The sequence below is a fragment of the Ostrea edulis genome, chromosome 6 (assembly GCF_947568905.1).
Source record: "Ostrea edulis chromosome 6, xbOstEdul1.1, whole genome shotgun sequence".
NCBI classification, from domain to species: Eukaryota; Metazoa; Mollusca; class Bivalvia; order Ostreida; family Ostreidae; genus Ostrea; species Ostrea edulis.
In genome coordinates this window covers 65,083,106-65,204,707 of record NC_079169.1, presented here as the reverse complement: position 1 = coordinate 65,204,707, position 121,602 = coordinate 65,083,106, and the positions used below count along the sequence as shown (strand labels likewise).

The following is a 121,602-nucleotide window of genomic DNA, read 5'->3' as shown; positions in this document are numbered from 1 at the left end:
TTCATTGCCATTTGTAGATGTACATATTGTCGGGACAGGAGGATCCAATTATTTTCCTAAAAGTTATAGTGGATCTAAGAGAGGTGGAGGATATGAAATAGCTTGTGAACACTTCTCCTCTTATATGGCTTATCTGATAGACTTGATAATTTGTACAGTGCTTCATTGGCATTTATAAATGTGCATGTTGTAAGGACATGAGGATCCAATTGTTATCCTTAAAGTTCTAGTTTATCTGAAGGGTAGAGGGTGTGAAATAGTTTGTGAACACTTCTCCTATATGGCTTATTGGAATTCACAATGTCCATGTTCCTTCTCATACAGTACATTAAGGGGAGGTTTTATTTGGTGCACTTCCAATTTGGGGAGATATTTGTTTTCCATAAAAACACTCTCTAGTGATTTATGTGAGACACTGAAAATGGAGCACATTTGAAGCTGGATACAAAGTGAAATGCTGGGAGTTGATTGATAGATTTATATGGTGGTTAACCCTGATTTGGTCAAGTTTTTGACCATAAAAAAACCCATTCTCTTAATGACAAATGATAGGTTAAATCACGACAACCCTTCCTGTCACAAGAGCCGACTGTTGTGTCAGATATAATCTTTTCTCCTCCTGACCTGGCCACACACTTTTAAATCCTTGGTTGTCGGGTCACAATTTTTACAATGTACAGTACTTCATGGCTATACATGTAATACCAGTTTCTTTATACATGTGTAGATGTAGCAATTTCTTTTAGAAACACGTTTCCCGAACTACCCCTTTTGTACTTGAATTTTTCACCATAATTGCAGATTAAATCATGCATGCAGTCTTTATTGAAGGCTTAACAGCCATAACACCATCATCAGTTGTACTTAACGTTTCATAATGTAAATTTTTTATGCACTTTTCATGAAGAAATTAGTTTCCTTTGTATATTCATTTAATTTGTAAACCATTTTACATCAAGATAATGTAGTGTTCTCAATGACCACTTTTAAAAAAAAAAAAAATTCCATTCGTGCTCCAGGTTTAAATTTGAAAAATTGCAATATTTCTGAATTTTTACAATTTCATTTCAATTTCTTTTTAAAAATTTCATTTTTCTGATATTTCTTTTTTCTAACTGAAATGTTTCTTGAAGGTTTTAGTTGTAGATCGATTTAAAAAATATTGATAAATAATGTTTTTAATTTTCATGAATATTTTTTGTTTAAAAATTACAATGTCTATCTGAGTCTTTTAGGCATGTTTTATTAGATATTCATATCATCCATCAAATCACAGTGAAAATTGCAATTGCAAAATCTCTTGTTTGCAAGCAAAACTCCTTGTGTCATTCCAGAAAAAAATGACAACCCCCCCCCCCCCCCAAAATATCATATTAAATAATCGAGAGCTGAAGTCCTATATATAACTACACCCTTTTAATCATAAACTTTTAATTATCAAGAAAGTCCTACTTGAATAGACTCTTAATTGTGAAGGAAGTCTTAACATCTGTTAGATAGACTCGCTTTATCAACAATGAAGGTATACATACGTTTCGTGGGACTTAACAGGATATAATTACATGTCTTTGTGTGAAGGTATGAATACTGTCCCCCATTTTAAAAAATAGGGTTTGGACAGTCTTTTTGGTAAATTTCTTTAGTTGACCTTTGTCCAAACAATACCCTTTCCTGCCATAATCAAGCTTCCTGTTAAAGATGAATATTTGATCTGTTATTACATATATGCATGGTTAGTAGATGCTTTTTAAACTTTCTTTTCAGTAACCTTGATCTATCCAAACCTAAAGATAGGGTGATGGCAGCATGCAGTCATTGATATCTTGTATCAAATATAAGTATCTAATGTTGCCTCAGTACAATATGATACAAGTATGATTGGGCAAAAAATTTAAGTTTTTCGAGGTCACCTTGACCTTGTTCAAATGACTTTCGGCTAAAGTAATGACACTCTCATTAAAGGTAATTTTAGTATAAACATGAAGTATATATATTGCTTTGCTGCAAAATTAAGACCCAACCAGGAATTTAGAATGTATTTTCTGTTTGTGACCTTGTAAATGTTGCATTTAGTACAAGCTGCTTGTGTTTATTTTTACAAATGGTCAGTTGTCCAAATGATTAGACAGACAGATGAAGAAACAGGCAGGGTGATCCCTATGCAATCCAACTTTATTTTGGGAATATGATTAGATAGCCACCGAGAAGAAAGACGGACAAGTAAATCAAGCAAAGAAAGTTTAAGGAGCAGATCTAGATAAGTCATTGGTAGCACATTATTACAGAACTTAGAAGAAGCATGAAAGATCTCTCAGATACTACCAACTATAGAGGGTTTCTTTTATATGTAATCCTACAAGACTGCTATTGATGTTTAAGACCACACTGTAGAGTTGGTATAGCTTGGAAATTCCATTCTACATCTCCAGGAATTGGGCACCAGCTGAGAGTATGATTGTAGGACCAACTGAATTCTCAATGACTTCACCAACCTCTCAACATCACATGACAACTTATTTACTACACATTTAATATAAACATAAGGAGTAAATGCTTAGGGGTTAGATCAAAAGATTGATGTTGGATATAAATCTAAATTCTAATAGTTAGGAGAGGGAGAATAAAATCTATATAAGTTTCTGTCATCCGACATCGATTACACTTTAGTCACTAGAAAAAGAAACAAGAGGCCACATCGATCACCTGAGCAGCAGTTCCTAGCAATAAACAAGTTTGAGGAAAACTATCGTTATATACAAGCAGCATGGTTCAGAATTTTTTTTTCAAATGTAACGACTAACAAGAGGCCCACAGGCCTTATCAGTCACCTGAATACTAGTGAAAAAGTATCACTAGTCCCACAGGCCTTATCGGTCACCTGAATACTAGTGAAAAAGTATCACTAGTCCCACAGGCCTAATCGGTCACTTGAATTCTAGTAAAAACGTATCACTAGTCCCAAGGGCTATGAAATCTAGAAAAAAAAATTCCTGTTCTGAATATCTAAGCTAAATTCTAATGTTCAGCAACAGTATAAAACAAGTCTGTGTTCTTAAAACTTCACTGCCATCAAAAGTGCATACACTGTCAGATGAAAAGCTTTAAATAATAGGTGTATTAACATTAAAACATCTAAAGATATGACTAATTAAGTCATAACCCTGGGTTGTGAAATTCACCATTTTTTGTACATTCTTTTCTGCTTAATTCCTGAGTATGCATTTAGATTTTATACAGTATCAGCAAACTTACACAAATACTATACACTAAGTTTGGCCCCACCCTTGGGTCAGAACCCCTTCTCTGGAGATCATCAAATTTACAATTTTGGTAAAAGACTACCTGCTCTATCCATTTAGTTTCAATAATTTAGTATCAATAGCACTAAAGATGAATTATTTTATTTAAATGTTTTACACATAAACACTATATATACCAAGTTTGGCCTCGCCCTGGGATCAGAACTCCTACTAAAGGCTTTCCTGCTCCACATCACTATGCATTTTTTCTTACACGTGCGGTTCTTGAGAAGATTTTTGAAAATTGGTCAATTTTGGGCAGTTTTTGCTCCGCCCCTAAGGCCCAAGGGGGGTGGAATCCTGAAATTTACAATTTATGTCTCCCTTCTTCCAAATATGTTTCATACCAAATTTGAAAAGAATTGGAATGATAGTTATCAAGAAGTTAAAAATGTCTATTGTTCACACATTTAATGACTGACCATTTTGGACCCATCCTGATACTAAAAACCCCTACCCCTGGGATCATCAAACTTACAATTTTGGTAAAGGACTACCTGTTCTTTCTAAATATCTATTTACTTTCAATTTAATATCAATAGCATTAAAGAAGATGTTATTTAAGTGTTTTACACATAAAAACTATATACCAAGTTTGGCCCCGCCCTGGGGTCAGAAACCCTACCTCGGAGATCATAAAATTTCATAAAATTTACAATTTTGGTAGAGGCTTTCCTGCTCTACATCACTATGCATTTAGTTTTTCTTACACGTGTGCGGTTCTATAGAAGAAGATTTTTGAAAATTGGTCAATTTTGCCCCACCCCTTAGGGCTCCAGGCGTGCTGGAGTCCTGAAATTCACAATTCATGTCCCAATGATGCTTCATACCAAATTTGAAAAGAATTGGAATGGTAGTTATTAAGAAGTTAAAAATGTTCAATAGTTAATGGACGACAATCAATTACAATAGGTCACCTGCGTCACTCTGGCGATGTAAAAAGTTATTAATTATCAAACTTAATAATTAAACTTGATTACAAACTCATCAATTATCATATGCCCTTGTAGACAGATATGGCCTTTCATATTAACAAATTTCATCTAAGGATGCTTTGTGCCAAGTTTGATTCCCTATACATTCGCATCTAAAACTTTGATCCCCTATTGTGGCCCCTTCTTAACCCCAGGGGTCATGATTTTTACAAACTTGATTCTCCACAATGTCAGGAAGCTTCTTTGAACCAGTGGCTATTGACAAGATTTTTAAATGACCCCACCCTATTTTTGCAATTATCTCCCTTTTGAAGGGACACGACCCTTCATTTGAACAAACTTGAATCCCCTTCACTCAAGGATGCTTTGTGCCAAGTTTGGTTGAAATTGGCCCAGTGGTTCTGGAGAAAAAGATGAAAACGTTTACGCCGACAGACAAATTTTTATCAGAAAAGCTCACTTGAGCCTTCGGCTCAGGTTAGCTATAAAGACAAGCGACTGTTAAAAACCACATGATATAATTATTTAATAGTTTTGACATACACTTTCATTTATGAATTAACAGTAGAAAAGGTATAATACCAGAGTGTTATTTATAATTGTATGTTTTTACTTGTTAATCGATTAGTTTCAACATTCATCATATTTAATTTTAAAGGGAGGTGGGTGGGGTGGGGTCTTGGTGAAAACTTAGTGAATTTAGATTTTTGTCAGACATTTAACTTTTGATCTCACCCTTAAGCTGTTTGCATCATGGTGAATATAAAAACAAGTAAAACATGGGGAAAATTTCTGTGAAATCAGCTTTGCTGATTTTAAATTTATTTAACAGAAGTTAATTCTCACCACCTAAAAAAGTCAAAAATACACAACACAAGCAAGTATTACTACCCCTGTACAACACATTAACAACAATTTTATTATTAATAGTAGTCTGCATTCATCAATAACTGCATGTACTGAGGATCAACTGACATGTGTTATATAATGACATATTTTACTTCTCATGGGCAGCACTATAAAAACTGGAATTATTCAAGAAATTCATTTTTAGAATTACACGAGGGCATGGACTGCAACACTTTACACCAGCATACTTCATGAAGCGTGTTGGCATTTCATGAAAAGCATGCTGTCGTGAAACTTTGCTGTACATATCCAAATTTACTTTTTAAAATTACATTTTACTTTCATTTCTGTAGGAATCGTCCCAGCCATAAATATAGTCATACTATATCTATCAAAATTCATACGCACATTGTTCATATTCATGAGGAAATGGCTTTCATTTCAATTTAGTAAAAATAGTGAATATAAACACTTTGGAAATGTAATTACAATATGAATGTTTTGTAATTTAGCCTGTGACCATTTATCTCTTGCAGTTCAGAATATTTTAGAAAACTAGTCTTTTATTAAGTGCATTAAGTCAACAAATGAATTCAGCTTTACTATTTTCAACTTCAAAGTACCCACTAATGTGTATGCACATTCATATTTAAAGAGTGTCATGAAAGTACATTATTAGTTATACCGATTTTTGGCAGGGTATATGGACTCACATTCCTTGTTAAAGTATACAATCTCCCTCTCATTTAACAACTAAGGAGAATATATAAACTTCGACATATACCCTACCAAGAATCCATATAACGAATATGTCCTCCTGCATAGCAATCAAATAATTTTTTTTTTTTAACGAAACAGTTAAGTATATAGATCTATCGAAGCCATTTTGTATCCCATTTATTCTTGGCAAGGGACATGGCCTCATATTACCGGCTTGTCGTCCAATCAAATGCCTAGATTTTTCTCTACAGTAGGACATGTATGATTATTCAAGGTATTCACAAGACTAAGAATATTAACAATATCAAACATACATATGTAACAGAATCTGCCAGCCTGGGTCAATTTTTATTTTTTGACACTGTAATATCAACTTTTATCCATGAGAATGTTATTTTCACTCAAATTCTTGAGGCTGCCTTAACATGAAAAAGGGCTCTCACAAATAATCTTGTATATATTACTATACATAGACGTGAAGATTCCCAATTCAATGCCTCGCTGATTAATCCACCAGAGCTAAATCACGGTAATCAAGTATTTGAAATATAACTAATTCACAGTGACGTAACTTCCTCTGTGGTTTTCACCTCTGAACTTCGATGTCATCAGCTGATATCAGTTTCAGTAATTCTTTGGCATAGTAGCTTTCTTCCTAAAAAAAAAAGAGGTCAACCATAAAGTTTTGTGAAAAATAGATTTGCTGTACATTTGATCTCCTATTATGGCCACACCCTACTTCTGGGGCCCCTGAATTGAACAAACTTAAATTTACACTTTGTGAAGAAGCTTGCATATCTAGAATACATATTCTTTTTAAAAGGTACAATTAATTGTCATAGAGGGCAATATCACAGGAAATACTTGTTAAGGCAATGGTAGAATGGATTGAGAAATATTGCTTTCTGTTGGACATGTCACAAAGTGTAAAAATCAAAATCTATATTCAATTAGTAAACAACAATGTAAATGTCTTTAAAAGAATATAATTCAATATAAAATAAAAATGTAAATTTCTTTAAACAATAGGCAGTCAAAGGAGTAGAATGATTTAATTAAATAAGATCCATGCCGATAAAATCAGTAATTTTCATGGTGTTCAATTTTTTGTGTTGTTTTTGTGGTATGGTCATATCTGACACTGAATTCAAATCTCCCTCCATGGAAAGGGAGGTAATACCCTATTATAAAGAGTCATGTCCCCCTCTCCATGAAAAACTAACTTGAAAAGAATAATATCACTGAATACAAATTCCCTCTTAGACTTAGTAAAGGGAGGTAAATGCCTCACCATAAAAAGTCATACCAATTCCTTACCATAAAGAACCATACCTTTCCCCCTCCAAGAAAAGGAAGGTGATGCCCTAATTTGAGAGTCATACCACTAAATTCAAATCCCCCTCCATGAATAGCACTAAGCATATGATTTCTAACATTGGCATGAAATATGGTTATACTTTCGCATGATTAAAAAGGTGTAATACTAGTAGTTAACAAGGAGTAATACTAGTAAGTAACGAGGAGTAATATTAGTAATTAACAAGTTGTAATACTAGTAATTAACATACATTGAATTCATCCTTGCCCTCCAGAAACTTGATTCGTCTCTGTAATATTTCGCTGAGGTCTAACTCTGGTCTCTGACATTCCTCTATAGCCCTCTGATGATGGCTAACTATGGACAGAAGGGCAGAAAGGGTGTGTTCATGAAATGGGCTGTGCTCCTCACCTAGAACTCCCACTAACTGATCAATCATTCCAGTATCACACATCACATCTACAAAAAGAGGGTTTACACAAAAGTAGACAGCAGTTATAATCTACAAACAGCAGGTTTACACAAAAGTAGACAGCAGTTGTAATCTACAAACAGAAGGTTTACACAAAAGTAGACAGCAGTTGTAATAGGTCTTATGGCAGCAAGTGCCCCTTTTTAATTTAAAAAAAAGTTTATCATAGTGTAACATAAGATGTGTGAGTGTATTTAAGTAATTTACTTTCCAGTATGTTGGTATGCGAGGTGATTAATTCCAATGTAAAACGTGATAACATGTATGATGCCATTATACATAAATGATCACATTTTCCATTGTAGTTAATCACTTCACATACCCTACAAACTGGACAGGGATTCCTTAAATCAAAATGAAAATATAAATTCAACACATCAAAAATACTCCTAAATGAAATTAAAATACACAAGGCATTCCAGGTTAATTTCCATGGTTCCCCACCCACAAACATGACAAGTTGGGAGTGAGAAATTTACATGCTGATGTAGTATATGGGGAAACTTACACATTGGAGATTCTCGGAGTTATCACAGAACTTAGGAAATGTAAATATATCTCCATATCCTTCTGCTCATTCTGGTTACATGCTATTCAATTCAAAGCATCATCAACTGATATTTCATACAAATAAGAATTTTGAGATGATATTTGCCACATAAACTAAGAAATTCTCATCTAGGTCATGACTATTAATGCAGAACTGTAGAAGTAACTTAAAACAACCTTTTTTTATACCAGAAGAGAGGTTCATGACCATGTCTCTGTTCCAATTCATCTGAACAAGATGAAGGCCCCAAGTATTTACAGTATGAACTTAATCTTGTCAGTCCAAAATATTCTACCACAGGCTGTGTATATAAAAATAGGGCACCGCTAAACCGGTACATAATATGCCCGCATACATTATTGACCCAGGAATTTGAACAAGTAAGAAAGGATTATACACGAAAGGATTTCGTCGGACTTGCAATAACAATGTATTTTGCATTAAACAAATCTAAGTCCAAGAGATGTAACTACTTCAAAAATAGTGGGACAGCATTCCCCTTGTCATATGCACATCTACACATTGTGATCTTCCTTTGTACCATGTTTCATCAAAATCCCCCAAAGGGTTTAGGAGGAGTTGAGAAGACAAAGTTAAGGGACAGAAGGACGACAGCGGTATAGCATAATACGCCCGCATTTTTATGCGGGCGTATAAAAATATACTTGTAGTTGTTGGCCATAAGATTTGGATACAACTCTGACAGTTGTTCCATAATAAACAATTTCGGAGATGTCAGCTCTTCTGTGATGGAGGCATTTCAGAATTCTATTGAACACTTGAATAGGCGCAAGGTGTATATGCATATTATAGACTCGCTATGTAGATGACGATAAGTTGAATTCTGTTATTATCAACTGGTGAAAATATCAAGGAGAAATTGTTTTAATTTGGCCCTTGAATTGAATATGTAATTATTATTCATTTCCTCCTCAACAAGATAATAAAAGTGATAGATTATCTTAATGAAGAGAGATAACGAATTTTAAATTTTTGATTGAGCTTTTTAAATCTCAAATACTTGTCAACTCACTAAATTGGTGTTTCCATGTAATTCAGATGATTGCACATCAGCTGGTAATATCTTGATTATATGCAATATTTGAATGCAGTGATTAGGATTTGTACCCACCGAAGGTGCAAGAAAAATACTTTGCGTCTCACCATACATAAAAGTTCCACAAACCGAAACAACATATCAGGCAACTCAGAAATTGCATAATCCCAGTCCAAGTCATTGGACAAATTCAAAAGGATAACCAAGATGTCTTTTGTTGCTTATAACAAAACAGAGTTTTGTGAACTTATATCAAGGTCAATTTATCAAGGTGAAGGTCACAATTAAGCTGCAAGAATGAAATTATTGTCCTCACCATAATCTTGCAAAGTACCCAGAACACAAGTCAATTGGAAAAAGTGAAGGGGTCAATCAACATGTATCAAGCACATCCTGCTTTATGTGTGGCTTATCAAGGAATAGCCCTAATTACTATGGTTATTAACTTTTCTGAAAGAGAGGGAGTAGCTTATGTGAACCATACCTTTAAATTCTGGTTGATTACTACACAGTGATGATAGCAAAAATGCCGCCTTGATCTTTAATTTTTCTACGTCTGTTTGCATGGCCCTCATCAATACAGAAAATCCATCGTGATCTGCGAACACTTTTTGGGCCTTCTGATTTTCTCTAGTAAGGCCTGGAATGATGCAAAATATCAGAGAATATTTGATTATGTGGTAAAATCACAGCATTCTTTTCAGAAAATAAGGCTAACTTGCACTTTCCTGAAGCATGCCAAAAGTTCTTAACTGTTTGGGAAATCTTTTCTCTGAGAATCTGATCAGGGACATAATGATGGTTAGAGGTAAACAAATGAAAAACATTGCAATCTCCGTTAAGGATTCAGCATAAATTTATTAAGGATGTAGGATAACCCCCATCATCAACCCACAGGTTTTCTCTCCATTACACTGCTTTCAATTTTGAATGCAGTGTAACTGAGAGAAAACCTGTGGGTTCCGACGATGGATAATCCCCAAAAAGTTTTGTCATAGACTTTTTTAAAACTATTTGTAAATGTTTAATACTGGTAAAATCCTACATTGTATAATTTTACCACAAATTTTTTCTATGAAATGACCTTCATTTTGCATCATTCACAAATCATTCAATGGAAACACATTACACAAAAATTTAAATATATAAAAAATATATCTTTTTCTCTGTGAATTTCATGTATTAATGACCGATTTACATTGTTTGTTTTTATTAAATTTCAACATTTCAAAATATAAGTTACAAAATTTTATGTAGTGATATCCACAGATTCCCTCATATAATCTGCACCTGGTGTGCCAGGGGCTCCCTGGATTGGATAATTCAAAAGATTAGACAAGTATCTCTAATTTTTGTACATGTATGTTCTTTAAATATCTTTTTAGAAATAGTTACATTATACATATTGTAATAGTAAAATAAAAATTACATATCTGAATGGCTAATTGAATGCATATAATTTGATTATTATACATCAGATCATGTAGAGGGACAATGCACACATTTGTCTCTTATACTATCCCCTGCATGCAAGTACCAGGGATCAGATCATATTCCCAAGAACGTTTAACGATATTGATTGGGATAGAAAATCATCTGATGAAATAAGCGAGATATTTTTGAGAAGTTTACAGTCATTGAAGTGTGAAAATACTTTGCAGTAGAATTATAAGCACATTTTCTAACAACCCCTGTATTTCTTTTATATTTTGTGAGATGATTTGTAGAAGATAGATTGAATGGATGGGTGTTAATTTTCAAATGAAGAACCAAAAAAAAAACATGTTTAAAGAAGATTTATTATTATTACAGCTGTACATACACTTTATCCACATTGTCTTTAGTGCTTGAAATTCCGTCTCAAAATCTACAACTTCTATTCCACTATCCTCAATTTTTCCAATTAAAGTTTTTTTTTGATAAGCTGAATTCTATCAACAACAAAAAAGAAGGAAAATAGCTTTCTTTATTTCACTGTTTGCAAATTTTTGGGGTTCATTAAAATAGATGCACTATACAATAGTTTTGATATTGCTAAAAATTTAGCTTTCTTGATTTCCACAAGTTCAAATTTCTAGATAATTCTTTTAATACTCCAATTACATTTATAGCAGTTTTCTGTATCATGTCCTTGACATACACCTAAACACTTAACATTGTTTCATTTGTCATTTTTATATTATACAGAGACTGATATTTGTCTTTCAAGGGTCCAAGTAAAATACCTACAGTTTTATCAATATATAGATTTATCTCTGAAGTTGTATACCAAAATCATAAGCTATATCAATTGTTTTTACCATAGACTCCTATCTACAAGAGGAATCATGGTGTCTTCTGCATGTTACAGTGTTTTAATTTCATTTTCCATAGGAATCTTGACAAAAACTTTTATACCTTTACATGATTTTATTTTTAGTGCTAGAATTTCTGCTACAAATAAGAAGAGCAATGCTGAAATAGGACAGCCTTGTCTTATGCCTTTTTCCTTTTGACATTTTTCTGAAATTTATTCATTGACATTATTCTTAATTCTGAAGAATGGTTTTCATAAATTATTTTTACACATTTTTAAGAAGTTATTTCCAAAGTTGAATTTATCAAGGACTTCAAATATAAAGTTCCACTCTATTGAATAAAAACCTCTGTAGTCGTTTTGTGTTTGTAAGACTGATAGGTTGATAATTCCTCATATTTAATCTCCCTTTTTATATAATAATGATATTACATTGTTATTTGATCAAAGAAATAGAAAATCCCACAAACACACAGCAAAATTTTACTTCGTTTGATGCATCCAAAAACTTTGGGTAATCTATGACCCTAAACAAGATGTGTTTGTGAAACACAAATGCCCCCGATAATGGCCAATTCCAAAGATGGCCAAGGTCACAAGGACAAATATCTTGGTACCAGTAGAAAGATCTTGTCACAAGAAATGCTCATGTACAATATGAAAGCTCTAATAATTACCATTTAGAAGTTATGACCAATGTAAATCTTTTCAAAAGTAGGTCAAATGTCAAGGTCAAAAGGTTTAGTACCAACGGAAAGGTCTTGTCACAAGGAATACTTATGTGAAATGACAAAGCTCTATCACTTATTGTTCAAAAGTAATAAGCAAGGTTAAAATTTTCAAAAGTAGGTCAAACTCCAAGGTCACTGGGTCAAAAATGTTGGTACCCATGGAAAGGTCTTGTCATAAGGAATACTCATGGGAAATATCAAAGCTCTATCACTTACTATTCAAAAGTTATTAGCAAGGTTAAAGTTTTCAAAAAGTATGTCAAACTCCAAGGTCACAGGGTCAAAAATGTTGGTACCCACAGAAAGGTCTTGTCATAAGGAATACTCATGTGAAATATCAAAGCTCTATCACTTACTGTTCAAAAGTTATTAGCAAGGATAAAGTTTCAGACAGAATTACAGTATTACAGAATGACAGACAGGACAAAAACAATATGCCTCCCGATCTTCGATCTCGGGGGCATAAACATGCTGTGATTACATGGGATTTTCTATCATTTGATCAACCAACAATGTTAATTGTTCATTAATACATGAAATGCACCAATAAAAAGACATTTTTGATGAATTTAAATTTTCGGATAATGTTTTTCAATTGAATTTTCAAGTAAAGGAAAAAAAGACAGTTTCATTGGAAAATGTTGTGGTAAATATGGATTTTTAGCAATATTACTTCTACTAAACGTCTATAACAAAAGTTATTTGACATCTTGTGTCATTAATCATGCTTGCTGTTCTGTACTTACATGATACTGCATACAAAGCTTTTGTTTTCACTGTCGCGTTATCATCAGTGTCCAGTGTATTTAGCATCTGAGTTAACAGATTTTCTTTGAGGGCCATTTCCTGACAGAAAGGGTGATTCTGAACCAACACTGCCACCAGTTCTAATGTGTTCCATCTGATATCTGCTGTTTTGTGTTTCATAAGTTCCTTTAGCACTGGGTAGCCACCTATCTTGTAAAAATCTGAAAAAATAACACTAGAAGGTCACAGTATCGATATATATATATATGTAACCACAAATGTGACACTGACAATTCATATGTTGATTCGATATATCCCTGTGAACTAGAAATAAAAGACAACATAGAGTCCTCCACATCTGCTTCGTACTTGATATTTTATAGAAAATAAATATGAATGACAAACTAACAATTCAACTTTATGACAAATGGGATGATTTCAGCTTCTCCATCACCAACTTCCCATATTTATGTAGCAATATTCCATTATCTCCTGCATATGGTGTTTATATCCCTCAACTGATTCAATACGCAAGAGCTTGTTCTGTGTATGATCAGTTTTGAAATCGGGACAGGCTACTGACAAACAAGTTGATGTTACAAGGGTTCTTGGCACACTGATTTTGACTACACATAACTCTGTATGCCTGATCGGGATATAGGGCTCATGGCGGGTGTGACCGGTTGATAGGGGGTATTACTCCTCCTAGGCACCTGATCCCGCCTCTGGTGTATCCGGGGGTCCCTGTTTGCCAAACTCTCTATAATTTTGTATTCCTTAATTAAGGGAGTTATGAGATTGATCACTGTTCATTATATTCACACGTTCAAACTGTAATAGTTAGAGCTTTTGTTATATCTAAAAATAACAGGAAAAAGTATTGACATGATCGAAACAATGAAGTCTTCAAACCAGTTTTGACTGGTCCAGAGTGACTCAACTTTCTCTCTTTTTTTATTCAGTAAATCCTCAATCTGATCTCTATCAAATAATTTCAAAATCAAAATTAATTGTTCTGATGGCTATATTTAAAGGCAACATGCAGCCATGCTTTTAAGTGCCTAAGGTTTATTTGAAATATTCTTCAACAGTAAATACAAACCTGCAGCGAAATCTAGATTTTCACACCACTCTATGACTTCCTCCAAAGCTTCCGTCATTTTCTTTTCTGTAACATTTGGTGAAGTCAGAGTTCGCAGACATTCCTTCATCTTCTCCACGGGGCTCACAGTCAAGTCTACCAGTGCATTATTCAACCACTGTCGTCGCTGGAATATAGTATAGTGTTGCAATTTATCAAAAAGTTAATGTACGATATTATCAATTCATTATATACCCATCAATGTTTCGTTTTTGATACTGTTGATTTCAGAGTGTCAATCATCCGGTTTTCCGGATTACCACACTGTGGTTTTCTGATTCTGTATTAGTATCCTCTGAAACTGATGACATCACAATGCATCAACATAACGTTTTTTGGGGAAAATATCGCCGCGTCACATACAAGATTGCGTACACTAAATATAATTTCACTGTATGTCTGTTTTTGATGATTTATATTACATCTATTATCTTATAAATGTGGATTTAAAAATATAGGGTATATCATAAATTTATCATTACTATAGTAACTTGATCCAAAGGTTGCAATCTGATGATATGCGCCTGTTAACTCAACGTGATCCGACTCTTTGGATCCATTTACTGTAGTAATAATATATATGTACAAAGGTGTAGCAGACGGTGGGACACATGACGGACAAAGTAATCCATGACTGAACTGATGCTTTGTGGTCAGTAAGTATGGTACAGATTTGGAATATCTCAATCATTGAGGGATTTTAATCCGTAGGAATACCCAGGAAGGAGTAGTCTAAGAGCTAGAGGTAGTTTTGTACTTACTGAAAGAAAACACAATTAAATAAGAGCAACTCATACTATTAAAACATTTTTGTTATGCAATCCTTTGTCTTTTTAGGCTTTTATATAGAAGAAAGTCCACTTGTAGTGAAAAGTTTACCTGTAGGTGTCCAATAAGTTGACAATTGCTGTCCATTATTTTTAAGAATGGACAGATACCAGGGCTTGAAACTCATGTTTTATGTCACCAGTCCAGCCGGACTGATAAGGTGTAATTTCAACCAGTCCGCAGAAAAATTTACCAGTCCACCAGAGTTTTTCAGAAATAAACATATTTCGTTCATGTTATCAAAAGAAATAACGGAATTTAACTTGATTTGCCTCAGACAATACTGTAACACTTATGTGAGATTTATATTTACTAATCTGGTTCGTCTGATATCTACAGAGGAATGCCAAATGTGTGTTTAAGATTCCATAAGACAGTATGTTTTCCAAAATGACGTTTTAGAAAATCGACCAGTCCCATTGGACTGACTAAAACAAATGTCAGTCAGTCCACCAGACTTTTAACCAGTCACTGTGAGACTGACGGACATATGTTAATTTCGAGCCCTGGATACTGTTTGTTCTTAAAAATAACGGACAGTAATTGTCAACTTATTGGACAATGCCAGGTAAACCCAATAACTTATTAGACATCTACAGTACAGGTAGGCTGAAAATACATTTGTCAAAGACATACAAATTCAATTTTAAATTCCTAACAAGTAAGAATCAACACAGATATTGGAAAAATCACTGAAACATTAAAAAAGGATATTTCCCCTTAGTAGAATTCTCTGCTTCAACTCGTAAGATTCACAATTTTTAAATTCCATTGGTCATTACTATATCGCATAGAAACTTAAATTTGAAAGACATAATTCCATACTGTATTTGAAGTTCGCAGGATTCAGAGGCACATTCCGAAACTTCTTCACAACGCTTTTTTATGTTTTATCCTAATTCTGAATTATCATTTTCGCTTTCATGAATAATTTCATTTCACGAGATAGGCGTATTGGGTTCTTTTGGCTGGCGTTAATTATTTCCTCAGCCAAATATTCGAAAACACAATGCTTTTCAGATCAAAATTTGGCTCCATAACTTTCTCACCCTCCATATCCAGAATATAACACTCATTAAGATAATATTTGCAGTACTTTCACTAAAATCCTTTTCGATTGTGCAATGAAAATGCTTTCCCCATCAGAGGAAGACATGTTGATATGGCTCAGTACTATAGCAAGAGTGAATATAAAACCTGCAGTAGAAGACTACTTACCTGACAATGTCCAATAAGTGAACAAAAGAAACAGAATTCTACGCAAGACTGGTTATATTGTGAGACTATTCAAAAATAGCTTTATTCATAATTATTATCGTCAATGGGTTTACCTGAGTCTGTCCATTCTTAGAACAAAAGATGTAATGTTTTAAGTAGGATATAAGCCTCAAACTGTCCATTCTGTGGGCTTCAACCCCTGATCTACAGAGCAGCAGTTGACATGTTACCCGACTGAGTTACCCAGCTAAACAATCAAATTTAAAAGGAATATACAAATATTGCTGATATTTAGATTTTCATCCATGTTTTAAAAAGTCAGCCATTATGATGGTGTATTATACCTCCTTAAATGGATAGTCATAGTCTGATATTTCCAACATGGAATTCCTATCCAGATACCAACATGCTACTTACCTGTAAAAACAAAGATAAGATGAAATCAACATTAGCGATCTGCCATTGGTTCTTATGCTACATGTACTTCAACTTGAGAAGATATATGTGACTAGTATTGACAATTGATAAGGTACAGTCTACTTTATAGATCAGATAGTAAATACCAGTCATTTTTATGATGTGAGTACTCCTAGATGAAAGGTGAAGATAACAAACAGTGATCAATCTCGTAACTCCTATCAGCAATACAAAATAGAAAGTTGGGCAAACAGGACCCCTAGATACACCATAGGACAGTCGGGCATAGGTGGGATCTGGAGCCTAGGAGGAGTAAGCATTTCCTGTCAACCAGTCACACCCACCGTGAGCCCTATATCTTGATCAGATAAACAAAGTTATCCGTAGTCAAAATCAGATGCATGCACGTGCAAATTTAAATGTGCCTGCTATGTCAAGGGAAATGGTCTATTCTTGTAATGACAAAAAAACATGTGGTCCCCCATTTAGGAGGTAAAACACACCTGAGAAAGCTGTTACGGATGAAAAGTCCAAAATATTATCAAGTCAAAACCTTAAATAATTCACCTTCTCTAGTGAAAAAAAATGCAGGTTTAGGAGAAAAATCTAAACACCTACGAGATTTGAATCATGATCTACAGATCCTTAGTCTCACATGTTCATCACTGAGCTAACCAGCTTGGAAATTAAATTTAGAAGTACAACAAGTATATAACTGATATTTTTGTTTTAGTTATTTATTCATTCTTACTTTGCAATTCATTTTCGGAAAGGAAGTTAGCAGTTATGACGTGATTTTCCTTATGAAAACAAGACTATATGCACAAGGAGGCAAAAATGAGCCATTTTTGGGCTTGATCAACTGTGAATTAAAAACATACCCATCAATGTTCTACAGTTTGATATTGTTGATTTCACAGGGTGTGGATCTGACTATGCAAATCACCACAATGTAGATTTCTGCATAATCCTTTCACTGTCCAAAATTGATGACATCCAAATATATTTAAACATCCATTTGTGTGAGAAATCATATCAACTGCATTACATGGTCAAAACTTTGAACTCACAAGTTTTGTGACATAGCAGTCACACTCCAGGAGCTTTAAGGCTTTGGACAATTCCACAACTAGCAAGCTACCAACTGACCAACACGGATGACTAATTTGCACAAAAAATCATTTCAATTCAAAGATAAATCTTTTAGTCTTTTTGCCAATTTTCAATTTGTATAACAGTTATAAAAGCTTGTATTTCAAACCTAATGTGTTCCAAGAAATATATCACTTGCAATAACAAGCATATAATATGAAATACAATTAGGAATGAACGTCATACCATTTTCAGGGTGCGATTGTAGATCTAGATCGAGACATTGATGTCATCATTAATCGTGGTATACTAAATTATCTAACACAAGGATTATCAATCTAATGACATTTCCTTGACAGGTGAAGATGAGATCAAACTCTTTGATCTCATGATCCATGCCTGTCAAAGATCTTTTTGGATAAAGTTACTGTCATAATAATACTGGGTGTCTATGTATGAATACTGGGTGTCTATGTTAATATAATACTGGGTGTCTATGTATGAATACTGGGTGTCTATGTTAATAATACTGGGTGTCTATGTTAATAATACTGGGTGTCTGTGTTAATAATACTGGGTGTCTATGTATGAATACTGGGTGTCTATGTTAATAATACTGGGTGTCTATGTATGAATACTAATGAACAAACACTGGGATTCACCAAAGTATAGATGCAGACTAACTCAATGATCTATTAAAATGAATTAACAATTACAAACAAACTTTAAAACATTTATGATTTCTGAGGAATTTAAGTCACAAAAAGAATTGTCTATCCTACCTTATTGACAATGAAAGAAAAATAAGTCAGTCATGAGTGTATTATACAATAACACTAGATTTGGGAATGCAGAGGATAATTAGAAAGAGTGATTGCCTGTGAGGATCAAGAATTTTTTAGAACAGCAACAACAAAAAATCACTATATCTAATTGCTACTGGATGCTATGAAACTAGCAGATGTATAGTTTAAAAAGTTGGTCAGGCATAGCCTAAAGATAATACTAGCTGATGAGTTAACTTACAATAACAGTAGTCGGCCCCAATGTCATGGAGACCATGTATGTTGTAAATGTTTTAAAATGATAAAACATATTTTTTCTTTCATGATGTACTAACTTTTCCTTGTTTGTAAACACAATGACAAGAAGGTCCCGAAAACAATGTACAACTGTGACAAAATGTTACGTGAATGATTTCCGTAAACATTCACCAAAACAACAGGACTATGTCTAGAATTGCTTACTGCCATGAAACTGTTCTATGAGTAAAACTTACATGGTGAAGTCGGCCCCAGATTTACATACAATATCGTGTAGATGTATACGCTGTAAATGTTAATGGTAAATATACTTTTTCTTTCGTGATGCACTAATTTATCCTTCTCTTCCATAATGATATATCCGTAAACACAATGACAAGAGAGTCAGACGACATAACTGTGACAAAATGTTACGTGATTTCCGTAAACATTCAATAAGACACTTTCCTAGAACAACGTAAGACATTTGTTGTAGAATGTTACGCTACCTCTGCTGACATCGGTTGCACTGGAACTGGGTCTTCCTCCTCGTCCTGGTTTTCACCCTGGGCCCCTATACAGAGTTCCAGCAAGTCTTTCACATCTTTTGGCGGTTTATTCTCGTTGGGGCCTCTGCCACCAGAACCTCTGTTTGCCATTGCGATAGTGACTTATAAAGCTACAAACTCACAACCAATCTGATTTATCTAGAAACTTCTCCACAAAATCCAAAACAGTCAACATGCCGTCACTGATTTCTGGTTGTCGCAATGTGTTTACATTAAATAATGAAATAAAAGATTATATTGGTAAGATCAATATTGCAAATATACCAATCAATATATTCAATGAATAATGTTGTGGTAGTGATTTAATATTTGATTATCTATTATTTTCGCTCAACTGTATTACGACAATGGAAAGTATGGATGAGGGTAAAAAGAGAGATCATCTATCAGCACATGTTTTTGTTAAACTTGGCTTAATGCTCGTATCATCTTTGAAGTTACATATACAAGTTAGTGTCTTTTGTATTTATAAAGTACTAAGTATATATCTAAGATTTATAAAAAAGCAAATCTAAAAATACGTTGGGAGTGTGAAAGAAAATTAACTTTGATAACTTGATTCAGAGACTGGGGCTGCTACTAATTTCGCGCTCTACCACTGATCTAAAGGCTGCATTGTAACCCATTAGTTCATGTTATTTTGGAAATCATTGATATGTAGATTTGACATTGTGCCAAAATCCGCTCACGTACTTTTCTACACATGTATATGTAGCAAATTTGTGTATTCAATTTGAGTTGAGTTTGCAATTCAAACAAATATCCCTTCTAGCTTTATGTTTAAAACAAAAATGACAGCTCTTATGCGACAGATAATTTTTATTGAAGTAGTATAATGGCCAGGAAGTCACTTACTCTGGACGATCTTCATGTGGTTGAGAAAGAGGAAAATATCCCATTGAAACGAAGATTGTCATTTGGAAACCAACCACTAAATGAACAGGAAGTGAGGTCTCCAGGAGTGGTGAAGTTTCTGCTTGGAAGAGCAGATGGTTCAAATATTTTTGCTGATTGCACGACTGTGAAATCCACCTCATCCCTCAATGACTGCCATCGTAGAATTTGTATTACAGAAGTGGCCCCATCCCACAGTAGTTTTATTGGACTTGATAAAGAAGAGGACTGGAAACTTTCTATCAATGAGTTTTCTTCTAAAAGGCATGGCAAAAGCAGCAGAAAACTTCCAAAGCGCATCAGAACTTTTTACAAGCACCAGGATGAAGTGATAACTGCCTTTGAGGATATTCATTTTGGTGTTGATGATGCTATGGAGCATGCTGAAGAGGAGGAAGAAAAACGGAAAAAGGCTAATATACTTGCCAAGGTTTCCCTTGCTGCCAACGTGTGTCTTTTGGGAGCAAAGTTAGTTGCAGCAATTTTGTCAGGTTCCATTTCCATAATCTCAAGTTTAGTGGATAGTGTAGTGGATCTGTCTTCAGGAATTGTGATAGCAGTCACAGAGAGGGCCATGAGAAAGCGGGATTTATACGAATATCCTGAAGGTCGTACAAAGTTAGAACCAATAGCCATTGTTGTGCTGTCTGTGATAATGAGCCTGGCATCTGTTCAGCTCATTGTAGAAAGTGCAGAGAAAATAGTGGAATTAGCAACGGGGAAAGAGGGGCATCCTGATGTTAACGTGGTCACGATTGTGATTGTGTGCTCAACTGTCGCAGTCAAGATCGTTCTTTTTCTGGTGTGTAGGAGAGTGAGAACACCTTCTGTTGATGCCTTGACTCGAGATCACAGGAACGATATCCTCTCTAATATAATTGCCATTGTGTTTGGATACATAGGTTCTAAGAATATGTATGAACAGTATAAAGTTTCAGAATTGGTGTATCTAGATCCTGTTGGAGCCATCCTGATATCTCTGTACATCCTCTTTGGCTGGTGGTCCACTGGTTATGGACAAATCAAGATGTTGACTGGACACACAGCAAAGCCTGATTTCCTACAGAAATTAACCTGGATTTGTGTAAATCATCACCCAAAACTCCGATATTTGGACACGGTCCGTGCATTTCATTTTGGAGTGAACTTCCTAGTGGAGGTGGATATAGTGTTGCCAGAGGATATGACATTAAAAGAAGCTCATAATATTGGTGAACCATTGCAGCGCAAACTAGAATGTTTACCTGAGGTAGAGAGAGCTTTTGTGCATTTGGATTATGAGTTTGAACATAGGCCATCTGATGAACATAAACAAGTGTAATATTGCTATTGTAATTACTTGCACCTGGAGCAGAATAATGTGCCTCTTCATGTACACAGAATCTCGGGGGTTATATATGACAGTGTACTACGGTATACATGCACTGGTGTTCTAAGTATGGAGTACATGTACTGGTGTTTTAACTATGTTGTACATGTACTGGTGTTCTAACTATGGTGTACATGTACTGGTGTTCTAAGTATGATGTACATGTACTGGTGTTCTAAGTATGGTGTACATGTACTGGTGTTCTAAGTATGTTGTACATGTACTGGTGTTCTAAGTATGGAGTACATGTACTGGTGTTCTAAGTATGGAGTACATGTACTGGTGTTCTAAGTATGTTGTACATGTACTGGTGTTCTAAGTATGGAGTACATGTACTGGTGTTCTAAGTATGTTGTACTGGTGTTCTAAGTATGGTGTACATGTACTGGTGTTCTAAGTATGGTGTACATGTACTGGTGTTCTAAGTATGGAGTACATGTACTGGTGTTCTAAGTATGTTGTACATGTACTGGTGTTCTAAGTATGATGTACATGTACTCAGTGTTCTAAGTATGTTGTACATGTACTGGTGTTCTAAGTATGGTGTACATGTACTGGTGTTCTAAGTATGATGTACATGTACTGGTGTTCTAAGTATGATGTACATGTACTGGTGTTCTAAGTATGGAGTACATGTACTGGTGTTCTAAGTATGGAGTACATGTACTGGTGTTCTAAGTATGGTGTACATGTACTGGTGTTCTAAGTATGGTGTACATGTACTGGTGTTCTAAGTATGGTGTACATGTACTGGTGTTCTAACTATGGTGTACATGTACTGGTGTTCTAAGTATGGAGTACATGTACTGGTGTTCTAAGTATGGAGTACATGTACTGGTGTTCTAACTATGGTGTACAGTTTGATGGAGAATAACATCCAAGGTCTAGAAGTTGTAACTACAGTAAGACACTTTTATTGTGAATAGCGAAAAACAGTTTGTTATTAATCCAGACTTTGTTATATCCAATAAATGTAAACTTAGTTATTTTCCCTTCGTAGGGGAATGAATGTCACTTCGCAGTGAGTAAGCGTGAATTTGTTTTACTGTATGAGAGTTACTCATGAAAATTATTTTTTGAAAAGTACGATATATTTTCGTTATATACATTACATAATGATATATGACAAATTACGAACAGATAGTGGGGTCCGGAGTCTCTGCTTCTTATTTATAATGATAAGAGATGGCTGGTGAAAGATTTGGAAATTTGGGTGATATAATGCCCGAAGATATAACCAACAGGTAAAATCTGCAAAGCCTACATTAGTGTTTAGCTCATCTGAGCTGAAAGCTTTAATGAACTTTTCTGATCGCCTTTTGTCCGTCGTCTGTTCGTCCGTCTGTAAACTTCTTACATTTTCGACTTCTCCAAAACCACTGGGCCAATTTCAACCATACTTGGCAAAAAGTTTCCTTGGGTGAAGTGCTTTCAAATTTGTTCAAATGAAATGCCATGCCCCTTTCAATGGGAAGATTATCACAAAAATGCAAAAATAGGATGGGGTTATTTAAAAATCTTATTCTCAAGAACCACTTGGCCAGAAGTGCTGAAGTTTACATGAAAGCTTCGTGACATAGTGCAGATTCAAGTTTGTTAAAACCATGACCCACAGAGGTAGGTTTGGACTACAATAGGGGATCAAAGTTTTACCTGCGAATATATAGGTAAAATCTTTGAAAATCTTTTTCTCAAGAACCAATGGGCCAGGAAAGTACAAATTTACATGAAAGCTTCCTGACATAGTGCAAATTCAAGTTTGTTAAAATCGTGCCCCCTGGGTGTAGGGTGGGGCCACAATAGGGGATCAAAGTTTTACATACAAATATATGAGGAAATCTTTAAAAATCTTCTCAAGAACCTTTGGCCAAAGAAGTTTACATTTACATGAAAGCTTCCTAACATAGTGCAGATTCAAGTTTGTAAAAATCATGGCCCCCGGGGGTAGGTTGGGGCCACAGTAGGGGATCAAAGTTTCACATGAGAATAGACATCTTCGCAAGCCAAGTGTCCGATTCGCTTCGGACACTTGGTTTGCAAAGATGGGGAATAGATAGGGGAAATCTTTAAAAATCTTCTTATCAAGAACCACTGGGCCAGAAGGTTAAAAGTTTTACATGTTAATATATAGAGAAAATCTTTAAATATGGGCCAAGGTGATTCGGGTGAGCGATGTGGCCCTTGGGCCTCTTGTTACACTTGGAATTAAGGATTTACTGGGAGTGTATCTGTCTCAAATATATGTACATTGTATACCTTTGTGATGACTAGCATGATTGAATCTCCTTTATAAATATATATCATAAAATCAAGTAAAACAGTCTAATTAAAACCAACAAAATTACTGTACACAAATCATACTTCTTTATGGATCAATTGTGACCAAAAATGACATTACTTATATGCCAGTGCCAGCTACGATATAATCGGAAGAGAAACAACAACCAAGCAATGTCAATATGAAAAAAGTTAGCTAATATTGACATAGGCACTTAAAAAATTCAACATGCACTTTAATTTCTATTTTCCTTTGTATTACGCCATTTACACCTCTAGCAATGTATATCATCAGATTTAATTTTATCTCCCAGTCTGCATTAAATTGTGCTTTTTTGTGTCGCATGTTTTGTTTTGTGCTTTTATTGCATCTGAGCCAGAGGCTCACGCTCAATCAACTTTTCCATCATACATTGGCAATCTCAATGGAAACTTTTCACAGTTTGAATTCTTGTCAATTCCAACCAAATTTGCCACAAATATCCTTTTGGTAAAGGGGAATCAAGTTTTTTGTTTTTTGTATTTCTTTTTTTTTTCAATTGAAGGGTAATGCCTTTTTCTAGGAGAAAATGATTAAGAGGTACTGAAAATAAAATAGGATTTAAAAAAATATCCTTCTCCATATTAGGGTACTGGAAAAAGCCAAGATTTGTATGATAGCCTCCTTAATACAATGAAAATTTAAGTTGTTCAAAGCAAAATATGCAAGCATCTACATGTAGTGCAGATTCTCTTCCAGTCTGTGCTCTTGGGATAGGTTTGAGTCACAATATTGATTCAAAGTTTGAGAATGTATGGGGGGAAATTTGAATTTTTCTTAAAAATTGCTCATGGGGTAGGTGGAATTAAAATCTGGGATAAAATTTCACGTGAATATAGAGGAAATAAGGCATCCCTATGTTGTGGGGTTGAGTCATAATCCTGTTTGGCTTAAGTGGGGGTCATATGATATGGGTTAAAAAAAAAATTGTGGGATTAAAGAGGGTAAAAAGTCTTTTTAAATAATTAAGTCTTCTGAAGAACAAAAGGACCAGGTGAGCATTATGGCCGATTGTCCTCTTGTTTTTATTGGCCTAAGTTTTAAACTTTGCTCTGGACTTACAATAACCCAAGTACATGTACATATTTCAATAATTTTTGTGAGAGTTATGCCCCTTTTGAAATTAGAATTTTAAGCACGCCTGTCCTGTTCTTGCAGTAATGCATAGCATTACCATTCATTATGTGAAGCATTGTCAAGCAATGTTGGAGTGTGGGGTATGTGAACTTGCTCACTTTTGCTTTCTTTCATTTGTATTATGCTTAAGATGTGCCTGGTCAGCCTTTAATAACATACAATGTAATATCTTTTTCACTTTAAAACTAAATCCAAAGAAGGTAATATACACACAGAAACCTGTATTTAATCACTAGAGGTCAACAAATAATGTCTCTGCTCAATGTAAACATCCATGATGTGTCTTGCAGATCTTTTGGACAAATTAAAAACTAAATTAGATTACCAAAATGTATAATCATTTTTTTAATTGAATAATTGATGTGATCAGTGGGTGGTGGATTTGTACAAACTTTATGAATAGCAGTCATAACAGAATCAATTTTTTAAATTGATATTTCACCAGTATAAATATAACCACACTGCAGACGACCATCGACACATGATGCATGTGACAATTTGTTCAGGGATACACCCGGGCCCATCGACTCTAAAAACCTCAACAAAATATCAGGCATCCTTCACATAAAAAAAGATAGAAGAAATTTTGCAAGCAGACATTGGATAACTTTTTCATGGGCACACATCCTAGGAGTGATTTAGTGGTGGTATAATAGTGATTTATCAAAGACTTTTGCTGACCTATTTTCACATGATTGCATATACATTGTACTGTATATATTTATTTTGACTGAAAATGAATTATTTTTTCTGTATTATTAAGTGTAATGTCTTTTTTTTTTTTTACAAACTTGTATAGCTATATATATACAAGTAAGTTTACAGAATGTTGAATTATTTCAAAATGTCACATTCTAATGATGAATGAAATAGAAGTAAAAGAAATATTTGAATTTTATTTATCAGCAATTTTAATTTGCATGTGTTTTAAACAATGGAAGTATAAATAGAAAATACTTGATTGAGTGTGAATTATAATCATGTGGTACGTGGTAACATTCACTGGTAAAAAGTAAAATCATGGATTAAATTTGTTTATGTCAAACCTCAGCATCTTCACAAGTCAAGGGTTATTGATTCGTTACCTCGCACTAACCCTTGACATCAGTCGCTATATAAAAGTTGGGTTCATTAGACCATTACGCAATCCACTATAATTAAAACATCTAATGAAATCACTGCATCTTGTTATGGTGTACATGGATTCAAATGACGCAATCTCATACTGCTGTATTGATAAACACGCACTATTGTAATATTTACACCACTAATTACGTATATTGATAGTAGATCAAGTTTGGAAACCTTTTTGCTTAAGACAATATTGCTTTAACAATTGAAATAGCCATAACTGTAGGTATCATTACATATGTTTTTATTTGAATCTCTTGCTTCGCGTTGTTATACATTTGAAAATAGAACCTCATTCTCATTGGTTCCCACTCTTTTGTTAAAACAATCAGAACGAGGCCAACTTTTTAATAGTCACTGATGTCAAGGGTTAGTGCGAGGTAACGAATCAATAACCTTTGACTTGTGAAAATGAAACCTTGGATGTGTCGAAGTTTTCAGACAAACTTCGAGACAACACGGCTCAACTGTACCTTGGTCTTTAGTACAGTGAAACAACAACCGGGATGTGTAATCCAAAAGGGCACCTGTATGAGGTTGTGTTAATCTTTAGTCAGTGGTAGAACATCCGAAATGTGTAATCCAAAAGGGCACCTGTATGGAGTTGTTTTAGTCTTTAGTCAGTGGTAGAACATCCGAGATGTGTAATCCAAAAGGGCACCTGTATGGAGTTGTTTTAGTCTTTAGTCAGTGGTAGAACATCTGAGATGGATAGACTTTAAAGTAGTAGAAGTTTGAATCATGGGTCATGGGTAAAACTAGAAATAAGAAAATATTCTGGTTTTATCAAAGATTTCTTCAAGAAACTTTACATACATGTACATTTTGATAAAAGCATTACAACAGCTAATTTTGACCAACCTTTATAACGTGAATGACATTTAACTACTAACATGCCAATGTACTTTTACTTTGAACTTCTGTAAAATCGTGGCCTTGTGTTTCTAAATTGATCTCATCTATGACTAACATAGTGAGGATGCCTTAATTTCTGTAAGAGCCTCAACACATTTTTAACCTTGACCTTCTATATGACCTTGATCATATTTCTAGATTTGGGTTTTAGTTCTTCTCTGAATAACTATGATGGGTCATTCGATGTCCTATGGAGAGGTACCTGGTAAAATTATATTTTGTAAATTATTACAACTGTTTAATATGTTTAAATTCTAATTACAGATTTCGACATTGTAAATCAGCTGACATGGAGAGCATCCAGAGAGCCATACGAGAGGAATTGCAGAAGAATCGAAAATTCGTAAAAACCATGGAAGACTTTTCAACAATGAAAACCAATGAGGAGAGGGTACGTTTTGCTTGGTCATTATCGGTTGTTCAAAAACACATACATCTTGAAGAATATGACAATAGGAAAAATTCTGAAGAATCGTGTCAAATCAGAATTAAAGGCAACCAGTTCTTCCAGAAGAAAAATTACGCAAAGTCCTTAAAACTTTACACAGCAAGTGTGTTAAAAGCCCCAGTGACAAGCATGAACTGTTTTGATAGATCGGAACCAAACACGGACACCAGGGATGTCGATTTAGCCAATGCTTATGCAAACCGATCTGCAGCCTTGTTCCATCTTGACGACTATGTTGCTTGTTTGTGGAATGCAGAACTGGCTTTCCAATTTGGATATCCCAAAGAAAACCATTACAAACTTCATGATCGACAAGGAAAGTGCCACAGAAAATTGAATGATTTCACAAAAGCACAACAATCCTTTCAGAAGGCTGTGGAATCTTTAGAATTTTCTAATCTTGATGAGAAGAAGAGGCAACATTTTACCCAGAACTTGCAACGTCTGATAGAGGAAATAAGATGTGAAGACTGCAGTGAGGACCCAGAGAAGGAGCTGGAGGGTTCCAGCAGAGCTGTTAACCGTTTCCACTCAAATGTGCCTCAGATTGACAAAAACTCGCAAAACCCCGTGTTCTTGTCAGCAAGTTCTGTCATTGGCTTAAGAGAGAGTGATGAAATGGGGCGTGGACTAATGGCGTCCGCTGATATTAAAGTTGGAGAAGTTGTAGCAGTGGAGAAGCCCTTTGCCTCAGTTAATCTCTGCGAGAGAGAACAAGAGTACTGTAGTCACTGCTGCAGAAGGGTTAACTCCCCTGTGCCGTGTCAGCAATGCTGTGATGTTGCATTTTGTTCTCTTCAGTGTCATGAGGAAGGATGGGCAGAATATCACAGAGATGAATGTAAAATTATAAGACATGTTCAAAATATGAAGTCAAAGTTAGGGCATTTAGGACTTCGAATTGTGATGAAAGCCGGGTTTGCTAATCTTATGCAGGAGCGTAGTAATTTTTGTGCTGATGATGTGTCTGAGAGTCTTGGATTCACTAAAAATGGCCATTATGATTCAGAAGATTACCACGCTTTGTACACGCTGGTGAACCATGGCGACAAAAGGACACCAGAAGACTTATTTGACAAAGCAGTGCAGACAGTATACCTATTAAAGTGTTTAGAACTGACCTCCTTCTTTAAGGGTGGCCTAGTTGGGCAGGAAGAAGATGCAAGATGTTACATAGGGGGACATATTTTAAGACAAATACAAATGCTGCCCTGTAATGCTCATGAAATTTCAGAAATCCACTGGAAACCTGGAGACCCCACTGTAACAAACACGACAGAGATCGGGTCCGGAGCTTACGCTCTTCTCAGCCTCATCAACCATTCTTGTGATCCGTCAGTGGTTCGACACAGTTACGGGAATGTCTGTGTTGTCAGAGCAATCAAGCCGATTAAAAAAGGTGAGGAAATCCTCGACAATTATGGAGCACTCTATCCATTATCCGTAAGAGCCGAGCGACGAGCAAAATTAAGACCATCCTATTTCTTTGACTGTAACTGCGAAGCTTGTCAGTTGGATCTCCCTCTGTATTTTGATATTCCCACAGATACTCCTGTGTTCAAATGTGGAGAGTGTGCTGGGCCTATATTCATTGTGCCAGACAAACATCTGGCCGACTCGGAGTGTTCATCTTGTCACAGGAGGCAAGACCTGACACAAACCGTTAAGGAATTGCAGGATTCAACCAATAAATATCATGTTGCATTGGAGAGGGTGCTTTCGGAGGTCGACATACAGGCAGCATTACAGGTGTTGTTGAACCACCTTGATTTCCTGATGACTCACATTTCTATACCTTGGAGAGACATCAATAATTGTCAAGAGGCAATTAAGCAGTGCTTTGCCACACTAGCTAATTCTTACATTTTGCCTTAAGTGAACCGATGCACGACACTATTTTCTGATGAATGTATTTGTGGACATATTCTCTATAATGTGACTGAATGCTTTAGACTTATATACATTGATTTTGTGTCCCTGTGTCCTTCATATTAGCATCCCTTGTTCAGTAGTATTTGGCACTTTGTCAAACCATTAATTAGCTTCTCTGTATTTGAGATAGAATTACACCTAATTTCATACCCATTGTCTTCACCAATACATTTGTACATCTACCAATGAAATTCAGTACAGTATACATGCATGTATAAGTTGGAAATTCAAGAAGGAATGTTTAATTATTTTGGTGCTTCTATATATATTTATAAATGGATATTGATTGAATATAAACCATCTTGTTCCGTAAACATTGTTTGATTTTTTCCCCCGTATGCTACAGCAGATATTAGCAGTTGCTATTGAATTTCATATTAAGTTGTGAAATTAATTATCTTGCAGACAACTTAAAAGGCTTCAAACTATTGGAAACATTACTCCAAATTGAAGGACACAAACGACCGTTATCAAATTCGCAGACCGATAAAAGCATCTTAGGCAGAGCTGTGGGTCATCGTCTGTCACTTACCAATATTCACACAATGGGTTTAGTGTGCAGCTATTCTCATCACTTTAATGTAGCCGTGAACAGAATGATGAAAATTGGCTGAAAGTGCCAACAGCTAAGTGAGGTCAATGTTCAGGGGTATATAGCAGGTCTATGGTGGTTTAATCATTATACCTAATTTAGCTTTCTCTCTTGACAATGGACATAAAATTCTTTTATTCTGTCATATATGGAAGACTTATTGGACTGAAGCTGTGAATTTTATTGTAACTTTTTAAATAAAAACATCACGCACGGGGACTGAAAATGAAAAGATTAAAACAGAAATAAAATGGGGCAATCAGTTTAAAATCACTAAGGATACCATCATGATAATGTTGGTATTGCAGAGATAGAAGATCCATTGTACATTCACTCCATAATGTGCTGGGATTATTTGGTAGAAAAGCTTTTAATGTGTTGGCTGTTCTCGTGAAGTTCAGATAACATCAATTTGTCAACTGAAACCGTTTCTTTCTGCATTAATGATGAAAATATATTTCATTTGTGAATCAGTAGTTTTGATTCTTTTAAGTTTTTTCCATGTGATGCGAATTCAATGTGTTGCTATGGGAAAAATCTATTTTACAACAAAAATGTGTAATGGTAGGTTATGTTCTGTATCTTGAGTTTCCTATTTAAAATTTTCTGCAAGCCTGCAGTCATCAAATATCCGCATACTTCAGGTCTCAATGCCTACACAACAATACCATGATGGTTGCTATATCCACGCAAATGATCTCTGCTCAAAATGCATGATCTTTGAAAGATCAAACATTTTGAAAAAACAATTTATATACATGTAGTAATGTTTATGTAGACATTGTACATTGTTTTAGATGTATTGTCAGTGGGGGGTAGTTATACCCCACACAACGAAGTTGCGGAGGGTATGATATTTTTTACCTGTCCGTCAGTCCCTTTTTTGTCAGTGCAACTCCTCTGAGACTGCTCAACAGAATTTCATGAAACTTTGTAGTTAATAAGAACACACTGTGTAGATATGCATATTCCCAGAAAATTCTGATTCAATAATTTTTCTTGGAGTTATGCCCCTTTTGAACTTGCAGTAATGCATAGCATTACCATTCATTATGTGAGGCATTGTCAAGCAATGTTGGAGCGTGGGGTATGTGAGCTTGCTCACTTCTGCTTTCTTTCATTTAAATGTTTCTATATGGTGGGATTCACAGGTTGTAGGATAAACATCCACAAGGTCGTAGGATAAACATCCACAAGGTCGTAGGATAAACATCCACAAGGTCGTAGGATAAACATCCACAAGGTCGTAGGATAAACATCCACAAAGTCAGAACTCTAGCCATTTCCCTGGTTGTTGACAGTCAAAGTGTGTTAGTGACAAAATCCATCAAGATTTCTTATTCACATATAATGCACATCAAAGCATCAAACCTTTTTTGACAAACAAAATGTCTAGACATCCGTTTTATGTATGTTTTGGTGGTTGTCTAATTTTAGTGGGCAATCACAAATATTGGAATCGTAAAACATTTCATTTTACAACTGCAAGTTAAATCAAAATGCATCCTTACAAAAGGCCATTATCTCACACATTTTGTCAAATTATAGAATTGCAATGAAAATGGCAAAGATTTAAAACCCTGATAAAGACCATGTACATCTGTTTTGGTGAAATTCACAAATTCTGATTGTTGTAATGATCTAATTTGCCAATATAGATACAACCTATCAATCTGCAGGGTCAAATTGCAATGAAAATGGCAATGGTTTAGAAAAACACTTATAAAGATCATGTACGTCCATTTTCAAAATGGTGAAATTCACAAATTCTGTGGTTGTTATATAATGATATAATTTTCCAACACAACCTGTCATTGAATCAAATGCTGTCTGACGTGTTTCATACCGATTGTTAGGCTGTTTTTTATACCGATTTTGACTATGGATTACTCAGTTTACCTGATCAACATAATTATAGGGCTCACAGCAGGTGAAAGCCCATATTGATAAAACAAGAGCATGCAGTAATAGTGTTGTGTAAATAAACTATATATAATTATGTATACAATGGTGGAGTAGAACTGGCCAGTCAATGTTGCAACAAAACAATTATTGACTGCATTTTCAGGCTACATTGATTATTTTAGTCCCTTTGGGACAAAAATATTGCCCCCTGCTTGGCATCACTCAATATTTCATTGCTCAAGGTCCAAGATAATAATGTTGCCCTCAACCCCAGTCAATACTTGTATACACATGTATTTCTGTGACTGTGACAGAAGTCCAAATTGATAACATTTAATTTGCTTTCCATAGACTTGCACCACATAACCCTCCGGCATAAACTTTAAACAATTATGAACGTTATTAAGTGAGGGTAATCAAACATGATAGATGGGAAGCCTTGCTGAGCCCTTTTCATGTGCAACAGGAAGGGAGAAAATGCAACGGATCGGACTGGGATTTGAACCCGAACCCTTACAGTCTGATCCGTTGCATTTTCTGTAGACTATTACATTTGGTGCAGTGACCAGCCCGTGGAACTGACAGGTGAAAATGCCTGCCCATGGTATAAAGATCCTGGGTTGATGTTCTCAAGTATGAAGACATTTAAAGGAGGAAGGAATGTAGCAGTCAGCCAGGTTTTTATCGCTGGTGGCCAGACAGTTGGTAGAGCACAGGACTAGAGATTCAGGCAAAGGTCACATGGTCATAGATCATGGTATGATACAAAAAACCTTGCCATATATATATATATATATAAGTTTAAAGTAAAAATACAATGGTATGTTAGTGGTTTTAGTAAAGCCATATATATATATATATATATATATATATATATATAATAATATATATATATAGTAAAGTGGTGTGTAACAGAGATGGCACTGTGTAGGGGATTTATTTTTCCTATATTTTTTAATGTAAAACTTTGATCCCTTATTGTGGCCCCATCCACCTGGGGGCCATGCATGATTTTAACAAACTTGAATCTGCACTTTTTCAGGCATATTTACACTTTCCTAACTCAGTGGTTCTTAAGAAGATAAGGAAGCTTTCATGTAAATTTAAAAAATTTCTGGCCCAGTGGTTCTTGATTAGAAGATTTTTAAATAACCCCACCCTATTTTTGCGATTATCTCCCCATTGAAGCAGGCATGGCCCTTCATTTAAACAAACTTGAAAGCACTTCGCCAAAGGATGTATTTTGCCAAGTTTGGTTGAAATTTACTCAGTGGTTCTGGAGAAGAAGTTGAAAATGTGAAAAGTTTACAGACATTGGACAACAGGCGAGCTAAAAACTGGAATGTCACATGCAGTCAAATATAATGTTTCATCATCGGCTGAATAAAGCTTTGGTTTATTAGGTCAGTAAACAGGGTAGATGGAGGATAAACCCTGGTAGTCAATGTATGAAGTATCTGTTAAACATCTCTTTACTAAATGTATTGTATAGGGGTAGATGTAGGATAAATCCCGTACACAGTATGTTATAGACCACTTTACTAAATATATTGTATAGGGGTAGATGTAGGATAAATCCCGTACACAGTATGTTATAGACCACTTTACTAAATATATTGTATAGGGGGTAGATGCAGGATAAATCCCGTACACAGTATGTTATAGACCACTTTATTAAATGTATTGTATAGGGGGTAGATGCAGGATAAATCCCGTACACAGTATGTTATAGACCACTTTATTAAATGTATTGGGTATAGTTTATATTCCAACAACTGAGGGAAATGTGACAACTTTGTCTCAAAAACAACACCTTCCTGTTTACAAGAAAGGTCTTATTTATTCAAGATAATAAAGCTCTAAATAAAACATTCCACTCGTTTCATTGTTTTTTTAATACAGTTAACCATTTTTCTCAATGCATGTCTTTGCACCAGCAATGTTTGGCAACACATTTAAATATTTCAATTCCAGACAAAAACTCAAGGACAAATGAAATATTTCCTCACAGATTATCAAAATTTTTCAGAACATCTTTAGAAATAGAAGAAATATTAAAATTCATAGAAAATACCGGCACTCAAATAAAACTATACTACATTTAATAATAAACAAATTCTTGATACTTGCATATGGTATAAAAATTACTGATATCTCAAAATATTGTTGAGGTCACTGTCTTGTTTTTTTTCTTCTCTCCTTTTGTTTTTTTAAATTGCAATGAACTGGAAGCTATATGGAAGTTGAGTAACTAATTTAAAATTAGTCACCATCACAAACTCTAATGCCTATGCGTGCACATATAGGAGGATAAGCATACAAGTCTACACTATAAAAATAAAGCTTAGAAATGTAAACTGAATTGTTGCAGACTATGAGTACTGCATTGCAAAATTTCTGATAAAGGATCCACATATATATGTGAAAAACATCTGTGCGACACTGAATATTTTCTTTTCTCTTCTAAATTTGTTTTTCTATCTAATGTGCAAATGAAATGAGAAAATGCTGTGACAAATACTGTAAATTACTTTATTTGTGAGAACTATGTTTTCAAATAAATTTGTGGGATTTACAATGACATGAAAATATGGTTCTCGTAAATATTAAACTCTTTAAACACATGTAAACATTTTATCTTCAGTGATCAACAAACTGAATATTTGCAGAAAATAATGTCTTGCTGATAAATCTAAGAGGCTTGGAAATAAAGTAAGTGATTTACAGTACCACAGCCTGGTGCAAATTCAAAATTGCGTTCAATTTCACACAAACACATTGAATATACAGATCCCTTCCCTGTGGGTTAATACAATATAATAGCACTTTCAAGTCGTAAACTTGCATACAAAAGTTATACAGCAAAGACAGAATGGAATACACATAGTGGCTTCTATGGAGCAACGAATAAGGAAAATGGATGTCATTTCCGATCTCTGCATGACAGAAACTGAAATAAATCCAGTTTCATGATACTCGCTCAAACATTTCAACAACGAAAAATCTGTATATCAAATCTGAATCCATATTTTACCATGTGCATTTAAGTACTCACTTTAATACGATATATCCCGAAACATACCTGGTATACATTGAAATAAAAACTTAACAAGGTAATGAGTAAATATGACCTAAATAACTCTGCACCACCTTAACGCCAATTCTCGTATGATACCATTGTAAATCGTAAGATTCCATATATATGTATATAAATGTATCATATTATGCCCTTTATATTTGTACAATAACATTGTACAAAATTATACACCAAATCTGAATGTATTTCAATAAAATTTGCATAATGTAAAACTGATATTCCTCAAGGAACATTATGGATTATTAAAATTGGGGGGGAAACAATGCAAAGCAACTTATTTCAATTTTTCCAAAAAAAAAAATAGAAATCAACCAAAAAAAAAATATCTATAAGATATCTCTGATTCTGCCAAGATATGTAGATGTACATTGTTTCTATTCATAAAATACTGAAATTAAAGACAACAGTGTTCTCTAGAAATTCTCATAACAAAGTAACAGCCACATTTAATGGAATGGAAGATGAATAAAAACATGGGACTGAAGACACAAAATGGGACATTATTTGCACTTGCCAGTGAAAATGGCCACAGAAATAGTTTGTTCCTCTACATATGACTACATAATAAATGTCTAATGTCTTTTTTCCAAAAATCCTCAATAAATAATCAGCTCTATACTAATTGGAATACATGTATTTTGACATTCTAAATTTTTATTCCATCTAACACTAAGCTATGTTGTCACATTTCTAGACATTTAACACTAGATTACAAATGGTTCATTACAGTAATGAGTCTGTGCATTAATGCATGATAACATGGAAACTACTCAGAACTACTGCAATGTCCTGTCGACGTTTCAATACGGATTTTGTTCAAACAAATTTCTTGACAAATTAAAATTTTTGGCAGGAAATCTACTGCAGATGGATTTTTAAATGTCATCATGGATATATGCATGATGAACTAAACAGGGAAGCAGCAAAGACGAAAAATACTTTCACCTAGACTTCAAAGTATGATTAATGTTTTGCTGGGGAAAAAAATCATCATTCATATGCTGATTGACTTTAATTCCTTATTAATCAACTACATATTTCAAATGAATTCTGCACTGAAATGTAGATGTTCAAAACATTCTCCCAGTAAAATAACTACCATAATTGCACACTACAACAAACCTTGCCATTTGAAGTAAATCTATAGAGAAGCTGATTTTCATAAAAATTATCAAACCCTTGGCTATATTATAAGTCACACTAATAACTGAGTTATAAAAGTTTGGAGCCCTAGGTTCTGAATTAGCTGGATCCCCCTATACTATTTTCTTCCATTGGTTGGGTGACTTCACTTTTGGTGGGTTCTTTGTTATTTTCCTCTTCTTCTTCCTCCTCCTCCTCTTCCTCCATTAACTGTTTGGCGAGTTTAACAGCTTGAAATTCATTATAGTGTAGTTTCCTTTTCTGCTCAAAGTGTTTTCTTTTTGCTGAAACAAAAGTCATAGAATCTACAAATACGTTTCCATGCAATGTTGACTACCGGCACATTTTATTTTAAAAAGATGTGTAACATTTCTCAATAATGTATATTTCGTAACATTTCACATACAATTCCCTTGCATTCTATCGGTGTTCGAGATACTAAAGTTCAGTGTACTTCTAGAAAATTTACAGTGACATGGTTTAGACATTTACAGTTACACCAGGACTCGTGTCCCTAACCAGGTTCCAATTTCAACCCTGACCTTGATCTTCCTCAGTCTCCTCCTCATCCTCAGAGGATTCATCCTCCTCACTGAAAGATGTCGCTCGTGGTCGCTGTGTCTCCGCAAGCCTGCAATATAACAAGTATTCCATTTACTATTATTAAACATATAAACAACCATGAATGTTATGACACTTAAAGTCACCTTCTAATGTGTCTTAAATATTTTCAACATACAAGATAAAAACAACCCTATACACAACAGTGCTAGTAGCAAACCATTCAACTAAAATTCTAAGTACCTAGTCTCAATTATACCTTAACCTTAAGTCAGAAGTCTTTAACAATAGGAAACTAATGCAGACTGTACCTGTTCGCTATATCTTCGGGCATGATATCACCCATATTCCCAGATCTTTCACCAGTCTTATTCCCCTCGTCATCTTCGTCGTCTTCAACATCAGATAATTTGCTGTAGGGTGTAGGGGGCTCATCAATTTTCATGTGACCATAGTCTTTGTCAGCTGGATGGTGTGTTGCTAAAATATTCATTTCGTCCCATTTCATCTCTTTGTCCTTCTGCCTTAGAAGTAAAAAAAACAATCAAGATACTTATTTTTAATAACCAGATAATTCTTAAAAACTAGTCTCAAGCAGCATTCTTGATAAAAATGAAGTTATTCATCCCATACCCCAAATTCACTGAGTGTCATTGCTATGGTATAATTTGCAATATTTCCCCCCTTTTTTGGTAAAATGGATCATATATGCAAATTGATTTCAAATATCCTAGTACAATCACATTGATAGTGGATATATTCATGTTAAAAATACTATAATCATGATTGTCAACAAACAGGATCAAAATGAGCATACACCAATCTGACCATATCGGATATATAACAACATGGAATGCTAATGGATTTAACTATTAAACATAGAATCTCTTGCAACAGTTTCGAACAGGCTCCACCACTGAAGTTCTGCAACTGTGTATGATATCCAGTTCATTACCATAACTAGCAAAAATTCCAAATTCATGAACAGAAAGCTGTTGTGATATGTGCATCAACATACGACAACTTCTTGCACAACTTTCACATTATCAAGCATCACCGATACGCATAAGAGTGAAACACTCCATATCCACAGTAAACAAATAATAAACATGCATACTCCTTCTGTTTTTCATGGTCAAAGCTCGAAGAAGACTTCAAAATTCCTTTCATGGGTTTCTTCGTTTCAGTCGCCATTCCCGTTAATTCCACTTATTTCCTGGGGTACAGACATAAACGTCCATGGACATATATATCGATGTACACCTCCTAGCTTACTGCACAAGTTTTAGGAGTCACAAACCAATACGCATATATGATTTATTTATACTTGTGATCTCCACCAATCAACTCGGCACTCGCTGCACTGTCAAATCAATCGATCTTCTCTTGATGGGGAATGTTAGTTCGTTCTAAAAGAATGTCATCAAATATGAATATTACATTCCTAAACAGCCAACAATACCACCAGATAAGCTTTATCAACAAGATTAGTTTATAAAGACTGCACTTTGATACCACTCTTTAATTTAGAGAATACCTTGAAGTAATTTTGAGAAATACGAATGGTTTTAGGTTCGAGATGTGTCGAGAACACTTCCGTTTTGTTTTGATGAAGAAATGAAAGCGAAAGAAGAATTTTATATCATCAAGAAATTTATTTAGAGTCAAATTAATGACAGGTCCAGGTACCAAAAATACCTTCCTTGATGTAAGCCTAGAAGAAAATCAGTTGAATGTGATGTAAGTGATTTAATCTTGGTAAAGTTTAGCATATCTTCCAGCATATATGTAGTGGCATTACGTATTTTATGTCAGAATGCGAATTCAGATTATCCGACATGGCGACATTTTTGTATCAGGATTTTTTTAGTAGGTCTTCAGCTATGAATGATTATATTTCTAAATACTTAGCTGTACAGAAGTGTCACTGGAGGAATATAAACTCGACAGTCTTCATTGACTTTTTATTTTTTGCCATCATGGACCACAGGCCATTTCCACTGCCACTGGTCAAGAATTTCAAATGGAAATTTTCAAATTCTAATGGACTTCATAAATGTCCGAATATTATATAATATAATCATTCCATGTTATTTTGATTTTATCAAATACTCTAGTCCTTAACACTTGTATAGGCCTAAATGTAGATTAAATTATCAACAGGTCCGGTCCAAAGACTTTCTACCTATACGTAGCTATTAATTGCTATGTAGGTATTTAAACCTACTTAAAGTAGCTACTTCTACCTACTTTTACCTGTTTTTAAAAAGTATAAATAAATAATAATTAAGGCGCATCTTTTAAATAGGTCAGTCGTTTTATGTATCATGTTGTGCATGTGCATGGCAAAATTCGGAGTGTAAATTTGAATACTCTATGAGGGTGGAGAATGTAGAGGAAATGCATGAAAAATCTCCCCAAAAAACCTTTAATGTGAAAATGCATGAAGGTAAACTTTAAAATTAATACAGATTTGTAAGACATTCTAGACTTCCTATCACATAGCTTTGATCCTAAGCTCCTAACTGGGTGTAGTTATTGATGCAAATTTGAAAGGTTAGAAAGTAAAAATTTTTGTCCAATATTTTTGTGGTATTCATCGTCAGTTTAAGTGAATCAAGAAATTTGGTACACATATCATATTGCGCCGTTCCTGCGTTTGTCCATGAAATGCAAGTAAAGGAAAAAGTAGGTAAAAATAGCTACCTGGAGTAGGTTTAAATACCTATGTAGCTATAAGTAGCTATATATGTAGGTAGAAATAGTCTTTGGACTGGACCTGATCGAGAGGACTGAAAACTCTTTTGACACCTTTATCTGCCTCATATTTTTTCTGTGCTACTTTTTTTTGTTTACTGTTTTGCTTTTTTCATCATAAATTTTACTGTGTTTTCACTTAGATATGGTTGTAGGCCTAGTCAACTTTGTTTACTTTTTGAAAGATTATTATTTGAACACACTTCTTCATTAAGTAAAGTTGTATCCTATCAATTTCACATGGTTTGACTTATCAATTGATTAATTTCTGGTTGTCAGTGTTTGAAGCCAAGAAAACAAACAACAAATATCAATACTTTTTTCAGTGGTCTTGATCACCTAGTGCAAAACATTCGATAAAAATTACCTTCCTATTTTTTTGGACTTCGACCAATGGTCTACTATTAGTATTAAAACTGCCCTCTTAAAATCAATTCATGATCACATTCAGAGATTTTTTAAATGACTTTCACATTTATAAGTTATATTCCTTTTTCAGCTTAGCATGATTAGCTATCAGGTCTACCCTGAGTCCTCGGAGTGTATGGAATGATAAATTCCCTTACACCCTTAAGTGGACCTGGATGACTAATTTTTTTCATATGTTATTAAATGATGTTGCATTTAATTATCTAGTGATTAAAATAAGGAATTCGTGTCAGCTATTTTTGTGTGTTTATAACAAGTCAGTTGTAAATAACTGACATCACAAGGCATTGAATCGTGTGACAAATACACTCTAAGGTACAACTTTATAATTTTTTTCTTTGTATGCAAAGATACAATGCATTGTGACATCACGTTATGTACCCAGATTTCAGCAGGGTGTACAGAAATTTACACCCAGCTTATTAACCAATACGCAACTTCTGAGATATCAGCTCTTCTGTGATGGAGGTACGTTCAGTGTTCTGGTGAACGCTTGGATGGGTACAAGATGTATACATATACTAAAGACTAGCTATGTAAATACGGATAAAAGTAATAAAAGTGTAAAAAAAAATTATATCAACCATTGGTATACATTAAACTGACCGTATCAAGAATAATATTTCTTTGAATTAGGCCATTAAATTAAATATGAAATTGTTTTTTTATTTCCTCCTCTGCACGAGTGATTTTTATAATCAAAGGAAAATGGTGATTATCGATTTTTGTTTGAGCTAATTTATTATCAAGTACTAATAAACTAACTAATATTGTGTGTCCCTGCAGTTTGGGTGGTTGCATGATGTCTGATAATCAGCCTAAAGGCAATATATGAAGACAGCGATAAGCATTTGTACCCACCGTGTGTGGACGATAGTATGTTTTGCGTCTCACTGTGCGTAAGAGTTCCACAAAGGGAAAGAACTATTGGACAACTCGGAAATTGCGTATTGAAACTTGTCTTACAAGCTACATAGGAAATAATCAGTTTTCCTGCAGTGTCCTTTGTAACTTACCTGTAGATATTGTAACTTACCTGTAGATATTGTAACTTACCTGTAGATATTGTAACTCACCTGTAGATATTATAACTTACCTGTAGATATTGTAACTTACCTGTAGATATTATAACTTACCTGTAGATATTATAACTTACCTGTAGATATTATAACTCACCTGTAGATATTATAACTTACCTGTAGTTACCTGTAGATATTGTAACTTACCTGTAGATATTATAACTTACCTGTAGATATTATAACTTACCTGTAGATATTATAACTCACCTGTAGATATTATAACTTACCTGTAGATATTATAACTTACCTGTAGTTACCTGTAGATATTGTAACTTACCTGTAGATATTGTAACTTACCTTTAGATATTATAACTTACCTTTAGATATTATAACACAATGTTTTTCAATAGTTCTGTATTGTTTTGATATTGCATGCATACTCAAGTGAATGTAATCTTCAACAAGTTGATCGCTCATCAAGTAGAAATAGAGGTATGAGGCAACATATACATGAAGGAAGAAAGTACTCTTATCACTTTTATCTGACTACATTACTCTGTACAGACGGTAGGGAAAACGGTGAACCATACCAAATGAACCAGCTCATTACTCTGTACAGACGGTACGGTACGGAAAACGGTGAACCATACCAAATGAACCAGCTAAAGGAAACAACTTTTTAAAATATGCATTCCAACTATTTAATTCAGATGCAGTACAGAAACTATTCCCACCTCTACAGCTTTTTTGTTTTGCCTACCTACATTTGTAGGTATTGTGTGTAGGTATTGTAACGTATTCCAAATGGTTAATCTTGTGTACTTTATCCTTGAGGATAATTAACATTGAGAGAAACTTGGAGTTCTTAAAGAAATATTGGTCCTAGAAAAACTATTTAATTTGTTCACTTGAACATTGTACTTATCAGATATCAGCCTAAAAGCTCACAGGCTGATGTGAGATGTCAGAGATGATGACCCAAGCAATTTTTGATCTTCAGTGAAATGATAATAATCCATTACTTGAAACAGCTATCAAAAAGGGCATGGACACAATATGATTGATTGAAATTGATAGTACATTGTATTTTGTTATCTAGATAAAGATCTTTTAGAAATAAGTAAATTAAAATATTTTTACACAGGATATGCTTTGTATTTACATGAAATCTGGCTCCCAAAATAGTGTTTGTCAACCAGCTTTACATAGCCAGGAAACTGCGTGTGGCGGTGAGAACACCAAGATTTCTGAAAAGTATGTCTAAAGCATTCAACATTTCGACATATGTTAATGATAAATCAATTTAGGGACTAAAGAGCAGAAAATTTTCATAGTAGAAAAAAAAAATTTTCACTGAAGCCCTGAACTTTTTAGTTAAGTCACGTGACACATAAATAGGGCTTGTCATGTTGTGCAAATGTTTTGAATTATAATGAATTATAATCAATCTTTAATGTCTTAAATACATCTTTGCATCAATTTTTGAAATTTAGGTTTGTTGCTACATCTTACATGAATTAATTACTATAATATTAATTACATATCGAAATATATTTTTGTACCTAAATTGTGTCCATGTTAAAATATCCTACCAGGAACATATTCTTTGTCCAGAATAGATTTGCCAACATTATATATAGAAGTATTGCTTTGCCTGAAAATTTGCATTAAAATTAGGTATGGAGCGTGGTGAAATACAAGAAATACTATATTTTGAATGTATTGCCTTTAAGAAATATGTGTGATTATAGTTAGTATATTAGTGGACTAAAAGGTTAGAAATATTTGTATAAGTAAGAGCTTTGCAACCGAGAAACATTAGAAATTCATACTTTGCTTGGAAGTTGCATATAAATTTAAGAGAAAATATTTCCTAGTCCTAAAGGACTTCTTGCAAAGATTGAAGTCACTAGTAAAATAAAATGGAAGAAAACTGTTTGGGTTACAACAAAACTAAGAATGTGAATGTGCAAACAGTGTGTCCTTATCCACTAAAGACAAGGTGAAGGTCACAGGTAGAAAAACAAAAGGAAGTTAGAAATGTTTTTCAGACTTGACACAAAGATGGATAATAATCATTGTGTTAGTTGATCCAGAAACAAGATCATAAAAATGTTCAAAATTTTTATTATAGGCCATTTAATGGAAAGATTACTTTAGAAAGTCATATTTGTCACAAATGTTGCTTACGACCAGTGTGTCTAAATGGTTCTTTTGTGTCAATCCCAAGAAGTTACTCTTCATTTTTTTTGCTTCTGAATGATCATGGAGTTTTGAAAATATTCCAATGATTCATCTCTGATATATTTATGTTTTAATTTATTGATATATTTCATAGTAGGCTATGTATAGCGATGAACAAACAGTATTAAAAGTTATTGAAATTCAAATGTGCATTGGTACGTGGTAGAGAACAGTTAATGAGTACCGTAGATTGAACCTTTTGATATATCCAACTTTCACATTTAATTACAGGTACATAGTGTTTTGAAAAATAAAGGAGAAATGAAGAAATCATCCAGTAGTTCTGCCTCAGAATCCTATAAAGTTTTGTATGGGACTTGTCCTGATGAACAATGCCGTGCAAAACTCTATTTTCCATCTTATGATAAAAGCATCGAGTGCACCAACTGTGGACAGCGCCATGAAAAGTCTGCCATCAGAAACATCGCAGAGGTGACAAACACAAATGTTGCACTTCATAACATTCTGAAAAATATTCTTCTGGGAAATGTGAAACCCAAGAAAGGTGCTGACAATGTGAAGGTGTTGGGTCTTTCTAATTATGTGTGTAAAATCGTGTCGCCAATTTTAACAAGATATGGTATGGATAAGAACACAGGAACAGCCAAATTGCTAACAGATCTTGGCCAACCAGCAATTCTGGACTGTGGAAAGATCTTGGGGGATAGGGCTTTTCTGATTGAAGAGGAGAACCTGGACATTATTGGTTACGGAAGGGACAAGACAGGCAGTGCTCATTATCTCGCAGAGACTTTGAATGTCATTAAAGAGGTCAACAACCAAGAAAACAGACTGGTTCCCATTCATGCGGATGGAGACGGACATTGTCTTGTACATGCTGTATCAAGGGCTTTGGTTGGACGAGAATTATTTTGGCATGCTCTGCGTGTAAACCTCATGCACCATTTGCAGAAAAACCTTACAACGTATAAGGACCTTTTTCGTGACTTTATTGATGTGGATGAATGGGATGCCATCATTGAGGAATGTGACCCGGATTTTGTGCCACAGGATGGGGAACCCCTTGGTTTGCGAAATATTCATGTGTTTGGACTGGCAAATGTTCTAAGAAGACCCATTATTTTGATGGATTCAATCAGCGGAATTCAGAGCTCAGGAGATTATTCTGGTAATTATACATAATAAAATAGTGGTGTTGTCTCTGATACAAACAGCCAGTGTTGGCTTCTTAAACCTTTGATCCTGAGACAACTTGCTGGAAAGGTGTTAGAAGTTGAGACTGGGGATTCTGGCTCATTGAAAACAATTTTTATTTGTGTAATAAATGTAACACAAACTGTAACAGGAATTGCAGTGTTGTATGGTTTGATAAACCATTCTTAGCTCTTTCATTGCACATGATCAGTCTTTTCTCTGTAAATGAAGAACTAGATAATAATCGCTAATATACTGAAGAAAAAATAAAGTATAGTGACAGCTTCTTAGAATGTCGATGTTAGTCTAAAAACATCAAATATTGTATCTGGGAAACCTGCTGGCTTTATTTCCTCAGACATAGTCAGTTTTTGTTTTTTGTCTGAATTACATTGCAAGGTCACACAAAGAATACAATTTTCAATATCTTTAAAGGAAAAGAATGACTACATTTCTAATGCAGTCTTATTATGGTATTTTGTAACTGTCACTTTCCTCATTCATAATGCATGAAAAAAATAACAGGCTTGTAAGAATGACCTTTACAAAATGTTCAACTTTCATAGGTCACATTTTATTTTCTATGAATTAAATCTCGCTCAGAGATTTGTTCTTTTTGTATGCAAAATGCGGTTCATGTGATTTCAGGGTTTTCGTTTTTATATTATTCTATAAATAGATTTGTAATCAAATACTGCACACAAATATTTCCTTATGATGAGGAATAATGACATCCACAACCCATGATTTATATTAAATATTTTTGGACTTGGATGTGTTGAGTGGGAGATGGAGTCACGAGGGTCGTTATCCTTATATTCCTCATAATATGGGATTCCTGTTAGAAAATTTATCCTTAATTTGAACCCAATCTATTCTATCAAGAAATTTATATAGAAAAATGCAGGGTTTTGACTTGTAATCGCAGATAGCTGTAGATAATGGCTACTGGCCTATTCTTGTTATGTGCTTGGTGGGCCAGAAACACATGATCAGGAATTATAATGGTACAGTCTTTCTGTATTTATACCCATACAGAAGACACTAGGCATTGAAGGTTGATCACTATCGTGTTTTGCTTAGTTTCCCACTATCTTCTTGAGTACTCTGTGAAAGCAATAATTTTTGAAGTCATAAACACCCCATCCAAGTGACCTCTCCATACCTTAAAGTAATAAAGCTGAGGCCCCAAAGTTGCTGAGGTCCATTGCTTTTCAGGGATGGAGAGGTATGAGAATATTGACAGTGGCAGATTTTCAAATTTAAGGTAAATCATAATCTCTTGTTTAGAAAAAAAAATAAATAAAAGAACAAAGTCATTTTATTCATTTTCACCTCATTAGAAATGACAGAAAATAGTAAAAATGATGAAATAAGAGACACATTTTCAGCCCTATAAAATCCAGGAGCTTTGCCCCTTGTCCCCCCCCCCCCCCCCCCCCCATAGGCAGCCCGGGTGGCTATACCTCCCTGCCTCATGAAGTTGAAACCCCCCCCCCCCTCCCCTCCCCCAACTTCAATTCCTGGATCTGCCCCAATTGCAATTGACCCTACCACCCTCTGTCGAAATTCAACTTTAACTTACTCAAATTACATAGAGATTTTTTTATGCATTATAAAATTACAATTAAATGTCATTAGTATAGAGTTTTGTCATATATATAAAAGATCGATTGTATGATTTTCCCAATGGTTGTCATCAGCTTAGGTTGCTTAGTGGATAGAACTTCTGACTTCCACGAGAAAGGTCTTAGGTTAGAATCCCATCTATTTGTTGAGATTTAAATCATTTTAATTTGAAATTTATTAAGACATTTTGTCAAACTTAAAGCTCCATAGTGACAGAAGGGAACAGATGAATTTGTATATTAAGAAAAAATGATATGATTGAACTCAACAGAACATTACTAAGTAGTGGTCAGAAACTCTCCATTCCTTATTTATGGAGAACTTAAACAATTGATAGACATCAGATGTGTGGTTTTTTTTCTAAAATATGATTCTTATTTTTTACTATTGATATACTCATTTTTTTTAAATTTCAGAATTATAACTCGGTTTTTGTAGGGGTTTGTTAAAGTGGGTATTCTACAGCATCATAATGGCTGACTTTCTTTTAAACCTTGAATAAGAATATAGATATCAGCAATATTTGTCTATTAATTTCAAATGTCATTGTCTAGCGGAGTACTTAGTTCTTTAGGTTAGCATGTCAACTGCTAAACTATAGATCAGGGGTTCGAGTCCAGCCAGGGGTTTTAAATTTTTTCCGGATTACTTTCTACTAAAACTACATTTTTTGACTAAATAAAGTAAGTTTTCAATTTCAAAATATTATTGTACATACATATCATTCACTTTTCATCCATATCAAATTTCTCTGGTGTAGCATACCGCCTTAACTGCAAAAATGTAAGATTTAACCGAATTTTGTACATGTGAATGTAAAATTATGATACATTTTCAAAAATAAAGAAATAAGGTTTCAATTTTAAATATTGTACATATCCTTCATTCTTCATGATCATCCACATCAAATTTCTCTGGTGTAGCATTCCTCCTTAAAAAAGAATGAAATATGATGTTGTCATGAATGTGTGTTTAGTTAGATAATGCATTTATGTTTCATATTCATTTTTTTAAAAAGTCTAAACTGATTTTAAATAGGTGTGTTTCTACCTGGCCTGCAGTCTCCTGATGAGTGTAGGAGTAAGGACGGTCTTCTAAACAAACCGCTGTGTATAGCCTGGAGCAGCTTGGGGAGAAACCATTATATTCCACTTGTTGGGATAAAAGGTAACAGGAGAAAGCATTATATTCCACTTGTTGGGATAAAAGGTAGCGGGAGAAAGCATTATATTCCACTTGTTGGGATAAAAGGTAGCGGGAGAAAGCATTATATTCCACTTGTTGGGATAAAAGGTAGGGGGAGAAAGCATTATATTCCACTTGTTGGGATAAAAGGTAACAGGAGAAAGTATTATATTCCACTTGTTGGGATAAAAGGTAACCGGAGAAAGCATTATATTCCACTTGTTGGGATAAAAGGTAAAGGGAGAAAGCATTCATACAAGGTCTGTTTGATGTGTAATGTATATTGTACGATATCTCAAAAGCATTCGACTCAAATTATGAAATGAACATTACATCCCTTCAAAGTATTCTCTGCGGTTTGAAATACATAATTTCAATCTCTGAATCCATTTCTGAAATGCGTCACGGTGTGCTGATTTAGGTAGACCTCTGAGGCACTGACTGATGGCTGAGCCAAGGGCTTGTCGGGACTTGTAACGACGACCAGATAAGAACTTTTTAAGTTTTGGAAAAAGGAAAAAGTCGCATTGGGCTAGATCTGGAGAGTATGGTGGGTGTGGCAAGATGGTAACCTTCTCCGACTTTAAAAATTGCTTCACAAGCTCAGATGTATGTGATGGAGCATTATCATGAAGTAGACAAACATACCTAAATCCTGACACAGGGCGTCGTTTATAATAATATTTCTTGAGCTTTTTAGTATAACGTCTCGGTAATACCAACCTGTAACACTTTTGCCCTTCGGCACCGGAATTTGTACGGCTATACCATCACATGAGAAGAATATGCAATAAAGAACCTTCTTTGTGCTTATGGTTCTTTTGGCAACTACAGGCCTTCTACTGTGTTTAGTTAGCCATATTTTGTTTCCAATTATTCTTACTGGTTCGAAATAGTGAACCCATGTTTTGTCACCAGTAACAATGTTTGCAAATTGTCTTTGATTGAATTTGGGAAACATTTTGAGCAATTGCTTAGTGGTTTGTACTCGTACCCAATTTTGGTCATTTGTCAATATATGCGGTATCCATCTGGCAGAAATCTTTCGTACTTTCAAAATATGTTTCAAAATGAAATGCACCTGCGATAGCAATATGCCAACAGCTTTGGCAATATCACGAATCCTGTATCTGCCATCACTTTCAATTATTTCCCTGTCTTTTGAGACATTTGCCTTGCCTGTTACAGTCACAGGTTGGCCAGATTTTGCTGCATCTTTGACTCCTTATCAGACCCACAAACTTTCCCAATTCAGTAAAAATCTGCATTACCGAATGACAAAGTTTTGTGCAAACTTTTATATTAGCTCTAATTTCTTAATATTCTCAACCCGTTTCCCAACCATTTTTACAACAGTGGTCAACGACTGGCTCTATTAAAATGACTATAAGTTTAAAACTATGTGGAGCTGAAGGCTCGTGTTTATACCATTGGAAAAGTATTGAATAGAGTTATTTAGGAGTATCAATATCCACGAAATCGTGCAAAGCGTTATCGCGCTGTGGTACAATACACATTACATATCGAACAGCCCTTGTATATACCCTTTGTTAGTGTAAAATATAACAGTCAGTTCCGTATTATTGTACCTTCTGTAGGTACATGAAATAGAAAGTATTTAAAGTTTAATTACATTAAATCATAAAATACAAGAAAAAAGCTGCTGAATGATGATGAAGAGAAGACCTGTGGAAGATGTTTGATGAATGAAGACAAAGATAAGGACAATGGAAGATAAATTTCGCAATTTCTATGGTCATTATAGTAATCTAGTTTGCCAATACAACCCATCATTGGGTCAAATACTGTCTGACATATTCATACCGATTATTAGGCCGTTCTTGGCAAACTGATTTTGATTACGGATTATTCTATTTACCTGATCAATATATGGGGCTCGTGGCGGGTGTGACCGGTCGACAGGGAATGCTTACTCCTCCTAGGCACCTGATCCTACCTCTGGTATATCCAGGGGTCCGTGTTTGCCCAACTATCTATTTTGTATTCATGATAAGAATTATGAGATTGATCACTGTTCGTTATCTTCACCTTTCATGATGATGAGAAAAGACCAGTGGAATGTAGTATATAGGAAAGGAGGACATTTTGGGGTTGAACCGGGAATTGAATCCAGGACTCCTGCATTACTAGTCAGGTGCTCTTACCACTGAGCTACCCAGGCCGATATCCACGGTCCTTATAGCCCTAACTACTACAGGAAGATGAATGCTGATTAAGAGGAGGCCAATGGAACGAATAATGGCAGTTCAGAATATTATTATGTAAAGCATGAACACTTTTCCGTAAGACGTTCAAAATCAGTAATTTTTTCTTTACAGGAAAACAGCAGCCTCTGTTACCACGCTACATGATTCAGAGAGCCTGGGGTCTTCCTTCAATCCAAATAGATAAGTACATAGACTTCAATAAGGACAGCTGTTGTGTCATCGGAGGAAACAAGTGTCTGTCAGTGAGTACTTGTAGTAGCAGGATTTCTAAGGAAACAAAAAGTTTATTTTTCAAAATTTAGTTCATTTGGAATGGCCCACAGGGAAATGGTGAGGAATGTCAACACATTATCCTTTATCTGATTGGAATTCCAGCAATTATACCACACACACACAAACATACCCAGTAAACAAAGTTTGAAGGGAGGGTTATATTGGAATCAGCATGTCTGTAGACATGATTTTGTCTGAACATGTTATGAGAAAATAGCACATGGTTTTGTTTGAAAATGAGTATTCTCTTTATTGGCTCACTGGGACGACTGCTCGGAGAGCTTTTGTCATGACCCCGGTGTCGGCGTCAGCATAGGTATCGCACTTTCGGGAAAAAACTTTAACTTGGGCTATATCTTTTGAACCAGGGGGGATAGGGTTTGATATTTCACATATAGATGGCTCACGAAGAGACCTTTGTTGTGATACCAAGACTTTTGAACTTGTGACTCATGTAAAGACATTTCTTTTGGTGGAAGACATTTGATCTAATGACCTTTGCCTTGAACTTTGACTTACTGTTCAAAAACTTTAACTTTGGTTATATCTTTTGAATCAAGAGTGATAGGGCTTTGATGTTTCAAATATAGATGCCTCATTAAAAGATATTTCTTTTGTTACCAGAACTATTGACCATGGACTTTGACCTACTTTTCAAAAACATTAACCTTGAACCAAGGGGATAGGGATTTGATATTTCATGTTTAGATGCCTCATCTTTTGACCTAGTAACCTTGGACTTTGACTAAATTTTCGAAAACTTTAACCTTTTGAACTAAAGGGATAGGTTAAGTAGAGCCATGCTTCTCGGCGAGCTATGTTGTCTTCTGACAACTCTTGTTCAAGATATAAAGATGTATACCAGAAATGTTCAATGTTACAGTCCACAGCATGCACTATTTGTTTTATTAAACTGTATGTCGTACATTTATTAGATATTTATTGTACCTCCTGTTGGTTTCTTTTATTTAATTTGTTAGTTTCTTCCTATATATTCCATACCCTGCTATTTTTTAATAGAGCATGGATAAGCTTACACTATCATTATTTTTTGGGGGGTTTTTTGTTTGTTTGTTTGGTTGTGTCATTATATTTATACCCCCCGCAACAAATTGTGGGGGGGTATACTGGAATCGGGTTGTCCGTCTGTCTGTCCGTCCGTCCGTCTGTAGACGCAATGGTTTCCGGGCTCTAAAGCATTTTCCTTTTCACCTACCGTCACCATATCATACATATGGACTACCCATGGGATGAAGATGTTCCCTATCGATTTTGGGGTCAAAAGGTCAAAGGTCAAGTGCACTGGACATTGAAGTAGCAATATGGTTTCCGGGCTCTAAAGCGTTATCCTTTCCACCTACAGTCACCATATCATACATATGGACTACCCATGGGATGAAGATGTTCCCTATCGATTTTGAGGTCAAAAGGTCAAAGGTCACGTGCACTGGACATCGAAGTAGCAATATGGTTCGGTTTGTCATGCCATTTGTTTTTTACACTTAGAAAAGAGGTAGTTTATACCTATTACCAACATCCTTTGGGAGATTGGGGTAAGCGGGGGGTATTCTTAGTGAGCATTGCTCACAGTACCTCTTGTTTTGTCTGGTTTTAAATTTATTCAGAAAAATAAGTGCACGTCAGCATGCTTGAACCTGGAATAGTGCGCATGTTAAATAAATGCATTATCCATTACATCACGGAAGCCCTACACTATTAGCAGATAAATTATATAAATATATTAAAAGGTTATCACTAATTGATATTTAAACATTATAAAGAAAACTTGCCCAGATATTTGATTAATACAAATTGATGAGTTATATCCATTTTTATGCCCCCTGAGATCAAAGATCAGGGGGGGGGGGGATATTGTTTTTGTCCCGTCTGTCATTCTGTCTGAAACTTTAACCTTGCTAATAACTTTTGAACAACAAGTGCTAGAGCTTTGATATTTCACATGAGTATTCCTTGTGACAAGACCGCTGCAGTGGCCTAGAGGTTAAAGCGTTCGCCCTGCATGCGGAAGGCCGGGGTTCGAATCCCGGCCGCGACGGACCTAAGTCGTTAAAACAGGTATTGACAATTCCATCACCGAACGCTCTGCATCAGGTGTGAATGTCACGTGTCCTCGGAGATTACCTTAAAAACGGATGTCCTGTGTCGCAGTCAGTGTGGCACGCTAAAGAACCTAACTGCTCAAAGGCCGTAAGCGCTGAGCAAAGGCCTAAATTTGAAGCCCTTCACCGGTCTTGGTGATGTCTCCATATGAATGAAAAGTTCTCGAGCAAGACGTTAAGCAAGATACAATCAATCAACCTTTCCGAGGGAACTAAACTTTTGACCTACTTTTAAAAAATTTGACTTTGGTCATAATTTCTAAATGGTAAATATTAGAGCTTTCATATTGCACATGGGCATTTCTTGTGACAAGATCTTTCTACTGGTACCAAGATATTTGTCCTTGTGATCTTGGCCATCTTTGGAATTGGCCATTATCGGAGGCATTTGTGTTTCACAAAAACATCTTGTTGATAATTATTCACCAATAGAAAAACAAACTATTTGATATTGTGTTTAAGATATCTACATCTATCAACTATAGGAAATGCATTTGGATTAATAACGCTCTGCTCCATTAAAATGTAGATATTAAATTTATTTTGAAGAAAAATATTGATGGTCAGCATAATAATGTTACATTTTTTGTGTACTATGCCAAAATAGTAGTCAGGGTTTTTAGAAAAAGTGTACTTTTTCTCAAAACCCTGACTACTATTTTGGCATAGTATACCTAAAATGTAACATTGTTATGTAAATATAACAAAGCACAAAAATACAACTGAATTTCATTTTTAGCTAGATTTTTCATATAAAACAAGTCGGTAACAAGAATATTTCAACTTGGTTAAATTAATTCAAAATGAATGAATTCAAAATGATACTTACAGCGATAGTTACATAGTATATGTAGATACCAATTAATATACCAGTACCGCCCGCCAAGCTGCAGATTATCGATTCTTTTAATAAATCTATTTCATTCAAAGTGTCATAGTAATGCACTGCAGACTGCAATTATCTAAAACGACTTTTTTCTAAATCTATGGTGAATCAGTTCGATACATGTGATAATTTTTATTAGCTCACCTGAGCCGAAGGCTCAAGTGAGCTTTTCTGATCACATTTTGTCCGGCGTCCGTCTGTCTGTAAACTTTTCACATTTTCATCTTCTTCTCATGAACCACTTGGCCAATTTCAACCACACATGGCCAAAAGCATCCTTGGGTGAAGGGCTTTCAAGTTTGTTCAAATGAAGGGCCATGTCCCTTTCAAAGGGGAGATAATCACAAAAATGCAAAAATAGGGTGGGGTCATTTAAAAATCTTCTTCTCAAGAACCACTGGGTCAGAAAAGCTGAAATTTACCTGAAAGCTTCCTGACATATTGCAGATTCAAGTTTGTTCAAATCATGGCCCCCGGTGGTAGGATGGGGCCACAAGGGGGGATCAAAGTTTTACATACAAATATATAGGGAAAAACTTTAAAAATCTTCTTCTCAAGAACCACTAAGCCAGAAAAGCTGAGATTTACATGAAAGCTTCCTGACATAATGCAGATTCAAGTTTGTTCAAATTATGGGCCCCTGGGGTTGGATGGGGCCACAATAGGGGATCAAAGTTTTACATACAAATATATAGGAAAAATCTTTAAAAATTTTCTTCTCAAGAACCACTGAGCCAGAAAAGCTGATTTTTACATGAAAACTTTCTGACATAGTGCAGATTCAAGTTTGTTCAAATCATGGCCCCCGGGGATAAGATGGGGCCCCAAGGGGGATCAAAGTTTTGCACACAAATATATAGGGAAAAACTTTAAAAATCTTCTTCTCAAGAACCACTAAGCCAGAAAAGCTGAGATTTACATGAAAGCTTCCTGATATAATGCAGATTCAAGTTTGTTCAAATCATGGCCCCCGGGGGGTAGGATGGGGCCACAAGTGGGGGGGGGGGGGGGGTCAAAGTTTTACATACAAATATAGGAAAAAGCTTTAAAAATCTTCTTCTCAAGAACCATTGAGCCAAAGAAGTTGACATTTACATCAAAGCTTTCTGACATAGTGTAGATTCAAGTTTGCAAAGGGTAGTTTGGGCCATAATAGGGACTATTAGGTTTTACATGCAAATTTTTATGGAAAGTCTTCAGATATGGGCCAAGGTGACTCAGGTGAGCGATGTGGCCCATGGGCCTCTTGTTGCAATTGCAATTGGTTGTCGTCCGTCGTCATGCGTTAACAATTGAACATTTTTAACTTGTTCTTTATAAATACCATTCCAATTCTTTTCAAATTTGGTATGAAACATCATTGGGACAAGGAGGACATGAATTGTAAATTTCAGGACTCCAGCACCCCTGGGGCCCTAGGGGCGGGACAAAAACTGCCCCAAATTGACCAATTTTCCAAAAGCTTCTTTTCAAGAACCACACATGTGTAAGAAAAACTAAATGCATAGTGATGTAGAGCAGGAAGGCCTCTACCAAAATTGTAAATTTCATGATCCCCGGGGTAGGGGTTCTGACCCCAGGGTGGGGCCAAACTTACTACACAGTGTTTGTGTGTAAAACACTTAAAAATAACATCTTCTTTAGTGTTATTGATACTAAATTGAAACTAAATAGATATTTCGAAAGAGCAGATAGTCTTTTACCAAAATTGTAAATTTGATTACCCCCAGAGTAGGTGTTCTGACCCAGAGTGGGGCCAGATTTAGTATATAGTATTTATGTGTTCATACTGTATAAAATCTAAATGCATACCAAAGAATAGCAGAAAAGGATGTACAAAAAATGGCAAATTTCACAACCCAGGGTTTTGACTTTAGGATGGGTCCAAATTAGTCATATCTTTTGAAGTTTTAATGTTAATATACAATTAATATACCAGTACCGCCCGCCAAGCTGCAGATTATCGTTTCTTTTAATCAATCTATTTCATACAAAGTGTCATAGTAATGCGCTGCAGACTGCAATTAGCAAATTATTATGTAAAGCCTTTCATCAGTTATGCACTTTTGAGGGCAGTGAAGTTTTAAGAACACATCTTGTTTTATACTGTTGCTGAACATTAGAATTTAGCTTAGATATTCAGAACAGGAATTTTTTTCTAGATTTCATAGCCCTTGGGAATAGTGATACTTTTTCACTAGTATTCAGGTGACCGATAAGGTCTGTGGGCCTCTCGGTTGATGTCAAGTATTGTGTACAGTTGCTAGATACTATTACCTTGGAGCGTATGGCATTTACTCTCACAGGAAAACATCACATTTTCTCAAACATTTCTTGGCCAATCAGATTTGAAAGTAAATAACACATTCTACGTCCTTGTGGAAAATCTTTAACAATCATTCTCAAGAACAAAATGACAAACAATTTGTTGAAGCAATGATGTAACCTTTTTACATGTTTGTATAATAGTGTAGATTCAAATAATAATGTAGTCTTTTTATGTGTATCATAGAGTTCCTAAGACTCAAATAATGGCCCAGATGACAAGGTCATAACATGGATTTAGAGTTTATTAGGATCAAATCGCTGTGAGCACAGTAACTCAGGTGAACCCTATGTGACTTGAACCCTTTTTTCTTGTTCCAATTCTATCATATGTTTGTCTGGAATGTTATGTTAATCTGTTTATGGTGTTGATATTTTAAGAACTTTCAGATATTCACAAAATTAGTAGTTAGTACCAAATTTTCTATTAGAATTATGGGAATTCAATATTTCATATTGAAAAAAAAAACATGTATAGAAGCCATGGAATTCTAAGCAGATATAACAAATTACTGATATAACAAAACAATATTGACTCTTCCTACAATTTTAGTTTGATCACCATATAAACTTATTTTATTGCACCCCCTGAGTAAATGTTTTCAACAATCTGTATTTATGTGTACACATAATTTAGCATATTTAGCCTGCAGCATTTTAGTTTGCATCTGCCATCAAAATTTAAAAATCTGTGAACACATTTCTACAAATCATTCAAATGTTGAATACATGATTCAAAGCCTTGCACAGAAGTTTTATTATAAAAACAGTGAAGTCTCGTTCAACAGTTCGTTGATAAATGTTTTTCCACCAAAGGGCATATTACTGAAAAATGAACTTTTTAACAATAACCAGCAAATGTTGTATCAATTACCATCCACAGTCCAAGTCCTAATTGATTCAGAAGTTCACTAACGACTAACAAAGTGCTTGTTACATTTCATGTCTAGCAATCAAAAGTGACATTCCTAAATCTTCGGTGTCTGATATTAACAAGACTAAATGGATATATATTGATTGGGCTTGCTGTAAATGCTTTGACTAATTGATTGCAGGATAAATACATCAGAACTTTAGTATCTGCCATGGAAAATGTTTATATGGATAAGTACGGAGTTCACCCCCAGCTTGTGGCTGACACTCATCAGTACCTGTATAGAACACTGGGTATGTATTGTCTGGTTTTATTCTGTATATATATTTCATAATATATATAAACATGTACATGTATTTGTAGACAACTCTCTTAAATTTTTATTTTTTATATTTAATATACTCTATACAGGGCTATTTTCACCCCATGTTTTTTTTTTTTTTTGTTTTTTTTTGCCCTTCTACCCTTGCAAACGGTTCAGCCTTACACAGTTATGTTAAAAGAGAGATAAGAGAAAATGGTTTTGCCCCATCTTAAATTCACCTATTGACAATGAGGACGAAAGGGCAATCTGATTAAAATCAAATCCTAAGATACGCTCACAATCGCTACAATAGGATCTGACATAACCTCGTAGGGGGTCACGTCCGCATGACCTTTTGCTTGGAAAATTCATGAGAACTATCAGCCAGTCAGATTGTGCCATACAGACAATGATGGCTATTTTCGAAGTTACCGGTAATTCGTAAACAAGTTACAGTAACCTCTCTTGCACGAAGTTTATTCCGCACTATAAAATTGTGCATTTTCACATAAGGAATTCTAAACTTTCGCAATATAAATGCTTAATCTATTCCATTCATACATACAACAAAATGTACGACATAAAATACACCCAAATTAAATTAATGAATTGCGATTTATGTATGAATAGGGATGGGTACGATTTGAATAGTTTTCAAGATGGTTTACTTAATTAACGCGAGGAATATAACACCAGTCAACGTAAACAGTGCATTGTGACGTTACATCTAGCTGCAATGTGTTTTCTTTCAAACCAAACAATCGCAGCCATTTCCCATGAATTGTGAACAGCGACGATTTCATTGATTATGTGCCGATTGGGTAACATAAAGTTCACATGAACATGACCCCTAGTCGGGTTATGTCAGATCTTCTCACGCAGAGTATATGGTGCGGATCTAAGAAGTCTGATTTTAATTAGATTGGACGAAAGGAGCAAAAATAAAATGGGAACGAATATTTCCCTGTGTACAGTATATATACAGTGCTCCCTCAATACACTGCCAACTTTTGTTCAAGAACGATGTGGGCAATAAAGCAGGAAAGGCAATACATGTATAACAAACTGACCGTTACTGACAATTCACTGAGCAGTGAAAAGAACTTTTATTCAGCAATTATTAGTAATTAACCTGACCACCTGAATACCTTGTCCAGCCTGTCACATTTCACCACACTGCTCTCAAAGTACAGGTGTGATTTCAAATTTATGTGAGATAATTGGTATTATTATCAAGGGTATACCCTATAAAATTTGAAGGTTTGTTTGTGAAAATTGGTAGCATATGGCATTATGCAGGGTTAGCATTATCACAGAGGTGTTAACATGGGGAGAAATCTGTTCTTTAGGATTTGCAGGCAATAAGTGGGGGTTGCATTATAACGAGGGGGTAGGATGGGGCTACAATAGGGGATCAATGTTTTACATGCAATTATATAGGAAACATCTTTTAAAATCTTCTCAAGAACCAGGGCTAGGAAAGTAGAAAATTTCATGAAAGCTTCCTGACATACTGCAGAATCAAATTTGTTAAAATCATGGCCCCCAGGGGTATAATTGGGCAAAATGGAGTATACAACAATGTTTTGAAATTGAAAACTTTCAAATTTGCTTAATTTAGTTTAAAAATGCAGTTTTAGATTTAGTAGAAAGCAATCTGAAAAAAAAATTTAAAACCCCTGCTGGACTTGAAACAGTAGATACTAACTTATTGAGCTACTCAACTAGTCAATGATTTATTAAATGAATAGACAAATATTGCTGATATTTATATTTTCACCCATGTTTTAAATGGAAGTCAGTGATTATGACAATGTAGAGTTTATTTCTTACTCTGAAGTCATTTTAATGTGAACAATTTATGTGGATTCTTCTGTTTGAGATCTGCTCCTCTCTCTCTCTTCCTAATGCTCACACACTGATTATAAAATTCAAGTTATCTCGGTTTAAAATTCCTGATTGTTTTGTCATTTTCGCCGATTTGTTAATTAACCAATAGACAAAAAATAATTTCAAATATGAAAACTACAATATCATATAATGTTTATTATATTAAAAACAAAAGACAGCTCTCTCTCTGGATTAGCCGGCATTAAAGGACCAAAAAAAAATTGAGTCCGTAATTATTATATTGATTAAGATGTTTTCATGTCTGTTTCATTTTCAAAAGCTGATACATTTCTCTGTTTGTGTACAGTACATACATACTTTAGGGAAACCAGATTATTTCACCTGAGACAAATATATCACAAAGCAATTTTCTCTGTTCTTCATTCCTTCTATAGCTCAATACTGATATTTGACTTCTAAGTGAACAAGAGCAGAAGTAGATATAATGGTAATTAAATTCACCTATAGGCATGGTGGGGGTACGCATTGAGGAAGTTCTGAAGACGACCAGGGAAGCCGTACAGAAAAAGACATTGTACCGGTGCCTGACGTGTGAAGCTATTATGGAATATCAGCTACATGATGAATGGTTTAGGAGAGGGGGCAATCTGTACAAACTGGCAGAGCAAACGTATGGGAAACTAAGATCGGACAAGAAATATTCCTTTCCACAGCAAGGTATGGAAAGAATGGCATGGAAAAGACAGATTTGTTGAGTAATGTGTGTCCTTTATAGCCAGGTGAATGCTTCTGATATCTTCAGTCCTCTGTATGTAAGAAATCAATAGACATTCTAATCAGAACCGAAAAAATGAGTTATGTTTGTAATATAATGATTCAAGGAAAGATTTAAGAGCTTAATTTTGATGTAATTGTGTGTTATCAGTCATCTTATTCTTAAAATTTCAGGGGTCATTTGCAGTTATGATAAAGATCAGGACAAACTCATACCAGACCTAAATCGGTGTAAACCAAGCGCCTGCACTTATTGTCAAGGGTAAGAAATGTATCTGGGTTAGGGTAAACCAAGCACTTGTGTTCCACAGTACATGCAGCATAATTACCAGTGTGTTAAATAATTCCGAAGAAAAACACATGAAATCGAAACAAGGGAAAAGTATATTTTAAAAACACTGTTACCCACTTTACAATGTCCCTCACACCAAAATTTTGTGATTAATTATATAAGGAGGCATTTAGTTTTTATTAATTAAGAATGAAATAAGGTATATTATAGAAATAATTTTAATGTTGTATAGTTTATATTAGTTGAAGACCCATTCCATCAATTAGGCAACATACAGATTATCAAACACCATAAACTAATAAGACATTTTTTTCTTGTTCTTTTATCAAATGGAAAATAAGTAAATCCAGACTGTTGAATCACAATTTGCATCAAATTGTGATGATGCTGTATCGTTTCACCCCTAATTATCAATCAATCATGTTTATTATCACGCGTATTTCTCTACAAATTGTGATGATGCTGTATCATTTCACCCCTAATTATCAATCAGTCATGTTTATTATCACCCGTATTTCTCTACAAAGTGTGAAGTTGTAATAATTTGATGAATCCCTATGACAACAGGAAATACATTTAAATACTTTGTACATAGTAAGTGAACTTTCTCTGAAGTTGTTCCTTATCTCAAACTATTTTTTCAAGCTCTTCTTTCTCTCAAGTTCTTTCTTTCAAACTGCTCTTTCTCTCAATTTTTTCTGGCATCAAGACTTTATATTGTATATTTACTACTTAGTATGTTGTGAGTGACGTGAATTTGTACGTTTTATATACAGTGTATTTCTGTATTGTATATTTACTACTTAGTATACTGTGAGTGACGTGAATTTGTACGTTTTATATACAGTGTATTTCTGTATTGTATATTTACTACTTAGTATACTGTGAGTGACGTGAATTTGTATGTTTTATATACAGTGTATTTCTATATTGTATATTTACTACTTAGTATACTGTGAGTGACGTGAATTTGTACGTTTTATATACAGTGTATTTCTGTATTGTATATTTACTACTTAGTATACTGTGAGTGACGTGAATTTGTACGTTTTATATACAGTGTATTTCTGTATTGTATATTTACTACTTAGTATACTGTGAGTGACGTGAATTTGTACGTTTTATATACAGTGTATTTCTGTATTGTATATTTACTACTTAGTATACTGTGAGTGACGTGAATTTGTACGTTTTATATACAGTGTATTTCTGTATTGTATATTTACTACTTAGTATACTGTGAGTGACGTGAATTTGTACGTTTTATATACAGTGTATTTCTGTATTGTATATTTACTACTTAGTATACTGTGAGTGACGTGAATTTGTACGTTTTATATACAGTGTATTTCTATATTGTATATTTACTACTTAGTATACTGTGAGTGACGTGAATTTGTACGTTTTATATACAGTGTATTTCTGTATTGTATATTTACTACTTAGTATACTGTGAGTGACGTGAATTTGTACGTTTTATATACAGTGTATTTCTATATTGTATATTTACTACTTAGTATACTGTGAGTGACGTGAATTTGTACGTTTTATATACAGTGTATTTCTGTATTGTATATTTACTTCTTAGTATACTGTGAGTGACGTGAATTTGCAGTAAGAAGTACGTTTTATATAGTGTATTTCTGTAAGTTGCATCATCAACAACATATTATAGCTATCTCAGTTTACATGTGATTAGATCAGTATACATATTTAGCTCGCCTGAATCAAGGGCTCATGTGAGCCTTTGTGATCAACTTTGATTTAAAGAGGATTCGGCAGCAGACTGAACGTTTTTATCAGCTCCCGTCTTAAACCAACTTATTTCCAGTTTCTATCTCATGTATGATGTAGATCTGTATGGCATGGACTTTGATATCAACCAAACATGACACAGAGTATATGCTGTGGTGAATGTATAATTTAGTTATAGATTTCTTATTTGAAAAGACTTAAATTGGCTCAAATCCTGCCCTTGCTTTTTTTTTTCTGCAGGGCTTAGTCATAATAGGGATATGGTTTTATACATTGGAATAGGTTGAAATTCTTTTAAAAATCTTCCTTTCAAGAGGTACAAGGGTAGATTTTGTTAAACTGATTTGCATGCATCCCTGTGTAGTGTAGAATCAAGTTTGTTAAAACCATGACACTTTTGGAAGGGATGAAGCCCAATAAGAGTGTGAAGTGTCACACTGGATTAGGTGGATAAATGTAGGCCTGTGTTTTACATTTATTACCCCCCCCCCCCCCCCCCCCCCCCCTCCCCCTTCAAAGAATAGGGGCATATTGCTTTGCACATGCCGGTCGGTAGACCACATGTTGTCCGCTCACTATCTAGAGAACCATTCACTTGATCGTAATGATATTTCATATGTGGGTTGGTTATGAGTAGAAGAGGAACTTGTTGATTTTCAGGTCAAGGGTCAATCCACTCTGGACATAGGAAGATGCTGTTCGCTCAATATTTTGAGAAACCTTTCCCTGACAGACATTAAACTTGGTATACTGATACATTGTGAGGAGTAGATGACCCCTATTGATTTTGAGGACACAAGGTCAAGGGTCACACTGGACATAGGAATATACTGATTGCTCAATGTCTATAGAACCCTTTGCTTGACAGACAGTTAGACATAAACTTACTAATATTGTGTGTTCCTGCAGTTTGGGTGGTTGCATGGTGTCTGATCATCAGCCTTTAGGCACTATGTGAAGGCAGCGATAAGCATTTGTACCCACCACGTGTGGATGAACGTATGTTTTGCGTCTCACTATGCGTAAGAGTTCCACAAAGGGAAAGAACTATTGGGCAACTCGAAAATTTTGTATTGATTTTTAGGTCGCATGGTCAATCCTCTCTGGACATGAAGATATTGTCTGCTCAATATTTTGAATTGGTTTGGCACTACTATCAATTAAATGATGCATGTGTATAACCCTTTTAAATTTTACACCCGGGGGGTATGTTTTACAAACATTTTCTTGTTTACATACTTAGTATGGTTTGATACAGTGTGAATCAAAAAGAAGAAAATGTTTTGTTCATGTGAGCATTATGGCCCATAGGCCTCTTCTTGTTAAAGGAATGTAATCAATAAGCTTACACAAATAACAATTTACTGTTAAATGATTTATAAGAACTGAAGCCTTACAGACTCGGTGTCTCACGTGAAGGACATTTTTAAGTGTTTCTTTTATGCTTATTTCTCACAGCTGGTACACTTTAATTTTTGTTCACATTGTAGTGAGAATGTTCGTCTGGTGAGGGGGGATGGTAGTATCTGTTTTGAGAATGGCGACCAAACTAAAATCCCTGCTGTGGACAGTCGCTGTATGTGTGGATTCAAACATTATTGGGATGGCAAGGAATATGACAACCTTCCGGAAATGTAAGTTTTAGAAAAACTACTGCATTTACAAGTAGTAAAGATGTGTTTATTGGATAGAGGTACTGATTCTTACATTCAAATCTTATTCAGAAGATGAAAAAGAAAAACGTTAGTGGGCATGACTTTTACATTGACACCAAAATCTTTGACCTGGTGACCTTTCGAAGTATGGGTTAATTTGTATACAAGGTCCTCCTTTTACAATGAAATTGGATACAATGAAATGCTGTATATAACAAAATTATATTTAGACCCCATCTAATTTCTTCTTTTTATGTGCCAGTCTTTTGACTTGATGTGTTATGGTACAGCGATGTTTGTACATCTGTCCATTCAGGATTTTCTGTTTCTGTTTACATTTCTCTTTGTCACATATCGAGCTAAACTTGCTGTGTAGCTTCTTTGTGGGTCACTCTACATCATATTGCAATTTTGATCTCTTGCAGGAGTTTTGTCCGTTTATTTTCAATTTAATATTATATGAAGGGTACAGGATTTGTCCATCCAACTCCTTCCACAGTTTTCAAGTGAGGACCTTCTAATTCTACAGAGTGGTTGTATGGGTATGGAAGATGTGTATGTGCAAGCATTGATTTTCTTCAATGGTTGAGACAATTACAGATTGCTGGAACATAATCAGTTTTGAGGAAATATTACATAGAAGAACATGATTTGTCCAACTAAGTCCTCCCAAAGTTTTCAAGTGAGGGTCTCCTCATTTTGCAGGTTGTTTGTATAGGTATTGAAGAGGAGCATGTACCAAGGATTTTGATTTTCTTTATAATTACAGGTTGTTAAACATAGTCAGTTTTGAGGAAATATTACATAGAGAGTAAAAGATTTGTCTGTCGGAGTGAGGGTCTTCTTATTTTGCAGGGTGTTTGTATGGATATTGTGGCAAGGATTTTGATTTTCTCAAATTGTTGAGAAAATTACAGGTTGTTGAACTTAATCAGTTTTGAGGTAATATGACATGGTTTGTCCATTGAACTCTTCTCACACTAAATGGAGTGAATGCTGTATGAGCTCCAATGCTTCATGCCGTTATACTTCATAAAAGTATGCTGGTGTGAAGTGCTCTCACATATTTTCAAAATTGAAATTTATTTTATGTGTTTACACTCTACTTTCATGTTTCTTGGTATTCACGACTGTTAGAATAGACGTACTATATTTATCAAGATTCATACGCACAGTTTTCACAGTTACACTGCATTCATGAGGAAATGGCTATCATTACTATTTGAAAAAATATCAAAGGCAAAAACTGTGGAAATATAAATATAACAAATCATTTCCCGGGTCCTGGGCATTACATTGTACACTGAGTCCACTGTAATTGGCAATTCTAAAATTACTCCAAGCATTGTTTTCATATTCCTCATTATACATGTAAACTGAGCAGGAAGGCAGATGTTTGTTTCATTAATTTATTCAGTAGAAAATAAAGGCATTGACCTACAATAACAGACAAATAATATTACAAGTCAAGAAAAAAAAAACATAATTGAAATATGACAATTGTAAATTGTACCCACAGTAAATGTTTAGGAAGAATATTGTACTTTATGAAAAAAATGTACATGTGTTCTGTAAACAATTTAAATTAAGATCTTACAGACTTGTATAATCAGTACAACTTTGACTGCAACATTACAATAAAGTAGAGAACCTGCAATCAAAATAATTACGGATATCAGCTCTTTATATGGAAGTGATACATATAATCAAATATAGAAATAACATACCATTACATGCGGATGATGTTAGCTGGTTGTAACTCATCAAATTGTATTACTGCTCCAATTACATGGGTAAATGCGGTAGATTTATACATGTACTGAAAGACTATTATTGGATAAAGAAATATGAAATGATGAATGAAATCAAAGAACTAATGAAATAAAAGAATAAAACTTTACTCAGCCAACTCAATCCAGATGCGCAATAGAACTTTTGGTGAATCAAAATTGAAGATTATATTTAATGAAATGATAAATGAAAAATGATAAAACGAATAAATACATATCACACAATCAAAGCACGCTTTTAGTCACTTTAACTTGTTTCTGTATTTGTCATGTCCGTTGTCTGTCCTTCTGTCACACTCTGCATTTATTCAGGTCGCGTTGGGTGGGGTGTTCATGTCCTATTGACATATTTCTAGTATGTTAAGTTGTTGGTTAACTTGTGCATCATAGTTCATATTGAGAATTATATGTACAATGAAATATGAAAGGTTTATTATTGATAAAACACTAGTAAATGTAAATACTGTTGAAGATTGGTACACTTTGAAAGTAAAAATTCAAGTTGATGTACCCTACACTCAACTCATGCCAATATAAAGGCCTGAAGAAGTGGTCTCTTCTCTCTGTGGTCACTCCAGAGGAGAGGGTGTATTGGATTGGGCATGATAAATAACCCTAACCCAGAGGAGAGCGTGTATTGGATTGGGCATGGTAAATAACCCTAACCCAGAAGAGAGGGTGTATTGGATTGGGCATGGTAAATAACCCTAACCCAGAGGATAGCGTGTATTGGATTGGGCATGGTAAATAACCCTAACCCAGAGGAGAGTGTGTATTGGATTGGGTATGGTAAATAACCCTAACCCTAACCCAGAAGAGAGGGTGTATTGGATTGGGTATGGTAAATAACCCTAACCCTAACCCAAAAGAGAGGGTGTATTGGATTGGGTATGGTAAATAACCCTAACTCTAACCCAGAGGAGAGGGTGTATTGGATTGGGTATGGTAAATAACCCTAACCCTAACCCAGAAGAGAGGGTGTATTGGATTGGGCATGGTAAATAACCCTAACTCAGAGGAGAGGGTGTATTGGATTGGGTATGGTAAATAGTGCATATGTATCACATTATATTTGAAAATTGTCAGTACTGGGTTTGTGTTACATGCTCGGATTCACTCACTAACTTCACCTTCTGTATCAAATTAAGGAGAAAATTTTGACTGGATTGTTTCATTTTAAAAGTGTATTTTAATATTTTTACTTTATTTACTGGTGATATAGTTTCCCCATTTCCATGGAGTGGAACGGAGAGGTGGTGACAGAAAAAGTAGTGTGGTTCCAGTACGAATCGGACGTGACTCTCAACAGCAATGTGTTCGAAGTGGCTCAGAAGTTAGTTCAGAAACACTTCCCAGGTAACTTACCAAATCCATCATACTGAAATAATCCCACAATCAGTAAATATAGAATTAATCCCAGGGATCGAAATTAACTTTTTTCACTACTAGCAAATTTTAGCTAGTGGATTACTTTCCAGTTAGCATAATTGAGCTTTTACTAGCATTTTTCAATCAATTGCTTTTTTACAGGAATTTAAGAAAACAAGCATTTCTCTATATCAAAATATAGGGAAAATCTTTAATAAAGTGCAATAATAAAAATAAGATTGAGTTCTTTCATTTACCATTTAATTTAAATGAATTATCAGACAACATACATGTATCATTGGTGCATGGTGAGGGTCATAGGGTACACTTGAAATCTTGAAGACTGTTAGCATCAATTCAAACTATATATTCAAAACTTTGGGAAATTTCATCTAAAAAATTCTAGTTGAAAAAAAAACCCACAAACTCGAAGTGTTTGATTATAGACTACAGCAGGACACTGCCTGAAGCGATGATACTAACACTTTCATGTGTTAAGTAAACATGGATGAGATCAACATGCTTGCTATTTAAATCAGACGTCTCTGAGAAGCCCAAAGTTTGCTTGAAGAACTTCGACATCAATGACTGAGATGACCTTGGCCTTACTTATTTATTTGATCTGTGTTTTCTTTTTCAATATCTTTATAATCATTCTGCAAAGCGTTTCTATGCACAAGACAAAATTATTGTAAACTTCAAAGTACAGCCAATAAACCAAGGAAATGCGAAAAAAAGATCTTTTTTTTTTCACTCGCAAAAAATTGCAATCACTTGTGATTTTTTACTCACAATTTCAATTTTTAACTCGCATTTAGCAAGTATTTCCCATTAATTTCTTTGCCTGAATCCCACATCGATCAATACAGAAATAATCCCACATCAGTCAATTATACAGAAATAATCCCACATCAGTCAATACAGAAATAATCCCACATCAGTCAATACAGAAATAATCCCACATAAATCAATACAGAAATAATCCCACATTAGTCAATACAGAAATAATCCCACATCAGTAAATTATACAGAAATAATCCCACATCAATCAATACAAAAATAATCCCAAATCATTCATTATAGAAATAATCCCACATCAGTCAATACAGAAATAATCCCACATCAGTCAATACAGAAATAATCCCACATCAGTCAATTATACAGAAATAATCCCACATCAGTCAATACAGAAATAATCCCACATCAGTCAATACAGATGTAATCCCACATCAGTTGATACAGAAATAACCCCACATCATTCATACAGAAATAATCCCAGATCATTCAATACTGAAATAATCCCACATCAGTCAGGAAAAAGTCACCCACTTCAGTGTGTATTGAATAAATCAGGAAACATCACTTATGTATGTTGTTTTTGGTCTGTGTATCTGTCCAGCTAGCACTTTATCTATCAATAACTATTACTTTGGTCATAACTTATGACAGAAACTTCAGATGTGGTGAATCAAAATGTCAAGGTCAAAGTTGTGCATTGATTTATAAAGGTCAAGATAATGTTTGAATGCCACTTTACCACAATTTACATTTGGCCATGGTTGAAGGCTTAGTGTTTTAAAAACCTATCTTGTTCACTGACATAACATGTACGTCTGAATTTGACATTTTGAATTGATTTAGGAGAGTTTGGTAGTGAACGACTTGTACAGAGAGTGGTAGATACCGTGCTGCGACACACTGCCCCAAAAGTGAAAGACGGAGCAAGTTCATCAGTTGTTTCCCCTTACCAAGACACCAACTGGTCATCCGAGGAATCGTCCAAAATCATACTGACTGGAAATACGGTATAGAATAGGATTTCTAGTGATAGGGACTTTTTTAACAGATATGTAAAGTTTATGCTGTGAACTGAAAATACTGTATTGATAAAGCATACAGTTTAACAGTCATCTTAACACATTTGCACTCATCTAATGTAAATCAACTTTTACTTGTATGTGTAAAAAAAGATGTTCGTTAACACCATATTTGTACCTCTTGATTTGCTCACTCGCAATTTATTGCGCCTTGCAGCTGGCTTTGTCAGAGCCAATTCATGGATAAAAGTTGATTTTACATACTGTAAGCGTATTTAATTCCACTAAGTACATAATTTCACAGATTATCATTTTTGGTGTGGTACAAAATGCTGCCGAGTTGCATATGGCTTAGATAAAAATAGCTTACATGTTTTAAGTCTGCTGGTTGCAAATTCCGCAAATTTTATGTGACAGCAGACATAGCAGAAATAAGTGCCACACATAGTAATGTATACTTCTCAATTTAACTTCATTTTCATATTAACCTTATGGTAAATGTAAAATTATATTTTACTGTAAATCAAAGGATTCGACCAACAAGCCACCAAAAATATAACCTAGTCTTAAAAAATAAAGGAGATTAATAAAAAATATATATATATATATCCAGGATATGTGCTTTTTGTATAATTGTTTTTCTTGTCATTTGAAACTGCAATATACATGTGGTTGTGTACTATGTAGATTTTGTTTTTAAGTGTTGATGTTTATTGATTTATAACCAGCAAAAAACTCTCCACAAAGAGGAGCTTACTGTGAGTCAGAAAGAGAAACTGGTTAAAAAGCAAATAGAAACTCAAGCTGCAAAACAACAGCAGAAGAAAACCAAGGAAATAGCTGCTGCAGCGAGCAAGTCTAACCCTACTACGGTAACTATGGCGATTACTGGCATTTTTATTTCTTGAGACTTTATTTCAAGGATTTTGGGCAAAGAACAAGGTACAGTTCTGGCCAAAATCTGCCCTGTCAAGAAAATTAACCAAAATACTAAATCTTGTATTTGAGAATGTGCCGTTTATGAATATGGCCATTGCTAGTCTTTATCTTCCATAGCACTAAAATATATTCAACGGAAAACTCTATCTTAAACTGACGGCGTCACCAACTTTGACGTTAATTTTGACGAAATATACGAGAGTTCTCTCCAAGCGATGCTCTGAGTAGGAAGATAAAAACTGTATCACACATGGATCTATTTATTGATTTTTAATAAATGCGAAATTATTGGTTTTTGTACTGATTTGAATGAGTATTAAATGGGATATTCCATGAACTTTGATAATAAAACATCATAGATGTAGACTCTCAATGCTACAGCATGGTATTTGGAGCAAAATGTCATTTTCTAGGTATACTCAGGGAAAAAAGGCAGTGTTTCTGAGAAACTATAGAAAAAAAACTTCGAAGGGGAGATAATTATGAAACGGCCATGGAGATCACTTGTAGAGCGTTCGCTCTGAAACCTGGGGGTAGTGAGTTCGAACCCCTCTCATGCCATGGCCACATTAAACCTAAGACGTAGACATACATGTGCTCCTTCGACATACACTCGACAGAAGTGAGAATCACGGGTCTTTCAGATAGGCACCTGATGCCACCTCGGGTGTGTCCAGGGGTCAGTGTTTGCCTAGATAGAATGTTCTATCGTTAAAATGATAATGTCCTGCAGACCCGGTTTAACGTGAAGGCATGTCCCGACACACAGATCATTCTAACTAGTGTTTGTCCTATTCTTCATTTTGTATTCTTTATAGGAATTGTGAGATTTATCACTGTATCTCTGTTTGTTATCTTCAGCTTTTCATGACCTTAAAAAAGGAGGTTCTGTGTCACGACAGGCGTTGGCATGTTAAAAATTTCAATGCTACAGCCTTGAGCGCTAAGCATAAGTTTGAATATGTGGTACTTCACATTCAGCTGATGACGTCTCAATTTGTGTGAAAAATTCTCGAAGGAATGTAAAACAAATAAACAAAACATGAAAAACATTTATATTGTACATACATGAATAAAGAAGTCAAAATACTTTCTCTCTCTCTCTCTCTCATAAATATAACACACCTCATACAAACCATCTCTCATACACATATTCACACACACTCTCACTCACCACTATCAGGCTTGGATTTCTCTACAAAATATTGTCAATGTGTTTGGGACTGTAGGACTGAGCCATATGAAGCTGGTACACCCCAACACTTGGTTGACACAATTCAGTGACCTTGTATCCACTTTTCCCAAAGAAACCCCCTTAAAAGTTGTTGTAAAATACAAAAAAATCATTTGATAGTTTATACAAGAAATTTTACTTAAGACAAACTAATTTAATCCCCCAATGAATAAATAAAACCATTCAAATATGAACTGCATTTTCTCATTAGTGTGCAAGTATATACATACATCGTATATTTATCTTGAATGGAGGAAAACAAAATTTTGACGGAATGCTCAATACTGTGAGTCTCAATATCATATTTGTATATGTATAAATCCATATCTTGTGTATTCACTTTGTTTACCCCCCCCCCCCCCCCTCCCCCGGACTGCATTTTATAGTAGTAGAGAAAGATAGTTGAAATGTAATTGTAAGTGATACATGTACATACAATGTAGGATACATGTAATAAACCCACTCAAACGATACCAAAATCCCTATTTTTGTGTTTGTCAATATGTTTTTGAGAAGTCACCCCCCCCCCTTTTTTTTTTTAAAACAATCTCCATGCCAATAATCTATTTCAATGTCAATCATAGCAAATTATCTTCCAGGCATCATAATTATACCATGTAAAAAATGATTTTAATGAGTAACAATTTTTAATTTCTCCTAGGACTAATGCAAGTAAAACATGCCTTGCAGGAAACTCCTTTTGTTTTGTGTTTTCCATATTGAAAGTGAATTAGTGTTCCACAAACAACGAAATATTTTTTGTAGCCATTGCAGATATAGTAAAACACTGAACTGAACAAAAACAAAAAACAAAAAAACAACAATGGCCTATTAAAACAACAGATGAATTTTGCACCACTCTGTACCTCGCAGATTTTCACGACATACTGTACGCGTTGTATGTATTTATAGATACTGTATATAAAATTTTATATTCATGAATTACCATCGTATACTTTCTGACAAATAAATTGTTGTCTATCAAAAATATCAAATTTTACACTCTGACTGAATACATCACTGATGTACGTACGTGCCTAGGTGGATATTGGCTGAGGTAAAATCATAGTCGTCTGCTGTTAATATACCACATGCCGTTTTACATAAAATCAAATGAATGTGAATGGTAAAAATAATGCTTGAATCTTCAAGGAATATATTGTTTATTAAAAGAATCATCCATCGTTATATAAACTATTTAAATGTAGTTTACCTGGTATGTATTTTTAAAATTCTCATGAATCGTTAGTTGGTCATATCTATACACCGGCCGTTCTGTTTACACTAGCCATAACAACAAAAATGGCATCCGGTCTGTAAGATTGGCTTAAATTTATCCGGATTTATATTATTATGATGATTTTAATAAATGTCCAACTCTTTAAATAAATTACCATATGAGCATATATTATTTGAAAATATATTTACTACCCAAATCATTCTCGTTTCCTCTTCAACTGCCACGAAGTGTGCATTTGATCAACGCAAATTACGTCATGATGGCGATTTTGTTGGCATCTTTCAACCGATATTTTAACCCCTCTTCTGTCGTCGCCGGGGATGAAACTAAGACGAATCGTCAGTTATTTAGTGAATTTTCAATCCATATAAAAATTGTCACGGGCGATGAGGGAAGAGATGTTCAATTTCACTGGTTTATCTATACAAAAACCATGAAAACACCACAAATAGCCTCATAGCCCTCACTTTATTTGATTATATACTACGCATGTGCATAGATGAGTTGATTTCCATATGCTTTTGAGAGTTACTATGAGTTACTCTTTTAGAAACTAGACAGGAAAATATCTGCAACGCAAAATAATTTTCCCCCATAAAAGCCGGGCAAAATTTGGCCAAAACCGTACCTACTTCTTTATTAACAAAGCATTAATTTTGCAACCTTTCAATTTGTTCATTACTATATACCGATATGTACATGATTATTCTTGAGAACATGATTTCCAAGTCTCAGTCCTTAAGCTTGAGAATGTATGCAAAACTAATTCGAATGAAAAAATGTTTAAGAGTAAATAGAACCTTTTGATGTGTAATTGGTTCCTCTGCAAGCATGTCAAATCTACTCCATTTAAGGTACATGTAATTCTGCTGCAAGTTAAAGCTAATTAAACCATTAAACAGGGCAGTATAAACTTATGATGTCAAATTGCTGCTTCAAATAGGAATCCTAGTCCCTCTAAGGTTGTTTTACAGAACAATTATGTAAATTGGATATAAAGCATTATGATCAATAATGATCTCAGAAAGCAAGGGTAGATTTCTGTGAATTCCATACTTAATTTGATAATCACTTTGATTTTGTTGGATTGCTGTAATTTGATGCGTATATATGAGAGAATTGAGCTGGCAGGGTTCAGGATTTCTTCGGCTGACTGCTGTGTGTTGATTGAGCCTTCTTTATTCTTCAATATTGATTTTCCACCTTTTAAATTAAATCTAGTAATAATAGTAGGTATGATCGTCTGGAACAAGTACAGGTGACAAAACTGATCAATTCTCACCAAAGGGAAAATATGTACTCTAATTAATCATTAATTAGAATATGCCTGATGGGTATTACACATGTATGCATATCAGTTCTCTTGGTTGAAACACCTATTCAGTGACACAGCTGAAGTTGTTTAATGAAACACAGATTAAATGAATTAACTGATGTAAGTATTGATTAGCATATGGAGTTATGCAGTAGGTAATGTGAAATCTGATGATATAAGCTTGTGTTTTCTTGCAGCCCAAGCCAGAGAATGTACAGAGGAAAGAGTCGTCTCCAGTTCCTATGGAAACAAACAGGTCTTCTAGTCAAAAGAAAATCAGGGTGGCCACATCTGATGGGAGACAGGTTTGTGAAAATTCATGTTTTTATTCATTTTAGAGGAAAGATCAGGTTCATTTTGTTTTTGGTTTGTCTTTCTTGGGACTTTTGTGGACATGAGTTTAAACTCAGTTTACAACCATTGAACTGGTACGAATAACCTGAAATCTTAAGGTACATATATGTAGCTCCACTCTCATGTGACTTATTAATATCAATGGTTCAAAGTAGAAAAACTGTATTAATTTCCACTAAATGTAGTTCAGTTTAATCAATAACCAAAGAATATGTATTTGTTTCCACGTTTTATACGCTCATCAAAGATGAGAGGTATTATGGAATGGCATCTTCCATCTGTCCAGACTTTGTAGGTCAAAGGCAAAATGAACCGTAAGCTCCAGGATCTTACAACTTGGTGCATTTGATTACCATGATGAGAGGAAGATGCCTATTGTTTTTCAAGTTCAGAGGTCAAGGTCGTAGTATCAGTTAATAGGAAAACCTTTTAGGCAGAATAAAGACTGCACTATTGGGGCTAGGACCGTCAAATTTGGTACATACACTCCTCATGCCAAGTGGAGGACGCCTTTTGTTCTTCAAGGTCATAAATGAATGTCATAGTGTCACTTCATTGGAGAACCTTATAGACAGGATATGGACCAAACTGTAAGCTCCGGGATCTTACAACTTGGTACATTTGATCACCGTAAGAGGAAAATGCCCAATGTTTCTCAAGGTCAAGGTCATGGTATCACATAGAAGGAAAATCTTGTTGGCAGGATTTAGACTGAACCGTAAGCTCCAGGATCTTACAACTTGGTACATTTGATCACCATGATGAGAGGAAGATGCCAATTGCTTTTCAAGGTCAAAGGGCAGGGTCGTAGTATCAGTAAACTGGAAAACCTTGTATGCAGATTACAGACCGCACTATTGGGGCTAGGACCGTCAAACTTGGTACGCATTCTCCTCATGCCAAGTGGAGAACACCTTTTGTTCTTCAAGGTAAAAGTTCAAGGTTGTAGTATCACTTAGTAGGAAAGCCTTGTAGGCAGGATACAGACCAGACCATTGGAGTTAGGACCGTCAAACTTGGTACACATACACCTTATGTCAAGCGGAGGATGCCTAATTTGTTTCTCAAGGACATGGTCGTAGTATCACTTAGTAGAAAAACCATCTTTTCATTACGGATGCAAATAATGTCCTGAAATTTAGTCACCAGCTTCCTCTCAGAGGAATTTTAGCTGGATTGGTGCACCATGACCTACTTTAGTGGTAAAAGTAGGTCAAACAGTTTTCCAGATTTTTTGTTATGGATACAGGGTATTTCACTGAAATATTGTCACAACCTCCATCTCAGAGAAGTTCATAATCAGTTCACATGTCAGATAATTGGTGCACCATGACCTACTTTAAGGTTTTTCTATTCGGAATGTGTATGATATCAATTCAGAGTGCATAATGTGCTTACAGGTCCAACAGGCGTATGTTGTACAGTTTGTGGTACTCTTGTTAAAGATGTCAGACATACATATTTAAAGCAGATGTATATGTCAAAATCCAGAAATCGCACATATTCATTAGGTAACATAATAAGAACACATAAAAATTGGTTAAAATGACAAAATTTTCATTTCAACAGTTACAAACAACTGCTACGTTTGTACTTCATGAACATATATAAATCTATCATGGATTTCAGGAAATCATTGCATAATAGACATGCTAGCATAGGAGTTATTGCCCTTGAGAACTTGTTTTAATATAGATAAATGATCATTAATACAAAATATAAATATTTTCATCTTCAACCAGTTTATCAGATTTTTTGCAAATTGTATACTATGGTCTGTGATGTCATGGCATAACAGTTTGTCATCAAATAAAATATCAGAGTTGTTACATCAAATGAAAGTTAAGCTATGGCAGCAGTCAATAGTTAGAGTGATATTGACTGGTTTTCACCCAGTGAAACTGCATTTGTTAATTGTAGTAATGTAGCAAAACTTTTTAACCCATAGTAATGTAACAAAACTTTTTAACCCAAATTTTAGGTTATGTTGACTGTCGAAGGACAGGTGAACTACGTAGCTCTCCAGAACATGATTTATAGAGCCGTGAAAATTCCTCCAGAGAGACAGAAAATCCGCATCGGATTTCCTCCCAAGGAGCTAAAACGACCATCAGATGCTGACATTAATGAACCTATCCCTCTCGCACATGGAGACAAAATTTCCCTGGAAATTATTCCGTTGACACATTCTGTGTCGGAGTCGGGGGCGGAGAGCTCTCATCATGAACATGATGGTGAGTTTGTAATTTATAATGAAATTCACACAGTGATATGCATATACAATGTATGGTTAGTTTACCACTAAAAATTGTTTAACATTTTGTGCAAGATTGCAAGATACAGGTGTATTATCAAAAATAAGTATAACTTGATTTGTACAAAATGTATTAAAGAAATGATGTGAAATGCAAATAAGTTGCAATGGATTATCATGCCCATAGATTGCATATGGGGGGAATTTCAATTTTGTTCTGTTGGTTACAACTTAAGTCATGTTCGTAACTATTGAGTGATCTATACAAGAAAGGTGAAGGTCAAAGTTGTATGGATGGATAAAGGTCAAGGTCATGTAAAGGTCATATGTGTTACAGTAGGACTTGGCCACTGTCAGGGGTACAGTGGTTCTCAAAAATGTCTTTTTATAATTGTATTGCAGCTCTGAAACATTCCTCCTCTCTCCCTGCCAAACCCAAACAGAACTGGAGCAACTTTGAGGAAGACATACATACCACATCATTTGAGCCGTTGCTTCACAGTTACCATGAACAAGCTGGTGAGTGTGAAAGAAATTCTTTTAATGGCGTAGTAGTATTGAAAGTCTGGTAGCTCGAAACTTCTTATATCTCAAACACAATGATGTACAGTCCTTGGTATTTATTCAATAATATATCAATTCTATCTGCTGTTTCCTTTGAATTATAAATTTTATCTTTATTTTTTTGAATTTGTAAAATTTAATTCTGTTTGATTGTTTTTGCTTATTATCTGAAAATAGGTAGTAATAGTCTTGATGCTGCAGTTGCCTCCCTTACAATTATGGCAACCCTGAAAGGTCGCGACCTTTGGACCCATGTGCAGACCATGCCTCATTTATTTTCTGTGGGCGGACTGTTCTACAAACAAGTTGAGCGTGACTTGGGGCTGGTAGATGGCAAACACTGCACTTTACCCACACTCCCAGGAAAGGTATTGTAAAGATTCCATAGGAGAATAGGGCATATAAGTTATTAATCTGAAATAATAGAAAAAATATGCAAAATATCAAGAAGTTGTTAAGCTTGAAATGAATCAATTTATCATTTTATTTAAGGTGTTCAGATACAATCAAGCAGAAAGTAGACTGGAACTTTGTATGGAACCATATGGCCATTTTCAAGTTGAACCTGATGTTGAAAATAAAGCAAAGGAAACTAGGCCAATTTTTGGCTCTCAGAGAGAAATGTCTTTCAGTGCATTTAGTGGTGCTGTAGGACAAGACAAGAACAAGCAGACGGCATTTACAGGTCAGGGTCATTCATTGAAATCAATGCCTGATATCGAGAGAATGCCGGAAGACATCCCAGAAAACTTACACCAACATGTCCGTCACTCACACACTCTTTGTAATCCAAACGTTCACCAAGAATCCATCGCTGAGGAACCGGAGGATCCGATTGGAGGAAATCAAGAGGGAAGTATGAGTGAAGAAAGAAGTGGTGGGCAGGATTATCAAAGAATAGGGCCAGGATATAGTATTATCAATCCATCGGATGTGAACCTGACTAATCAGTCTATTCAAGAGTTTAAAGATCTTGCCGAGAGTATCGAAAAAACAATGAATGAGGACATATCGAAAATTGATGAAGAGGTAATGACGCTTTTAAAAAAGGTGTGATTCAGATATGCTTGAATTCAGTTAGAATGTATATACACTGGTCACCTCTGTTCGTGCATCTATCTGACTGTCACGCGTTTCAGTAGCATTTTATTCAGACACACAATCCTAGGTTCTTTATACATATCTGATACTAAACTTTATCAGACTCTCTACATTTTGAAATACATTTCCAGATCCCCATTTTGTCTACTTCCTACATGTATATCCTTTACATGTAATTCACAAATTCAAATTTTCATCACATTTATTTTAATATCTACACATACAGGTAACTTATCTAGTACAGTATCTACACATCTAGGACAAACTTATATAGTACAGTATCTACATGTACAGGACTAACTTATCTAGTACAGTATCTACACGTACAGGACTAACTTATCTAGTACAGTATCTACACATACAGGACTAACTTATCTAGTACAGTATCTACACGTACAGAACTAACTTATCTAGTACAGTATCTACACGTACAGGACTAACTTATCTAGTACAGTATCTACACGTACAGGACTAACTTATCTAGTACAGTATCTACACGTACAGGACTAACTTATCTAGTACAGTATCTACACGTACAGGACTAACTTATCTAGTACAGTATCTACACGTACAGGACTAACTTATCTAGTACAGTATCTACATGTACAGGACTAACTTATCTAGTACAGTATCTACATGTACAGGACTAACTTATCTAGTACAGTATCTACATGTACAGGACTAACTTATCTAGTATAGTATCTACACGTACAGGACTAACTTATCTAGTACAGTATCTACACATCTAGGACAAACTTATATAGTACAGTATCTACACGTACAGGACTAACTTATCTAGTACAGTATCTACACGTACAGGACTAACTTATCTAGTACAGTATCTACACGTACAGGACTAACTTATCTAGTACAGTATCTACACGTACAGGACTAACTTATCTAGTACAGTATCTACACGTACAGGACTAACTTATCTAGTACAGTATCTACACGTACAGGACTAACTTATCTAGTACAGTATCTACACGTACAGGACTAACTTATCTAGTACAGTATCTACACGTACAGGACTAACTTATCTAGTACAGTATCTACACGTACAGGACTAACTTTTCTCTCATATCTACGTATGTAAGATACAGATATTCTATGAAAGAAAGGTATGTAAGATATTTCTATCTTTCATATTACGTGACGTTTATCTTACATATCCCGTGACGTCATAATCAATACACAACTAGCTTGCAACTTACATATGTACCTCGCCTCGATTGACGAACACTAGCGTCTGCAAAGCTCTTGTACAAAAAATTACAGATTGTAATGTCCCTGATAATCTCCAGGTGTATGTGACCGGACACAAAAATACACATTCCTTGAACAATTACCGCACACTGAACAACAGTCACAAATTACTCATATACACCTATGTCATCCGGTGCATTATGCCAGTTCACAGAAACCCAGCCCACACGGTCTATTACTTCTAGGCCTACCTCCACATTCACTCTGTCAACGTCTACTGTCCGTGTCTCAAGTGAAATAAGTGCCTTTAATGTCCATGAGACTCGAGTCCTTGCAAGCGTGGAAAACGAAAGTCTAGCCATGCCCATATTCACCAACAAAAACCACTTGGAATCTCTCTTCACACTCTCGTCATTAAATAACTGCTCAATTAATATCAATATCAATGCTCCTCTAAGAAAAAAAAGTGCAGTTGTGGATTCATTCTGATTAGGTCTGTCAAAATGTTTCGCGCTGATAGACTATCGAGTTACGTCACACATCACCCTGATTATTGATTTATTCAAAGAGGAATAACTCGAATACAATTCACTTATACACTCTTCGCCGATTTTTTGTCGGCAACATAGTTGCCAAAATGAAGGTCGTAGAATTCGATTCTGGTGTTATTTTTAATGTACAGCGAAAAATTAATTAATTGGAAAATTCTCAAAATGGCGTCGCTAGGCACAAGGAAAACGGAAAACTCTAGAAATATGAGAGAAAAATACTCTCTTATGAGTTGCCATGAAATATTAAGGTGATTCCACCCTCGGGGTTGCAAAAAAGCGGTAAAACCCTCGGCAAAGCCTCGGGTTTCACAGCTTTTTTGCAACCCTCGGGTGGAATCACCTTATATTTCATGGCTACTCATAAGAGAGTCTTATAATCTAGTATAGTATCTACACGTACAGGACTAACTTATCTAGTACAGTATCTACACGTACAGGACTAACTTATCTAGTACAGTATCTACACGTACAGGACTAACTTATCTAGTACAGTATCTACACGTACAGGACTAACTTATCTAGTACAGTATCTACATGTACAGGACTAACTTATCTAGTACAGTATCTACATGTACAGGACTAACTTATCTAGTACAGTATCTACACGTACAGGACTAACTTATCTAGTACAGTATCTACACGTACAGGACTAACTTATCTAGTACAGTATCTACACGTACAGGACTAACTTATCTAGTACAGTATCTACACGTACAGGGCTAACTTATCTAGTACATTATCTACATGTACAGGACTAACTTAACAGGGGGTCTGCAGATAAATTTTTTTAGCCTCAGTTGGTGATGACAGAGAGAGTTGATGATGTCAGAATGAGACTGATGATGTAAGCGAGAGTTGATGTCAGAATAAAACTGATGATGTAAAAGAGAGATGATGTCAGATTGATAGTGAGAGAGATGATGTCAGATTGTAAATAAGACTGATGATGTAAGAGAGAGAGTTAGTGATGTCAGAATGTGACTAATGATGTAAGAGAGAGTTGATGGTGTCAGAATGAGACTGATGATGTAAGAGAGAATTGATGTCAGAATGAGGCTGATGATGTAAGAGAGAGTTGATGATGTCAGAAGGAGGCTGATGATGTCAGAATTAACTTGTGATAATAGAATCAGACATAATTGAAGGGATTGAGAGATGTCAGAGTGCATCATTAGTAATGTTAGAGAGAATGAGACTGGTGATGTCAGAGAGGGATTCTGGTGACATCGGAGGACATAAGACCAGTGCCATCAGAGAGTGTGAATCTGGTGATGGCAGTATTCCAGTACATATACCTGTATTATAAGATAGCTTTGTGTACAGGCAGATTTAACCACCTTTTAGATTTAACCATGTGACATGTTATCAGATCCCTAGTGTATCAACATTTTGTTTGTCAAGCACATGTAAATCATTCTCCCTATAATGCATATCTGAAAATTTTCATCACATTTTACTTAGCAACTACAAATCAAGGCTGTTTGATATCCTTGATTGGTAAGCCATACTATATCGAGTATTTTCAAATCTCCCATTTGTTTACTGTTAATTTGTTGAATACATTGTACTTACTCTTTACAGATAAATATTACACTAAAAAAACCGTTACAGCATTTTTCATAGCAACTAAAAGTGAGAGGTTCTTCATATTTCGTACTCATTTTAATCTGTGTATTGTATGAAGTTACACACATGAATTATGGGATGCATTTTAATCTGTGTATTGTATGAAGTTACACACATGGATTATGGGATGCATTTTCAGATCTTTGTGTAAGCTACTTTTAGCTTGCCCAATATAGATTATGTCATCTAAAGGGAGAAAAGCGATTGATATCTGTAAACAATTGCTCACACTTTTTGCTTGTTTTTCAGTATATCATTAATCAAGGTACAATTCACTTGCATTCCCTTTAGTTTGTACAAAAATGATTTGGGCCATATTACGAGGTCTGTTTTAGAGTTTGCATATTTTGGTAGTTCTTGGTTTTGGCAAGTAAAATGTAAGCATGAGTATATTACAGAAGGTTGTATGTATGGACATTACTAATTCATTGTAGCAAAAAAAGGGGGAAGGGGGATCTTGGACCAGAAATCGAACCTGAGACCCTTGCATTACTAGTTAGATGATATAACCACTGAGTTACAAACTATAGTAATTATATAATATGAAATTTAGAACTATTTCAGAAGTTATACAAGAACTCTTCATATCAAGGAGATGAAAAAATAGTTTTTAGAAAAATATGGAAGAAGCATTGCATGTGACCTTGTGTGCAGAATTCTGTTAGTTAATATAGATGCTGAACTTTTCAGCAAGCTACGAAATCGTTTTCTGCAATATAAAGACATGCATGCATTTGTCAATTAATGTTCATGCTAAGTTTTCAAAACTGAAGTACAACATTCCCTTTTTTTATTAGAATATCCTGATTTAATCTCTGTCATTTACAGATGGAAAAACTAGATGAAGAGGAAAGAAAAAGCAGAACATCTAGTGTCAGCTCCACGCAGAACATCCAGGAAAACACAGCTGATGGACAGGACGGTGTACCTAGTGCTGATAAAGACAGCGCACAAGCTATGACATCAGACGAAACCATGGAGATCGCAGGAAGCGAGGAAGGGAGACAACCCATAACAACGGCAGCAGACGGCGAATCGCCTGAATTGTGTCAGATGGATGAATCGCTCCAATAATGATTGTAAAATGATTGGTGGACAAAACAAAATGCACTAGTCTTTGGATGATACTTTGGAAATATGTCGGATGCTTTCAACAAAACATGACCAGAGAGGCTTAGTATTTTAAACTTTAAACATTAATTTCTGAACAGGGAGGGATCAGGAAATGGGATTCTTCTAGGAACAAATAAATGTGGAGATGTACATTATGTAATATTTTCTTTGAACTTACTGTTTTGCTTTGTAAAGCAGTTAAAGAATTTTAAACAATTAACAGTCCTGTATTAACTAGTGTGTGCCAAGCATGGAGAAAGATGATTTTGCCAAATCTTATGTCTTACGGAAGCATAAAATGTCAAAACCAGTGATTCTACAAAAGAAAGTGAAGGAGATTTGATGAGACATTAAATGATTTGATGAGACACGGTATATTACATGACTGGTGTACTTCACTATGACAATAGTTGTAGCAGTACTTCTGTAGCAGAGTGATCATGACTTACTAAACATCAGCTCTTTATTTAGAGTACATACTAAGCAGGCCTGATGTTAATTTTGCGTACAGCACGTACCGTAGTTTGCCATATGAATAAGTTGTCTTTCAACGGACTTATAAGCAATGTATCCAGGTATTCAGCAAGCCATTTTTCTTATTGTGGAATTTGAATTTGAAAGCTAAATGTAAATATGTGTTGATAATTTAATAGTCTTCACCTGTGATCTTTATTGTACATTAGATATAATAGTATGTCTGTTTTCATTTAGTAATTTAAAATATGACATTTTTGATATTTTGATTTGTCCTGCATAATATATCAGTGAAACTGAAATGAACAATGTATTAAAGCAGTTTTTGTCTATTAAAAGATGTAATAAATTGGTCAACATGGCAATTTTTTCTCAATTCTGTTACCTTGAGTTACAACCATTGAATGATTTTTCAACTTATTCTTAAGAGCCCTGAGACTATTTCAAACAAACTTAGGTATCTTTGGGTAGAGAAAATTCAATAGAATTGAATAACCATGCCCCTTCTAATTGGAGATAGTTTGGAAATAAAAGAAATAGGATACAGTATCCTCTCAACGTCAGGGGTACTATGTCCAATCATGGCGGGACTTGGTCCACGAGTGGAGTCAGGATCCCAGACATTGTGAGGATGTGTTGAGATAATTCTCTTAATAACCACAAAACGGGAAGTGCTGTAAGTTTCATAAAATCTTAATCCTTATATGGTGAAGACTCAAGTTTGCTCAAATCATTCACCTCTTCGGCCAGGGTTGGGCCACAGTAGAGGTTTAGAATTTTACTTGGAAAGATACAGGAAAAAATTCAATTTTCTGAAGAAGCATGATCTGATATGCAAGCATCTTTGTGTAGTTTAATGCCTGAAGCCTACAATAGGGGTTTAAGATTTTACAAAGGAATATTATATATTGGAAAATATATATTAACCACAAGGCCACAATTTTTTAAATCAATGTACAAGCATTCTCGTGTAGTGTAGATTCAATTTTTTAAAACCATGCAGGGCTGCCCTATAACAGGGATTATGTCGTATAAAGGCTAACAAGCTGGGCGCAGGTGCACAAACAATGGTTGAGGAGGAATATTACATCATCATAATGGCCGACTTCCTATTTAAGGTAGTTCACTACACTAAAGCTTATACTCTTTATGACACCACGTTACAAGATGACGATTTAAATGTTTTGTGAAATTATTTGTATCGGTCGATTTGTTTGTCCATCATCATAGCTCAGTGGTTAAAGCATTGGGCTGGTGAACTGCAGATCTCGAGTTCAAATCCGCCAGTCTTTTGTTCATATGTGTTGATAGAATATTTTTGAAAATCATGTTTTTATCCAAATTTGCATATTTTCTGCCTTTTTAGCATATAAACTTATAATATATCTTATCTTTTATGATTAAATCAATTCGTACTGATTTGAGAAACTATTTCAGGGTGTAGTGAGCCACCTTATAAATGAAAATATCAATATTAGCAGTAGGTGTATATTTCTTTTAAATCTAATTGCTTAGCTGAGTAGCTCAGTCGGTTTATGTGTCAACTGTTGAGCTGTAGTTCATGCATTCGAGTCTAATAAGGGTTTCAATTGTTTTCAGATTACTTTCTACTAAAACTGCATTTTTTTCACTAAATGAGGTAAACTCCAATTTCAAAATATTATTGTATATATCCTCCACATCAGATTGGCATTATTCTTCCTTAACTAACTGACAATTAACATTAACTCTTGCATTTAGATATAACTAGGTGAATCTTAATTTTACTTACTCGGCGATAGTTTCCGGTACATGATTTATCCTTCACCAGACTCTCTGTCTTCCTCCCATAATAGTTTTTTCGCCACTTCCTGATCTAATGTTGGCCTTGTAATTGTCGTATAGGAGTTCCTGGTCCTTCCAATATCCGTCTAGTCTGTTCTCAAAGGTATTATAGATAGTATTGTACAGGTCACTATCTCTTCTGGTAGGTTATTCCAAATGTTTGAGATATGTAGCGTGAAGTAGCTTTCTAGTTACTTTGTTGAGGTTATATCTTGAGTGCATTGCCCCTTTTCCCCTGACGTTCTGTTGTGTTCTTCCATAGTGTTATAAATGTGCTTACTTCTGGGTCATAGGTGATTTATTTTGTAGAGAACTTCGATTACATCGCCCCCTATTCTTTGATGCGCTCTCTTGGAGATCCGGGTAAGAATAGGTCCTCAGTACCCCCTTGCTTGTCGTAAGAGGCGACTAAATGGGGCGGTCCTTCGGATGAGACCGCAAAAATTGAGGCCCTGTGTCACAGCAGGTGTGGCACGATAAAGATCCCTCTCTGCTCAAAGGCCTTAAGTGTCGACCATAGGTCTAAATTTTGCAGCCCTTACCGGCAATGGTGACGGCTCTATATGAGTGAAAAATTCTCGAGAGGGGCATTAAACAATATACAATCAATCTTTATCTGCTGTTTGTAGAGTTTTCCCTTAAGTTAATCTTCTGTATGACTTTTCCTATTGATATTCATGTGTTTGCATTTGTCGGGATGGAAATGTAATAGCCATGTGCTACTCTTATATTCGGACATTAAATCTAGGTCCTCCTGAAGTTTTTAAAGTCTTTATCTTGTGATATCATTCTGAATATTTTTGTGTCATTCGCAAATTAATATATTTCAAGAGTTGACAATATCTGGAAGGCCGTTGATAAATATAATGAAACGTATCGGTTGGAGGACTGACTCCTGGGGATTGCCTGCTGTTACTCCTTTAATTTAGACTATGTTTCCTTCCAACTAGGAAGCCTTCACTCCACGAAGTTACTTCATAGTTTATCCTGTAAGATTGTAGTTTGCCTATTAGAAGTTTATGAAGAATTGTGTCAAACGCCTTCTGATAGTCCACATGCAGTCTATGTGGTCCCCTTTATCCAGTACTTGTGTCCATTTGTCTAACACTTCAAACAGTTGTAACGTTGTTGATCTGCCGGAGAAGAAACCATACTGTTTGTTAGAGAAAACCTTGTTATGTTTCATATATCCAATGACGTCCCGTACTATGGATTCCATTGCTTTGGATACAATGGATGTTAAACTCACTAGTCTGCAGTTACCAGTCCGGATTGGTTTTAAATAGAATTAACGGTGGTACATTGATGGTTTTTGGATGTTTCTCTTAGACATTTTGGATGTAATCATCAAGTCCTGGGGATTTGTCTATGTTTAGTTTGTCCAGTTTTGCTGTAACGTCCTCGTATTTTATGTTTATCTTTGGCATTTCCTGATTAACATTCTCCTCAAACACACTGTTGAAAATTTAGCTAATATCTCTGAATTTTTCTTGTTCTGTTGTCGTTATAGTCGTCATCTGTTGGGGTGTCGTTATAGTCTATGAATCGTCTGTTGGGGTGTCGTTATAGTCTATGAATCGTCTGTTGGGATGTCGTTATAGTCTATGAATCGTCTGTTGGGATGTCGTTATAGTCTATGAATCGTCTGTTGGGATGTCGTTATAGTCTATGAATCGTCTGTTGGGATGTCGTTATAGTCTATGAATCGTCTGTTGGGATGTCGTTATAGTCTATGGGTTGTCTGTTGGGATGTCGTTATCGTCTATGGATAGGTCATCGTCTGTTGGGATGTCGTTATAGTCTATGAATCATCTGTTGGGATGTCGTGATAGTCTATGAATCGTCTGTTGGGATGTCGTTATAGTCTATGAATCGTCTGTTGGGATGTCGTTATAGTCTATGAATCGTCTGTTGGGATGTCGTTATAGTCTATGGATTGTCTGTTGGGATGTCGTTATCGTCTATGAATAGGTCGTCGTCTGTTGGGATGTCGTTATAGTCTATGGATTGTCTGTTGGGATGTCGTTATTGTCTATGAATAGGTCGTCGTCTGTTGGGGTGTCTTTATAGTCTATGAATCGTCTGTTGGGATGTCGTTATTGTCTATGAATCGTCTGTTGGGATGTCGTTATAGTCTTAGAATCGTCTGTTGGGATGTCGTTATAGTCTATGAATAGGTCGTCGTCTGTTGGGGTGTCGTTATTGTCTATGAATAGGTCGTCGTCTGTTGTGATGTCGTTATAGTCTATGAATCGTGTGTTGGGATGTCGTTATAGTCTTAGAATCGTCTGTTGGGATGTCGTTATAGTCTATGAATAGGTCGTCGTCTGTTGGGGTGTCGTTATTGTCTATGAATAGGTCGTCGTCTGTTGTGATGTCGTTATAGTCTATGAATCGTCTGTTGGGATGTCGTTATAGTCTATGAATAGGTCGTCATCTGTTGGGGTGTCGTTATAGTCTATGAATCATCTGTTGGGGTGTTGTTATAGTCTATAAATCATCTGTTGGGGTGTCGTTATAGTCTATGAATCATCTGTTGGGGTGTTGTTATAGTCTATGAATCGTCTGCTGGGATGTCGTTATAGTCTATGAATCGTCTGTTGGGATGTCGTTATAGTCTATGAATAGGTCGTTGTCTGTTGGGGTGTCGTTATAGTCTATGAATCATCTGTTGGGGTGTCGTTATTGTCTATGAATAGGTCGTTGTCTGTTGGGATGTCGTTATAGTCTATGAATCGTCTGTTGGGGTGTCGTTATAGTCTATGAATCATCTGTTGGGATGTCGTTATTGTCTATGAATCGTCTGTTGGGGTGTCGTTATAGTCTATGGATCGTCTGTTGGGGTGTCGTTATAGTCTATGAATCGTCTGTTGGGATGTCGTTATTGTCTATGAATCGTCTGTTGGGATGTCGTTATAGTCTATGAATAGGTCGTCGTCTGTTGGGGTGTCATTATAGTCTATGAATCATCTGTTGGGATGTCGTTATAATCTATTAATCGTCTGTTGGGATGTCGTTATTGTCTATGAATCGTCTGTTGGGATGTTGTTATAGTCTATGAATAGGTCGTCGTCTGTTGTGATGTCGTTATAGTCTATGAATCGTCTGTTGGGATGTCGTTATAGTCTATGAATAGGTCGTCGTCTGTTGGGATGTCGTTATAGTCTATGAATAGGTCGTTGTCTGTTGGGATGTCGTTATAGTCTATGGATCGTCTGTTGTGATGTCGTTATAGTCTATGAATCATCTGTTGGGATGTCGTTATAGTCTATTAATAGTCTGTTGGGATGTCGTTATAGTCTATGAATCGTCTGTTGGGATGTCGTTATAGTCTATGAATAGGTCGTCGTCTGTTGTGATGTCGTTATAGTCTATGAATCTTCTGTTGGGATGTCGTTATAGTCTATGAATAGGTCGTCGTCTGTTGGGATGTCGTTATAGTCTATGAATCTTCTGTTGGGATGTCGTTATAGTCTATGAATAGGTCGTCGTCTGTTGGGGTGTTGTTATTGTCTATGGATCGTCTGTTGGGGTGTCGTTATAGTCTATGAATCATCTGTTGGGGTGTCGTTATAGTCTATTAATCATCTGTTGGGATGTCGTTATAGTCTATGAATAGGTCGTCGTCTGTTGGGGTGTCGTTATAGTCTATGAATCATCTGTTGGGATGTCGTTATAGTCTATGAATAGGTCGTCGTCTGTTGGGATGTCGTTATAGTCTATGAATCGTCTGTTGGGATGTCGTTATAGTCTATGAATAGGTCGTTGTCTGTTGGGATGTCGTTATAGTCTATGAATCGTCTGTTGGGGTGTTGTTATAGTCTATGAATTGTCTGTTGTGATGTCGTTATAGTCTATGAATCGTCTGTTGGGATGTCGTTATAGTCTATGAATCGTCTGTTGGGATGTCGTTATAGTCTATGAATCGTCTGTTGGGATGTCGTTATAGTTTATGAATAGGTCGTTGTCTGTTGGGATGTCGTTATAGTCTATGAATCGTCTGTTGGGGTGTCGTTATTGTCTATGAATCGTCTGTTGGGGTGTTGTTATAGTCTATGAATTGTCTGTTGTGATGTCGTTATAGTCTATGAATCGTCTGTTGGGATGTCGTTATAGTGTATGAATCGTCTGTTGGGATGTCGTTATAGTCTATGAATCGTCTGTTGGGATGTCGTTATAGTCTATGAATAGGTCGTTGTCTGTTGGGATGTCGTTATTGTCTATGAATTGTCTGTTGGGGTGTCGTTATAGTCTATGAATCGTCTGTTGGGATGTCGTTATAGTCTATGGATCGTCTGTTGGGATGTCGTTATAGTCTATGAATAGGTCGTCGTCAGTTGGGGTGTCGTTATAGTCTATGAATCGTCTGTTGGGATGTCGTTATTGTCTATGAATCGTCTGTTGGGATGTCGTTATAGTCTATGAATAGGTCGTCGTCTGTTGGGGTGTCGTTATAGTCTATGAATCGTCTGTTGGGGTGTCGTTATTGTCTATGAATCGTCTGTTGGGGTGTTGTTATAGTCTATGAATTGTCTGTTGGGATGTCGTTATAGTCTATGAATCGTCTGTTGGGGTGTCGTTATAGTCTATGAATAGTTCGCCGTTTCCATGCTTTATTCTTTCCTATGATTTTATGTTTTTCCATATTGCTATTGCTTTCTGATTTCCTTTTGCATTCTTCGATAAGCTCTTTGCACATAGTCCTTTCTTTTTATTCTGTTTTTCTCTCTTGCTTTGTTTCTCTCTCTTCTGTTTTTGTTGTTCCGGGTTGTTATTTTGCACTATTTTTTTGGCTAAGTCTGTTTCAATTTTATCATTATCACAGATTCGTTGTCGAGAGAAAACTCCCTTCGTTTTTCTTAATTAGCTGTGTATATCTTCAGTTCCTTTAATATTATTATGAAGTTTCTCCCATTTTTTGTTTAGTCCCGTGGTTTCAGTTTCACTTTTTCTGAGTGGGCACTGGAAGTCGATGTCGGTTACCATTATTTCCTCATTTATAATTATAAGATCTAACAAGTTTGGGTGGTCATTTCCTCTGAATCTTGTAGGGTTATACACATGCTGAATTAAAAAATTATTAGATAGACAGTCCAAAAAAATTGTACTTCAATGTTTTTGTCGATTCACCCTTGGTATTCCATTATCTCCAATCAATATCCGATAGATTAAAGTATCCTGATAGTAGAAGATGCGAATATCCTTTTTTTTATTTAGTTCTATCAGTTTTTCATTATTTTCTTCGTCTTCACTCTCCGACCTGTAGATTAGGCCTATAAGTAGTCTGTCACCTTTAGTTAACTGTACTTCAACCATTATAGATATTCTAGAAATTCTGTGTCTGCTGGAATATCTTTAGCAGGTAAGTCTTTGACTATATACAATATCGAGCCGCTTCTCTTGTTGTCATCTATTCCCTCGTGAACATGTTGTATATATTTCATGAATACTACATTTCGTAAGCTGTATTCTGTTTTATTGGGGGTGGGGTTCGGTTTCACTTCTGTTACGTGTGGAAGTTTATCTTGAATTCTCAGATGCAAATCATTTAATTTATTGTGTAGTTGATCTGCGTTGGTGTATATATAAAAGTATAACAGATGAATTAGAACAACTTCGCGAACTAGAACAATTCAACGAACTATGTACATGTACATTGTTATTTTTTGATTGTTTACTTACACTTGAATTTTCACAATTTTTCTAGCCCATGTGGACTAGAAAGCATCGGGGGAAGCACGCTTCAGAGAAGGGTTATCTGAAGCGTGCTTCCCCCGACGAGTTTTCTTCCTTTCTTTGTTTTGCGTAACTGGGTCCAAAATTTGTATTTAAAAAAGAAAAACTATTGGAATCCTATTGCCAAGGTCAAAATGCCCCAGTTGCAAACATCCTTAACGTAGTTCCACACTCCTGTGACGTCATAAGATTTTGCAAAGTCAATGATTTAATGACTGGAACATACATTTTGTTGGAGTCTTTTTCAATAGTTATTTTAAAAAAGATTGTCAGCCATAAAATATTTCAAAAGTCTTAGTTAAATTTGAATAGTCAATGATATGTTTCAAAATATTGAATCCAAGGACAATAACTCCATTTTCAATAAATTATTTATCAAGTCCATTATGCGATAGATTCCCTTTATATTTCACAAACATTTTACCAAGGTGATAAGGAATCCATTATCTGTGTCTTTTTGTGAAATTACATAAAATTTTAATCCATGAGTGATTTTGAATAGCTCAGCTGTATGGTGCCAGAGTTCGTTTTTTTATGGGGGTATACATACTCTAGAAGCTATAAATTTGAAATTATTAAGGAAAGGTATGGATTTTTTCCCATAAATAACTATAACAGATGTACATCTACTAATATAAACAGAAACAATTATATGTAAACCATGCTATAAGGAAACTGTGTCCACATTTATTTGTTTTTTAACATTTTGGAGAACAACGCTAATTCAATAATTCTGCACTTATTATTCTAAAACTTGATGAACATATTGAAAATGACATGTGGTTTAGTTATTGAAATGTTTCTTGATAAATAAATGCAATTAAACAATTTTCTTGTTGTTTTTATTTTAAAATAACGACAAATAACTGTTTCCAATGAATTTCATAAAAATCTACTAGGGGTACATGACTTCAGTAGTGTCTGTAATGAAAATTAATATGGAAATCCTTAACTAATTTGCATTTTTTCATTACTCTGAATGTTAATTTATTGATTCCAAACAAAAAAATGCTACCTAAACCCCAAAAATCCAGGACTAAGGACCCACCTTAAGTCATGTAGATTCAAGTTTGTTCTAGATCAAAAGGCTACAGTTTGTTAAATTAATGATTCAAGCTTGTTCAAATCATAACCTACAATGCTAATATACATATAACAGGAACATTCTTTTTATTGAAACTAAAGTGCGATAAATTAGTTTAGTATATTTTCAATAAGCGGGTACATGTAATGATATTTAATTGCTTATAAATCAGGGGGCGTGACTAAAGATAAAGGAACAAGGAGATGGCCATGGTGTACAAACAGATATTCATGTTCCCCAGTCAACGGTTTCTGATCCGCTCCACTACATATGAAGCTGATTACTTAGATCTTTGAGACATAGTGTAATTTTTACCAACAGCAAAATCATATATAATATTTTTTACAATTTGGCAAATTTATTCTGGAAATCTTCCACAGGCATCAACGTCTCCTGAAGATACGTACTAACATTGTCTTATTCGGATCAAGAAAACTATAAAGTTCGATCACTGTTGGACACGATTGCAGACAGTGGTCTGTTGTTTTGCCGGGTACCGTAACGTAGGCCACTTCATCAATGCCGTATTTCCATGCAATTTTATTCATCAAATTAAACGCTTAATAAAAGAGAATGTATGTTCATGTATTTTATTATCACCTCATATTGTGTGATCTCATTCTAGGATATTGAATAATCACTAAATGTCATGTAATTTTCTAAATAATCCACTTCCAGAAAATTATAGATATTCTAGCTAAACTGGCACGTGTTCGGGGATACAATGTGTATTATATACGGAGGCCGATTAATGGCACACCAAACAAATATTTTATCTGGCGGCCACCACATAAACTTATTTGCCACTCGCCCGATAACTGCATGTGACGGCAGACAGAAAGCACGGAAACCGGCTGGTGTCAGCTGGGGAAAATATTCCAAATAAGTTTCCGGCAGCTCCTACCTAATTTTTTGGCGGTCCTCAAATAGATATCTGACGCCGCCAGCACAGGCTCTCGACGTTTTAAATATCTATAATAAAAAACATGTCTTACTGTAAACATAAGTTCCAGCAATATTCACAAGGTATAACACACCGCCATCTTGGTTTTCTTCTTTACCGGCTGCATTGCTCACCTCTCGCATCGTCATGATGAACTGGAAACAAAGTCCATTTATAGCCCTTTTTTCATTGGTCGATAAAATTAAAAATAGTAAATAAAATTATTATAATTAGCAGTAAATATGTTCTAGAGAGCGAGATAATGGATCTTGAACACTATTCTATTAGTATATACCTTTTTTTACAACGTTAGGCATGATATAACTTCACTTATTCATGCCTTCGTTGTATTAAAACTAGCCTAGTTGAAAGTAAATGTCACACGTAATAAGAAAAGTTCTAAACACACACGCACGCGCGTGCACGTGGGTATACTCTCAAACGTTCACAGTGACATTTATACATCCAAAATGAAATGTCCTGTACTGCTTATCTGTAAATTTTCAGTGTTGTCACAATGGGTGACAAAACGTGGGTATGAGTCGAAGAAGGGAGGGGTATGCGAGTATTATGTTTACAGAAGACAATTTCTTTATCATAGATATTTAAAACGTCAAGTTTCTGGTTGGTCTCATGTTGTAGGCTTCTCGTAGGTCACAAAACGGCCTATCTGGGTTTAACCCATCTGGGTTTAACTTTCAAATAATTAAAATAACACACACACCCCTCATTTTATTTAACTACCAGCCAACTTTCACTAAGCTAGATAGCACACTTACTTTTCCTTTTCTAAGTCAATCCACCAGTTGGAATCGTCGACAGGTCTCGCGAAATTCCGCTTAACTTCTACTGGTTCATTGAAAAATGTTTTTGACAATGCGAATATTTCTGTAACCTAGGTGACATAATACATGTCATATGATTAGTGAAAATTGATTTAATGCACGTGTAATTCTAACACGTGTCTACAAATCAGAATCAGTTGGATACACATGTACATGCATTTAGATGTTTATTAATAGACTGGCTTCAAGACCATAAACTGACAATAGACTTGATTGCTTGCATACCTTAATATTTATATAGCACATGTGTTTAAAAAACAACTGCTGATTATTAAAAATATCAAATTCAAAAATACATTGAAAATGTTATTTGTTACGTTTTTCGGTGAAAGGCCTGAGGTGTTCCGGATGCTGCACAACTGAAAGTAGCCTGGTTCCCTCCTACCCATAATGCTCTGCACTGCTATGTCTATGATTTAACACAGTATTCATTGTCGGTCAGGGGTCATCAGGGGTGGGGCAAGACTTTTTTTAGACTTCTGATTGAGCCCCCCTTGATGGAACCAGACCGGATCATATTCTTGTGAAAAATATTGTGGCCCCACTCTGTTGCCCTATGGGGCCCATTTGTGGCTAAGAGCCAAAAACTCTACCCTGACATTACCATTCTAAGAGGGTGATCCCAATCTACTCTGGCCCCTTGTTGGGGACTGCCTTTCAAGGGGTCATCGGAGGTCCCCCCGAGTGGTACAGGCTGAAAAAATGGGGTCCCTAGGTACTTTTAGTACGGAGATATGAGCCCTCCAAGTGATCCCCTTTTGGCCCCATTCGACCTTTTTTGCAAGTTTTGGGGATCTGAAGTGGGATGGGCTAAGGGACCCAAATTCGGGGAGGGACCTTCAATGAGATCGCCCTGGACCTCCCTGAGGCTAGTTTACCCCTTGGGGCCGAGGTCTGCAGGTTGCCACCTTTTACTGGAGGACATGTAGCTCTCGAGTCGATGGGGCTAGAGGGCTCCAATTTGTGGGAGGGCCCTCGGAGAGGGGTGATGTCGACCCATGTGGGACCCACTTGCCCTCTTGGGGTCAGGGGTCATCAGGGATGGGAAAGCTTTTTTAGACTTCTGACTGGGGCCAGACCGGAACCTTTTCTGTAAAAATATTTTGACCCCAATCTGTAGCCCTACGGGACCCATTTGAGGCTAAGGGCCAAAACCTTACCATGACTTTATAATTTTAGAGGGTAAACCCAATCCACTGACGCCCATTGGTTGGGCCTGCCCTCAAGGGGTCATCAGATGGCCCTCGAGGGGTTTGTGTTGAAAAAATTGTGTCCCTATGTACTTTTGGTACAAAGATATGAGCTCTCGAATTGGCCCCTTTCTGGCGCTATGCGGCCTTTTTTGTAAGTTGTGAGGCTCTAGGCTGGGTAGGGCTGGGGGACCCAAATTTGGGGAGGGGCCTTCAATGGGATAGCCTTAGACACCTATGGGGCTAATTGGCCCCCTTGGGACAGGGGTTTCCCAGGTTGTCACCGTTTACAGGAGGACGTGTGTGTCTGGGGTCAATGGGGCTACAGGGCCACAATTTAAAGCAGGGCCCTTAAAAGGGGCGATCTGGCCCCATGTGGGACCAACTTGCCCTCTTGGGGTCAGGGGTCATCAAGAGTGGGACCAACTTTTTAAAACTTCTGACTGAACCCTTCTTGATGGGCCCAGACCAAACCCTTTCCAATTGAAAAAATGTCTGGCCCCACTCTTGGGGCCAATTTGAAGCTAAGGGCCAAGAAACCTACCATAACTTTACCACTCTAAAGAGGTGACACCAGATATTTTTGCCCCTTGTTAGGGCTTGACATTCGATGTGTCACCAGTGGGCCCCTTTACGGGTGCCTGTTGAAAAAAAATGGGGTCCTTAGGTACTTTCGGCACCAAAATATGGTGACTTGGAACTTTGAAATTTTTTAATTTTTTAAGGGCTATTTTTGGCAACTTTTTCTGGCTAAATGACTACCTGATTTTCGACCTTTTTTTAAGACCTGTAGCTGCAAGATGGGTGGCGATAGAGGACCCAAATTTGGGATGGGTCCTTCCATGGGATCACCCTTGTTTCCTATGGGGCCAATTTGTCCCTTGGGACAGGGTCCCAGAAGTGGTAATCCTTTACTGGATGACTTGTAGCTCTGGGGTCGATGGGGCTAGGGGGCCCAATTTGTGGGAGGGTCCGCGGAAGGGGGAATCTGGAGGGGCCATCAGGGGTGGGGCCAAGTTTTTTTTAGACTTCTGATTGAGCCCTCCTTGATGGGCCAGACCAGACCCTTCGCATGTGAAAATATGTCTGCCCCCACTTTCTTGCCCCATGGGGCACTTTGGGCGCTGAGGGCCAAAAAACACTACCCTGACTTTACCAATCTAAGGAGGTGACCCCAATTAACTTTTGCCCCTCGTTGGGACCTGTTCTTCAAGGGGTCATCAGAGTCCCAGAGGGGTTTGCCTTGAATAAATGGGGTCTCCAAGTACTTCCGGTCCAGAGATATGAGCCCTCGAATTGACCCCTTTTGGTCCTTTTTTGTAAGAATCGGTGGTCTGGGATGGATGGGGCTTGAGGGCTCAAATTTGGGGAGGGGCCTTCAATGGGATCGCCCTGGAGTTCTATGTGTCCAATTTGCTCCTTTGGGGCAGGGTTCCTAGGAGTGGCCACCAATTTAGTTTTACATAGTAACGGAGATATGGGTTCAGGACTGGAGTCCCCCCAAGTGCCAAAAATGAACCCTTTTTGAAGGACCGTATCTCCAAGGTCCTTCTAAGGATCTTGTTGCAATTGACAGGGACAACAGATGAATCGTCGTCCAATCCAGGCATCAAAAATCCGGGGCCTGGGTCAAGGGGTCCGTCTGACCCTAACGCAACCCTTTTTGGGCGAGTCGTCGACTTTGACTTCTCACTGAGCCCAAGTCTTTGGGGCTGCAAAGGAGCCCTTCACCCCAAAACATTGCCTGGCTCCACGATTAAAAAATAAGGACATGGGGCCAAGACCATCCCATATTGCCTCCGAGAATTTACTTAAGTGTCACCAACCGCCTTTTACTTCTTCTCTGATATCCTTCTAGGAGCCGGCTAGAAATGTTAGGGGCCCTTTGGGGTTGAGACAAGGGGTCTAATTCCCTTTTCTAAAGGAGTCAAAACCCTGGAAAAAACACATTGAAGGCTACCAATTGACTTTAAGGACTGTAGGCTACATTTTAAAAACCTTAATATCTCCTTATCCAGGCTGACGTCAGGCCCGAAACTTGCCAGTTCCCAAGAGCAGGTCCTGCTCTTTAGAACCCTACCCAGAAAAATTATCTGAGGGGGTCGCTTAGTACCCTGGCTTGAGGTTAAATAAAGCGTGAATTTGCACGCGAAATTGACAAAGTAGGGCGATTGGGATACCTCCAAAAAATAAGTCTCTCTCCACCCCACCCCCAAGATGGGGGATTGGGGTCAACTTTTGGGAGGGGATGTTTCTGTCTATTTCCCTTCGGACCAGGGTAAAAATCCCGTTAAAATCCACGGATAAAAAAAATAGTCAATTAGGGTTAGAAAAATCAAGTAATTTCAGATTTATATATTTTGATGGGTTGGGTGGGGTATACCCTTCATACTATCCTCGTTCCTGGGTCGATTGCGGTCATATTTGCAGGGGGCTAGGGATTTCTTTCCCCGGTGGTTAGGGGTTATTTTTAGCCAACAATTCGACCCCCAAGGAACCTTTTCTAACCTTCAACCGAAACCCTATAGGGTTAGCAAAAAGAGGGCTTTTTGTTCACATTACCACAACTTTCTTAATTTTGGCCCGACCTAAACGTAACTTTGTGACGTCAGTGCCTTGGGAGGATCTAACACTCCCGGGCTAAGTTCCTCACCCCCGGGACACCCCTCCCGGAAATCGGGCCAATTAGGTCACATGAACCTAATTTCTGCTATACTCAGATGATCGCCAAGCTCCATGAATCTCTTTTTGATATGAATATAAAGAAAAACAAACATGCATTATTGATGTTTATTACTTAATGTTTATCAAAATTACTGAAGCAACAAATTCAAATAAATCAATTATTGAAATCAGTAGTAAATAAATGGTCATGTAATCAAACTCTCTCCCTCTCTCTCAATTAATTAAGCTACATTTAATGTTACAGAAAGAGATACTCTTGCCTGCCAGTTCTTATGTTTATAAGCACGATATGGTGTGTTTGTTGAACGTTCTGTACAAGAGATATCAGACTTGCATGTACACAACTTGTATAAAGATACTATTGAATTCAAGGTTAATTGTAAAGGTCAAGGTCAATAGAGGAGATTTCCTTTATTCCTCAGATACAAGAGTTTGGGTGTATCTTAGTTGCGAATGGATGTTAACCTTGTTCAATACGAACAAAGGATATTGGACTGTGTTCCAAGTAATCTGAATTATTTTTCAAAATATTAAACAATCATTATCACGAGATCGCTGATTACACAGTGGAGTCGCGTCATTTGCTCTTGATATGCTGAAAAATGATAATGAATAGCACTTCTGGAAAAATTTAGCCTCACTGAGGTATACTTCACTGAAGATGAATAAATTGTTTGGAAAGTACCACAAACGTTTTCAAACTCCAGACAAGCTTTCTCATACCTTCGTACGTTTTGTTGTTGTTGATAATTGCTTGGCTTAGAGGGAAAATATCGCAGCTAATATGACGTTACAATGTAAGTTAATAAATACTTCCTCAAACATTTACACTGTTCATTAATTTCATATTCGATAAGATTAATTACAGGAATTGTAATCAAACAAATGTTCCTTTTCCATACGTGTAAATAATATTGTCCTTGATACTGAATGCAGGAGAAGGCTCTGCTGTCAGATCCGGGTACCTGTAAAGTGCGAAACGAAATCGAAACGAAACGAAACGAAATCTACCGAAACGAAACGAAATCTGCCGAAACGAAACGAAACCCACCGAAACGAAACGAAACCTACCGAAACGAAACAAATTGTATAACCGAACTCTTTTAATTATAATAATTAAAAATGGTATCTTAAGCCCCTGTTAAAGTTTACACATATAAATAAAATTCGCCTCCTCTTTGATGTTGGCTTTCGACTTGACTGATACAAAGTTTTAAAAGTTGGAAGGGGGGGGGGGGGTAAGCACAAAGTACATAGGTACCATGTGCAATTAGCTTCGGATCCATAAATTTCAGAACGGAAGGTTACAGTCTCACAGATCAGAAGTCTGGGGAAACACACTAAACGAGAGATGGGGTCGTCGGCGTTGGATCCGCTTTTGGGCATGAATACATGTTTCAATATTTTTTGCTCTAAAGACAAATATATGTATACATGTGGATATTGTGTATTTGTATGTAGTATATCAAACGGTGGATTCTGAATATGTCCTCCCGTTCTCTTTGTGATTTCTGCTTAAAATTCCCTTGTTCATAAGCCTTTTCAGTTTACAAAATGCCGACCTCCTCCTAATATTATTGCATTAAAAAAATTCCGTTTTCCGTCCCGTTTTCAATTCCCTGTCTTAGCAACACCCAAAATGTATAGAGTTTTTCCATTATTGAAAGTACTCGCACCTCAGCAGTTAAAGATAAAATAAGAGGTTAAGAGCTCTTCCTGCTTTCAATTTTCTCAGACACCAGCTTCTTCAAACAATGTATCTATGCCCAAAGGCGGATCCAACGTCGGCGACCCCACCCCTCGTATAGTGTGTTTCCCCAGATCTCTGAGACTGTAACCCTCGGTTCTGAAATTTATGGATCCGAAACTAATTGTGCATGGCATTTAATCAACTACGGATATGTACTTTGTGCTTACTCCCCCCTTTCCAGCTTTTAAAACTTTGTAACAGTCAAGCCGAAAGCCTACATCGATCAAAGGGGAGGCGAATTTTATTTATATGTGGTAACTTTCACAGGGGCCTAAGATACCATTTTTAATTATTATAATTAAAAGAGTTCGGTTATACAATCTGTTTCGTTTCGTTTCGGTATGTTTCGTTTCGGTGGGTTTCGTTTCGTTAGGTTTCGTTTCGTTTCAGTAGGTTTCGTTTCGTTTCGGTAGATTTCGTTTCGTTAGATTTCGTTTCGTTTCGCACTTTACAGGTACCCGTCAGATCCTATCGTGTGATACATAATAAAATACTGTTTAAATCAAATGAATACAGGTGAATTAATTCAAGCAAATATTCTTTCCCCAAGTATTCCTGAGAAGATTGATTGATTGATGTTTTCCGCCACACTCAACAATTTTTCAGTTATTTGGTGGCGCCCAGTTTTTATTGGTGGAAGAGAGAACCCAGATACAATGTACCTGGGAAGAGACCACCGACCTTCCGAAAGTAAACTGGGAAACTTTCTCACTTACCGGCGCGAGTGTGATTCGAACCCGCGCCGACCAAAGGTGAGAGGCCATGTGATATTGAGCTCCTGAGAAGAAATATGCTTAAAAAAAATATATAATAATATAAATACAATATTGGTCCAGACCACTGATACGCACAAATTCCCTCATTTATTCTTCACAAGCCATACTAAAATCTTCTACCATTTATATCTAGTGACAAGCCATTGCGCACGAGCGATGACGTCATTACTGTAATCTCCGCCTGTTGTCCCTACATCAAGGTTTGCCCACGACCTGACATTACCAACCCCAAAGTTGTAAGCGGCCACGCCTCCTAAAAGTACAGAAAAAGGTAACATGAATCACAGGTAGTGAAACCATTAATCGAATTGTAACTTTTATATTTTACAGTTTATCTGCGTCTTTGTCCAAGTGCTTTTTTGAAAAAGTACAGGGACAAATTCTACTGGTTTTTTTATGGCATAGTCGTTGTGCCGTCAAAAAATATTCACGTCTTTTTCCTCATACCTTCCTTCGAAAATTGAAAAAAAAAACAATCTAAATCCTCTCTACCGACAGCAAGTACACCCTTAAACGGCACAAAACACCCTAATGCAGTGTTATTTACAAGCGGTTAATGTGATAATTGGTTGTTTTTTTTTGTCAATTACAAAAGTATCTAATCTGTTTTATGAAATGACTAACAACTCTTTTCAAATCTTCTCGCCCGAGGTCGCATATGTCCTCACAGAAAATGCCACGTAAAATATCGAAAAAAATATGCATATCGCAAGATTTAAATTTCATCGCTTTCAAACTCGAAAATTACGTAAACTGTTTCATTTAAAACACATGTAAAGTAGTTTTAGGCATGAAATGAATTAATTTTGCTGAAAAAATAAAAAGTTTAGAAACATGCGATTTGCTTGATATAACAAAGATATCGCTATTTGGCCGTCGTGCTTACACTGCGTCAACTAAAACAATATGTGATTTGATAAAGTGACGAAACATGATTTATTGAATTATGGTACGATTTTCAAGCCCATAGCGGAAGTGATTACGTTAATAAATTCAGAGAAGGAAGCTGTGAATAAAAAGTTTATTTATTTGTTTTATTTCGTAGAATTAATTTCCTCTACTTTCAAGACAAGGAAGTACATGTATTTTACGAGGAATCAAAATTTGTCTAAAAATGTGTCTGCTTCTTGGAACTACAAAACGGTTGTCAAAGTTTTAAAGATTAAACTTAGTTGTAACCAATGATGCATGTCATTAAATGTGTTAAGGAATCAAAATTACTTGATGTTAAAAAACTGAAGAAACCTCGGAAATGTATTTGAAACCCCTCTGAGAAAAATCCAAAATAATTGGAATGATAAGATTGAAGGAATTCATGAAATGTTAAAAAACTACTAGTATTACAAAAGCGTTCAGAAAATGGAATTGCAAGCTAGCCTCTTTCATTAAAAGATAGCTTGTCTTAGTCTATCAATTTTTTTTTTTACAATTTCAGAGTGTTTGAATGCTTTTGTCTATAACACAAGTACAGTGAATTCTATTACGAAATTTATATGTACCAATAGGTAAGATCACAGGAGTCTGAAGTTTTATCAATTAAATAAAAAACAAAAATTCCGGGGGAAAATATCCACCGTCTTCTAATAAAAAACACGTTTTGTATTAGAAGACGGTGGATATTATTTTCCCCGGATTTTTTTTTTTATTTAATTGATAAAACTTCAGACTCCTGTGGTAAGATAGAGCATAATAAAATATTTTTTAGAATATCAGGTTGTACTGGATGGAAATGTTAGAAATTCCACTATATTAGATGCTATCATTACTTTTGATATTACTTTAGGGAATTTTCTTGCTTTTGACATCACTTTAAGGAACTTTCTTACTTTGATACATGTAATAAGGGGAATTTATATTTTCTTACTAGAAGGATTGCACTATCATGGCATATTTACCTTGGATGTGTTGTTGTGGTAGCCATGTTGGAAACTTGACCTTGACAGCCTGGATAAAGGGCACAAGGGTATATCTAGACATCATTCGAATGTGGTCACAGCTGTCAAATTTGTATTTGGTACAAGATAATCCGCACCGACACACAGGGCAGATTCGAAAATCGCACTAGAAAAATATAAAACATCCGCTGACATTTCAGATATGCACATTACCTTCATTCGAGTATCTAGTTTTTCATGCAAATCTTACTTGCGTACACAGTGTGTTGAATTGTGAGTGATGTAAAGCACAGAGACGAAAGTTGGAAATTATTACAAGTAATTAAATAGGTATAGGAAATAAACAACCAGACTTCAATTTCAAACTTTATTGCTATCATTTCATACCCACATTTTATGATCCACATTACATGCCCACATTTTATGATCCACATTACATGCCCACATTCCGTGATCCACATTACATACCCACAATCCATGATCCACATTACATACCCACATTCTGTGATCCACATTACATACCCACATTCCGTGATCCACATTACACACCCACATTCCATGATCCAAATTACATACCCACATTCCATGATCCACATTACATACCCACATTCCATGATCCACATTACATACCCACATTCCATGATCCACATTACATACCCACATTCCATGATCCACATTACATACCCACATTCCGTGATCCACATTACACACCCACTTTCTGGGATCCACATTACATACCCACATTCCATGATCCACATTACATACCCACATTCCATGATCCACATTACATACCCAAATACCGTTATCCACATTACATACCTACATTCTGCGATCCACATTACATACCCACATTCCATGATCAACATTCTGCGATCCACATTACATACCCACATTCCGTGATCCACATTCGGTGATCCACATTACATACCCACATTCCGTGATCCACATTCGGTGATCCACATTACATACCACTTTCCGGGATCCACATTCCGTGATCCACATTACTTGTTCACTTGTCATCATCATTTACCACACAGAATACATTGCAGTTTGTAATTATACATGTATCTAACCTGCATCATGCCATAGGCTTGGTGGTGGTCTCCCCATCCGTCTGGCGTCAGGGAGTATCCAAAGTTTGATTCTCGGCTGGCAACACCAGCTATAACAGCTGGATGTAGACCTACAATATCAAAAGCAGTCATTGAATATAAACAGGCTGACAACACGATCTCAACAACTACAACCGCTGGATGTAGACCTACAATATCAAAAACTGTCATTGAATATAAACAGGCTGACAATACAATCTCAACAACTACAACCGCTGGATGTAGACCTACAATATCAAAAACTGTCATTGAATATAAACAGGCTGACAACACAATCTCAACAACTACAACCGCTGGATGTAGACCTACAACAAAACAGAATTCTCCTAGTTAAAAAAATAGAGAAAAATATAGTAAAACTGATGCAACGAGTATAACTATAAAAGCCTTGAAAAATTACTGGATTGGGAATGTTATATAGGTAGGAATTTACCTTGAAAGGTTAGTGCACAGATGATGACCTTGAACTGAATTTCATTCATATTAGAATATATTCTGGACAAGCACTTGAAAATCGATTTTTCAATGAAAGGTAAGATAACAAACAGTGATCAATCTCATAACTCCTACAAGCAATACAAATAGAGAGTTGGGCAAACATGGACCCCTGGACACACCAGAGGTGGGACCAGGTGCCCAGGAACTTCAACCAAGTAGATAATGTATGATTATATAAAAAAAATGTTACATTTCATATTGGGTGGTTGGTTGTATGTAAAACTTATACGGTACCAATTTTGATGCACCAGATGCGCATTTCGACAAATAATGTCTCTTCAGTGATGCTCAACCGAAATGTTTGAAATCCGAAATAACTATGAAGTTTTAGAGATAAATATAGCCAAAAACAGCGTGCCAAAAAAGTGGAGCCAAATTCGTCCAAGGATAAGAGCTATGCATGAGGGAGATAATCCTTAATTTTGAAATGAATTTCTAAATTTTATAACAGCAATTAAATATACATCCGTATTTTCAAGCTAGTAACGAAGTACTTAGCTACTGGGCTGTAGAGACCCTCGGGGACTAACAGTCCACCAGCAGAGGTCTCGACCCAGGGGTCATAATGTAAAACTTATACGGTACCAATTTTGATGTTGCTCGGGATTTTTTCAATTACATGGAGACGTCACCATTCCATATTGGAAAAAGGGTTGTGTTATATGGGGTTTTACCTTAATTCACATTTCTTAACCAAATCATACCATTAGTGAAGACTATACTCGTTAATATTTGGTATCCGACTCGTGTTAAAACGTACTAATTGTGGTTTCCACCAAACGTCAATAATGAATACCGCCATTCGTCGGAATTCAATTCCGCAAAGTTTGCTGATACGCTTGACATTTAATTTATGACCATTTGACCTATGCCAGCTCACTAAGTTTTCTACCGATAGATTCTATTTATATCTTAGATATTCAGGAAATATCACTGTTGATAGATGAAAGGTGAAGATAACGAACAGTGATCAATCTCATAACTCCTATAAGCAATACAAAATAGAGAGTTGGGCAAACACGAACCCGTGGAAATACCAGAGGTGGGATCATGTGCCTAGGAGGAGTAAGCATTCCCTGTCGACCGTTCACATCCGTCGTGGGCCCTATATCCTGATCAGGTAAACGGAGTTAACCGCAGTCAAAATCAATGCGCCAAGAACAACTTAACAATCGGTATGAAACACGTCATACATCATTTGACCCAATGATAGGTTGTATTGGCAAACTAGATCGTTATAACGACCTTAGAATTTGCGAAATGCTGACTTTAAACGACACTGTTGGAACCCCTGCACCATCAACTTGTTTGTCAGTAGCCTACCTCGATTTAAAAGCTGATCATACACAAAACAAGCTCTAGCGCATCGAATCAGTTGAGAGATATAAACACCATATGCAGGTGATAATGGAATATTGCTACATAAATATGGGAAGTTGACGATGGAGAAGCTGAAATCATCCCGTTTGTCATAAAGTTAGAGTTGTTAGTTTGTCGTTAATATCTACTTTCAATAAAATATCTAAGTATGGAGCAGAAGTGGATGACTTTGTGGGGTCTTTTATTTCGAATTCACTGGGATATATCGAATCGACATTTGAATGAAAATTATTATTGTTAATAGATAGTACATCGTCGATATATCTAAATGTCGAATTGAAGACCACAGTAAGTGATTTTTTCTTCTCACGTAGAAGTTTTTTAATAAATTCTGCTTCATTGGAATATAAAAACAGGTCAGCTTAGAAAGGAGCACAATTCGTGCCCATGGGGATTCCAACAGACCATTGGAAGACCTGATCACCAAAGATCTTTGATGAAAAGCAATGCGGCAGCCTGACTGACAGATAAACCCAAATTGATGCAAAAGCTCTCAATTTTGTTATGAGAACATGACGATATACAAATCTAATGTACATACATGTAGCATCACACACTAGTAGTAAATTTAGTTTTGTGAGTTTTCCTTATTTTTTTTTGTTGTTGTCTTTTTTCTTTCTCTTTTATCCTTATCTAATATCTGTAAGACAAGTAGCAAAACAAAAACGTACAAACTTCATTTCCAACTTGCACGAAACAGCTGTGAAATTCATTTGCAAGACTAAGATGATAGTCCACGTCCCTTTGAGATTCCTGTACTCCTACAAAATTAAGTACCAGTTTCATATTCAAATTTCACTTGTATGGGTTTCAGTAATACATCAGAACTAAACCGATATGTTCATTCATTCACTGGAGAGGTATGATAAAATGATCCCGACATTTCTCAGCATTGCAGATATATTTAGCACTACATCAAAACCGTCTGTATATATACTTAAAAATATACATGTTTCATAATTAAGTAAAGCGATATACAGTATATTTTTATGCATTTAAATTAACCCGTATATGTAATTAAGTATAGAGGTATTTCTACATGTAATTAACTAATCAGATACCAGTATATATGTAATTAAGTATAGAGATATTTGTACATGTAATTATCTAATTTGATGCCAGTCTATGTAATTAATTTAGAGATATTTGTGTAATTAACTAAATAGATACTCGTATGTCTAATTAACTCTATAGATAATTGTATATGTAATTAAGTAAAAAGATATCTGTTGAAAATAAATAGCTATAGTACATGCAATAGATAGTTGTACATGTAATTAAGTAAAAAAAAAAAACCAACTGTAAATATGAATAAACAGATGTACATGTATAAGAGAATGGTTGTTTATTTTAAGTTACAATAATTATAGGTTATAGACCTTGTATGGGAAAATATGACGACCGAGTTTTTGGGCGCGTAGACGGACCGAGCTTGCGAGGTCCGCCCGCGACAAAAAGCGAGGTCGTCATAGTCTATAACCTTTTTATTACATACTTTCAATTTCAATTAGAAACTAGCAACGATTTTATTTTTAATAATTTCTTTATTGGTTTAACTGAGAAAAAATTTTGCGGGCCGGAATGTTTTCGGGCATATATCGTGTGATATATGCCCGCAAACTTTTAAAGAAAAAAGAAGAGATGAAATTGAAAGTATATAATAAAATAAGTTTTAAAATATAATAAAATAAGATTTATTATTGTCAAGGTATAATACAATAAGATTTATTATTGTGAGGGTGTACATGTAATACAAGATTTATTATTGTCAGAGTGTGATACAAGATTTATTATCGTAAGGGTGTAATGCAACAGATACCTCCAGATTTTTTTCCGGTCGGACGTAAAAGCATAAAATCTCCATAGCAATTGACGCCTCCTTCAAAGTAGATAATTTAATATTCATTTAATGACAAAAGAATAATATCACTATGTACAGATGTTGTTTTTTTCTCTAGTCCAAGCGTTACTACACATCGTTAAAACTATAATGATTAGAAATCTCAATTTTTCACTGATATGAACAAACGTTTCCTGCCTGGTATGTTGATAGTTTTGCGGTGATATTGTGCGTATACTTGTTATAAACCAGACGTAGACTTAACTTACCTATCAGAGTGGATGGAGACATTGGTAATTTTTTTACTTTTGCTTTTTGGTTGGGAATACAACACTGTCTCTTATAGTAGCCATCGCATAGACCCTCATGATACCTGCCTTTGCAGGGGAGATAAGTCGGTCCACATAAACCACCTTTCTGCAAACAAGGTCCATCTTCATCTGAAATCAAAATTTTCAAGGTGACATGAAATTTGAATTCTGTCAATTTCTGAATTTTATATACATATCTATGTACAAGTACAAGTATAATTGTACATGTAGTTTCGTTAATTTTCACTGGCATTGAAAGTCGTGTCGTGGATTTGACAATATTGTTCCTAATTATACGTAAATTCATGGACATGTATTCTTCTCTTTCTCCTTTTTGGTATTATATAAAAAAAAAAATAGGAAGGAATGAATATTTTGGTGATTTGAATTTCTGAAGTCTTACAGAAAAGGAAATTTCTAAATCAAGTTCATATGACATTACAAATAATTATAATTCTCCTGTTACACAATCCGCAATATAAGTATCACCTGTAGTAACATTGTAGTGTTCCCACTTCCGGATCGCATTATACAGCGTGTAACCGGGACATGACGTATTTCTGGCGTCACGATGACCATACAAACTGTACGATATTTTGATCGCATTCCTGTGAACACCACAAGTCAGAAGTTTTTGAGCTGCACTCAAAGCGATAGACCCTGGCATTGTGTCATTGAAATCTCCAATGAAAGCTACAGCCAAGGACACATAATTATAGCGGTAGGTATTTGACCCTACATGGTCCCAGCCACGTCCTTTGTACACTTGGCCATCGCCGCCAATCAAAAAGCCATAGGCGATGTCGCTCCAACCTACAAGTGTAGAAAATAGTTGATGGTGTATGCAATGTTTCAAAAATATCATGAATGTGGTAAGAACTGATATGTGTCGAATAAGCAATTGTAAATTATATATATATATTTACACATATACGCTGTATATATCGGAGCCAAATCTCCTAGCAGCATGTAACCAGCGGGCTCGATCGCTTGACCATCTAGGCAAGTAAAAAAAACTTGCTTTCGATGACGATGGAATTCTTGCCACGCTGTCACACGCTACACGGTCATTGAGAATGGAAATGGGACACAGTTATTTAAGGAGGTATGCTACACCAGAGAAATCTGATATGGATGAAAAGTGGAGAATATAAACAACAATATTTTAAAATTGAAAACTTTCAAATTTACTTTATTTAGTCAAAAAATGCATTTTTAGTAGAAAGCAATCTGAAAAAAGTTAAAACCCCTGTTAGACTCGAACACACGATCTACAGTTCAGCAGTCGACGTGCTAACCTACTGAGCTACTCAGCTAGTCGATGATTTTTTAAATGAATATGAAAATATTGCTGATATTTATGTTTTCATCCATGTTTTAAAAGGAAGTCAGTCATTATGACGATGTAGAGTACATCCTTAACGTACATTTCAGAGGATCATACAAGATACACATTGCATTTGAAATATTTTATATAAAGCACGGAAATATGGAGCACCAAATTAACATAAACTCAGATAATTGAAGATATCTTCAATTATTTGAAGATATCATCAATTCAATTATTGCTCTCTTTAATTGAATTAATGCACGCATTAAATCAATTATTGCTCTCATCAAATGAATTAATGCGCGCTTCAATTCAATTATTGCTCTCATCAATTGAATTAATGCGCGCATCAATTCAATTAATGAGAGCAAAATTTGATTTAATGCGCGCATTAATTCAATTATTGCTCTCTTCAATTCAATTGATGAGAGCATCAATTGAATTAATGAGAGCAATAATAGATTTGATGCGCGCATTAATTCAATTATTGCTTTCTTCAATTCAATTGATGAGAGTATGAATTTCGTAGAAATATTGCTCGCAATAATTGATTTAGAGCTCGGTATAAATAATTTGATAATCTCTTTAATTCAATTGAAGATATCTTTAATTATTTACAATGCTTTTGTATAAGTAATTAATGCACGCATCAATTCTTTTAAAGAGAGCAACAATTCAATTAAAGAGATCATTAATTCAATTGTGGATATGTTGAATTGAAGATATCTTTAATTATTTAGTTGCTCTCTCTAGAAGAATTATTGCTTTCTTCAAATTAATTAAAAATATCATTAATTCAATTGAAGAGAGCAATAATTGAATTAATGCGCGCATTAAATCCATTATTGCTCTCATCAAATGAATTAATGCGCGCATCAATTCAATTATTGCTCTCAGCAATTGATTTAATGCGCGCATTATCTCAATTATTGCTCTCTTCAATTGAATTGTAGCGCGCATCAATTCAATTGTTGATATCATTAAATCATTTGAAGAGATCATTAATTCAATTAAAGCGCGCATCAATTCAGCAGAAGAATTAATGCTATCATCAATTCATTTAATGCGCGCAATAATTCAGAATTGAAGATATCATTAATTATTTGAAGAGATCTTTAATTAAATTGTCGCGCGCATCAAATGAATTGATGATATCTTCAAATAATTGAAGATATCTTCAATTATTTAAGTTTATGTTAATTTGGCGCTCCATACGGAAATGGCAATGAATATTTAAATGAACTTAACTGCTCTAAGTGAAGAAATATTTAATATAAAGCACAGAAAATTTCACTCTATTTGGATACCCACTTCCGCCCCTACCCGGGGTTGAACTCAAGACCTGCGGAATCAAATCTCCTAGAAGCATGTATATGTATATATATATATATATATACATATATATATATATATATATATATATATATATATATATATATATATACCCATCCTATGATACCGCGGGGTCCTACGGTACCGAGGTAAAATGTATTTCGGTAAAATACGCACGTCATGCATGAACCGCGACATGTCGGTGAGTTTTCTTTAGATATTAGATAACTATTGCAGTACTTGAATTTATAACGATTGAAAATTCAACATTTTTCATTAATTCCTTTTCTTGTTTTGTTATCTACTTCTACATTAATATGAATTTATTTTATTGTATTAGAATTGTTGAATTTTATTGAGTTTTCTGTTAATTACATGTATACTACAATTTACATTTCACGAGATAACGGCCCCTTTTCACAATTCTAGCACCATTAGGCTGACATCACTGTATTTCTATAAATACTGCAATATCGTAGTAATCTCGTTTTCAATCGTATACAGCTATTGTCTCACAATCAATCATTTGTAAACAAGCAGTTACATTAACATCTGTTTGTGAATTTATATGAATGAAAACAACAATAAATAAGATATTCATCAACCACTTAAGATTGACTGAAATCGAGTCGACAAATAAAAACGAAATTCTTAAGTACCGCGGTATCATAGGACTCCGGCATAATTGTGACTCTACCTCTGTCCTTCATGTGAAACCTTTGAATGATTCTCATCGAGGAGGAACACGACTCTGTGTTGTCACAATGCTCCATTTCCGTGTGATGAATGAAGAACATGTTCACAGGTAACGCCAATTTCTCAATGGCTTTTGGAATAGCCGCTCCCCATGTGTCACGTGACAAAATTGGAAGGCCCGGACAATCGCCAGTATCTTGAACTGAATTTCAAATAGAATATTTTACAAGGAAAAATTCATGTAAAACATACATTTTATAGCATTATAAAGGTAAGGACCGACACACGGTTTTTGTCAGTGAAGTGAATGTTACACGGTGATATTCTATGAATGCCTCATGTTTGGGATCACCTATACAGTATTAAATCTTATTAAAAATACACAGGCCCTGAGAAGTAGTAGTTACCCCATCTAATATTGTTGGTTATGTACAGATAACCCACACTTTTAACAAAAGAAAACACGCCAAACTATAGTACAAATTCTGGGTAGCCTTTGATACGTGCAATAGAGAAATTTTCGTAATTCTTAAAACAGGGTACCCAATATCGATGGTTGAGAAGATAATGCGATTATGTCAAATGGTGCGAATGGAAAAAAAATCATCCATTTCTTCAGCTGTACTTCACACCCGGAGGGGGTATAGCGAATGCTGATTTCTACTCCAAATCAAACGGGAAATGAAATGTACAGTCCACACCCTGATACCTTCATAGGACTATGAGCAGAAAAATGGTTAGAACTCAGACTCAGCCGTGGAACACCACATCACTGCAATTTAATGCATAATATAGAAAAGAAGAAAACAACACACCGGAAGAGCGACCTGACTGCGGACAGCAACTCAAAAGTCACAGAACTGGGAACCAGAAATCAACTGGATTAAAACCACCAACGTGTTAACTACGAATATGTTTCTACTACCATAACAAAACATTTAAAGAAATTGTAGTCTTTGAAACACCTGTCCACCCAACTTGCAGAGGAAGCTCGCCGATTTTGATTGGAGGGAATAATATTTTTGGGTACAGACTTGGAAAATATGACTAATACTCTTAGACCAGAAACACAGCTTGTGAACAACAGTTTACACATTGCGGATATCCTTCACAACCATGGACTGACCAACACAATTTGTTTTCATTGCAGACATGTCAACTAACGTAGAGCGAGTGGATACAACACCTCGGAAAGCTTAGAAGTCGGTAATAGTTAAACTAAATAAGATATAAAGTATAGCAGTACTGAATACCACTGGGGAAAGTCAAATGTAAAGGAGATGCTGAAATATGTTAGACGAAAGAGCCTACGAACAAAGAGGAAAGAAGCAAGATTCAATCCTGAATGAATGAAGATATTGATATCACAGGTTACAATAATATCGATGTACACGTATTTGGAAGTATTTGCATTGAGCATAGGAAATCTTTAGCTGAAGATAAGGTCCCATATTACGAAACAATAATTAATGTCCATTTCATCTTTCGGTTTCCTAAATGTTACGTCAAAATGCTCTCAAGTAGACTATCAAAATACTTTTACACTACATAATTTTGTAACCATTCATTCTAAGAGAGGTAGTATGAAATGAGTTCATTTTCCTATTGTTAATTGCAGTACTATGTGAATGCATCTACATTAACAAAAGTTCTGTGTTGGTAATAGAAATGTATGTCTTTATAGGTTCGACCAAGCTCAACTGACGAAATCTAATGTCACTGCAACAAAATGAAATGTCTTAAATGATGATCTCCTGGAAATCTAAATGTAGGAGACATATTATCTTTTAATGACATGCATTAACACCACACTGTACCAGCACTTGCCTCAGATGATGAGGTTGACTAGGGTGAACTAAAACTAGTAGGGCTGAGAGTATTTTATATTACATGCATATCCCAAGACTTCCAGCAATCACAACTTTGAACTGTTAGCTGAAAGCATTATTGAAATTCAGTGTTCGTGGTTTAAAATAAAATAGCACGTACATGTAGGTGTTCATTTTGCTTGTGGATATGCGCGAAAACAAGGAAAATTAGGACCGTACAAATATTAGTGATATTACAGAACCAGGTTGGAATAGGAATACGAACACATAAAGAACTCAACACTCACTGTAGAATCGTATGTCATGAGAGGTGAAGATAACGAACAGTGATCAATGAAAGGTGAAGATAACGAACAGTGATCAATGAAAGGTGAAGATAACGAACAGTGATCAATCTCATAACTCCTATAAGCAATACAAAATAGAGAGTTGGGCAAACACGGACCACTGGGTATACCAGAGGTGGAATCAAGTGCGTAAGAGGAGTAAGCATTCCCTGTCATCTGTCCAGGGCCACTGCTATGATCAATCAATGACCAGTAAGAAAACTTTGTCCATGGCTTTACTTATCACTCTAACCTTGAAGTTTTAAGTTAGTTCATTGTTTATAAATCAGTTCAGCAAAAAGTACTGTATCCTGAATTAAATACGGTAGTATCGAAACTAGCATAAGGGACTTGACGAATGACTGAAAAACAAACTGGTCTAAACTTTTTCATTCATATGCCTTTGTCTTGTGTTACTAATGGAAATATTACAACCATGTTGTAAGACTTAGATTAGATTATGTCAAACTTCATGAGACCCCTGTCATCAGAATTAACGTCAAACTTCATGAGACCCCTGCCATTAGAATTAACGTCAAACTTTATGAGACCCCTGTCATTAGAATTAACGTCAAACTTCATGAGACCCCTGTCATTAGAATTAACAACAGATTGGAAGAGAGCGAGCACCAAGATATATCACAACCCCTCAGCTGGAGACCCTGAGAAAAACGAGGAAAAGTTATAAGGATGCCAGATAAGAACAACCCCCCCTCCCAACTGCACACTGCTGGACCTCCATGTGACATCAAACACATCCAGCAAGGTTTGTATTGCTCACTGACACTACCACTGCAATGGACCTTAATTATCCCCCCCCCCAATACAGTCCGCATTTATATACATGTACACATTCACAAAACTATGTTTTACCAGTATGTGGCAGAATAGTCTGCAAGATGACGGTGGCCACCCGATATTAGCCGTAGCGATAGAACATTTCCCCCCCATAAAGTTTAAAAATAGAAACTGTATCAATCATAGTTGTGCACTTCTGCTTCATAGTTAGATATTTTATTGTAGACAAACTAACAACTCAACTGTATGATAAACGGGATGATTTCAGCTTCTCCATCGTCAACTTCCCATATATATATATATATATATATAGAGAGAGAGAGAGAGAGAGAGAGAGAGACAGAGAGAGACAGAGAGAGAGAGAGCAATATTCCATTATCACTTGTATATGGTGTTTACATCTCTCAACTGATTCGACACGCAAAACCTTGTGTGTATGAGCAGTTTTTCGAGGTGACGTAAGTCAGCCTCGTATGTCAGACCCCAGCTTCAATGGCGCCCTGTTTTAATCACTACCATTTGCGAAATCACTTTGATTTTTAATATAAGAAATTTGTTGTCACATATGCTAATGCAACGTAAAAGCTGTCACAATTCACTTTGAGATTGATATAGGATCCATATGTTTACCCTCTACGATAAGCGAGTTAAATAAGAATGTATGAAATCGCAATTTTTATCCCTTCGATATGAAACAAAGTCCACACATCAAAAGGAATCGCGAATTAGTGTTTAGGTTTGTAAACAAGATCAAAATTATTTGTCGTTTGCCACCATTTTATTCCACGATCTTAGAAAAACAGAATTGGACTGTAGGAAACGATTTGCATTGCTTCTGTATTCATTCGCATTTTCACATATAGACGGGGAAAACATGGTCTATTTTTCTCTAGGAATTCTGGGTAAACAGATGTCTGAATGTCTGAAGATTATGTTAATTAGCCGATTTATCGCCTATCAAAAAATAGTTCACATTGATACTATGTTCCATTTTTATTAAACTGTTATATATAAATTCTGTTTTATGTCAGATTGAAGAAGTCTTCCTTGTATGTGATCTGTTGTATTTATCAAGCAGAAATTGTGTGTAATTAGAATTTTAATATTAAACTCTGCACTATCTCTCTGTATCCATACGCGCCACGCTATCCTGTTTATCAACAAGGAGAAAACGTCTTGCCTGAGAGAACTGATATATTCTTGCCAACGCATTAACTCAAGGTAATTATCTGACACCCAATGTGTTAATTTCGTACAATTTTACCAAAATATTTCTTTTGGACGCATTTTTTGAGATTTTAATACTAAATCTGGGTGTAAACATGTAATCTTCGATCGAAAGGGCCGAGCGTCATTTCCCGCGCTCTTTCATGGTCAAGTCAGATAACTGTAAACATTGATTAAGAAATATAAATGAACATGTTTTTGTGAATATATTTGTTATTCAAGAAAAGAACTCCATTGGAAGTAATATATTGGAAATCACGTTTACATTTCTTTGTCACGAAATATGATTTATCTCAAGAGTTGAATGAATTATCTCAAGAGTTGACACTTGTTTTCAAGAGTTGATATTTCAAGAGTGGAAATTTTCTTGGACTGGTTTAACTTTGACTCAAGAATTGAATGAGTTATTTCAAGAGTTGACAGTTGTTGTCGTCATCAGATATGAAGGGTAGCAAATGAACTCTTTTAAGCGGAAATACCCAAGAATTAGTGAAAATTTTGTCACATTTTTTTTTTTTTTACAAATTTCAACAACAACAACCACAGAGTAAAAAACACTGTAACTTATGTGAAACCTTCGTTTCATAGTGTATTCAAGTATGTTCAAGTAATAACCTCCAGGGGTAGGGTATGCCAACAATTGGGGATCAATACTTTACAATGAAATATATAGGATTTTTAAAAAAAAATCTTCTCAATTAAAAATATTGATATGGAAGCATCCTTAGTTAGTCTAGATTCAAGTTTGTCTTAGTTACGACTCCAAGGGGTTGGATGGGACCACATTTTTAAAAATCTTCCTACTAAGCACATCCTTGGTAGGTCAGATGTGCATTGTGGCCTATGGGCCTCTTCCTCACATATAGCTTAATTATGCTTGCTACTCAGTTTTAGAATGTTTCAACAGTTAACACATTTCATTACCTCAAATTGAAGGTATAACATATGCTTCAAATTACAAATAATACCATCCAACATATTATATCCTTCATTTAATTCGATCTTGCATTAGAATCCATGCCATTCACTGCCAAACGTCACCTCGTTTCAGTACCTTCAGTACTTTGATTAAATCGAGGCAGGCTACTGACAAACAGGTTGATGGTTCAGGGGTTTCAACAGTCTTTTTTAAAGTCTACATTTCGCAAATTCTATGGCCGTTATACCAATCTAGTTTGCCAATGCAACTAATCATTGGGTCAAATGCTGTCCTCTTAAGCACCTGATCCCACCGCTGGTATATCCAGGGCTCCATGTTTATCCAAATCTCTATTTTGTATTGCTTATACAAGTTATGAGATTGATCAATGTTCGTTATCTTCACTTTTCATTTAAAGCAATACTTGCCATTTTGAATTATAATAAATCTAGCAACATACCTTGAATTTTTGGAGAGCAGCATTTTAGTCCAGCGACCCTATCACAGTTGGAAGAGATATAAGAACCGTTACACTGCTCTGTTGCATTCTGACATTTCCCGCCAACACTACGGCATGAAACCTGATCTGTGAGAACATATATATAAACACTGATTGAGGAACTCTAAGGTTAATCGATCCTCGTGTGATGTCATTGGTTTTTGCAAAAATCTTTATCTAATTAAACTTTGCGCATGATAGAAATATATCTTTCAGACCATTCACTGCATAAAATAAAAAAACTGGTAAACTATTGATATTGAAAAGTTTATATTTTCCATAGATAATCAATTCTCTATAATTAAAAAAATATTGTCAAGGGCAATAACTCCTATGCTGGTATTTCTTCTACTGCATGTCTATTATACATGATTTCCCTAATATCCACAATTAATTTATGCATATTTATGAATGAACAGTTGTTTTTTTAAATGTTGACATTTAAAATTTGTCATTTCAACAAGTTTTTATCCACTTTAATTATTCTGTAAAACGAAAATGTGTGATTTTCTGATGTTAACATATTCTTCCAGTTTGTTTTTTTTATGTCTGACATCTTAAAAAATGTGGCAACATACACATTTTCTTTGGTTATTGATTATATTTAACTACATTGAATGGAAATTAATACAGATTTTGCATTTTTAACCAGTCACATGAGGATCGACCCACCTTAAAGGATATATAAAAGACGCGGTCGACTTGCATAAACTTAAGCGTCACACGCTTGTGTATACTGAACAAGAAGTTACCTTTAATGTAGAATTCCTTGACAAGGTTCATTAATTCGTAGCCCAAGATGTTCTGAGCCAATAGTGACAAGACAAAAACATAGCTTAAACTTGCGATGGCAGGCATTTTGTCTTCTGTTCATCAAGTGAGGAAGAATATCAGTGAAAAACCTGTTATTTTTACTTCCTGTTTTTCTACTTATAATGAATGCTTCTTAAAGCAAAGGAGAAGGAAATTAATCCAACAGTTAGGCGTTTTCCATCTTGCCATTCAAAGGAAAATGTAGTCTGTAAATATAGTAAAATGATAGTACAATTGTGAATCTATTTCGGAAGGATTTTTAAGCATGAACTTCATACGTCACCGTCTTTAAAAGCTTTTTCCTGATGGCGTACCTTCTATTTCTACAATGTAGTTACAGCTGCTGTCAAGCTAGGTGAATTCCTGCAACAGTTAGAACCATTCCACAGCATATCTTGATTAATTGAAATTAAGCGTGTTGATTGTTTTTTCTTTCTATTTTTGTTTTTGAGAGTTAACTAAATCATAGGGTCCACGTAACTAATGGTGAGTGACCAGGATGTTCCTGTTGATAAGTCTAGCTTTTAAAAACTCGTACATAACAGAAAATGATCAATTGAAAAAGAATAGAGTTAACATGGTGAAGAAAACTTCTTTTTAAAAGAGTATCCCAAGACTGAAATTCTCGTTAGAACTGCTCAAACAGCAATAGTGATGGCAGGACTGAAACCAATATGGAGAGACAAAAACACCAGTCTCACATTCAAACTGTATTCACTACATGCACTGGACATGGACGCCCAGACAACAGAACTGCAGAGGAAAATCCAAGCAGTGGAAATGAGATGTTTCATCAGAAGACTACTCGGCATCTCGCACACAGAACATGTCACAAGGGAGGAAGTCCGGAAGACCATCAACCAGCATGAGAGCCACTATGAAGAGCTATTGGCCACTGTATAGAAAATGAAGCTAAACTGGTACGATCATGTCACTAGGGGTAGTGGACTGTCAAGGGTAATGTACAGGAGAAAAGACGACGAGGGAGACAGAAAGAGATGGACAGACAACATTGCGCAGTGGACAAGGGAAACTTTCGCCACAATCCAGTCCCTCGCCCATGACCGTCACAAACAGTTGGTGTAGCATTCAGTGCCCCTATGACCCTGAAGGGTTAAGGGACCAGTGACAATAGCCGAGTTCTAACAAGTGTACTAAATTATTTTGTTTAGAAATATAAACTTGTTTACATAACACTGAGTTAAGACTAAAATATTGACCTTATTCTGGCATTAAAAAGGTGCACATTTTAGTTGTCAATTTTAAATGAGTTATATTTTTAATGTTAAACTAAGAAAAGTCAGATAAAAATCAGAAGACATAAACTAGTCCCTTTAAAACAAGCGATCTCTATTTGCAGAATTGTAACGTCATTAATCTACGGCTGTTGGCAAATTCATGAAAAGTCAATGACACTTTCCTCTCAATTTGTTACTTGGGGAAAATTGTCCTTTGCCCAAGCTTTTAAAAAGATATTCTTATACATTACATGTTTGATTTGGCTGAGGGTGATTAATTTATTCTTTATAGTTTATTAAACAAAATTGACTTGGATATGCATGCCCTGCTATTTTCTTTAAAAAGCGTAAAAATGCACGTTTTTGTTGTTGTTGTTGTTGTTAAAAGGAAAAAAAAGAACAGAGACTCAGTTTGATAATGATGTGCAGTTTCCTGCTTCTTGGGCTTCTTAGGTACTGCATGTAAGTAACACTGTGAATATGTTGAACATACATTGATAACATGGCCAAACTGTAATAAAAGTGAAATCGTACACGCTTCTTTGGTTTATCTTAAAAGCTTTGAATTTTGAGATTTATATTTGTACAAGAAAGGCAGTTATATCAGAAAACGGAAATAAATATATTTTTCACCAAATTGATTTTATTTTGGAAAGTGACATTACACATCGATTCGAGTATATGGATGATACTATTTCTTGTCTGAAAGTCGTTTCTGGGGAACATTTAGCCAATTTTACTTTGAAAAGTGGAGAACGATACAGGAACATTCATCGCGTTCTTCAACGAATGAACGTTTAGATCGTGTACCATTAGAATGAGTAAGTATCTCTGATTATTACAATGGAGAAGGAGAGGAAATCAATTACATAAAGTTCATTATTAGAATATAATGATAATAATATATATGGTCATATTGTTTAAATAAATTAGAAATCATGGAGTTATTTGCCAATGTAAGGGACTCCTAGTGAGACGTGCAGGTGCGCAGTAAAAAGGAAACTGTGGTCTATATAATGATGAAGAACACCAACTACATCACATTGTAACTTAGCTGACGAAATTTTACCAAAATATCGATGTGGATTATTTTAGTCCATCCTGTTAACTAATTCCAGTATATTTACTGATTTCACCAATACAGCTATTTTCAACGAAGACAAAACAGCGCGTCTATGATTATTGGTTGTGTTTACGTCCCGTTGAAAATTTTTCACTCATATTGAGACCTATGCTTGGCACTCAGGGCTTTCTTTATCGTACCAACGCCTGTTGCGACATAGGACCTCAATTTTTAAAATCATATCCGAAAGACCTGTGATTCTCACTTCTAAATGCCGAGCGTTTGGCGAAGGAGCAATCGCTACCTATCTTACGTCTGGGGTTTAACATGGCAATGGCACGAGTGGGGCTCGAACTCACGACCTCCTGGTTACAAAGCGAACGCTCTACCACTGAGCTTACGTTCAAGTAACATTGTCAGCACGGGTAGTGGATTGTCTTATTCTCTTTAGAGAAGTCGAGAGGCATAGCCTACATCGATGTAGGCTATGCCTCTCGACTTCTCTAAAGAGAATATGGATTGTCTATGTTTACGTCTTATTAAATCAAAGCAACACTTCTTTACCTCTCTACCATAAAAAAAAATGTGTAGTTTAAAAACATATGTAGTTTTAAAATATGTTTTACGGTGTTACCGTTGAGACGAGTGAAGACCAATAACATCTTGCAACACTGACGACTTCAGGCATTGGGGAGTTGGGACCTTACGACAACCAAGGGGTACTGAGGACCTATTCTTACGGAAGCAGATAGATGCCAGGGTATAGAATTAATATTTATTTAACTGGCGGCCGCCAGTTAATTTTATGGCAGCCGCCAGTTACTTTAACTGGCGGCAGCCATATAAATTTAAAACTGGCGGCCGCCACTTAATTTATATGGCGGCCGCCACTCAATTTAAATCATTTATATGGCTGTCGTCAGTTATTCAACTCCTCTCTCTTTCTCTATATCTCTCTCAAAATGAAAGGGGTGCAATCCTTCCCCAATGCTTAGTAATATGTATGTGATATATATACAATTAAGAGCATTAAATTTTTGTTTTTCGATTGTACTGTTAAATACGTAGAACCACGGGGCTGACCCTCCATTTTTTTGACAACGTTCAATTTCTGTTATTTTCAAATGCAAACTAAGTTATTTTCAAATGTGAAATAAGATTAATTGGCGGATTGGCACCAACCCCACTCTTTTGGTGGTAGTAATGAATGGTAAAAATGTAATAATGAATGAACTGATCAGTTGAAGGAGGAACTGAGCCCCCTCCCTCCAATTTAGGAGTACGAAGTTTGGGCAAAAGAGACATTTTAGGTTCCTTCTCCTCCGACTATCCCTACACTTTGAAAAACGATGCTGTGTGTTTGCGTACTATTCTAAATCTTTCCAAAATAATCACTAAGCGATACGAATTATGTTGTTTTTGCAATTGGCAGCCGCCATATATAAATTAAGTGGCGGCCGCCAGATAAAATAACTGGCGGTCGTCAGTTAATTTATATGGCGGCTGCCAGTAAAATTAAATGGCGGCTGCCACATAAATTAAGTGGCAGCCGCCAGTTAAATAAATATTAATTCTATACCCTGGCACCTATCGGCTTCCGTATATTCTAACCCGGGTCCCCTATCTTACAAACAGTAATACTGAATTATATGCATGCTTTATTTCATGTCCAAGTTGAATATACTTAACTAAAGACAGCTAGAGACAATTGGCGATAAAATACTGGCCCTTTCAAAGTTTGAAATTTTTTAATATTAAAACATGTAATTAATAAAAATCACAAAACAGTAGTCAGCTGTAATTAGAATTGCAAAAATTACATGCAAATTTTGCATGGAATATGAATTTCAATCATAGAAAATAAAAATGGTATATCATGTTGGTCATAACTTGAAGCATACAGACCAGGCCTGGAGGTTATAAAATAAAGTTTGAGTTTGAACATAAAAGCGTGCTCAGAAAGTTTAATAACCTCCAGGCCAGAATGTACCGAAACACATACTTGTACTGTTAAATACTTAAAAATTACAGTTCAAGGTCAGTTCGAAAACGTTAGCTATTTTATATACTACTTTCATTAGACCTTCTCTAGAATATGCATCTGAAGTATGTGGTGGGTGTTCAAATCAAGATTCTGAAAAACTTGAAAAACTACAGTTAGCAGCAGCAAGATTGGTTACTGGACTAACACCATTGGCATCACGGGAATCTCTATATTTCGAAACTGGGTGGGAACCACTTATTGTTAGAAGATTGACAAAATTAAGAATAACTATGTACAAAATTTATCACAATATGGTACCCGAGTATCTGAAAGAAATTTTACCAAATATTCGTTCACTTGAATCAAATTACGTTACCAGACAATCGCAAAATTATGGCATTCCTAAATGCAGATTAAACATCTATAAATCATCTTTTGTAGATAAAGGGTTACGGGAATGGAATTCCTTGCCCCTAGAAACAAGGCAATCTACGACACTAAGTTCGTTAAAAAATTGTTTACGCCTCCAAAAATCGCACCTTCCATCCTTTTTTTCTTTCAGAGAACGCTATTGGAACGTAATCCATACGAGACTCAGACACAACTGTGTATTGCATATAGATTTAATTAGATGTAACATCATTGACAGTCCTCTGTGTACTTGTGGTAAAGTAGAAGATGCTTACCATTTCTTTTCTCATGTGCAAAATACACCGCCCCAAGAAATGACCTAATTAATGCTATTTTTAGAATGGATAATTTGCATATAGTAGACACGCATGTATTATTATGGGGAGATAATGCAATCAGTACCACAGAAAAATGAAGAATTATTTTCCTATGTCAAGTTATTTATAAAGAGATCTGGTCGTTTTTAGTTGATGGAATTTGCATAACGATTACTTTGTACGTACTACATGCATATATTTATCAATTGTACATACATGTATATATTAATCAATTGTACTTATATATCTACAGATATAATTATTGATATAATTGCTTTATGAAAGCCAATCATTTTTGACCTTTGATACCTTCGTGTTTCATTTCTTGAACATTATCATATATGTAATCAAATGTCATATAGGAGAGGGCGTTCTAAGTTTTAAGAACTTGTGCTCAATCCGTTTGTTATAACATCCAGACAATAAAATATGTTCAAATCACAGATCACCGAAACACATCTTTAATAATTTGATAGAGAATACTGAGATGTGAAAAATGCTTGTATGAACATGTATGTACACTGTATGAGACAAAATTCAGTAAAACAGTACGTGTAATTAAAAATATGCAAAATGTAGCACTTTAAATAACAATTTAACAGAAGAATAAAATATTAGTTAAAAATAATAAGATTTATAACTTCACTAGACAAATTACTGTACGTGATGTGTAACAATGATAATGAAGTAAAATTATTGTTTTACCATACACATATACTTATTTATCAGATAGGACACACACTTTTTATTTCACATGTGATATAGGACAGCAACTTTTTTGTATTTATTGATTTGAACATATTTTATTTCATATATAATATACAACAGGTTTGAACACAAGTTCTTACAACTTACGAGGTTCTCACCTTAGATTAATTGATAACAATTGTCATAAAACATATGTATAGATAAAATAAATACATGTACATTTAGCATAAAGTGAATTACTATCATGAGAATTTGCGTGAATTAAGTATGAATTTGTGAACAGCATTAAAAATTTTGCTGTTAGTTTCATACCCCAAATTGTCACTGCCCCAAAGTAAAATCCGTGTATCAATAATAGATAATTCTTGTATTTGAAAAAGTTCGTTAAACATAACATTTCTTACTACTGAAAATCTTTTACAAACAAAGAAAAAATGATATGCATCTTCTCTCATACCACAATGACAGTTAGGAGAATTGACAATGTTTTTTCGGTGTAAATCATAGTTCAGCAAACAGTTATGTCTTAATTTAGTATGAATTATATTTGCTATTCTTTTGCCAAGAAGAAAATGTTAAGGCACTATTGAAATGGGGGACCGATCGATGCATTCCATATTCTGCATGTCCTATCTCAGATGTGTAATAAAAAAGTGTTGGTTCAATCTATAAATAAATATACATGTATGATTAAACAACATGTTTACTTCATTTTAAAAATCTCTAGAGTTCTCCATAATTATCACTTAGTCTCTCCATTGTTATATCAACTGAGGGAATCAAGTTCCGAGAAACTTTTGTTTACTTAAATTTGTCATGTTTGTTCGGTAATTTGTCTAG

At 35.5% G+C, this 121,602-nt stretch overlaps 5 protein-coding genes across 8 annotated transcripts; 2 read left to right on the top strand and 3 right to left on the bottom strand.

Moving 5' to 3' along the window:
• Nucleotides 1-5,018: 5,018 nt before the first annotated feature.
• On the bottom strand, nt 5,019-19,461 carry LOC125683212 (hsp70-binding protein 1-like). 3 transcript variants are annotated; one of them, XM_048924097.2, is made up of 7 exons: nt 19,202-19,292; nt 16,506-16,578; nt 14,077-14,242; nt 12,974-13,195; nt 9,685-9,840; nt 7,372-7,580; nt 5,019-6,458 (listed from the first exon to the last, which is right to left on the bottom strand). In XM_048924097.2, exons 2-7 carry the CDS (start codon nt 16,542-16,544, stop codon nt 6,390-6,392), a joined length of 861 nt encoding a protein of 286 aa, XP_048780054.1. In that variant the 5' UTR covers nt 16,545-16,578; nt 19,202-19,292; the 3' UTR covers nt 5,019-6,389. The 3 variants fall into 3 exon arrangements, with proteins under 3 accessions (XP_048780054.1, XP_055996394.1, XP_048780053.1); XM_056140419.1 differs by lacking the exon at nt 19,202-19,292 and adding an exon at nt 18,950-19,016; XM_048924096.2 differs by lacking the exon at nt 16,506-16,578 and having other exon boundaries at nt 19,202-19,461.
• Nucleotides 19,462-19,565: 104 nt separating this feature from the next.
• On the top strand, nt 19,566-29,718 carry LOC125683209 (SET and MYND domain-containing protein 4-like). The gene is made up of 2 exons (XM_048924094.2): nt 19,566-21,472; nt 27,289-29,718. The coding sequence occupies exons 1-2, from the start codon at nt 20,097-20,099 to the stop codon at nt 29,345-29,347; spliced, it is 3,435 nt and encodes a 1,144-aa protein (XP_048780051.1). The 5' UTR covers nt 19,566-20,096; the 3' UTR covers nt 29,348-29,718.
• Nucleotides 29,719-33,721: 4,003 nt separating this feature from the next.
• LOC125683207 (protein phosphatase inhibitor 2-like) lies at nt 33,722-38,242 on the bottom strand. The gene is made up of 4 exons (XM_048924081.2): nt 37,820-38,242; nt 37,014-37,226; nt 36,684-36,772; nt 33,722-36,425 (listed from the first exon to the last, which is right to left on the bottom strand). Exons 1-4 carry the CDS (start codon nt 37,894-37,896, stop codon nt 36,241-36,243), a joined length of 564 nt encoding a protein of 187 aa, XP_048780038.1. The 5' UTR covers nt 37,897-38,242; the 3' UTR covers nt 33,722-36,240.
• A 46-nt stretch (nt 38,243-38,288) lies between these two features.
• On the top strand, nt 38,289-81,768 carry LOC125683205 (deubiquitinating protein VCPIP1-like). 2 transcript variants are annotated; one of them, XM_048924080.2, is made up of 18 exons: nt 38,300-38,442; nt 42,093-42,161; nt 43,383-44,280; nt 46,974-47,102; nt 49,460-49,590; nt 56,008-56,119; nt 58,489-58,698; nt 58,930-59,017; nt 62,293-62,436; nt 65,470-65,603; nt 67,257-67,420; nt 68,161-68,304; nt 72,358-72,465; nt 74,496-74,748; nt 75,171-75,287; nt 75,510-75,700; nt 75,825-76,361; nt 80,645-81,768. In XM_048924080.2, the coding sequence occupies exons 3-18, from the start codon at nt 43,413-43,415 to the stop codon at nt 80,888-80,890; spliced, it is 3,576 nt and encodes a 1,191-aa protein (XP_048780037.2). In that variant the 5' UTR covers nt 38,300-38,442; nt 42,093-42,161; nt 43,383-43,412; the 3' UTR covers nt 80,891-81,768. The 2 variants fall into 2 exon arrangements, with proteins under 2 accessions (XP_048780036.2, XP_048780037.2); XM_048924079.2 differs by lacking the exon at nt 42,093-42,161 and having other exon boundaries at nt 38,289-38,442.
• Nucleotides 81,769-95,801: 14,033 nt separating this feature from the next.
• Nucleotides 95,802-116,287, bottom strand: LOC125647490 (uncharacterized). The gene is made up of 10 exons (XM_048874165.2): nt 114,981-116,287; nt 114,190-114,315; nt 108,632-108,832; nt 105,762-106,085; nt 105,231-105,401; nt 104,941-105,000; nt 103,793-103,882; nt 101,205-101,314; nt 100,132-100,297; nt 95,802-98,489 (listed from the first exon to the last, which is right to left on the bottom strand). Exons 1-10 carry the CDS (start codon nt 115,084-115,086, stop codon nt 98,353-98,355), a joined length of 1,491 nt encoding a protein of 496 aa, XP_048730122.1. The 5' UTR covers nt 115,087-116,287; the 3' UTR covers nt 95,802-98,352.
• Between the last annotated feature and the right edge of the window lie 5,315 nt (nt 116,288-121,602).

What these genes read in the sequence shown, in the direction of transcription:
- LOC125683212 (XM_048924096.2), bottom strand. Translation starts at nt 19,351, where the DNA reads ATGGCAAACAGAGGTTCTGGTGGCAGAGGCCCCAACGAGAATAAACCG. An exon ending in TGCAACCGATGTCAGCAGAG is followed by an intron (nt 14,243 to 19,201) that starts GTAGCGTAACAT and finishes ACTATATTCCAG; the next exon opens with CGACGACAGTGGTTGAATAA. An exon ending in AGGGCAAGGATGAATTCAAT is followed by an intron (nt 6,459 to 7,371) that starts GTATGTTAATTA and finishes TTTTTTTTTTAG; the next exon opens with GAAGAAAGCTACTATGCCAA.
- LOC125683209 (XM_048924094.2), top strand. Translation starts at nt 20,097, where the DNA reads ATGGCCAGGAAGTCACTTACTCTGGACGATCTTCATGTGGTTGAGAAA. An exon ending in TCTGATGAACATAAACAAGT is followed by an intron (nt 21,473 to 27,288) that starts GTAATATTGCTA and finishes TTCTAATTACAG; the next exon opens with ATTTCGACATTGTAAATCAG.
- LOC125683207 (XM_048924081.2), bottom strand. Translation starts at nt 37,896, where the DNA reads ATGGCGACTGAAACGAAGAAACCCATGAAAGGAATTTTGAAGTCTTCT. An exon ending in GACCATGAAAAACAGAAGGA is followed by an intron (nt 37,227 to 37,819) that starts GTATGCATGTTT and finishes TTTACTTCTAAG; the next exon opens with GCAGAAGGACAAAGAGATGA. An exon ending in GGAGACTGAGGAAGATCAAG is followed by an intron (nt 36,426 to 36,683) that starts GTCAGGGTTGAA and finishes CTTTTGTTTCAG; the next exon opens with CAAAAAGAAAACACTTTGAG.
- LOC125683205 (XM_048924079.2), top strand. Translation starts at nt 43,413, where the DNA reads ATGAAGAAATCATCCAGTAGTTCTGCCTCAGAATCCTATAAAGTTTTG. An exon ending in GCCTGCACTTATTGTCAAGG is followed by an intron (nt 59,018 to 62,292) that starts GTAAGAAATGTA and finishes TTCACATTGTAG; the next exon opens with TGAGAATGTTCGTCTGGTGA. An exon ending in CCACATCTGATGGGAGACAG is followed by an intron (nt 72,466 to 74,495) that starts GTTTGTGAAAAT and finishes CCCAAATTTTAG; the next exon opens with GTTATGTTGACTGTCGAAGG.
- LOC125647490 (XM_048874165.2), bottom strand. Translation starts at nt 115,086, where the DNA reads ATGCCTGCCATCGCAAGTTTAAGCTATGTTTTTGTCTTGTCACTATTG. An exon ending in CAAGGAATTCTACATTAAAG is followed by an intron (nt 114,316 to 114,980) that starts GTAACTTCTTGT and finishes ATGTTCTCACAG; the next exon opens with ATCAGGTTTCATGCCGTAGT. An exon ending in AAGCCTATGGCATGATGCAG is followed by an intron (nt 100,298 to 101,204) that starts GTTAGATACATG and finishes ATATTTTTCTAG; the next exon opens with TGCGATTTTCGAATCTGCCC.